General features: G+C 48.3%; 3 protein-coding genes across 10 annotated transcripts in view; 1 reads left to right on the top strand and 2 right to left on the bottom strand.

Moving 5' to 3' along the window:
* The first annotated feature begins 39,148 nt into the window (after positions 1–39,148).
* Positions 39,149–73,819, top strand: Pax8 (paired box 8). Its single transcript, XM_042055376.1, has 11 exons — positions 39,149–39,445; positions 47,287–47,495; positions 49,356–49,553; positions 50,811–50,899; positions 51,273–51,398; positions 51,658–51,833; positions 56,263–56,383; positions 56,868–57,074; positions 65,381–65,482; positions 71,333–71,419; positions 72,773–73,819. The coding sequence occupies exons 1-11, from the start codon at positions 39,149–39,151 to the stop codon at positions 72,847–72,849; spliced, it is 1,689 nt and encodes a 562-aa protein (XP_041911310.1). The 3' UTR covers positions 72,850–73,819.
* Positions 73,820–86,365: 12,546 nt separating this feature from the next.
* Psd4 (pleckstrin and Sec7 domain containing 4) lies at positions 86,366–124,413 on the bottom strand. Of its 4 annotated transcripts, XM_038336658.1 has the most exons (18): positions 124,220–124,413; positions 119,715–119,802; positions 100,889–101,923; positions 99,403–99,534; positions 99,061–99,169; positions 98,357–98,708; positions 95,179–95,355; positions 94,259–94,339; positions 94,020–94,132; positions 93,763–93,821; positions 93,505–93,594; positions 92,455–92,498; positions 91,920–92,080; positions 90,795–90,865; positions 90,352–90,515; positions 89,814–89,958; positions 89,400–89,543; positions 86,366–88,193 (listed from the first exon to the last, which is right to left on the bottom strand). In XM_038336658.1, exons 3-18 carry the CDS (start codon positions 101,810–101,812, stop codon positions 87,936–87,938), a joined length of 3,024 nt encoding a protein of 1,007 aa, XP_038192586.1. In that variant the 5' UTR covers positions 101,813–101,923; positions 119,715–119,802; positions 124,220–124,413; the 3' UTR covers positions 86,366–87,935. The 4 variants fall into 4 exon arrangements, with proteins under 4 accessions (XP_038192586.1, XP_038192590.1, XP_038192589.1 ...); XM_038336662.1 differs by lacking the exons at positions 119,715–119,802; positions 124,220–124,413 and adding an exon at positions 118,869–118,880; XM_038336661.1 differs by lacking the exons at positions 119,715–119,802; positions 124,220–124,413 and adding an exon at positions 109,666–109,802.
* A 13,437-nt stretch (positions 124,414–137,850) lies between these two features.
* Il1rn (interleukin 1 receptor antagonist) overlaps positions 137,851–142,655 on the bottom strand; it is a 16,023-nt gene continuing 11,218 nt past the window's right edge. For all 5 annotated transcript variants that reach the window (XM_038336836.1, XM_038336838.1, XM_038336835.1 and 2 more), the window contains 3 exons: positions 141,632–141,720; positions 140,472–140,584; positions 137,851–139,308 (listed from right to left, as the gene is read on the bottom strand). In XM_038336836.1, the coding sequence (XP_038192764.1) occupies positions 139,093–139,308; positions 140,472–140,584; positions 141,632–141,720 (418 nt within the window). In that variant the 3' untranslated portion in view covers positions 137,851–139,092. The remainder of the gene's footprint in view (positions 139,309–140,471; positions 140,585–141,631; positions 141,721–142,655) is intronic.

The following is a 142,655-nucleotide window of genomic DNA, read 5'->3' as shown; positions in this document are numbered from 1 at the left end:
CCTTAGACCCATCTACTCATTCATTCATCTATTAATTCCTTCAACTCTGTGCTGTATCAGGCCATCTACCCATTCATTCATCTATTAGTCTCTTCCTTTTTTTCTGCATCAGACCCTCTGTGCAGACATAAAACCCAGAAGTCCCACCCACTTCTCACTCCCTCTCCCCCATCCACTGTTCCCTAGTGCAAGAGGAAGAGGGTTTCCTAAAACAGAGATCTGAAACAGCACACAGCAGTTGGTAGGGCGGGTCTTCTGCCTCAGACTGGGGTAAGAGATGAACACTAACCCGAAGCAGAGAAGAGAGTCCTCAGCATCTCTCTAACCTTGTCCCCGAGACAGAGCAGGAGAGGGTGGGCACTGGTGATAAGGAAGGAGACGGGAGTGGATGGGAAGCACGCTTAAGAAAAGCAAAGCAACAATGGCCGGGCGGTGGTGGCGCACGCCTTTAATCCCAGCACTCGGGAGGCAGAGGCAGGCGGATCTCTGTGAGTTCGAGACCAGCCTGGTCTACAAGAGCTAGTTCCAGGACAGGCTTTAAAGCCACAGAGAAACCCTGTCTCGAAAAACCAAAAAAAAAAAGAAAAAAGAAAAAAGAAAAGCAACAAGGAAAGACACAGAACCAACTGGGAGGTAGAGGTGACTGAATCAGAAGGCACGCACTGTCTCCTGGGTCCACAGCACGATCCAATAGGAACATCTACGGGGAAGAAATACCGTTCCCTTGGTCAAGCTTCCGCTTTTCTGGGACGATAAGAAACCAACTGGCCTATGTTAAGTTCCCATGTCTGTTTATCACCATCTGTAAAACACTGGTGAATTTAAACTCATTTTTTAAACTTCAAGAACAGTTTTTAAGGGGCTGGAGAGGTGGCTCAAGGGTTTAGATCACTGGCTGTTCTTCCAGATGACCCAAGTTCAATTCCCAGCACCAGCCTGGCAACTCACAGTTCCAGAGGATCTGACTCCCTCTTCTGGCTTCCTTGGACACATGTCTGTGGTGTACAGACATGCATGCAGGTAAATCATCCATACACGTGAAATAAAAATAAATACTTTTAATTTGTATTAAATTCTATTTCTTTGTGTACGTGTGTGCACGCGCACATGTATGAAGTGCCACACGCATGTGTATGAGGTGGCACACTTGCAAGAAATGGTTCTCTTCTTCCACCATGTAGACTCTAGGGATCAAACAGGTTATCAGGTTTGGCAACAGATACCTTTAGCCATCTTGCCACCTCAAAGATGATTTTTTTTTGTTCTTACTTAAAAAATACACGAGAAAGAATTTGGGGGGAGTTAATCTTATTTTTGTGCTTGTTTGTTGTGTTTTCTTGTTGCTTGGGTTTATTGAAATGAAATCTCACTCTCACTATGTAGCCCAGACTGGTCTGAGATTTGCAATCCTCCTTCCTCAGCCTCAAAAATGTCCCAAGTGCTGGGATTATAATTGTGTCACCATGCCCAGACTTTCAAATCTTAAGAAACAAAAAAGAAGCACTGTTTCAGGTCAGTAGCAAGACATATCATTTAACATATCAAGGTCCTTTGCTCATCCTCAGCCATAGAAGATTTTTTTAAAATAAGAATTAAGGTCCAGCCCTGGCAGTTCACATCCTAATTTCCTCTGCACTTCAGTCCTCAGTTGACACTTGAATGAAACTTTCCCATAGTTGTGACCCCAACATCTGCTCTATATCCAAGTTTCCATGCAATCTCCAATACACATTTGTTCTTTTTGAGTTTTTGGGGGGACCAGGTGTGACTTGTTCTTCTCTAAAGCCCCAACAGATCTCAGTCCAGTAGCCAAAACATGGGTGATCAGAATACACTTGCTTTCTTGCATTCGGCCACTCAGGACTAGCCTTGTCATTAAGGCCTGGCATGGTCTGTAAACATGTTTCCCAGCAGGAGCCCAAGTCTGCTTCTCAGGTAGCAAAATCAGGCTAAGCTACCAAGGGCCAGCAGTGACAGACACTCTGTGCTGCATCCTGGGGGGAAGCTCAGGCAGCCTGAGTATGCTTGATTGGCTGGGTCCAGGCCCTTTCCAGACTTGGTACCCTCTTCTCCATTCCTGCCTCCAGGAATATAGGCGGTAGTTTGACCCACAGGCTAAGGGGCAGGGATTAAAGCTATCATCATTATCATCATGGTCATCATCGTCATCACCATTATCAAGTTTGCAGAGTGCTTACACACAAGCCCTGTGCCACGTGCTTCGTTTCCTCTAAACCTCACAAGCCAGCACACAAACGTGCCCTAAATTATCCACGTCTCACAAGCGAGCTGAGCAGGAGGGCCACATCACTTGTTAGGGTACAATTCTGAGTGGTGCGGAGAAGTCCCCAAAACTGCCCAGTTTCAAAGTTCAGGGTCACGGGACCCTTTCATAGGGACAAAGGCATCAGGAAGAGTAAAAATGGTAGGGGCACAGGACCTTGGACAGCACCAAACACATAGCCCTTGCAGAGAAGGTGGGGAGCCATTGTAACAGCTACGTAGTCCCTTGACAAGGACTCTGAAGAGCAAAACCATGGCAGACTAAAATCACCTACTTGGTCCCAACATCCAGGGTAATGAGAAAGGGACTCAGATGACTGTGTCCCAGACTTAATCAACTGTCTTGCCATCAGGATGCTCCATTACTGTCCTTTCTTGCTTTCTGGTGACAAGCAAGCTGAGGGTTTAGCATAAAACCAAACTGAGGTTTCTGAATTCATACCAGCATACAGGATTCAAACTGGCTGTAGTTGGCCTTTAAAACCCTCAGATTAGCTATACCCTCTTTTAACACTTACTGTACATACCAGGTTCCAAGTGGAGGATAGCCCTGATTAATCTGTCCAGTAGAATCAAGGTTGCTGTGACCAAGCTTCATTCCATGCTTCATACCTCACCATGCCATTTCTCTGAAGGTCATCCACAGTGAGAACAATGACTTACAGCCACTGAATGGCCCCGTGAAATAAGACAGGACACATAGCCCCCACAGAACTCAAGTCTAGGAGGACAGAAACAAGCGCCCTTTTTCTGTGAAAGGCAAAATTGTATAAATCTCACCCCGTTTAAGGCACCATCTCTATTTTACAGACCCTGGCCCTAAAGCTAAAGGAATGTAGGTGGCCTGCCAAAGACCACGCTCCCTCCTGATTCCACCTGCTCTTCCAGAAACCTCACCATGGTCTCTCTAAGTTTGTCCAAGGTGACCCAGAGCTCAGCAGCTCCAAATCCTGTTTTTCTGGCTTGCGGAGGACAAGTTCCATGAAGGTAGTTTCCTTTTCGGAATGGATGGTGGTGATGGGAATGCTTGGACCTGGTGACATAGGAGGAAAACTTTGGGACTTCTGAAACTCCTGTGCAATCTTGGCCATTCTAAACAAATGCTGAAGGAAAATCATCGATGACAAAGTGACACCAAGATGCAAATCAGACTGGTCCTGTCATTGTAGGGCCTCAAGCCAGGATGGACTTATGTCTTCCTTCTATCTAGTTCTCCCAGGATGGCAAAAATAAATGAGAGACGAGAAGAGAGAGATGATCCCCCCCCCCCAGAACAATTTGGACAGCACCCACTCTCTAGGACCCTGTAAATAGGGCTCCAAATAGTCTGGGAGTACTGGAATGGGGTGTGGCTTGGCACAGGGGACCTGTGTGTTTAGCACAATGACCTGATTGTGCAGGTTGTTCCAACCCAGCAGCGCTCCAGTGGTCACATGTCCCCTGGGCAGCAGATGCTATAACCTTTGCCCAGGGGTTTGGAGCCCTCAGTGGCAGAACTAAGTGCAGAGAGGAGGAGGGAGGCCTGGTTGTCCCTACTGTCACCAGGATAGAGAGAAAGCTATTCCCTGACTCTGCTCATGGCCCCAAGTCCTACCCTACGCACATTCTTCTTACAGGATCCTCACCTCCAGGGAGGAAGAATACCAGCAGAGTAGGTGACCTCCCCAGGTAAAAAGTGAGGGGGAAAGCTTCTTAGTTTTTGTTTCTACTATTCCCTGCCCAAATCCAGTGAGGTGTTACTCAGCCGAGACTCCAGCCCTCTGTTTGTCCTGCTAACTGCTATGTACCTAGTGCCTAGCATCACAATATCACAATGAGGTCATTGTGTTACCCTGGCGGCTCACATTTGTTCCATGAAACACACACGCAAGCGTGTGTTTATTGAGAATCACCTGTGTGCCAGACACTGTCCCACGCTGAGTATTCAGAAACAAACAAAGCTGACAAGAGCCTCCTGCTCTTGTGGGAACAGACGGTAAAATAAAAGAAGTAGATACGTAAGCATGTTGACTATATGTGGATGGTGGCAAGAGATGAAACAGTGACCAGGGATAAGTTAGGGGAGCAGAGGGCAGCTAGAGAAGAAGTTACAGAGGTGAAAGAAGGAACATCAGGCTAAGCAGGGAGTGGACAACAAGACACAGATAAAGAGTGCTCCTGAAAGGTTGGAGAAAACAGAGTCTAGGGCACTGGAGCAGAATAAAGAGACAGCATTTAGAAGGAAATGGAGGGAGGAGGTGGAAGAGTGGGCAATGGCAGACGTTGACATAGTAAGGCTTTGGAAGCCATTGTAGGGATGTTTCAGTTTTCCTAAGTGAGCTAGGGAGCTACCGAATTGGAATAGAATACATTAGAATCTCAAGACTGTTCTAGTATTCTCTAAACACACACACACACACACACACACATCATATGCATTACAGGTACAATAAATTTTTACATAATACATAGAGTAGTATGTAATACACACACACACACATATGTTGGCAAATGTATTAAATGTGGAAGATAATTCATTGCATGAGCCTGATGACCAGAGTTCATCCTCAGAACCTACAGCACTCAAGACGGGGACAGAGACAGGACAAGTAGCCAGGAGCAGGCAGGGCAGGTAGCCTGGCATGTACGGTACAGTGGTAGAAATGACAAAAGGAGTCTTTGGGTCTCAGGTGGAAGGCCAGAACCATTTACTGATGTTTGCATTCTGACTTACATACACACACACACACACATGTACACATGCATGCACACAATGCACATATGCACACACACATGTGCACACGCATGCACACACACAACTCATTTATGAATTAACTAATTAACTATTTTAAACTATTAGTTGCAATCATGGATGTATGATAATACTTATTCTCCATGAAGTTTTGTCAGCCAAAAGCATTGCTACAAGCTCGGATTTGAAAGTGCTTTTACGCCCACTTGTTCACAGGATCCAGCCCAATGGACCAAAGATCTCCTAATTTTATTGGCAATAAGGAAACATGGTGTCAAGGTATTAAGGAGTTTAATCAAGGTGTGGCCTTAGGAAAGATTCTTCTTACTTCTTCTTTGCAGAGATGAGAAACTGAGGCCCAGGTAAGCTACGTGACTTTTCCAAGGTCCTAAAGCCTTGGTATCCAGCCTAGAAACCTAGTTCCCTGACTCACAGGAATGCTTTTGAACTGCCTGTAATGGTTAACCTTGATGGTCAACCTGACAGGAATGACCGAGGAGACACACCTCTGGGTGTGTCTGTGGGGCCTTCTCAGGGAGGTTTAACAGAGACAGGAAGACTGGTCTCAAATGTCAACAGCACTGCCCCAGGAGCTGGGGTCCTAGACTAAATAAAAATGAAACAGTGAAGTCCCAGCATTCAACTCTCTGCCCCCGAGTGCAGGAACAATACAGCCAACCACCTCACAGTCCCACTGCCCATGCCTTCTCCGTCATGATGGACTGCACCCTCAAACCGTGAAACAACACAACCTTCTATGATGATTGTGTTAATAGACAACTTGATTAGACTTTAGAAACACCTAGGCGATGGGTTCCTGGCCTGCCTCTGGCAGATTAATTCAGTTACATTAATTGATATGGAAAGACTTATTATTTTTTGAGACAGGGTCTTAATATATAGCCCTGCCTGGCCTAGAGCTCTCTATTTGGACCAGGCTGGCCTCAAACTCATAGAGATCTGCTTGCTCCGCCTCTTGAGTTCTGGGCTTAAAGGACAGTCTTAATTATGAATGGGAGCATTCCCTGGCAAGGGATCACGGACCGCATAAAGGAGAATGTGAGTTGAGCACTAACAAGCATGCGTTTATCATTCATACTTCTTCACGGCAGATGCGATATGACCAGTTCCTTCAGGCTCTGCTACTGACTCCCCCACCCTGAGGGGCCTGCCCTGTGGCTCAGAATAAACCCTAACTTTTATTTTTCATTTTGACACAGCAAAGCCAAAAGTAACTAAGAGTAGCACATACCAAAGGCAGAAGTCCATTGTACAAATCTCCACTCCTTCCTGACCCTGCTTTCTCTGTTGCTCAGGGCTGGTGTGGAACCCAAACTCTAGAACCCTAAGAAACGTCAGGCATATGGCTCCTCATTGCCCTTCCCTTCTTTCTGTGGCCATTCGAATTCTTGACTAGCATCTTGCCCCAGGCTTGTCAGCTCTGATTGGGTTCCTATAGAACCCTCCCACGGCTACTGGAAGTTTCATGGTAGAAAATTTTTCCAAAGCTTTGATCCCAGCTGAGGACCCAGGAAGGTAACCTAGGGCTAGCACTAACTGTCTGCCTAGTTACCAGAGGGTTACAGCCAAGGTCAAAACCTTACTAGAGACTATTTCCCTCACCCGTCTCCCTCAGAGCTTCCCCCATCCCCAGCACTCTCTCACTCCCCAGGAATGTGTTCCCCACCCATGTGTAACCTGGACTTCTCTGCTCTATCCACCAGAGAACATTCAGCAAGAAGTTGTTTTGGACTGAATTACTTTTATTAGCATCACGCTGGGTTATTGAAATGATGGCTTAAATATGGCGCTTGACAGGTACAAAGATGCTAATTGATCTACAGGCTGCCATTAACAATTTGGAAAGATTACTGGGACAAGCAAGGGGGCTCAGCAGGTGATGGTGCTTATTGTAAGTCTGATGACCTGAGTTTGATCCCCAGGACCCACGTTGGTGGATGGAAGGAGAAAACCACCTCTTGAAAGCAAACTGTCCTCTGAGCTTCAATACCCAGAAAGGATACATTGCAGGAACTTGTCCTAAAAATAGTTTGCCAAATTTTGATTTTTTTGATACCACTTAAAAATTTGCTGTCTAGAACTGGCATTATCCTGGTAACTTTCTGAACTATTGGCTGTGCCTTTTCTCTTCTATCTGTGCTTGATCGTGAGTCTTGTGAAATCTGACTTGTGAAATAACAGAAGAAATTCCCAATTCACAATTTTTTTGAGACAGGGTTTCACTGTAGTTTTAGAGCCTGTCCTGGAAATAGCTCTTGTAGACCAGGGTGGCCTTGAACTCACAGAGGTCTACCTACCTCTGACTCCCAAGTGCTGGGATTAAAGGCGTGTGCCACCACTGCCTGGCTACGCATAAAGGTTTCATAAGTACTTCTTACCTTTGTCATGGTGTCTCATGCCACAGACTCGAATCTGTCTAGCACAGCTTCTGAAGCTACTAGAAATCCTCTTTGTGATGTTTCCAAGGTCCACAGCTCACCCTTCACATGCTCAATCCCTGCAAACCTCATTTCCAACACACAGGGGACAGTGTATTCTGCTTTCGTTTGGAGCGGTCAAGAAAATTTCTACATGCTGCCAGACTGCTTGTCTTGAGTACCTACTGACAAACTGTATAGTAGCAATAATCTTTCCTGTAGCATATGGCCGTAGTCATGAAGGGCAGAGCAATGGTAGAAGCCCAGCGTAGGTAGATGTGGCAGCCTGGGCCAACTTCTCAGCCCAGGAAGAACTTTCTAAAACCCAGATATATTCTCTCCTTTTCCTGCACTAAAATCCCTCTGCTCTTAGTACAAAGTCTGAACTCCTGAACATGCCTCCAGGGACCCATGTCCTAATCCTGTATACTTTCCAAACATCCCCCAGATGCTGCCACATACCACAGACACTCTACCAGACTATCAACATCCTTCATATCACAGATACACCTCATCATACCACACGTGCCCTTCACATCCTCCACCGCATACATGCTACCCTCACCCTCCACCACACCACACACACCCCATCTTTACACTGCATACATGCACACACACACTATTCCAACTTCATACACCCCACTACACCCTCCCCATGATGAACACCATGCCTATCCACATACATTATCCACACCAAACACACACCCATCATACCACACATACCCTGTACACACCCCACCACTCACACACTGCCTATACCATACACCTACCATACACACTCCACTGTGTACACTGTGTACAGTTCATATACTACCCCTATATACCCTCACCATATCACACACAATACTCCCATATCACACACATTCCACCACCACACATATACCGTATATACCACTATACCACATGCTAAGATGTATACCCTATAGTACACATATTACCATACCAAACACACACTACCCCACATACTCGACTATATGCACACACAAATGCCCTATATCACAACCCAACATACCACTTACACACATAAATATATACACGCACATATAAATCATATATATATATATATATATATATATATATATATATATATATACTTTTCTGGGATGAGCCTAAAGGGAGTGATTCTTTTTTGAGGGGAGAGAGAGAGAAAGAGAGAGAGAGAGAGAGAGAGAGAGAGAGAGAGAGAGAGAGAGAGAACTGATAAACTCGTGATCAGAATGTGAGTCAACGGAAGTAACCTGGGCAGCTCAGGGGGGCATTTGGGCCGAGAAAAGGAAATTCTCCTTTGTAGTGAGATGCCTAAAATCAGAAAGGGTTTTTTTGTTTTTTGTTTTTTTCGAGACAGGGTTTCCCTGTAGTTTCTAGAGTCTGTCCTGGAACTAGCTCTTGTAGACCAGGCTGGCCTTGAACTCAGAGATCCGCCTGCCTCTGCCTCCCGAGTGCTGGGATTAAAGGCGTGCGCCACCACCGCCCTGCTCAGAAAGGGTTTTAAAGCAAAGTCTAGGAAAAGGCAGGGGTGGGTGACCCATGCTTAAACAAATGTCTGCAATGCCTCTGCTTTGGGAATGCTGCATGTTTGCAGGCAGGGAGTAGACACAACACAACACTTGATTCTTTTCGTTCTTTGAAGTGTCAACCTCTCTGAGGACACAGAGTGCAAGCCTCCTCACCATGGGCAAAACCCCCAGTGCCACTGAGTGCCCGGAACAGACACATAATCAATCTCTGCTTTACTTCCGAGTTTAGTCCGAGAGCTTCCCTGGAGGCACGGCTACTACCCATGACCTAACACAGACACGAGGTAGAGGAAACCATGCTCCATGGGGTCTTAGCTGCTACGTCTGAGATCAGACCAAGACTCCACCACTCAGCCGCTGAGTGACCCAGAACAAGGTCTATGTCTGGGGTGCCTGGAGACCCCGACTTTACTGGGTACTATCGTAAAGAAATGGCGCTGTCTATAAAGTATCCAACCTTACTAACATTTAGTAATACTTAGCAAGTATCAGTGGAGGCAGCTGTTTTTATCCCAAGCGTTCCTTATGTAGCATTCTCTCAAGATGAAAACCGATCCACTCTAGTATGAGAGCCGTAGGCAGCGAGGAAAGCCATCAGAAAAGAGGAGAGAAAAGCCTCAAGCCCTAACTCTGCTCCTGCAGACACAGCGAGGTTAGGGGCTGATGAAATGAACCTGGGTCAGCAGGAGAGTAGATACTACCACTTAGCTTGTTCTGCTTGGAATGTGCCAGAAGTTTTTCAGAAGGCTGTTTGAGAGGTTGGGGACGAAAGTCAGGTGAGATCTCCTGAATCTTCTTTATACCTCAAGCCATTCTCCACACATCACTCAAACTCCAACCATTAAGGTTGATGGTCCCTCTGTCAGTACCCTGGGCATTGTCAGGAACTGGGGAGGGCTGGCCCCACTGTTATTTCTACTAAGAGCAAAAACCTCTGGCATTCCAGACACATGGAGAACAGAGCCAGCCCCGCACCGTGGGTTTTTTCCTTGGCGTGTTCCCAAGAGCAGCTGTCAGGAAGGTAGCCCACTTGGTGCCCTGGAGTGGGTGGAAGGATTCCTGCGACCTGACTCCCTGATGTTCTAGGCTGGATCACAGGGTCCTGGCTAGGGGAGGGCATTCCTGTTTGCTGAGCTGCTTGCTCTCCAGTCTCATGGCAAGGGTATGTTCCCACCATGGGGTCTGACCTCACGATAGCCACACCCTGGCTTCCAGAAACCTTATTCCAAGGGAGAATGGTAGGTGCTGGGAAGAGGGAGGAAGCAGGTTGGAATGAACAGAATTGCCAGCACGAAACACAAGCCTGGGTCATTCCTGCTTATTTGAGCCTGCCAGCAGGGTGCCCATGGTCAGGATGGCTTCTGTAGGCTCGGGTTTCTCACTTGCAAAGCAGACTACAAAAAGGATCCAGGTCGTTATTGATGACTTTAAAAACAATTGTTAGTAGAGGGAAATACGCATTTCCCCTCTGGTCCCCCATTACTCCATCAGGCATCCTTTTTCTGCTACCCCAGTGAGGATTTTTCTTATTCAGCCATAGGAGCACCAGGCTCCCCCTATAGCAGCCAAAGCAGATGTTGCCAAGGGGCTGCAGAATGGGCAAACGCCCAAGGGATGTGTGCCAGGTCACATCTCCAACCTTCCCCAACTGGACAAATGCCACCAGTGGCTTTTTCCAAACTGCCTTTCCAGCCCATGGTTCCTTTCCTCTCACCTGCCAGGACCTGCACTGCTATTTCTGTTTTGAAAGCCTCAGGGAAGTGGACCAGAATAATTAATGATTGATTCTCAAGCACAGCAACCAGGAGGCCGCAGGGCAGGCTGCTGGCCATCTCCTCAAAGTGTGAGGACAGGAGTAGACATCCCGTGAGGCTGCGGCAGGATTGGGTTTGTTTCTGGGGGAGCGAGCGGTGGGAAGAGTCCAGGTGCTCAGGGCACATCTACTCTTTGCGAACTACACCTACGAAGTGTGCAGACCTGTCTGCCAGGACCTCTGCTGCCTTCCTTTTAGGTCAAAGGACGTCCGCCGTTCCTCTCACAGTAGCCCCCACCTCGCCATAGTGCTGCGTGCGCAAGCGCATGCTCACTGGCCCCTTTATCTTGAGGTTTTCGCTAAGGAGGCTTTTGAAAAATTCATCCCGCTTTGGGGGAAAGGATTAAAGGAACCGACATCTACTGAAAAATGCTAGAGGAGTTTTAACTCAGCCTTTCTTGGGCGTATTGCCTCTGCCTTTGTTGTCTAATAATAATTAACTTTTGTACCTAGCTGGTTTTCAAAGGGCTTTGGCATTTGTATGTAAGTCTATTCATCCTCGAGGTAGGCCTACCCTTACTCTCTACCTCACTGCATCTCACATCTCACAGAGAAAGAAAGCAAGGCTCAGAGAGAAGGAATGGTCCTATTCCACACAATCAGTTCTGGCACACTCACCTTCTAACTCAGAGTCGAGCGCTCTCTCATCCCTAAAGGATACATTTTGGTTCAGGAATGGTCATTAAGTAGGGGGAGACCGGCTGTTAGAGAGGGGTGGGAGCCTCACACCATACCTGTTCTCCAGGAATCCTGCACAGGGAACCTTCTGTGCCTGCCTGTTGAAGGGGGAAGATGAAGTTCCGGGTCTCCTTTGCTGTGGTACTTGGGGTACCACTAAGGGCATGCTGGAGAAAGTATGAGGGGTGGGTCACAGCCAGCAGGCTCCAGGGAAGCCCCAGTTTAGTGCGGAAAACCTCAGAAGCATCCAGAAGTTTATCCTATCAGCACCATGGTGCCCAAAGACCATCTTCTGAAAGCTCACCAGACCAAAGCTGCATTATAGTCCCAGAATACTAATTATATAAACTCAAAAAGTTGCCAAGTGCTACATAGGATTGCCCCTTTCCCCAGGAGTGAATGGAAAGTTGAGCCCGAGGGAATATTTCTTTCCACAATCCTTGAAATATGTGGCCAGATTTCTCTAGAAGCCAACCAGCATTATTCATGGTTGCATTTTAATACTGGCTACAAATTAAATTTTCTTAGGAAAACACAGAGTATAAAACTTGTAACTGAAGCTGGGTGAGGGGGATGGGGGGAGGTTGCCAGGTGGTGGCAGCACCCTTAATGCCAGCTCTCAGAAAGACAGAGGCAGGTAGATCTCTGAGTTTGAGGCCAGCCTACTTTACAGAATGAGTTCCAGGACAGCCAGGGCTACACAGAGAAACCTTGTCCCAAAAGAGCAACACACCAAAAAACAAAACCAAAAACTTATAACTGGGTTTAAGCTACAGGTTGCTACTTGACAGCCCTGGGGAAAGAGGTTATGTGCACCAAGCTGAAGAATAGGTGGGGGCATTTTAAAAGGAACTCTCTAATTTCCTACTGAACTAAAAGTCGAGATATAAATATATTTCGACACTTCTTACTAAAGTCAAAGAGAGGGTTGAGACTTAGAAGCTTGAAGAAAAAAGTTTTAGTAAAATACAAGTCTTTCAATCTTCATTTTCCAAAGAAAAGACCGAGACCAGAGCAGCTTCGGTCAGGTCGCTGGGGACTGCTTAATGACACGTCTTCTTCTGTATAGGTTGCAGGAAATCAGTAATTAGAAAACAAGGCATGGCGTTCTGACTCCTGGTTGGTTCTAGAAGATCAACCCTGCTTAGTGTCCCCCTGGCGATCTATGGCACCTGCAGCCTGAAGCAGGCATGCCCTTGAGGCATTCGGGCCTGTTTTCCCTTGATAAGCAGCGAAGTGCAGGTGCACATTACATTCTCACATTAGAATATTGCAACAACTTGCTGTGGGCCTAACTATGGGAGAAAAGGAGACCAGTTTTGTTGGTGGGTAAAAAGAGTATTGGACAGAAGAGATTCATTAGCTTTAATGGTTATTAGACCTTGGGCTTGGGTGGAATTTCTGAGGTTTTCAAAACTGTGTGGGCAAGGCTTCTCAGCCAGCTTGGAGTACTGTCTCCTGCTGTGGAGAGGGAGCAGGCTCTGGCCTCTGCTGTGGTCTGCTCGCCCTACAGCTTCCCCCAATGGAAGAAAGGGCAGGAGCCGAACTGCCAGAATAGCCCCTGGGGTCCTTGGGTCCTGTATCAAGATCCACACCCATCCTGACACAGTTGAACCTCCTCTCCCCAGGAGGATATTGTGGTAGGGTCAGATTATCTGGACCTTCCAAACTATAGAGCAGTCTTAAGTAACAATACAGAAGCATTTAAAACAATAATGCTCTAGATGCTTCCATTTAGAGCCCTTTAACGATTCATTTACAGACATACATTCTCTTTCTTTGCACACAATGACTAGATTTCTCCTAAATTGAGATGTGAGAAAGGCCAGATGGGTTGTGAAATAATTCCTTTTTTTTTTTTTTAATTTAGAACACTTGTGAGTTCTTATACCCAGGCGCACGCATACAGTTCCCCGAACACCCCAGGGTCCTCTCCCCCTGTCCTGGCTTTCTCCTCATTCCAGCCCTTTCTTCTACCCCTCCAGGCAGAACAGTCCCTTCTGCCCCACAGGGCTGTCCTCTCAGCTGTAATCCTAAATCCAGAGATCTAGTCTGAGATTGCTGGTGGGTAGAGGAGGGCAATGACTCACTGGCCTGTATGTTCTCCAGAACCTTTGCTCCCTCGTGCTCACAATGTCCCCTTGGACGGCCACTCAGTATCAAAGAGAATTAACTATGAAGAGGGAAGTGGTAGCCATTGCTGCTACGAAGAGCCTCTTACTCCTTTCCAAAGGTTGCCTTTTATATCACAGAAGCCATTGGCTCCTGTGTCATTGCCCCAGGTCAGCTCAGGATTAGGTGGAATCTAAATCGGACAGTTTCCTTCTCTCAAGTTCCTAATTCCAGATAATGAAGGAGCGAGCTGATGGCTTTGCGTGTTGGAGAAGAGAGAGGAGTGGCCTTAGTAATAAACATTTCCTTTAGCCTAGTAGTGAATAAGTCTCTACGTCCCGGAGAAAGTGGCTTGATGTTGACCAGGCATCTACTCTAGAGAGGGTCACATCAGCAAGTAAGGCCACCTTGCATGAGTGGGCTTCTACGCAAAGACCCATGCCCTCACACCGAAGTTCTCATACAGAAAGAAAAGGCCCTTTCCCTATGAGCAGGGACAGAGGAGGGTTGCAGGGTGTCACAGAGCGACCTTGAGCTCACTCTGGTGGTCAGTGACCCCAAGAGTCTCCAAAGAGTCACATCCTCAAGCCCTGAGGCTTTCATCTTCCACTCCCCCAGTGTTTCCTGGCCTGCTGAGTTAGGACTCGGCCGCCCTCTCTTCCCTCTGCTGGAAACAGAAGCTCCAGCGAATGTTTCTAACTCCTGAGTCCACTCAGCCATGTCCCCCTTGCAAAATCCTCCCCTTCCCTCACCCCCCCTGCACCCAGCCAGCCAATCCGCGGCCTGAGAGCCTCGCCAGACACATCTCCCAGGGCCTCGGCGGGATAAAACTGGTTGGCGATGCCAGGTGGATGGGAGCAAACTTCAGAAGGAGGAAGAGACGCCTGGGCCCTGGGCAATCTCTGGGGCAGACCCAGGCAGAAAGGGCCTGAGGCTAGCCGGCCAGGTATGTTGCCTAGGGGCTAGAAGGGAGCAGGCTGAGAAAGAGCTGACCTGTGAGAAAGGAGAGGGTCTCAAGAAGAAGAGAGGCTTTCCTTCTCAAGTTAAGTGGGATGAGGCAGGGGCAATAGAGGGGCAGGGTACCTGGCGGGAGTTTGGGGCTTCCTCCGTGCATTCCTAACTATGAAACCTCCCAATAAGCACATTCGCTAGGCCAGACTGAAGTTGGCCTCACTTCAGCCAAAAAAAAAAAAAAAAAAAAAAAATATTCCCTACTCTTGGCACTCAATGGGAGTCAAAAGACCTAGCTTGGGGAGGGGATGTGGAGTTGGGACCTCAAGTCTCATGTCCTTTGCCCTGGGTTTCTGCAGGGTAGCAGCGTGGCTGCTGGCGCCGCCAGGACCTGCGTAAGAAAGCCGCGAGTGTTCCGCAGGCTGCTGCGAGCGACTGCCTGGCGATGCCTCACAACTCGATCAGATCCGGTAAGGACCTCAAAGGGGCCAGGACCCCCAGCCCTCGCGCCGCCGTGCGTCGGTGTGTGCGCTTGGCCAGGTAGAGCAAGAGAGTTCACGCTCCAGGCTGGCGGGACCCACCTGTGTGGGGACACAGCTGGGGGCGCCTCAGGCCTGGCTCTCCACTGGGGACCACCTTGCTGCTCTTCAGTTCTTGGGTCTCCCTTTGCCCAAGCTGTCCTTTCCTGGCCTTCGTTTCTGAGAACCACAGGAAGCAATGAAGGGTTAACTGTGGGGTCACAAGGGCTGTCCTTTGCGCCCCCCCCCCCCACATCTTGCACAGCCATTGGACAGGGTGAACATCCTGTACGCTCTCAGGCCTTAGGCCAAGCAGATTCTAGACTTGCCGCGACCCCTATTTTTCGATCTCTGGATGCACGCAGTTCTTCTCAAGACTCCTTAGGGCTCCGTGAGCCCCCCCTCCCACCTCTGCATGTTTCGTCCCACGGAAAAAAAGGAGTCTGGCCATTGGGGTGTCTGGGAACGGTGGCGCACTATGGTGCTTCTGGATGCTTTCCTACCTGCCTTGAGTCAGGCAGGGAACCAAGCTCAAGGCTTCCACTGGCGCAGACTAATGCCGGCCGCCAAAAGATCCCAATTTTCCTTCCCCACCTGCGTCCCAGCCCAGGGCCTTCAAAAGCTCCCAAGCTCCCTGCAGCTGTGCCTGATCCACCTGCTCGCCGCTGGGGTCAGGGTGTACTTGGGGAAGGAGCCCCTAGGGTCCAGGCTGGCGAGCGTGGTGGACGCCGCCACCCAGTCGCACGGCCAGTGCGGACAGCGGGCGGAGGCGCGACTCGGTCCGCGGTGATGGATGGAGCCAGGTCGGGCGCTAGGAAAGCGATTTATGGGGCCAGGGCGCATCGCGATCGATTTGGGCAGCCCAAGTGAGAGGAAATCAATATTTCAGATGAATTCTCCGCGAATATGAAGTCGCGCTCAGCAAACGGGACATTTGTTATAATAAGGAGGGTCGGATCCCGCGCGCTGCGCGGCTGAGATCTTTATTTAGCTGCCAGGGTCAGACCGCGCGGCGCAGTCTGGCTGGGAGGGCCCGGACCTCAATGGAAGGGACACCACCAAACCCTTAGGGCGCGGAAGGGCTTCCTAACCCCTTTGGTTGGTTGTAAAGCAGTGGAGGAGACAGCAGGATGCTCACCCCACTCCCGTTCCGTTCCCAAAGTGGGACCCTAAAGATCTTAGCTGCCTTGGCCAACTTGGGGCAGCTTCAGCGACTGCGGCGTGGACACCTCCCCGCGTTTCCCTGGCGCCGCCATGTGAAGCTGCCTAGCACCCCTGATCAGGCTGATCCTGGGGATCCAGCGCGCCTCTTTGTCGCTTTCTAAGGCCAGGGCAAGATTTTAGCCCCTTCGTCTTTAGTCAAACTAGCGTGCGATACTGATACTGAACAGAGCTGGGTGGTTTTCCAGGCCCAGCGGGGTCCGGCTGCTGCTAACCTCTCTGGCTAGGCTTTTGGCAAGTCCGGTTTACTCTGCTTCGACCTCCTCCTGACCTTTCCTTTGGTGGCAAGAGTGGGCACTCATAGACCTCGAATTCACGAGGATGAGCGAGACTCTTCTTAATCGCCGCTTAAGAAATAAGAGTGTCAGAATTTTTCCGGTTTGTCTTGTTTTCGTCCTAAAAGCACCCCTTAGAACAAATGAAGATAAAAATAAAAAAAAAAAAAGAAAAGGCAAAAGATACGATTTACCTTTACTTTATTCTCAGTCAACGACTGCCCCAGTTGCCAAAAGAAAGGCGCTTTTCCTATCAGCTCAGATATAGATCGCCCTTGGGTGTGAGTGTCTCCCTTCTATCTCCCGCCCCACCAGGTAGTTTTCTGTTTGGAGGAGGGTGCCTCTTTTTCACCCTCCTCCAAACAAAAGAGGAAATAAAACCGCGAAGGAGAGGACGAGGGACTTTTTCCATCCATACCACGACTTTTTAAAAGATGAAAAATGCCTAAAGGAATCCCAGGAGTTAAAATATGTTCCGCATTTCTCTCTTCATCCCTGTGTAGGCAAAGCTGAGCCGGAGATGCTCGTTTTTCTAATCATTTGTTTGACGTTGTGTCCCTTATTTAGAGAGGAATTCGTAGCTGACCCTTCTTGTTTTTTGTGTTGTTGTTGGTGGTGGTTTATTTATTTTTTTTAAAGGCCATTCTTCAGGTTTAGCGGCTGGTCCACAATTCTGCTGGCACCTCAATTTCTGCCTGCGACTGTGGAGTCTGAGGGTTTTAAGTTTTCTGCGGAGCAGACTCCAAAGCGCAGAGTCCTCTTGGGCTTTTGCCAGGCCAGATCCCCTGGTCCAGCCATCCTTGCTGCTCAGCAAAAGTTTCCTTCGCACTGTCGCTCCCCCTTCACCCTCCTCTCATGCCAGGCTAATCGGGTCTTGCAGAAAGGTCTTAACATCTTTACAGCTTTATTCTCAAGGATAGTTCGTGCTGTGAGCGAATTATTTTGATATCGCGTTGGGCTGAGCGTTCGATAAATCCGCAGGATTTTTTGTTGCACCGGGGAACAAAATTCTCTAAAAGCAGAAGCATAAAAAAAATATTTTGAAAGTTATGTGAAGAATGATCGGTGCCACTTATATATTAAAACGTAAATAATGTTTCCACGAAGAAGAGAGTTTGGTAAAAAAAAAAAAAGTAAGCAGATTGTCACTAAAAGTAATATTCAAAAAACTTGTGGAGAAACTATCCCCTCCGTTCCTCCGGAAACATATTATTCTAGGCGGATGAGAAGATCGAGGGAAGGAACTAAGTGGCCTTTAAACACCTACAGCTGGGAAAGAGGTGAAAAAAAAACCCAATTGGAAAGAATCTGTTTCTTTCCAGGTTTCTTGCCTGGCTTAGGGGTAAAAGAAAAGAAAAGAAAAAGGTTTTCTTGAGAGGTGAACCGGTGTCCAGGAACATAAAGAGGTATTGGGGTTCCTCAATTCATCTTTGTTTCAGGATGGTCTAGCGTCCCATCCTCTGCAAGTTAATTAGGAGATAATTTAGTTGCCTTGCGAATTAGTTTTAAGATAAGTATCTTTTCAAGCCGTTGTCACTTTAATTGCCCCACTGATTGATAAGAAGTAATTATTTCTAATTGACACTTTTTTGATGTCTATTGGAAGCATTTATTTGAGACCTTTCTGAAGTAAAAAGAAAGTTAATTAATTTTTATCAATCTACACCCAAAAGGACGAAGGACACGAAGAAAACAAAATAAAAATCAATACCGTGTAATTTTAATTATTAAGAATCATTTTGGCTTGAAGGAGATCTTCTCTTAATAATATATGAAATCAAAACATTGTATGGCAGTCTCAAATCTCCAATTTCAGTGAGAGCAACTATTATGGGCATACATTTTCTGTGGATAAATTTATTAGCCCTTTGTGCATCTACTTCATTTTGGATCAGGTTCCCTCTGCTTTGTGGCTTTTTTTTTTTTTTTGCCTTTTTTGCCTTTTTTGTTTTTGTAAAATCAATGAAACTTGGGATGCTCTGAACAGATAAAATCAGTTTTTTGTTAGTAGCTAATTTTGAGTATGATTTACTAACAGCCATCCTGGCTCTCTGTAATTATTGACGGAGCTGGGTGGAAAGGTGAAACTTTACTTATGGTGGGTGACACACGCTGTCTCATACCTAAACCTTGGAGTAAGCAGTTTAATCATTGACCCCCAGCACATTGTACTGCAAAAGAGAAAAATGCGGGAAACAAAGAAACAGAAAAATAAAATAAAGAAACAGATAAAGAAAGTGAAAAAGGGGAAGAGGATGGGGGAGAGGGAGGGCAGGGGATGCTGGAAGAGAGGAAGGTACACCATTTACTCTGGGAAGAAGGTGGCCCGGTGCAGGTGACTAGGATTCTCGATTTAAAAGGTAAATTGAAATCCTGATTTCGGAACTCATTCTTTTGAACATACACACTCTCCCACAGTTCCCGAGCCATCCCTCAACACTACTTCATGCTCCTTCCTTTCTGTTTTGAAAAGGAGCAAACTCTTGGGCAGCCAGCTGGTTAAGATATTGGGCATCTAGTTACCAAAGTTTTGATTTGAAAATCTGTGAAGAGAAACAAAATACAATGTACATTGCATTCTAAACCTTGGAGTAAGAGTAATGCATAAAGATTTGGATGTTGTTTTTATTTGTTCTGGAAGCCCCATCTCTGTTTGCATATTCACGCTTCTCATAGGTAGGCTTGTGACTTATTGACATAAGATATTCCTGAATTAACCCTCCTCCCTCTCCCTTCTCTTACATACACAAGCAAACACACACACACACACACACACACACACACACACAATTGTGCACCTCAGGAAGAGAGGAATAGAATCACGGAAAATATGGTCATGTCAGGTTAATTTCAGCCAGTGTCTTTTTCAAAGATTTATATGAAAAATAAAATTCTGTCTGCTTTTAATTCTGTTTCTCCAAGATTATGTGGAGCTGCAAGAATGAGGAAACATTTCAAATGAAAATGAAATTTAAGACGCACAAACAGCAGATAATATCACATACCAACCTCACTATTAGTGAAACTGGAAAAATATATAAATAATGCAAAAAAATCAGCAAGGGAGAGTTTAGTGATGGAAAATTCCCCTGCAATTAAATGAAACAGTAATTTAGTGGAGATATGCCTGAATGAATTAGCATTTATTAATTGGCTTTCATAAAAACAATGTGTGTCTCTGTGTGTGTGTGTGTGCACGCACGTGCGTGCGCGCGTGCATGCACCTGCATACACACACACAAGGGTAGTGTAGAAATTAGATTCCTTGCAGGAAAAGTTGCTCAGATGTTCATACCAAATCATGCCTTTGTCAAATTCTCTCTTTTCGTGTATGTGAAAAGTTCCAGTTATTTTCCTCTCAAGTTTTGCCTGCACATAGGGTGTTAGCAGTAAGGAGAGTCCATCAAGAACAGAAAGAATGAAGCTGCCTTCCTCTTTTATTTCTAAACATGAAACCAAGGATACACACATGGGTGCAGATGACACACTTTGTTTAGGAGCATTTAAACCAGGTCAGAAGAAAAAAAGAAAGAAAGAAGGCTTCCTGCCTTCTCTGGGGCACAGCTAACCAAGGAGAGAAGGAGAGAAGGTTGCTTTGTGGTTTGGTCCTTACCCAGACTGCTAGAGCATCCTTCCCAGCTCAGGCAGGAACTATATAGTTTGTAATGTCAGCAAGGCACTTGCCAGAGTTGACTGGGTGCACGGATGTGTTTACTCTCTCTCACCGCGGTTGGTCTCTCTTCATTCAGTTCTAAGCATTTTAAAGCCACTCTGTCAACGCGAGAAATCCCAGAGTTCTCAGCTGAGCTGCAGAGCCACTTTGAGCTCTGAGAGTCTGAGAATGTGAGCCAGAAGATAAGAGAAACGTGTGTGTGTGTGTGTGTGTGTGTGTGTGTGTGTGTGTCTGTTTGTGTGTGTGAGAGAGAGATTGAGAGAGAGAGACAGACAAAAAGAGAGAGAGACAGAGACAGACAGACAGACAGACACACACACACACACACAGAGAGAGAGAGAGAGAGAGAGAGAGAGAGAGAGAGAGAGAGAGAGAGAGAGAGAGAGAGATTGAGATTTAAAAGGAGGGAGCACGGCATGAGTTCCCATTTCAGACAGGGTTGTTTTGCCTGAGTTGATGCCTTGGTAGAAGCCCAGCCACTTCCCCTCCTGAGATCTCACTTCCTCCAGAAATAAAACTTCAGGGACCAAAACTTGTTCTAAGAGAGCCATACCCCATACTATGAATGTTTCTTTCTGGATTCAGGTGGCAATGCCTTACTTAGTCCAGGTTCTTTGGGGGAAGTGAGTCAAGGCATATGAAATGTGTTCCAAGTCTGTTTCCAAGGCAATGTTAGATGGGTCTCTTTGAGGTTAAAAGTACAAAGAATAATCGTCAGGGGGCTCTGCGCTCCCGAAAGCTGAACCAACCCCAGTTGCCCCAACCCAACAGAGTAAATCTGGAATGGAATATCTGAAGCCAAACAGGTGGGAAGAAGCTTCCAACTTTTTTTAAATCTGCACTAACAATGCTTCAAAGCGCATCTGTGAGGAGAGATGATAATTTTCTCACATCCAGAGTTAGGCTAACCAACCTAATTGGATTTTTAACCACCCCTCAGTACACTCCCATGACCTGATGACCAAATGTTTATTTTACAGGGGCCAGAAAAAAGAAATTCTTTATGGCAAAGTTTTTGGGTAAACTCTTCATTTATGTCTCTGAGTGTCACATTTGTCTGGACTGAAGATCTTTCCCAAGTCTGGGGTCTGGGTAGAAACCAACATCTTTGTCCAAGGATAAGGGTAGAGAAGTCCAGATGTCTCTCATGAACTCTTAAGTCCGTTTTCTGCATTGATTCCTATGGATACCACTCCATAGTCTCAAATACCACAAGAGATGCCAAGTACGGCTAGGCTGTGCACAGCCATTCGTGCAGCCCCTCCTCTCCAAGCAATGTTCTTTTATGGCCAAAGAAGGAGAATCAGTCCCCCAGAGCCAAGTTTACCGTGGAGCTTAGTGCCAGGAAGCTGAGATTTTCATCTCCGTGGATGGTTACACGTGTGCCCCTGGACTGAGAGCAGGCACATCCATCAACTCAATTGAGTCTCGTGACTTTGCCTGACAGGTCCTGCATGGATGTTTCTATGGAAATGAAGGGAACTCACGGGCCAGGAGGCAGATCTCAGTCCATTCCCTCTCCACCCAACATCTAGCTCAGCAAAACTTGGTAGCAGTAAATGGGTGGTCACACTTGCACACTTGGTAGACACTCAGTGGGAACACTAGGCAAGGGGGTTGAAGAAGCTATGCCAGCAGGGACTGTTAGAGCCTTCGGTCTGTCAGCTGGTTTTCCTCATCCACGTCCCCAGTCTCTAGCAGCTAACTGGAGTGTGTTTGTCTGCAGCACGGGTCTGTCTTTCCATCTGCGATCTGAGAGAAGTGTTTCAGCTTTCCCAGTGCCTCTTGGAAGTTGCTATGGGGAGACGCAGGGGTCAGCCATTAGCCAAAGCGAAGGGAGGGGCCATCCTTCAACACATTCCTCCAAAACTATCACTGCATCTCTGTCTGTACCAGAAGAAGTGCCGCCTTCGGGCACCTTAGAAAGTTGAGAGCCCACAGGAAGCTTCATTTCCTCCCGCAGCAGCTCAAAACCACATTGAGTCTGAGTGCCTAGGTTCACTTTCTGTGATAGAAATAGTTCTGATGTATCCAGAAAGGGCTAGTCCTGGGCATCCAAAGTGTAGTTGGGCACTTTCTCCAAGTTTAGTTTTGTTTCCTCTGCGACTTCCTCAGGGTCTCTCCCTCAGGGCATCAGAGCCAAGGCTTCTGCTGCTGTGGAGCCCTTACAGATGATGTTCCCTTTTAACCTCAGCTCAAAATGGGGCTGGCTTGTTTTAAAGTCTTCATTTAGCTGCTGAGCGGTTGCAATTTTTGTGATGGTTTTATTTAAGCAGAGGAACTGAAAGAAAGGGTATCTCCCCAATCTATAGCTCCTACTCATTCTCTCTCCCTCTCCCCCTCCCCTATCTTCCTCCTTCCCTCCTCTCTCTCTCTCTCTCTCTCTCTCTCTCTCTCTCTCTCTCTCTCTCTCTCTCTCTCTCTCTCTCTCTCTCTCCCTCTTTCTATCTTCAGTCACAATGGCCATTGGTTTTGTGTTTTTCACTTGTTTTCCTAAATGGCCTTGGAGTGACCTGGCAGTTAGTGCTAATTAGTCTGCTGGGACACAGTGCCTCCCTCGGAAGAGGGCAGCAGACAGGTCTGGCTGAACGAGGCAGCTTGGAGAGAAATGGCTTAATCTGCTGTCATCCCGTGAACTGTGTGTTTGCACACACCAAACCCTCTGTTTGGGTTGTCATTTGTATCCACTGGTGTCTCTAATATTTGAGGAAGACAGCAGCAGTATTATCCCTGGGATAAGTTGGGAGCTGTGAGGTGTCAAGAGGGTGAGAAGCTTCCTAAATGACTGTAAAGCTAGGGTCCTATTCTAGCCTCCCACCATGGAAGACCCTGTCCTGCAGGCAGCAGGAGGGGCTAAACCCTGGAGCCTTTGTTCTTGACCTGGGGCCTCACTGTTTTCTTTCCGAGTGACCTTTGGGAAGGGTGTTGTGTTTGGGGGCTTGAATAATTTAATTGTACGAAATTGGGGAATGTTTCAGGGCTTCTAGGAAGCAATATATGTAAAACTAATGTATTTAAATGAATATATGTTGAATATATCAAAGTAAATATATTCAACATATATTCAGGGTAAGTATATGTTGAATATATACATATTCAAAAGAAAATGATATCCTCAACATGGCGCACGGTAGCTACTCAAGATTTCTTTCTTTTGATTCTTTTTTCGTTCCTTTTTTTTTTTTGTTTTTTTCGAGACAGGGTTTCTCTGCAGCTTTAGAGCCTGTCCTGGAGCTAGCTCTTATAGACCAGGCTGGTCTTGAACTCACAGAGATCCATCTGCCTCTGCCTCCCAAGTGCTGGGATTAAAGGCGTGCGCCACCACCGCCCGGCCCTTCCTTTCTTTCTTTTCCACTCTTTAAAAACAGACTTTAGAAGAGTTGGCACACACCTTCAATCGCAGCACTCAGGAGGCAAAGGTAGGCAACTCTCTGTGAGTTCAAGGCTAACCTGGTCTATTGGGCAAGTTCCAGGACAGGCAGGATTGCACAGAGAAATCCTATCTTGAAAAACAAAAATAAATAAATAAATGAAAATATAAATAAAAAGGAGATGTTGGAGGATGGCACGAATTCCTGATGGCCCTTTCTACTTTCTGAATGCTAGAATTACAGCCAGAGTCACCTTGACTGGATTATAAGGCAGTGGGGCTCAAACCCCAGGATTTCTGTATGCCAGGCAAGCACTCTATTAAAAAGAATTGTTCCACATGATGGCCACCAGGCACTGAGTGTCGAGGACACATTTCCAGATATCACATTGCTTTACCAAGTATTCTAAGACTTCACATGGAGAACTTGAAACCCAGAGCTGAAATGTTCTCTTTAGATCTAGGAGAGACCTTTTCAGATTCCACATAGAGGAAACAATAGACTCATCCTACAGGGATGTTGAGATGAAATACAAGGATACTTGGGAAATATCAGCTGAGATCCCCGCAGCCACTGCCAGCTGTCTCACCATCATAGCTAGAAAAACATTCCTTGCCTCATTACAAGAAAGCTTAGTACCGGGAGCACTGAGCTTTTACTAGAACGCACTGCCTGTGGACTTTAGGTTGGAATCCAGAACATTCTAGGGCAGCGGTTCTCAACCTGTGAATTGTGATCCCTTTTGACAAACCTCTATCTCCAAAAATACATACATTACAATTCATAACAGTAGCAAAATTATAGTTATAAAGTAGCAACCAACATAATTTTATGGTTGGGGGTCACCACAACACGAGGAACTGTATTAAAGGGTCGTGCAGCATTAGGAAGGCTGAGAACCGCTCGCTGCGCTAGGGTCTTGATGCAATCTTCCGGGAGTCCTGTGCCTTAGCAATTATGTTGTGTGTGCAGCTAAGGCAGGACACGCAACCATTTGCCTTAGAGACTTGTTTTTAATACAGACCCATACCACTTAGTTTAGAAATTAAAAGTCACCATTTTTCTGCTTTCTCCCCTTCCCCCCCACCTCCCCCGCCGCCCACCTCTGTCTTCTATTTTGCCGCTTTGCGTAATATTAATCCAGTTTGAGCCGGATGGCGAACCCTGGTTGACATTTAAGTCTTAGGAACTGAATGCCAGTTGCTGACTTCAGCTTGGCGTCACGCCTTCATTCGCATATTCACTTGCTCTTGGGAAGCCTCAACATGGAGGTGGCAATTGTGGGTGACCGTCCACACCCCCAGACCCATCGTATGATGGACATTTGACTCTGAGGCTGAGGTGGAAGTGAGGAGGAAGGAACAGCTGGAATCCGAGAGCCAGCCGTCTATTTCAAACTTAACTATCTTACATGGACTGCCACCTACCATGTTCAGGGCACCATGCCAGCGATGGTGGCATCTGTGGCCAGGACAAAGGGTGAATGACTGGGTTTTCATTATGAAGACAGGAGAGGTACCTACTCAGGGCAGGGAAATGGATTCTTGTGAAGTCCGTTAAAGGGAACAGACCCATAGAACCAGGAGGGGGAATAAGCAGACAAAACAACTCAGGGGCAGGGCAAGGACAAACACTGGCAAACAGGTCAGTCGGGAGTACTGGGAAGCTCTGGTCATTTATTCTGAACAGCCACAAGAGAGCTGCCATATCATCACTGATGACAGATAAACCTCCTGTGGCCATCTGGGGTCTGGTGGATTCCTGACGCACTCTGCTCCAGAAAGCTGGCCTGGGAGGCTGGATGGGACCAGCAGACTCCCAGGGAAGCTTACACTGGAGTCTCATCTCCATATGGCTGAATATCTCGGAACGAGTCAGAATTATAGGTGTCAGCATCATGAACAGATGCCCACTTCTGCAGAGCTAAAATGCTAGGCTCCACCAGCTGGAAGGGGTCCTCTGCCAGGGATTACCTGAGGCTCTGCAGCACATCCTGTTCCTGCCCAGGCTGCTCTTTGAATCCATCCCTCTTCAGCTTGTTCTCTGTATCACGCAGCGTAGACACAATTGTTCTTTCATTCGAATGCTGGCTCTGCTTTTGAGAAGTCTAGAAATGGAGGTGGCGGTTGAGGGTGACTTCTCCATACTCACAGGCCCATTTTACGATGGGCATCTCTTGCCAACCATCGCTGGTATCTGCAAACCTCTGATTGTTATTTTGCTGACCATTTTTCCGTGGCCGTCAATCTGCCTTGCACAGACAGCAACCATCTTGAGCCCAGAGAGTCTAAGTTTCCCTTTGGTAAAGGACAAAAGGGTGTGACTAAAAAAGCTGGCCTCAGGGTCATTCGTGCCCAGCTTTGACACTCTTCCCAACTGCTAGTACTGTGTGCTCAGGAGGTCTTCATTTTGTCAATCAACCACTTGTGACCTATATCTGAGCTGTCTTCAGCAGACCCACCACCTCTCGTAAAGCTTTCTATGATTCCTTCTTCTCCCCCAGCTCCCCCACGAAATCCTAGTGCTTTTTTTTATGCCTGGTTGTGATCTACTTTGCACAGGGGGTATTTATCTTTGTGGCTCCTACATTCTCGGCTTGAGCTATCTGAGGGTCTGTCAGGCTACTCACACACACTGCAAGAACTGCATAGGATTTAACTACACTAAACAGTCCAACTAGCTCCAGAAGCATTAAGGTCAAGGGGAGTCACAGATGAGGCTCTGTTGTCATCACACTGGAGACCGAGGGTGTGCACACTTGGATTTGAGCCCTACAGTCCGAGCTCTCTCAAGTGATGTTGTGGTACACCCTAAGGTGTGGTGAGGGTGGATTGGAGGCTCTAAGATGAGAGAGTGTTGTCTGTGGCCTGTTCTGTGTGAGTAGGAGTTTAAAAATGAGAGGAAAGGGCCTCTCTCCCAGGCTGAAGTCCAGTGAGAGCCGCAGGGGTACACAGTCACCTAGGTGCACACATATTAACACACACATATTAACACAGACACACACACACGTCTGGTACTCACACCTAATGGACACACACATACAACCCGACCAAGAACTAGAAAGGGGCATAATGACGCACAAGCCACTTTTTTGTGGGCTCATACAAGGGCACAGCCATTTCTGAGAATTAGTGAGTGAGTGGCTACTTACATTTTATAGTCTGGGCATCTGAGCTTGGTCCTCCAGCTCGAATACACACACTCATAAACATATCATATAGGTTGACAGATATAAGTTTACACACAGACATGCACTACTACTTTCTTACACACATAAACACACTGGGAGTAGGACTTTATGCGGCTTAGAAACCACCCAATGAATACAGGTGATAAAGGGGACAGAGAAGTCCCTCTGTTCTCAGAGACCCCAGGAGACTCAGCTGCGCAGTCACAGGTGTGACTGATGTTCTGGTTGAATCTGTGGTTGTAAGGAGATGATAATAGATGGAGTGGGGAAGGAGAGTCCAAGCTACCCATGACTTCTGCTCCATACTGTGGGCGCATTGGTGCGTGGGGAAAGAGCCCGTACCACCTTGGTTCTGTAGCTTATGACTTCATATCTGAATAGAGAAATATGATTTATCCAGCCATGTCCTAATACCCTGACCACCAGTCCCTTACAAAGTTAGAGAACATGGGTGGTCATGGAGGTTCAGTAGACACTCTGGGTTCAGCATTATTTTTGTTAGCTGCGGCTCAGGGACAGGTGACCATTTGCCAGTAGCCACCTCTAACATCCGTAGCTCCCTGGAGCTCTTGGTGGATCTTTCCTGATCTGGATAATGTCACTAGTAGCAATTTCCCAAGGACTTATTCTTTGCAGAATCCAGCTTTTTTTGTAACCCAAGGATGAAGCATTGAGCATACATTGTCCAGGCAGGATCCCCTGCTCTGAAGAGGTCATCATCTCTAAGGTTCTGCTCTGGTATAGAATTCTGGAACAGCTCTTCCCCTTGGGGCTCCTTGGCATCTGTCCTAAGCCTACCACACAGTTACATGTCTATTGGACAAAACCTAAATGGGAAGGGGGAAGTTAACAAGTCTCAGGAGCACATGAGACCAAGATTGTTGAAAAAGCCACAGAGTTGTGTTTATGATTGTTGCCAGCAATATGATTTTTTCAGAGAACAAGTAGTTATTGCTTTTATAAGTCTGTGAATTTCAGGCAACATTCTCTTGTAGGTGAGCAGAGGTACACAGCCATACAACAGAGCCTAAAGTCCCAGCAGGGAACAGTGCATTGTAGAAAAAAATACCTTCCAGTTGAAGCTGTAAGTTTTCATACTTATGAACTTTTATGTCTGTTCTTTGGGACCCAGGATCTAGGATCTAATTCAGCAGTTCTGTCAAGCTCGATGCTTCAAGGTGTTTATTGCAGATCAATTCCTGGGCCTGACCGAATACATGTCAGAATAGCTGGTATTGGTGCAAAGGGGAACGTATCTGGTATCCACACAGAGGGTATACCTCTCCAGTTGCATGAAATAATGAGATCCCACATGCCTCTCTTTATCAGAAAGCATCTCTGGGACTCATTCTGATTTTTCCTAACGATGCCCTTTCTTTCTGGTTACATGATATAGTTCATACATGTTGGTGACTTAAGGGGCTGAAGTGCTTTGAAATGGTAAGGTGGCCCCTGGAGCAGTGCCTCGCATTACTCAGCTGTGCTGGCATGTGCCCACTCACCCGTTACATCTGCACAAGTTCCTATGGTCTCATTGTCTCAGCTCCCTGGTAAACACCTAGTTTTGTTTCCTGTTGTCGTGATAAACTATCCTGACCAAAGCAGCTGAAAGGAGAAAGGGTTTGCTGGGTTCACAACTTCCATTGCAGGGAAGTTAAGGCGTTGGACTCTTGAAGCTGTCAGTCACCTTGTACCCACAGTCTGGAGCAATGAGCAATGAGTTAATGCATGCCTGCTAGCATTCAGCCTGCATTCTCCCCTTAGACAATCCAGAATTCAGGGAATGCTGCCAATCACGTTGGGTGGGTGTTCCTACCTCAATTAATCTAATTAAGATACCTTAACCCTTTCCCAAAGACAAATCCACAAGCTGGACTAACCTAGACAATCCCTTGTTGATACCCTCTTTCCAGATGATTTTAGATTCTGTCAAGTTGATAGCTGAAGCTAATCGCCACAACACCTAGGGCCAGGAGGTGTCTCCTTGAGATTTCCTCTGAAGGTCTAAACTGTCATCCCTGAAGAGTCCCCTCCCAGAAACCCGTAGATGTCATAGTTTCTTTTGTCTCCCTCTGGAGTGCACACACAAGTTGGTCCACTCTCTGGGAAGACTCCTAGTCCCCAATCTCCATTCTCCCAGGGGAGCCTCTTACTGGCCCATTTCTCTGCCTCGTAGATGCTCAGTCAGTACCCTTTGTCTCATAGATGGGGTCCAGCTTGTGTAGAAACATCTCCATACCTCTTCGCTCTCTGGCTCTGACATCTTATTTCCTTTGCTGCCCAGAGCATGCTCTGCTCAGCATCTACAGGCAGGGCCCTTTGGTATTTAATTCCATTACCCAAATCTTCTCCGTGTGCCCTTATTGATTATATATATATTCATTCCCAGGTCAGGCCACGCAAGGCCCAGGTTTTAATTCTAAATCATTTTAAGCAGGATTATCATTAAACCATTAATTTAAATAAGTAAATACCTACTAGGTCCTTCAACATAGTAGGCAAGGACAGAGTGGCACTTGGTGGTCTGGGACAAAGCTACCGAAGGGGATAGCAGCAATAGCAGCAGGATTCATCCTATCCAGAATCCAGCCTCCTGGTCCCCGAAGACGAAGCATTGAGGACTCTGAGGGCTGCCCCAGGCAGTATCCCCAAGACTGGACACCTTTGCCATCATGCTGACATTCCAGAGATAGAAAAGCAAAGTGGACTTTTATCTACAGCCAAAGAAAGAAAAGACTTCAGTCCACACAGACATAAAATGCTGAGCAAGGGGGAGAAGTCACAGGCTAAACTGTGACTTGTGGGTGTAGCTGAGGGAGGGCCAAAGGTGAAGTAGCCCAAGGGTGGCCCAAGCAGAGGTGGGGGAATCTAGAGTGTGTGTCCTTGTGAAGGAGCTAGCAATGGGAAGATGAACGATCGGAGAGGGTACAGAGCAGCCATGGGGAATTTAACAAAGCAAGGCCGGGACATTCGTTCTATTCTGCTGTCCCCAAGTCGGCTTACAGAGCATTTGACCTGCCTCTTCAGGAAACTTCCATCCTTGCCTGGCTGACTTCACATTTCTGTGTTTGGCACTTCTCATGTACCCACCCGCCCCCCTGCTCTCTTGCCAGAGTCTTTTAGATGTTGTGATGTTTTTATTAAGGGAGCAGCTGTGGCAGGACATTTGGATAGCTAGATTATTCACATTATCAAAATGTTTTGATTTCTCTCCTCTCCTGGAATCATTCCAGGAAAACTTAGCCTGGTGATTTTCCAGAATTATCTTGGATCCTTGCTTGTACTTCCTTTTAATGCATTTATTAACAGATTTTTTTTTATTTGTCAACTGCTAGTGTAGGATCTGAGATACTCCCTTCCACCTGCCCGCTGTATTTCCCAGGATTTCTCTATGCAAACCTGCGTCTCAGCAAACTCGTCATTGTTTCCAACCCACACCCATGTATATTCCCACTGCCAGACCTTTGCTGGTAAGATGACAGCCCCCTGGTCATGTCCTTCCTCCCATAATTTAACAACTCCTTGCTCAATATCCACCGCTTTCAATGAGACTGTCAGATACCCCGAAACTTTAGTGACTGTCCTGTCTTGTCTGTCTTCCTTCTGCATCTGCTCCGTTCCCCTCTCCAGTACTCAGCTTCCATTACCAACAAACACTCTTTAGCTTTTTCACAGTGGTGTCCTGTCTCTGAGTTAGATGAAAGTAAAAACCCTTCCAAACCTTTCAATCGCCCAGCACATAGTATAGAAATCCTACGTGGAGTGAGGACCCCGTGAATGTCTGTGTGGGTGATTTCCACTTAATTTTCCAATAACATGTCTTATTGTTTTATTAACGGACTGAAGGTTTTCCAGTGTGAAGCATACCTGATTCTTTCCACATGATACGATGTAATTATTTTTCAATTTGTTTTTATAATAAATGACAACCAGGAGGCTGAGGAGGAAGGACTGCAGCCCTCTGGAGAACTTGCTGTGGCTCCCAAGGCCGAAGCGGCCCCACTGGCCCTCCTTGCCTGCTCCGGGGAGGTCAAATGCAGCCGCAGCATAGCCAGGTTGGACTACAAAGACCTTTCTAAATTGCAAACATGGGCAGTTCTGGCCCAGGGGCCTGCCTGGTGGACACAGGCTGCCCGGCAGGGTGGTTGTTTAGATTACAGACAAGCACTCCTGTGAGAATAGGGGACTTCTAGATTCTTGTTGACTGAAATCAAATGACAGCCAATACCTGGCACGTATCTATGTAGTCAAGTGCTTACCAAGAATTTGCTGGTTCAAAGAAGCTGCTTCCTCCTTCCTTCCTCCCCCTTTTCTAGTCCAACCCCTCCTCCTCATTTTCCTTTTTCGCTTCTCCCTTTCTCTACCTCTTTTCCTCCACCCCCACAACTCTATTCTTCGCACTAACAGGGATTATTTCAGTAGATCACCGCTACAGTGTGCAAGTTGGTTTGACCACACAGATTCGTGTATTAGAGGCTTAGTCTCTGTCATGGTTAATTTTCATAGTCAACTCAACTGACTTTAGAATTCTCATGAAAATACACCTCTGAGACTATATGGGTTTTTCCAGAAAGATTTACCTGAAAAAGGAAGATCTACCCCAACTGGGGATGGCACCATTCCATAGGCTGGGGTTCAGGACCGAACAAAAAGAAGAAAGCAAGTTGGACACAAGTACTCACCTCTGCTTCCTGACTGGACTCAGTATGAGCAGATACCTCATATTCCTGCAATGCCCACAACCCCAAGTGTAATGGTGTCAGGCAGTGATGGGACCATCGGAGACAGAACCTAAGAACAGAACTTACTTAGCTCATGGATGTATCTCCATACTTTTCTCAGGGACGTGGGTTCCAGGAATGGTTGGTTATATAATGGTTGGTACAACTTGAGGCTTCTCCGTGGGTTTGGCATCTTCTCTATGTACTCTAGCAGAGACCCTGTCTAACCTAGAGAAGAGATCTACGCTGGGACTTTGCTGTGCCAATCCACTGATGTTCTTCTATGGGGAAAAACTCCCACTACAAGATGGAAGGATCAAGAATAAGGATCAGGTGGTGGCTTAGCAGGGAGACCGTGATGCCAGGAGATGTGGGTGTGATGTTTAAAGGGGTTTTCCTCAGAGTCTTGCTTAAACCTTGTGAAACTCCAGTTCCAAGAGATATGAATGACACCCTCTTCTAGCCTCTGCAGTCACCAGGCGTACCACAAGATGCACAGACATGCATTAGGCAAAACACAGCTATAATCCCAGCACTCGGGAGGCCAAGACAAGAGGAACGGGAGTTCAAGGCCAGCCTGAGTCATATAGCAAGACACACATACATCTACGGACACACAGCCGAAAAAAAAAAACGAGAACAAAACAAAAAAAGCCTACCTGATTGTATGTTAGTTTGCTAGGGCTGTGCTGAGAGAAGAGACAAACAAGATGGCGCAAACACCATACATGTCTTAGCGCACAGTTCTCACCATACATGTCTTAGCGCACAGTTCTCACCATACATGTCTTAGCGCACAGTTCTCACCATACATGTCTTAGCGCACAGTTCTCACCATACATGTCTTAGTGCACAGTTCTCACCATACATGTCTTAGCGCACAGTTCTCACCATACATGTCTTAGCGCACAGTTCTGGAGGCCAGGAGCTTCAAGCCAGGATGTTACCAGAGTTCCTTCCTTCTTCCTTCCTAGTTACCAGGGTGCTGACCATCGCTGGTGTCCCTTGGCTCACGGCAGCATAGCTTCAGTCTTCACACGGTCTCCCCATCTGCCTATTCCCATGTCCTATTTATACTGCTGTGTATGGCAATATCATAGCAGATGAATGCCCATCCTAATGATCTAGCTGCAAAGATTCTGTTTCCAAATAAAAAATTACATGATGAAACATTGAGGGTTAGGCCGGGCGGTGGTGGCACACGCCTTTAATCCCAGCACTCGGGAGGCAGAGGCAGGCGGATCTCTGTGAGTTCGAGACCAGCCTGGTCTACAAGAGCTAGCTCCAGGACAGGCTCTAAAGCCACAGAGAAACCCTGTCTTGAAAAAACAAAAAACAAAAACAAAACGAAACATTGAGGGTTAGGACACATGTCAATTTGATGAGCAGGACACCGTTCAGCTCATAACATGTAGGTACCATATGTTGGGGTTTTGCTTAGCACCCCTTCCCTAACCCTGACTTTACCAGTAGCTTGTGACAACTAGCTTATTTTTTTGGTCAGACCCGCTGTTAGAGCAGCCTGTGGATGCAAGAATACATGTCCCCCACAGACTTTTGGTCACAGCAGCCCACTCCACCACCACAGAGGTTACATAGGTGCCCTTGTGAGCCTCTGTGTACTGTTCTCATCTTCTTACATTAGCCTCAGGGCCACCCTGTCGGGGGCTCAACCTTAGCTTTTTTTTTTCCTCTTGGGAGGCTTATGACCTTTAGCTCCTGAGCTCAAGGATAGTCGTGGAGCATTAGGCCTCCGGGATCATACACTCTGCAGAAATCTATTGGCCACAAGTCCCATAGACAACTCCATGCTTGCTGGGTTTCCTCCTCTAGAACCATACACTGTAGGTTGTACCTGTTCATCTCTGTCCCCTCCCACTTTCTTCAGTAGCCTTGAGCGTGGCCTTAGAGCAACCAACCCCCTTTGTTGTGGTGTCAAGTTCTAGGTTAGTGGCTGTCATTGTTTTTGTAGTGGTTTAAAAGAAAATGGCCCCCAAAGGGAGCAGTGTTATTAGGAGGTGTGGCCTTTTTGGAGGAAATGTGTCACTGTGGGGGTGAACTTTGATGCTTCTTTTGCTCAAACTTCCCTCATTGTGACAGTCAGTTGACTTCCTGTTGCCTCTGAGTCAAGATGTAGGACTCTCAGCTCCAGCACCACATCTGCCTTCACACTACCATGCTCCCCACCATGATGATAACAAATTGAACCTCTGAAATTGTAAGAAATTTCAATTTCCCCCTTGCTGGGCAGTGGTGGCGCAAGCCTTTAATCCCAGCACTCAGGAGGCAGAGGTAGGTGGATCTCTGTGAGTTCAAGGCTAGCCTAATCTACAAGAGCTAGTTCCAGGACTGGCTCCAAACCAACACAGAGAAACCCTGTCTGGAGGGGAGCCCCCTCAATTAAATGTTTTCACTTTTAAGAGTTGCTGTGGTCATGGGGTCTCTTCACAGCAACAGAAACCCTAACTAAGACAGTTCTGGAAACCCCAGATGGAAAAATTTGTTGAAGATTTTGCTTGGTATGTTGTACTCAGGAAGGCAGGTCTTCATGTGTTCCTCCTGTGCATCTCAGGGTGGTCAGACCTCCAACCGTCCTGCCCTGAGGGATTCAACTCCATCTTCCTTCCTTCCTCTCTTGTCCCTTTCCATGCCTCCCCCTCCCCACATATGCATATAGTCTTTCTAGTTGTGTCTGACTCTAATTCTAGCCAAAGCCTACCCTGTTCTCCTCTCTAAGCTTGTTAATCACAACTTATCTTAGCTAAGATCTGAAAGGCAAAGAAACCCAGAGCTGGAGAGAAACAGAGAGATGATTTAGTGAAAAAGAGAAAAGTGTTAGCTGGGCGGTGGTGGCGTACGCCTTTATTCCCAGCACTTGGGAGGCAGAGGCAGGAGGATCTCTGTGAGTTCGAGGCCAACCTGGTCTACAAGAGCTAGTTCCAGGACAGGCTTGATAGCTACAGTGAAACCCTGTCTTGAAAAACCCAAACCCAAACCCAAAACAAACAAACAAAAAAGGAGGAAAGCGTATCTTTTTCTCCTTTGTGTGTTAAATTTTTTTTTTTTTTGGTTTTTCGAGACAGAGTTTCTCTGTGGCTTTGGAGCCTGTCCTGGAGCTAGCTCTTGTAGACCAGGCTGGTCTCGAACTCACAGAGATCCGTCTGCCTCTGCCTCCCGAGTGCTGGGATTAAAGGCGTGCGCCACCACCGCCCGGCCTTTGTGTGTTAAATTTAAGACTCCTTATTTATCTCGCCTCTTAGTCACTGTAGTTACCCCAACTACACTTGCGTTTCTTTCTTGTTCCTCCCTCTCCTTCTCCACCCCCCCATCCTCATGACAATTCTCTCCCTCCCACTCTCGTGGTTTTTTCTGTCCCCACTAGGGGTTCTTTTAGCAACCTCTCTACTTGCCTCCTTCCCCACCTCAAAGTGACTTTTAAATGTGTGCTCCTTAATCTCAGGTCTATAGCTTTGCAGCGGAGCTCCAGAGCCTAGGGTTCGAGCAGTCCATGATAACATAGCTTGACTTGTAAACCACGCGCTAGCCCCTTACACAGATGCACACACTGACCTTCTCTCTGGTGTACACACATCACCTGTGGGAATCCTACAGGGCTGCTTGGGGGACGCAAGGTGACGATTCATGCGGTCCACAGTGAATGGATCACAAAGCCGTAAGGTTGGTAACATAGTAAAGGTTATTAATGTGTATGTGACTCAAGGGTAGGCCTCTCATCATCAGAAGTCATCTTAACACGTTACAGGTCTCCTAGAATACTATTAGAGAGCACCACTCATTGAATTTAAATCTAGCTGATTTTTTAAATTAAATTGTTTAGCTATGAACCCATTTTGTTAAAGAAACCACAACACCATAATAGCCACTAGCCTCTGAACCCAGGGGGTCTGGGGTGACTTGTGAGGAAGCTGGAAGTGTATACCCCCCAGGTGTCCTCATCTGCTCTGAACTGCAGGATGCTGGATCCCGCTGTGTAGCTCAGGAATGTCCACCACTGCCCAGCTGGGTCTTTGGTACCCAGAAGCTCACGGTGAGGAGCCGGAAGAAAGACCTCATGGCTAGTTCATGTTTAATGGACTAACTAATGATTTGGATTCCTAGTAACTTATGCTCTACAGCGTGGCTACAAACCCTGAGCCGTCACCAGAGGCTCTTCTGACAGACCCAGGGTCAGGGACATCATACCAAAATCTCCTTGAACTGTTCAAAGTGGAAAGTACCTGGCTTCCCTAGGGAGTCTAGTGAACAGTCAGGGGTTAGGCGGACTCTGCCCCCCAGAACGGAGCCTACACAACCAGAGGAGGTACTGCAGCTGTCTCTGAGGCTCTCTGTATCCAGAGAGAAAACCTGAGGAGTGAGGTCCACAGACAAGACCGCAAGGCAAGAACATTAGTGAACCTCGCTCCTGGGAGGCTACTCCTCTTGTGTATATGGAAGCCAGAGGGCAGGGTGTAGATCAGCTACGCCCAGAGTCCAGACACAAAGGCCTCTGCGTCTTTAGGAAGGTGAAGTACTGCGTCAACTGTTCGAGAAATCGCCAAATCTCAGTCATAGGGAGAAAGCTGCCCATCTACCACTTAGCCTGCTAGTAAAATACATAGCACGAAGGCAAGCTGGAAGAAACCTTCAGAAAGCTTTGGGAGAGCCCTGAAGTTTATCCTACCTAGAACAAACTAGAGCGTAGCAGCTTTCAGGCTCAAGGCAGCCCTGGGACCCAGGTACCTCCTGCCTCCCGGCCCCTGTGCTCTGGAAACTACAGACTGGCCTTAGGGAAAGAGCTGCTCTCAAGATCAGCGGCACTTTCACCAGGAAGCTTAGAGGCTTGTTGACATTTACAGCAGCTCCATCCTTGGAAATACAAACACTGGGGGTCCTTTCTGGGAGAGAGGTGACAGGGTTAATCTAAGGGCTGGGGGAGGCAGAGAGACAAAGGCCTTGAAACCACGGTGAAGCCAACCAGATTAATAAGAGGAAGGGGGGTGGGTGGTAGACCATTAGGAAGACAAAGAGAAAATCATGCTGGAGCAATAGAAAGGGAAATCTAATATCAACTAGGGAAAAATAAATGGAGATTAGGGCAAACAAATTAGCTTTAATGGGTTCAATGCTAATACAAGAATAACAGCGGAGCTGTGAAAGCCTTTGAGGGGAAGATGGGATAAAGAACCTGGGCAGTCAAGCAGGCAGCGGAGATTATGCAGGAAAAAGGGGGTGGCCGAAGGAGTCAGGGGAGGGAGAGAGAGGGGAGACCGAGGTGAAGGAGCCCAAGGGACAGGAGGCCTAGAAGGGGCCAGTGACTGTAGGAAAGGGGGATGATTAACACTGGGTACAAACAGTAAAGGAACTGGAAGGGACTGAGGATGGGGGTCAAGCCACAGCCGGAAAGGCAGAAGAAAAGAGGTGGGGATGGACGTAAACAGGGTGGAGGAAAATAAACCAATACGGGAGTGTAGGGGACAGAAAAGAATTGGATTTTTTTCCCTCTCACTGGAAAAAGCCAAATGGTGACATCCTAGACTCCAATCATCTGATCAATGAAGACTTGGAAAGCACACATGTTGGGAGGTGGTGCTGAAGGTCTATTCGCTCTTAGGGAGGGTTTGACTCTACATGGAATGACCAAGGTGGCAGGAACCATGAAATGCAGAGTATTTGCTTAGCTTGAGGCTCAATTCTGCCCTCTTGCAATGGGCAGCCTTGGGCAAACTATGTACCATCTCTGCTCCTCACCCTGTTGTATGTAAAACGGAGGCAGTGTGCTTTCTACTTCAAGGGCTATTGTGCGAATTACATGGAAAACGCACTTAGACGATTGTGCTTGGCTCAGGAAGGAGCGTGTTTCTCAATGCTGCCTACAGTCGGTGATACCTAAGCATTAACTAACCCAGGAAAGGGGCTGAATATAGAACACAGCCCACCTCCCTTCTTCCTTCTCTTTTCTCCTTTTTAAGGGACGATATTGGTAAGATACACGTCAAGTTTGGTTCTTTTCAGCGACAGCCCAACCCAAAGAAAAGCTCTTCATTCACCCTTTGTGTCTCTCCTTCGGCACCTGCACAACCCCCTCTTCATACGCAAACACTGAAAATGAAATAATCGTACTAAGCCTTCTCAGTGCCCCTACCCTCTGGTCTGATTCAAGCTAGGGCATCTTTCCCTTCCTTCTAAACAAAGCCTTCTAACCTGGCTCGGAGTTACTCTTCGGTTTGGCTGAGATTCAGACCGTAAAAGACCCAGGGTCGCTATCGCTTCTCCCCACTTCCTTAAAGCTTGTAGAGGAGCAGAGCAAGGCAGATTCAAGGCAGGCTTCCAAAAGAATGCCCGGGAGTCAATGAGTAACCACCTAGTCATGCACTTCAGGAGGAAAAGGGAGCTCTGGCCTTATTCTTGACCCCCAAAGCATCCAGAGCCAAGGTTCTCTCATCACAAAGGATTCTGAAATAATGAGAACAGAAAACAACCCAGGCAAGAGGGGCAAATGTGGCGGTGGTGGTGGGATTTGCTACTTGCTGAGCTGTGAAGAAGTAAATGGAAACCACTACAGAAAGAACCATCCAGAAAATCATACCCTAAAAACACGGCTATCAAAACAGACACAAGAATAGCAAACCTTTGTGGATCGCTTACTGAGCTCAGGTTCAAACAACATACCTAAGCAGAAAAAATGAAGTCTCTGCCAAGGTGAAATGCGGGTTTTCTGGTCTCTGTCCCACACAGCTTCAGAGAATAAAAACCAGTGACTGTCTGAACCCCATCCAGGAATCATTGCCAAAACACATGATGGCAAGCTGCTCCTCAGTGGCCGTGTCCATGGTGGGGAGCAGACGGCTGGAGGCCTTCCTTCTTGTTCTAGGTGGTTCTTGGCAGCATCGGTCCAGCAGCAGCTGCTGATCTAGATTCCAGATCTGTGAGAGCCAATCGTATGCCTCCAGCAGCATCTGGGCAAACCAACACACTGCAGCTCCAAGCCCCAGGATGGAGCTGGAACTCCCTTCTAGATTCTGACATCAGCTTTTCCCTTTGTTTCCTCCAGTCCAGGGATAGCGGCTGCTTCCTATGATTGCACATCTGTTATTCAAGATGTTTCGACCAGCAGTATTTCAAATTTCAGACCTTTCAAGATTTGGGAGTATTGATTGTGTGTGTGTGTGTGTGTGCGTGTGCGTGTGCGTGTGCGTGTGCATGCGCGCGCGCACACACACACAATCTTGAGGATGAGACCCAACTCTCATCATGTCATTGGCATTCACTTATGATTCCTATACTCCTTATACATATAACCCAAAGGCCATTCTGTGTGAGGTTTCCACCCACCTGTCTTTTCGCTCACAGCCTTCAGAGAAGTCAGGTCGGGAACATGTAGCTTGTTGGTACTAAAGAAGTTTATGATCTTTGAAAACATCTTGTACTTGGGGAATTTGGATTAGGGATGATCGACCTGCATTTCTGAGATACTTTTCTTTGTGCTTGTGTATCCCTTGACACGCAGGAAATTCTGTTAAAAAACCCCTCTGCTGGAATTCCTAGGAACAGGTGTCCATCTTCTGACCATACTCTGAAGCTTGGCATTACCATGATGGAAAGGATGCCATGTGTTCTCTTTAAACATTCTTAAACGTGGGAGTGGTACACGCAGACATGAACATGGAAGTGGTACATGCAGACATGAACATGGGAGTGGTACACACAGACATGAACATGGGAGCGGTACACGCAGACACGAACATAGGAATGGTACACGCAGACACAAACATGGGAGTAGTACACACAGACATGAACACGGGAGTGGTATACACAGACACGAACATGGGAGTGGTACATGAAGACACGAACATGGGAGTGGTACATGCAGACACGAACATGGGAGTGGTACACACAGACATGAACATGGGAGTGATACACGCAGACACGAACATGGGAATGATACTTGCAGACGTGGGTTGGGATGTACTGATTTCCAGCTATGTAACTAGGAGTTGTATGGAGAAGGCAGGTGGGAGACCAGTGAGCCTAGGTTCCACTCCTGCCTGTGTGGATTATGTGTCAACTATGAGGATTTTTTTTCCTTGATTACCTTGAAATGATCCCATCTCTCGTTCCCCCTTCATTATTCTTTAATTCTGCATCTGTTGTGTCCTTGTGTGTATCTAACACATGAATCACACATTTGTCTGTGTGTTTGTTTGGCAAATGTTTAACTCTTCTTAGACTCCCTGTTGCTGGACCAATTTCAGTGGAAATGTTTGGTTTGTCATAGTGCGTAAGACAATGTCAAATGCATGGGTCTTTGAATGCTGAAGGCAGCAAGAAGATATTGGTATAAATATTTACGGATAGAAATGCTGTAGTGAGTATTCTGTATGGGAGAATGGAAGAGGCTCAAAGCAGTTGGCTAATTCATATGGGATATATTTAGTTAACATGTTACATAATTTATCAATAAACTTTTAACAGAAATACTTTGATTGCATTTGGCTTTCAGTCTGGTAACAGATGAAGGTCAATTTTCACTTATATAATTATGCAAAGATACTTGGGTCATCCCATACACCCTTCTCCTCATTCAAATTTTTCCTGACTGTGAACGTTTCCCTCATCATTTTTAAACAAGTTCCTCAAAAAAAAAAATCATGACTGATGCTGCATTTTTGATGAATACTATGCAATCAACATAAGGAATGCTAGGAAAACATCCAAACGAGGCTCAACCTAGTCACTTGTCAACAAAAAGTGAAGTCCTCAAGGACAGTGACTCAAGGTAAACAGGAGCTAATTAGACAAAAGGACGTGCAAAGGCCCAAAGGCAACACCAGCACTGACAGTAGCCAAAGACCAGCGAGTAGGCTCCAGTAGAAAACAGCACGTGATACAGCCGAAGGGGAAGAGGCAGCCTCTAAGTAAGCACAGGGCTGTAGTCATTGGCCCAGATGGCCTGGGGTGGTGGCAGCTGCAGCGGTGGTGGTGGTGGTGGTGGTGATAATTTATTACTTAAGAGCTTTCTCATAGGAAGTTGAACGCAAAGGGGAAGGGGTGCTCCTTGGTACTCACAGTGCTACATAAAAATGGATTGTAGGTAAAACCCTAAGAAAGGGCTGAAGTGAAGGGGTGCAGAGTGAGAACAGCACCCGGGTTTGAGAGACGTTGTGGAAAGAGAAAACATGGGGGCACTGCAATGGGGAGAGTGACAAGCTTACACTGTTCATATAAGGAACCAGGAGATTGACATGGGAGCCTCTCGAAGTGGGAGAGTCTGGCACCCTCTACCCACACGTCACGAAGTGTTTGAGCACATGCCAGGCACGAAGCTTGACCCCTCCTCCCCCCGTAAGAAAAGGGAGGAAATGGGAGAGCCAAAAAGGCAAGTAGGATTACTTCTTAAGGCATTTGGGTTGAAAAGAACGGGAACAAAGAGTTTCCCAGTCAAGAATAAAATTTCCAGGTAGGGGCTAGAGAGAGCACACAGATGATAGATTTCATTTTATTTGTAGATCCAGACTATAAACCTAGTAGACAGTGAGTGGTTAAAATGTTTTTTTTTTTAAGTAGGACAATAAATTATAGAGTCAGTTTCAAGAACATTTGAAATGTGAGCGGTCTATGAGAAATGAATGAGAAAGGTAAAGAGGAGCCTTACTTAGCCACTGCCTCTCTTCTCTAACTTCCCTTAGGATGACAAATGGCAGGCACAGAGATAGACACCAAAGATCAGGCAGGGAGATGGGGCAGAGTGGATGCATGTCCTTCCCAGCAGGACAGCTCGTTGTCTGTAAACACAAGGATCTGGTGTGCGCATAACCTTATGATCTGAAGTGATCTGGTGTGTACCGGCTTGGTACTAGAACATTTTCCTTAGGTACAGTTTGAGTCCTTGGATTTTTTAATTCCATAAAGGTATAAAGCCAAGAGGGAGAGGTTGGGAGGTTGGAGCCATTGCAGACCTGTAAGCCAGTGTCCCGGCGAAGGGCAACACCAGACTGAGAACATCAGAGACTCATTAGTATCAACAAGGCTTATTCTTCATGGAAGGGAAGTAGCGTGGTATGAAGGGTACCCCGAGGCAGCCTCTGCATCTCTTACTGTACAGTCCTGCCATGGTTCCAAAGAGTCAAGCCCACCTTGACTCTCTTTGGAGCTAAAGGAAAAAAAATCCCCAGACAGTAAAATCAGTTTTTTTTTTTTTTTTTTTTCCAGCACAGCACATTGAGCTATTGTTATTTTGGGCTGGAACTTTAAGGAATCAAGATGATAAAAAAGAAAAACAGTATTGTAAAATGAAGTTTGAGGGTCCCACAAGAGGGACCCTGAGTCGGGTGCTATGTATGTATGTTGGCTTCTTCCTTTGAGGAATTCATAAAGATATCAAATAGATAAAGCAGTTGGTCAGAAGTCAGTGATATGATGATGGGTCAGGGTGCAAAAGATTGCGGGTGCAGGGAAGGTGTGCTCCTCTTTTAAGTGCTCAACATCAGTTCGTGCAATGCGAGCTTCGAGCGGTCTTTGTCTCCCGTCCTTACTTCTCAGAGCCTTTTAAGTAGAGAAGGAATCAGCAGTGTCCTTGGACCTTCTGAAATGGTCATTTCCCCCGAAGGTCGCTCTATAGCAAATGTCACCTAAAGCTTTAGAGCCTGCCAATCAAGCTAACTCTTCTCTGATCAGGGACGCTTGCATCGCCCTATCTGAAGACCTCCATACTCAAGAGTTTTCTTATATCCAGCCAAGCTTCCACCTACACATCCCCCTCTCCCCACTCACAGTCCTCTAGACATACAAAAGGCCTTTGTTTAGGATGCTTCAAACCTCCTCCTGACTTCTGCTTTCCTCCACTCAGCCTCTGGACCAACCAGGGAGCTCCTTCGTAACCACTGGCTTCCGACCTTAAGGCCCACCTGCCCATAAAGTACAAAGTAGCAAGGAAAGGAGGTTAGTTACAGTGGACACCAGCCCCTCACTGAGGGCAGGAAGGAAGCTTGCACCCACCTCTGGGCATTTGGTGGTGAATCACCTAGCGAAGTCCACTCCCCCACACCGGACACAGAAAATACAAAGGCCCTTCCATAACAGAACTCAGTTCAAAACCTCAACCCGTAGAGGCCACCTTCATAGGCAGCCAGTTGACTCTTCCCAATCTTTCTTTCATGCATGATCTATAGAGGCGGTAAATGGCATTCTAATTGGTCAAAGCACCAGGACTTCATGCAATGAACCTTTTCCTACTTCCTGTGACCATTTGTTTGTTTGTTTGTTTGTTTCTAGGCGTTCCTTTGATTCCTCTCTGATTGTCTGTGTACTCCTCCAAGGGACTTCTATCTTAACATGGAGGTTCCCAATTAACCTGATTGTGTCCCCTGATAGGGATTTAAACATTTGTGTCTTGTTCAAGGTTACGCATACAGGGCTCTGTACTCGAGTCACCATTGGCATTTTGCTAATATGTGTTGAATTGAAACAAAAGGCATCAAATACACGTAATGATTACGATTCTTGGGGAAAGGTTGGAGGAAGAGAGGATATGATCTTGTTTGTTTTGTCAGCCATTGCCCAGTGCCCACTCTAAACCAGTAGTCCCAGCACTTACGCAGTCTGGAAGCTTCTTAGAAACACACTTTCTAAAAAGTTTTTATTAATTCTTTGAGAATTTCCTACAATGAATCTTGATCAGATTCATCTGATTCCCCCAACTCTGGCCAGATTCCTCATCTCCCTATCCACCCAACCCCTATCTCATGTGTGCATCTCTGTGTGTGTGTGTGTGTGCATGAATGCATTGCTGTGTACATGTGTGTGTGTGCACACACGCTCATCAATTCATTTGGGTCCAGTTTGTGTTGGTTCCTGGGAGTGGAACGAGCTGTCATACCACTGAAGAGCTAACTTTGCCTTTCCTGTCGGCAGTCAGATACCAGTAGATCCCCTGCCAGGGTTGGGACTTCCTGTTCTCTTTCCCTCTTCCATGCCGGGCTTTTGTCTGACTTGAGTTTGTGTGGATCTTGTGAATGATGTCATCATCCTGGTGAGTTCCTATGTGCAGCTGCTCTGCTCTGTCCAGGAAGTCATCCACCACCTCTGTCTCACAGTCTGTCCACCACCAGTCCCTCCCCGTTCTGCACAGATCTTTGAACCTTGAGGGGAGTCTTGTTTTCTTAAAAAATGCTATAAAGTCCCAGACGGCAGCTGTAGGCAGGCAGCGGACTCTGGGAGCAGCCAGTCCCAAGGCAGAGACGACTGTGGGTCCCTGCAAGATCCCCGGGGACCATGTGAGCAGGCGGCGAGCTCACAGAGCAGTGGGAGCCCAAAGCAGAGACTCACTGGTTCCTAGGAGAGCCACACCAAGCGGGTGTGAGCCCAGTGGGTCTGGAGCCGCTAGCAGGTCCCGGTGCCGAGGAGCAGCTCACGGCGGGGGCATGTGGACAGGAGACAGAGACATGGACAGACACAACATGTTGAATATTTATTCAGGGGGTTATGGAGGGGAAAGAGAGAAGGGGGGCAGAGAGAGAAAGAGAGAGAGAAGAAGAGAAAGGAGAGAGAGGGACAGAAAGACTGAGACGCATGCACACGCCAAGAAAGGACAGGAAGAGAGAGATTCAAGATGGTGGTGAGAGGTCAGGGGTGGCCAGGAGTGGGAGTGGCTTGCTCCTTAAAGGGCCAAAAGAATAACAGGGAGGGTATTATATACATGTCCCATTTTGGGTTGAACACTCCAAAGTAACACATTCTCTTCACAGTGAACAGTTGTGGGTATCCGACAAACACAAATTCTTGGTTCTACCCTAGACTAACTGATTTAAAAGCTTAAGGTTGTCTTCAATGGGTTTTTCTTCAATAAACCCTCTTGTGACTCTGGTGTGTGTTTCAGTTGGAGAACTACTACCCAAGTGTTAGGGCCAAGCCAGGGTGGTAGCATTCAACCATGTTAATGTTATAATGAAAACCTTCATATTTCTATCAAGGCTTTCAGCTAAAGAAATGCTTCTCTACCATCACCTCACCTTCCCAATGCAGTGACCAGCAGACATAGTGAGAAATCCTGCCAAACTCCATTTCATGCCAAAGTTACAAACAACCAAATCTACTCAAATGATACAACTAAAATATATAGAGTCAAGGCAGAAACCTGTCAAAGCCTTTCCTCAATAAAATAAGTCCCCAGAGAAGTCACAGTTCAGGGGGCCAGAGATGTGGCTGGTTGCTGTGCAGTGAGCTTCACTATGGTCCTGAGGATGTGGGTTTCAAGGACTCTGTGTCAGCCCTTAGGCTAATTTAGGGTATAGTTTGTGCTATGTCTATTGGAGAACCACATGAGTAGATTGTCCTTTTTGTTTTGTTTTTCAGGAAAAATATAAAATCTGACTGACAGAGAGAGAGAGAGAGAGAGAGAGAGAGAGAGAGAGAGAGAGAGAGAGAGAGAGAGAGAGAGAGAGAGAGATTCTAGTGCAAAGATCTATGCCTCATGCAGTAGAAATTCTGGAACATGGGAACAAAGTAGACCTGCCTACAGTCTTGTACATTTGGATAGCTGTCTGATGTACCCTGGTGTTCAGTGTCTAGATCCCAAGGAGTTAAAAAGGCAACGATGAGGGAGTGAGGGCCAATTTCTCCACTAAGCACAGCATAGCCAGTGAGGGGCCAGAGGAACAAGTTCAAGAGCAGAGAAGAGCCACATTGTCCATCGCCTGGGCTGGGCTGAAAGTCCCCAAGACATCGTCCAATTCATGTAAAAGTATTCACTGGGGCAGGTGGCCTAGAACAGGACAGGTAGAAGCTGTGCCTGGAAGATGGACCGCCATGTCCCTCCTGCTTGGTGTGTAGCCAGTGCAGTTTTCCTCTTGATTTAATGCCCGGGACAGAGGCTTTTGACCTTGTTTGTTTGTTTGTTTCAAGGGAAATTATCTGTTCTGTTGAAGACATTATGAGTCCCTGAGGATAAATTGGGAGGTGGTTTCGAATGTGCTAAGTCAGTGGGTGATAATGGGCACAGTGTGCCCAGCAAAGACACTTCCTACCCTTGTCCATACATATGGTTAACTGGTCACACTGGCCTGGCACCAACTTTCCCTTCTTACCGGCTGACTCGCTATGACTCTCCGTACAATACTGGCTACTTTGTAGTAAGCTTCAGGGAGTCCTGAGCATTTGGGCTTAATCCATTATGCTCTACCAACCTTTAGAGTTCTTAGACATGGATCGCGAGATCCAGTCCTTGGTGTGAAAAGACGCTAGTCATGCCTAGGCAATGTCACTGTCCTCCTAAGGTTGCAGAGACAGGGTCAACTCCAGCTGTCAATCAAGGACCCATACAGCAACAGCAAGTCTTGGAGCTCTAAGCTTTGTTTGGACCCTGGCTGCTTTTCACATAAGCTGAGTCATTCAAGTCAAGCCACTGAAATGCTCTTTACGGTCTTCTGGAAACTGGACTTCTCCGTTCTGAAACTAACCCACTGTGGATCGTAGAGTTGAAAGTATCGCAAATCTCACAGACTCCCACCCTTTCAACCTCAGAACCTTTGCTTGTACCTATTCCCGTGGCTCAGACAGGATAGCCTTTCTCTCATCTAATACTTCTTTATTAGATGAGTCATGAGTCTCAGCTTGAACTTTTCTAAGAACCCCTCTGTGCATCTCTGATTCTATCTTTTCAATAATTGCCTTTGTAAGCAGGAGATTCCAAGAAAGGTCATGAGAAATGTTGATTAGCTGCTCTAGGCTCCTACTGTAATAAGCCCAGTCAGGTGGGTGCCAGTAGGCAGATGGCTGTATTCACCTTGGGGCTTCAGGACCTGATAAAGCACCTGTCACATACTAGGCATTCAGTAGATATGGCTCTGACTAGCTGTGTATGATCAGAATGAAGTATAGACTCAGTCTAGAGGGGAGAGGTCAATCAGGGAAGCAGCTAAGGGTTGGCTTGCCATGTACTTTATCTACTGCCTCCACCCAAGTCTGACGCTGGGCTATGCACTCATGGGATGTCTCCTACTGAGGTCTCTGTTTGCTGTTTTTAGTTCTCTGGCCTGTCAAAGAAAGAAGAAAACTTGGGGTTGCTCAGGCGAGACAGCCACAGACAGGGCCTAGATCCTGTCTCAGTCAGAGACTCTCTCCTGCACTTCTTTTGTGTTCTTGTTACAAAACATGGCTCTATAGCTGGGCGAGGGGGCGCACACCTTTAATCCCAGCACTCGGGTGGCAGAGGCAGCAGGGAGGGTCTCTGTGAGTTTGAGGCCAGCCTGGTCTACAGAGTGAGTTCCAGGACAGCCAGGGCTACACAGAGAAACCATGTCTTAAAAACCAAGGGGAAAAAAGGTTCTGCAGTTTAAGAGGCATAAGACAAAGGGAAAGACAGCTTGTTCCATCCTGCGCCTTCATTTTACTGAAAAGATAAGGGACTTCAGGGGGAGAAGAGATATTTTCTCCAGTGTCACTCAGTGAGCTGAGTGTATCAACTTAAGAAAAGCCTGTCTCCTTCCCTCCTTTCATGTCTGCAGATGGAGAAAAATGGGGGAAAGAGAACACTGACAGAACTTGACGTAAAGGGCTGGGCTATGGAAGACATGGAGCAGATTTAAAGGGTCACCAGACAAGAAATGTGCTCCTTTTGTATCCTCACATGTCAGATGGGGTGAGCTGCTTATACCACTTGTGCCAGCCTTTCCAGGAGGTGTGTTTCTCAGCAACGTGGGGCGCACGTAGAAGGAGTGCTGGTGGAACTGACCGTGGAGTGCCCAGACATGGTCACACTCAGTACTCATGCCCAAGGCTGCTTCTCACCCAACATTTAGCACCTGGTTCTGACAATTGTCCCTGACGATCCTGTCTTTTCAGGCCACGGAGGGCTGAATCAGTTAGGAGGGGCCTTTGTGAATGGCAGGCCTCTGCCGGAAGTTGTCCGTCAACGCATTGTGGACCTGGCCCACCAGGGTGTGAGGCCCTGTGATATCTCGCGCCAGCTCCGTGTCAGCCATGGCTGTGTCAGCAAGATCCTTGGCAGGTAAGCATGAGATTGACCACACACTGCCTTTCCCCGCAAGCCTTGCCTCCTCTGGTCGACCTCAGCGCTGCGGGCCCACATACCACGCGATCTTACGTGTTTCAAGACACAACTTTCAGAGAGTCTGTCAGAGAAGCCATGAGAGAGTCTGATGAAATTCACAGGCCAGTCCTGCTGGAGTCAGCCTCTAGGCCAGGCCTGTGGCTTTTGTAAAATGTCCAGGAAGCACAAAGCTCAGAAATAGGGAGGAATGAAAAGCATCGATCTGTAAGGCTCTGCGCGGTGGCTCACAACCCTGGCTGTGCCAGGGAACTCTAAGGCCTCATAATAAATAAGAAGGTCAGAGTCTGGTCTCCAGCACAGACAATAGAAGGGAACGGACTCATTTATGCATATCCACAGCCGCCGCCGTACTCACGTGATTCTAATTCTTTCAGTTAGGGCTGAGAACCACAGGGCACAGGTTCAGAAGGACAAGAACTATCAAAGCCTATGACGCTTGCGTTGGAAATAGTAGAGAATTTGGAAATTCCAAAGTCCCATGTCCTGTCCACCTTACTCCCCAACCTGTCACACACTGACCCTATGTAGATTTAAGGCAAACTCTGCTTCAGGGAAGTAAAGGGGCTGGGCTAATGGACCATAGAGAGCCCTGGCTCTATGCCTGAAATTATTAGAGGGGAAGGAAGGCCTTTTCTTAGGGCCAGGGAGAGACTATTAGAAGATTGCAGAGTCCCAGAGAGGAGACGCGCCCTGAGTGGCGATGACAGTGGCGTTTATAAAGACCATTTTATTCATTGGCAGAAGAGACCAGAGACCACAGTAGGCCAGAGGGCATCCAGATCAAGCCACAAATCTATCGGCCAGCTAGTTGGGAGGTGGATAGGTTCTGGAGGAGGAGGAGGCTCATCTTCGGGGGTTGAATCAGGGCGGAGATTCCAAGTGAGGCTGGACTTTAGAGTCTGGGAGAAGCAGCTTCGACATGAACCATGGAAGCTGGTAGAAAACCAGAGGGCAAAGGGTGAGGGGACAGCTCAGACTTGGACAAGACAAAGGTGACCCAGCAAGAAAGTAGAGGGGTCAGGGACTCCAGCTGGCTTCCCTGGTAAGGCCAGGAGAGCAAAGGGGCAGAATTAATTATGCTAAGAGAAGTGGATAGGAAAAAAAAACTATGCAGGCTTGTGATTCTCCCGTCGTTCCCCCCCTTCCTTTATTTCTTGTTTTGAGACAGGGTTTCTCTGTGAAACATTCCTGGCTGTCCTAGAACTCACTCTGGGCCAGGCAGTGGTGGCGCACACCTTCAATCCCAGCACTTGGGAGGCAGAGACAGGCAGATCTCTGTGAGTTCGAGGCCGGCCTGCTCAACAGAGGTAGTTCCAAGACAGACTCCAAAGCTACCGTGAAACCCTGTCTCAAAAAAACCCAGAAAAAAAAAAAGAGAACTCACTCTGGAGATCAGGTTGCCCTTGAATTTACAAGAGATCCGCCTGTCTTTGCCTCCCGAGTGCTGGGATTAAAGGCGTGCACCACCACTTCCTGGCCCCAGGGTCCTTTCTTACAAGGGAGATCTTTGTATGCTTCCTGATGCTGGCCAGAGGCAGAAGACAGAGAACCCAGGGTGAAGTCTTTGCAGAGCGGATTTTGCTTTGGTAGCTGCGTAAATCTACCCACACAAGAGAAGTGGATTGTGGGAGAGAAATCCAGTGTTGGGCTGAGCAGGAGTTGGGGGAGGGGCCTGTCTCACTCCCACACCTCTCTTTGGGAGATCCAGAGGGGTCAGAAGCACTTGGCCAGGTTCCTGCTTAAAGGCCCCACCTGCTTATCGGGTAATTTTGGGGGGGGGGTTCTCTATTGGAGTAGGTACTACGAGACTGGCAGCATCCGGCCTGGAGTGATAGGGGGCTCCAAACCCAAGGTGGCCACCCCCAAGGTGGTGGAGAAGATCGGGGACTACAAGCGGCAGAACCCTACCATGTTCGCCTGGGAGATCCGGGACCGGCTCCTGGCAGAAGGCGTTTGTGACAATGACACTGTGCCCAGTGTCAGCTCCATCAACAGGTGAGAGAGGGCAGCTTCCGGTGCCCTCCTAGACCCCAAGGTTCTGGAAGATTCCTGTAAGAGACGCGAATGGCCTGGGTAGAGTAGGGGTTTTGGAAGAGGCTTCACTTTGAGGAATCAGGGAGGAGCTCCCGGGCCTGGCACATGTCCCCTCTCCCAGCCCTTCCTTGCTCATGCCATGGAGCCTCCCTCTGTCCCCACACTGTGTTGTGCTGTATCTTCCTTCCTTCCTTAAACACCCTATCCTTTTACTGTGTGCAAGGAGCTTCTTGAGTAGATCCCTTCCTGGCCCTCATTGGAGTACTTTGACACCTGGTCTCTTTTTCAATCATTTGCTCCCTGCCTCCGTCCTTCATGTACTCACTCATTCACTAACACATCATTCATTCATTCATTCCGTATTAGTTCCCAGAACACAAAATCCCTGTCCTTGTGAAGCTTACCATTTAATGGGAGCACAGACACAGAGTACCCAAAACAACAATGCAAAAATGCAGCTACTTGTCCTGCAGGGGCTAGGAGCCTGACAGCATGTGGGATAGCCTATGGTAACTTGTTTTTGGGAAATTGTGAAGGTCTTTCCCTAAGTAAAAAGCCGTGAGTGGGAGTTAACTAGGTGGAAAGCGTTGCCGGGCAAACTCCACAAGGACATACGGAAGCCTGTTGCTAAGGAGAACTTGCGCAGGAGAGGAAAGGAAGCCAGTCAAGAGACAAGAAGAACCTGAAGTATTCTGAGTATAAGGTGACAGAAGAAGCTGTCCCCAAGAAGTCTGTGGTCACCTTAACAGATTCCCACCTTTAAAGCACCCACGGCGGGCAGCTTTTAGTGTGTTTTAAGTAGGAAGCTTATTTGTATTTTGAAAGAGCTCCCTCTGACGGAACAGGAGAGAAACAGAATATGTGGGGTGGGTCACTTCGGGACTCTCTAGAGGGACAGAGCGGATGGTGGCACACACTCAGGTGTTAACAATGAGATACAGAACAGGGTCAAGTCCAGGGAGGCTATCCAGGTCAAATCTACAAACCCTGCTAAGCTACCCCTGTATTTCTGCCTTGAGAGTTCCATGTTTCTGGTCAGGACACATGACACGGAGAAAGAGGTATGAAGAATGAGGTGCGGTCATAGTTTGATGGTCGACTCATCGAGTTGGAGACACACATAAGACATCTAATTGGGTTGTCATGGTGACAGGATCCTGGAGAGCCACAGCTTCTATTTCATCCTCTTTCTCTAACAATCCTTCTGCTCCCTCACAGAATCATCCGAACCAAAGTGCAGCAACCCTTCAACCTCCCCATGGACAGCTGTGTGGCCAGCAAGTCTCTGAGCCCAGGACACACACTGAGTGAGTGCTTAGGGGTTTGGCTGTTCCCATACCCTTGAATGTAGACCCAGTCCCCACACCCATGTAGACACAGACGCATACAGACACACAAAAACATACAAGTGTTTATATGTTTGTACACGGATTGAGTTATTACCCTGAGATAAAGTCAACTTTCACACTCATGGGAGACTCACAGGAACATGGGGAAATGGACACACTTCAAACAAATATTCTAGGAACCCCTCGCACTAGCAGGCCCTTGGAAGGGAAAGACTCTAGCTCTCCAGGGCCTCTGGCCACAGCATGGCCTGCGGCTTTGAACCTATGGTGGCGATAGGGGCTGTGGGGAGCATCATCTCTCATTCTGACACTTTTCCTTCTTCCTTTGCAGTCCCCAGCTCAGCCGTAACACCCCCAGAGTCACCCCAGTCGGATTCCTTGGGCTCTACCTATTCTATCAACGGGCTCCTGGGTATCGCTCAGCCTGGCGGTGACAACAAGAGAAAGATGGATGATAGTGAGTTCTTGGGGGACCTGTGGGTGGTATGAGACACAGGATACCACTCTGCTCCAGCTTTAATAGGAAGAGAAGGCTTTCTTCTGCCCCAAGACTGGGTAGGGTTCTGACACTCCCTATTCACAGGCGCATGGGTCCTTCCTCTTGCTGACCCTAACCCTTACCTTCTCAGCCCGTCTGCTCCTCTGCTTTGGCCACTTTGGTAGCTTGGCAGAGGGGTCCCTGAAAGCTTTCTTCCTGCCTTCGCGGGGGGCACTAGGTGACCAGGACAGCTGTCGGCTGAGCATCGACTCACAGAGCAGCAGCAGCGGTCCCCGAAAGCACCTTCGGACAGACGCCTTCAGCCAGCACCACCTCGAGCCGCTCGACTGCCCGTTTGAGCGACAGCACTATTCGGAGGCCTATGCCTCCCCCAGCCACACCAAAGGCGAGCAGGTGAGAAAGTGGGGTGCAGAACCTAGGCGGGTTAGGCAAGGGCAAGAGCAAAGCATGAACTCCAGCCATCAAAGCAAGTCCAAATTGTTCCTAGGGGCACAGGGCACACACTTGATGCAGTGTCCATTATTCGCATGCCTTATTCCCAAGATGTCTTGATGCCGCCTGCCCTCTTCTCCCAACCCGAAACTGAACTCTGAACTTAGTTGGTGGATTCAGTGCTCCTTTTGTCCTCCATGGCCTTCTCCAACAATAGAATCAGACCCATAATTGGAGCTAAGGCTCACACCCTTTTATGATGACCTCAACACCACACCTAGCCCCACCTCCAGTCTCTCCCTTTACGCAGCCCAGGATTCTGGGTGACTCATGTGCTCAAGTACACTGACCTCATTCACACCTCTCTGCCCTGGTACACCATGTGCCCTCCTTGCAGGAAGCCTTTCTTCTCACTGCTCTACCTGGAAAAATACCAGCTGGCTGCAATGACTCAGCTCTATCTCTGTTTCCACGAATTTGTCCCTGCCCCTCCCCCCCCACCTGTGACTCACGGCTCTGGCCCCTGTCATCCTTCCTGTCTCACGCACATGGCTTCTACTGACTTCACAGTTCATCCTAATAATCTCATGGGTAGGGGTAAAGGTAACAGACTTCTTAAGGGCAAGGTGGCCTTTTCAGCCACGCCCACTCTCATCTCTAGAGTCTAGCATTGTTGTTATTCATTATTATTTCTTTTTCTATGGTGATGGAGATCAAAGCCAGGGCTTCACACACACACACATGAGACAAGCCCTCTCCTTTTGAATAACATCCCAAGTCCGGGATTTTAATGGCTACTCCACAAAGGTATATCAAAGGAATGAACCAACAAATCAATTGAGAAATCAAGAACGCTAAGACACAAGCTACAGGGGGTTTCCCTCTCCAGATCTTAGGCATGGAGAAATGGGTTATAATGGGATAGCTTCTCTACAATGCAGGCAGAGATACGAATATTACCACACTGAGACCAACAACAACCTCATAATGCTAACAACCACTGAGATACATTTAATATGTCAATGGTTCCAAAGTCTGTCTCCCTTCTTCCTATTTACTCGAATACCTCAGGAAAGAAACTCTTTGGGGTATGACCTATCCGTCCTCTTGGCTTGAGGCAAGTCTATAAGTACACCTTTAAGACCTGGGGGAGACAATGCTGATGCTAACAAGCGGTTGAAACATTGCCAATGAGTGGCTGGGCTGCTGGCCCTGCGCCAACCCCCACAGCTGGGTAGGCAATATGCGTCAGTGATTTTTATCAGCCTCGGCTATGACAGCTGTGAACGGTGTAGACAAAGTTGGCTATCAGCAGACCCAGGCAGAGGGCCTGGGTGCACTGCTGATAATCAGAGCATGGCTCCAGGAGGCAAGTGTTGAGCCTGCAGGAAGCTTGTTCTATGGTGGTGAGCCTGCAAAATGCAATCTGCATATACTAGCTCCCCTTGGGGGAATAATGAAGCCCTACCGAGGAGACCCCTGGTATCCACTAGGTCCTAGAGCCATTTCCTGGCTTCATCCATAAGTCCTCCAAAGGACCTTACTTGGTTAGAGTGAGCCCTCGGGCCATGCTGATGGGTATGCAAGGAGGATCTTAGGATCCTCTTAGAACTACAGAAGACTTGGTGGCCACGCAGCCTGCCTTTTCATTTTGTATGAGGATTACTCAGGATGCGGAGCATGGGAGGACTTGGGGAAGCAGATGATTGCAGAGTTTAGGGCTGCAAACCCTCATTTCATTCATATAAATTGTTCTACCTTACCAATGTTTGACATGGCAATTCCATGAATTTCATTTTTTTTTTTTTTGAGACAGGGTTTCTCTGTGTAGTCTCGACTGTCCTGAAACTGGCTTTGTAGACCAGGCTAGTCTCAAACTCACAGAGATCTGCCCGCCTCTACCTCCTGAGTGCTGGGATTAAAGGTGTGTGCCAGGGCATTCTTATGTAAAGAGTGAATAAAACAAGAGTATTTGAAAGTCATTAAGTCTCTCTAACCCCTCAGCCTCATGGAGTAAAGTGAAGCCCAGCCCAGTGTTCCTCAGCTCTTCCTTCTGTCCTTCATTGACTCATCAGGCTGGATTGTGAAGGGCAGAAAGCACCTAGCTTGAGCCTCGCTCTCCTGTGTATTGTGTCTGTGTCACCCAAAGGAAAGTGGTCTTTCATCCAGGCACATAAAGCTTGGCGTCTTTGGGAGACGCCATACCTGGTCTTTGCATGGGACAAAGACATACACTTCTCTGAAAAATCGGTGAGGGCGAAAGTGACCTCATTTCTCTTAAGAGTGTCACCCCTGGGTGCTGTTAGAAATTTGTGTAGCTCTTCCTCTACATTTTACGTCCACCACTATGTGAATCAACAGAACGAGGGAGACTGTTTTGAAGACAATCCAAGAATATGGCAGTTAGTGACTTTTCCTATCATAGTAAAATACATCTATCATCACTTCTTGCTGAACATCTGTGCTTGCTGAGTATTCTGGGCCAAACAACACTTTATTTAAAATTACAATTAATACTTAATCAGTCTTGTGCAGTTAGATTCTAGGACACCTATCCTTTAAGGTAGGGGAGGAAAAAAAAAAAGCCAAGGCTCAGAGAGTTCAAACAGACCACAATTTCCTGCAGATTGTTGCCGAATCAAGACCCTAAGTCATTTATTTCAGTTCTGAATCATTATTCTCTCCTGCCCCCAATTCAAGTTCAAGCCCAGAAAAAAATAATTCAGTCATCACTGACATGTTTAAGATGTTAAACGCAACATCACCCAAATCTCTAGCTACATAGCTTTCCTTTCCTCTTTGGCCCGAATTTGGAACAGAAGTTTGATTTTCAGTAAGTGTTTTACTGTCAAATCCACACATTCACAAGACATTTCCAACTTTTCCTTACATTCTCGAGAAATTGGGTGTTTTGTTCAGTTTCATTAGAATCCGACTCTGAGCAACTCCACCCTGCCTCTAAGTAGGCCCCCTTGGAAGAATGGAACCAGAGTGCCATTTAGTCCGTAATTGCTGCTACATGCTGATGGTGCCCTGGTGGCCTCCACAATTGACTGCAGCTTCCAAAAGTGCCCTGCATGCAACCAGAAAGCATTGTGACTCCTTGGAGAACTGAGCTCAGTGGAAATTACAGAAAGCAATTGTCATCAGCAGTACTGTTATATAACCAGGGGACACTCCTTGACTCCAGTCTCACACAACAGTTCATATAGTGCTTTTGTGAACTGCACAGCATGACCTGGGTGTGTGCAGTGGATGTGAGCTGTCTTTCCCTGGGAAGGACCGCAGGGAGCCAAGGGGCGGGTAGGCTATGCTCATGTCTTTAGCCTAACAAATTATTTTTCAAAGAGTGTCTGAGCCATCTCATACTAGCGAATACCAGGAGGAGTTGAAACAAACTCTTATTGAAGATGACCCCAAGTACTTGATGGAATTCTTTTTTTTTCTTTTTTTAAAAATGTTTTATTTATTTATTTATTGTGTATACAATATTCCGTCTGTGTGTATGCCTGCAGGCCAGAAGAGGGCATCAGACCCCATTACAGATGGTTGTGAGCCACCATGTGGTTGCTGGGAATTGAACTCAGGACCTTTGGAAGAGCAGGCAGTGCTCTTAACCTCTGAGCCATCTCTCCAGCCCTTGTTAGAATTCTTGAAACAAAATGAATCCTATATATCCTTCATGGCAAAACTAAATGTTTCTACTTGCATGTGTAATGCAAATCTGACATAGTCTTACTGGCTTGTATCGCTGGGTTGCTCAGCGGGAACGATAGCAGCAAAGCCCAAACGTGAACAAGTGTAGAAGTGATCGCTGACATCAGTCTGGGGCAGCAGTTGGTAGTGTGAGCGCTGGAGCTGGAATCCTTGCTTCATCCCTAGCCCCAGGGAAGGGGGGGGAGTGTCTTCAGCTCTGCACTTGCATTTCCTACCTAAGTCAGAATCGGTTATTGGTAGATAGAGTCTCTGAGCAGCCCCACCTGCTCCCTGCTCCAGCCCTAGACAATGTACTGTTTATGGGTTCTAACCATATGAAGAGATAGGAAGGACAGCAGCAGCCAATCAGGACATGATCCTCTGCTGGCCGCCCCCCAATCACATACCTGGGTTTCTATGCCACCCATAGGCCTTGAATTCTATTCTGAAGCTTGGAAGGGGGAACTCCAAGTCAGGTCCTGAAGAGTTTTCAGGCCTTTGAGCAGGAGAATATGATCCCATCAAACATGCCGTGTTGAGCCAAGAGTGAACAAGAAGGAAGGCACAATGAGCAAGGGAGCTTCTCCTGGGCAGACTGGGGCCACCCAGTCCAGAGACAGGCAGTGGGGTCAGAAGGAAGACAGGCTTGCTCAGGGGCTTCGCTCTCCCCTGCTGACTTCTCTTTGTTCTTCAGGGGCTGTACCCACTGCCCTTACTCAACAGTGCCCTGGATGATGGGAAGGCCACCCTGACACCTTCCAATACACCCTTGGGACGCAACCTCTCGACTCACCAGACCTACCCGGTGGTGGCAGGTAGGATGCCCAGATGCTCCTGAGCCATCTGAACCCTACTGTGAGGGTCAGGATGGGCTTGGGGCTGGGGAAGGCAGAAGTGTCTGGCTGGCAGGAGGAAGGTGTTTGGGGTGTGGACCTGGAAAGAAGTGGGCTATGCTGACTGGGCCTCAAAGTGGAACAAAGGGAAGGTGCCTTCGGTCTCTGGCCCCTCCTGGATTTCCTCACTCCCTCTTGCAGGGAGAGGCTGAGTACACACATACTTCAGTTGCCACATCCATCTACACCGGCAGGTGGCGCAGCAGGGCGGTAGAGCCTCCAGTTCCCCCATCTCATTCCATCTGAGGAACACTGTGTAGCCCCGGCTCCCCATCCTAGACTCCTCCTACAGCCGCCGGGCCTGCCTGTCCCCATCCCCTCGGCCCATCTCATGGCTTGGTTTGTGCATGTTCCCGCCCCATCATCTCACATCCCTCTCTCCTTGTTGTCTCCCTCCCTCCGGCAGATCCTCATTCACCCTTCGCCATAAAGCAGGAAACCCCAGAGCTCTCCAGTTCTAGCTCCACCCCTTCCTCTTTATCTAGCTCCGCCTTTTTGGATCTGCAGCAAGTCGGCTCTGGGGGCCCAGCAGGTGCCTCGGTCCCACCCTTCAATGCCTTTCCCCATGCTGCCTCCGTGTACGGGCAGTTCACGGGCCAGGCCCTCCTCTCAGGTACGACAGGGAGGTCCCGGGCTCTGTAGTGTCGTGGGGTGGGAGGGAGGTCATCAAGGCCATCCATCCCAAAGTCCTCCGGTCTGAGGCTAGTCCCATCTATAGCCCAAATCTAGCCCACCGCCACCTTAATCTCTAGTTTATTCAGCACATGGTTCTTTCCTTTTGGGAGAAGTTAGGAGTCATTTTGGGGGTTCTGGGAAGTGGGAGACATCACTTCAAAAGCCTATGAGGAAATAGGGACGCATACAAAGGAGCAAGGTGCTGTAAAATGTAAACTTTTAAAAAATAGTCTCAAAAAGAAACAAAGACAAAATGTGAAGTGGGGGGGGGGGCGCTTGAGCCAATTTCTGGATCAACTTCCTGAAAAGGAATGTCGGTCAAAATTTGTGGCCCGCTTCACGCCCAGGGGAGTGGCGGCACCATTCACTGAAGGCCTCCCTCATTTTGGGTGACTTGCACAGCCTCACAGCTGGAGGCGTTGAGGTTCTTGTTCTGGCTTAAAGCCTGAAGTAGGCTAGGGACGTCCGGAGCAAACCTCTATATCCTGATAAAGGAAACAGTCCAAGAGGAAGAGGGGTCTAACTACAATCTCCAGATGGGAACAGAGTAAGGGCTGACCTCTCGTGTGTCTAATCCCAACTGGATCTTCCGAAAAGACCTTGAGCAATGTCAGAAAGCGTCAAAGTGGGGTTTGGGCTGAGGCAGAGACAGCTGAATGTCTTGTTATATCTGACTGACTATTATAGTGGGGGCCCTGCGGGGGGGGGGGTCCCAGAACCAAGAAAGGAAGCGAGCTGCCATCATTGGAAGTCTCCTGTGTGAAGAGATATGTCTCCGTTTGAGTCTAGACAGTTCATGACAGAGGGCATGCCTCCCTGTTTCCTGCTCCCTGGCCCTGTCACCTCGAGAGGTGATGAGTGAGATAGGGAGACTCGGTCAGGGACAGCGCAGAGTTAGGCAGTCTAGGCCATCTGGACCAGCAGTTTTCCAGTATTCTACAGATTTCTTGCAATTTGAAATGAAAGCCTTTGCCAAAGCCGGGTGTTTCAACCAGAGCAGGGTAGCTCCATCTGAAGCAGGAATGCTGCCTCCAGAGGCCCACAGGCTTGAGAAGCCGCAGCAGTGTGACTTTGGCTCCCACTGCCTTCAGCGGTTCTGAAGGCCCTGTGACCTAAACCCAGGCTTAGCATTTTCTATTGTCTGACAGCTGGTATTTTTTCCCATCCCTGTGCATCCACGCACCCCCGTGAGGGAGACGGGCAATGTGAGGGCGGAGAGGCAGTGGTTAAGAGTCGGAAGGAAGGGAAAAAGTGTTGACTTGGGGTTTGAGATTTCAGGAGAGTGAAGTCAGCAGAGATGGCTCATTTGTTCTAAGCAGAGTGATTAAAAGGCACAAACCTGTGAGCTGAGTGAAATTATGTCAGCTGGAGGACACAGAATAGGAGGTGGAGGAGGGGAAGGGATGGTCTGTGCTTGTAGGGGCACAGAGGCTGCAGAGCAGGGCTTGCTTGCTTGCCTCATGGGGATGAGAGACTGGGAAGCAGGTGAGGGATATGGCTGAGGGTGACAGACGCGTGATCCAGAGCAGTTCTGCCATTACTGTGTGAGCTGCAGAGTCGTGGCTGAGAGAGAAGGAGAGACAGTAGCTGGAAGGATAGACAAATCATCACAGACACAGCCTCCTCCTCCTCCTCCTCCTCCTCTTCTCCCTCCTCTTCCTCCTCCTCCTCCTCCTCCTCCTCCCCTTCCTCCTCCTCCCCCTCCTCCTCCTTCTCCTCCTCCTCCTCTTCTTCTCCTTCTCCTCCTCCTCCTCCTTCTCCTCCTTCTACTTCCTCCTCCTCCTCCTCCTCCTTCTCCTCCTCCTCCTCCTCCTCCTCCACCTCCTCCTTTTTTTCTGAGACAGGTTTTCTCTGTGTAACACTAACTGTTCTAGAACTCACTGGGTTGACTAGACTGGTTTTGAATTCAGAGATTTGTCTGCCTCCACCTCCTGAGCACTGAGATTAAAGGCATATGCCACCACCACCCAGAGACATAGGCTGCATTATAGCTTATAGTTAGAACAGCCTAGGGCAGACTTCCTCGCCTGGAAGCCCACACTTTCTCCCATTCTATCACCTTCTAAAGTTGGAAGTATCCCTGTCAATACGTACAATCGGGGTGGATGCTTCTCTTGTCTGTTAATTTAGTGGACATGCTCTCCAAGTCAGCTATAGGACTAAGAGGATATCCAGTCTGTGGGCTAAAGCAGCTGACAACAGATACCAGGTGGTCACCCAGGCATTAGGTAACCAAATATGTAGTTTAGAAGACCCTCAGCCCAGTGACCCCCACAGCCAGGTCTAGATATGATCACTTCTGAACGGCTGGCCACAACGTTAAAAATCTAGTATCGAGGCGAAGGCTGTAAGAAGAGCCTAGAGTGTACAGGCTTGTGGGATCTGGGATCCAGGGATCCAAGAGCAAGAAGCAAGTGAGGACTGGAGTTTGGAGAGCCAAGCCCAGATCTTCAGCTTAGGGACAAGGTAGGTGGCCGCTAATGTTTAAGCTGAGTTCAGGCGATCGGTGCAGATCGTTCCCACCTGAGGGCTGGCCAAAATGGGCCCTAAATACCCATCACTTGACTGAGCCCTCATGAGGTCGAGAGAACCTGTAGGGGTGGAGGAATGTTAGAAATGGAATGAGTTTAGGAGCCTGGGAGCTATAATCTACCCAGGCAAAGAGCTAAATCTGAGAGAAAGAGGAGGAGGCAGAGAGCAACGCATTCCCGGGATTCTGCCCGAAAAGAGGGTGGAAGGGAGAGTCAGGAGTTCTCATTGTGAAGTTAGCCACACTCAATCCTGCATGGATCTTCCCAGTCCCCTTCTCTCTGTGACCTTGCCACCTGCTGAACCTCTTTTACCCGCTTCACGGACTTTTTCTCCCTGGGTTCTGTGAGTGTTGTCTCCAGAATGACTGTTCTCTTAGCCTTGGCTTTTTTTTCTGGGTCAACCAAGAAACAGGAAACACTAGGACTTGGGCAATAGAGAGATTTACCTCCAGTTCCTGGTAGTCCCCTTTAAAACACCCTCACCCACCTACCCACCCAGCCGCCTGTTGGATTCCTACCCACTGGCCAGGACAGTGACATCAAGGACATCCTTGTCCTTGCTGTTCTGAGACTGACCAGCTCAGCGGATGGGAACGCTGCAGTTAGGTTTTTATCAGCAAGGGGCCCAGGATCCTCCTCCATTCTTCTGTACAAATTATATTTAGTCCTGCCAAAGAGATTTCTGGGTTGCCATAAATTCTCCTTGCTCTCAGAACAAGATAAGGCATTGAAAAGGGGTTACACTGAGGGCAGACATCAAAGGGGCCAGATGAAATAGTCTAAAATCACCTCAACCCCTCCGGATTCCTTCCTCTAGCCGGTGGCTTTCTGTTCCTGCAGTCTACCTCTGATTAGAATATTTACCAAGAGCTCTGGGGGGGGCGTTCCAGAATTTTCCTAGAGAACCCCGCTTCGTAGCCTGCCAACCTATGTTGAGGCCCATGTCAACATTTTAAAAAGAGGCCCCCATTGGAAGTGTCAAGGAGGTGGAATTGAATCGTAAAGAGAAATTGATTATGAAGAGCCTTCAAAACAGAATGGGGAGCCGGGCGGTGGTGGCGCACGCCTTTAATCCCAGCACTCGGGAGGCAGAGGCAGACGGATCTCTGTGAGTTCGAGGCCAGCCTGGTCTACAAGAGCTAGTTCCAGGACAGGCTCCAAAGCCACAGAGAAACTCTGTCTCGAAAAATCAAAAAAAAAAAAAAAAAACAGAATGGGGAAGAGGGTGTGTCTGACCAAAGGGTGTGCCCATCTCCTTTTGTGGGGTGGCTTCTGTTGTTTTGTCTCGTAGACTGTCCAAGATTCTCTGCTGTTGTTTTACTTCTTGTCTTGAGACAAGTTCTTACTATGTCACTCACTCAGTCACTGTGTCCTGGAACTCACTGCAGACCAGGCTGGCCTGGAACTCACAGAGATCCTGCTTGCCTCTGAGTGTTAGGATTAAAGGCGTGAGCCACCACACCTGATGTGGTTCAAGATTCTTGACCCTCTGAAAGAATTTGTTGTTGTTTGTTTGTTTGTGTGTTTCCAATACTGGGCATTAAATTCAAGCCACACAAGTGCTCTGGCTGAGCTGCATTCCAACACTACTGAATCTTGTTCTTTCAGAAACTAAAGCAGAGTGGCTGGGGGGGGGGGGACGGCTCAGCAATGAAGAGCACTGGCTGCTCTTGGAGAGGGCCTGAGTTCAGTTCCTAACACCCACATGGTGGCTCACAACCTTCTGTCACTGCAGTCCTGTGGGATCTTATTCTGGCGTGAGGATGCGCATACAGACGAACACCCATAGACATAAAATACATAAGCAAATACATCTTCTTTAAATAAACGAAATGGAAGCAGAGAGTTTTGGGGGGCTGATGAGACAGTCTGTGAAGGTACTGTTCGGGTAGGGCGGTGTCCTGTTTGTCTTTCCAGGAGGGTCAGGTTTTATTAGGGGAAGTCTTCAGTGGTCAGTTTGGGCCACTGATTCAGAAATCTTTCTTGCTGAGAGAAAATTAGGTAACTGAGGAGAAATGAAGATTAAGATCCCTGAATGGGGGACAGAGACCAGTGAGTTCTTTCGCAAGAGCTGGCATTCATGGGGTGAGGCCCCACTGATAGAGGTCATGGGTTAAACCGTGGCCCGAGGTGTGTGGCCAGGAAGTCTATGTACACTATACGGCCTAGATGAAGCTGCTGTACAGGTGAGAGAAAATGGCCAGGAGGGCAGAAGGCATGGGACCACAGGCTCCCAGCATGAGAAGGGGCAAAGGGAGCAACAGACTGGCGTTAGGAAATAGATGGCCGCAGAGCCAGAGCTAGTGTTAATTCATGGGAGACGTGGACCCTGCCTCAAAATCCACCACACAGTGTGCCTACGAGTCCCACTAGCCGGGAATATAAGGTGAACCCTAGTTACATGCTCTTCTCTGAGTTACATCTTTGTGTGGTAGATAGGAAGATTTTGGTCTGGAGAAATTAATTTGTTCGTAGTCTTGCCTGAATCTAGTATTCAGTCTCAGTTTCAAAATCTCTCTCTCCCCCCTTCTCTCCTTCCCCCTTGCTCTGTCTCTCCCTGTCTTCCCCCCTCCCTCACTACTTCCCCCCTCCTTCTCTTCCTTCCCTCTTTATTGCTACATCCTTCCTTCTAGTAGGTCAGAGAGAAGAAAAGCAAATGCATGGAGCATAAGCAAGCCTTCCCTATCTCTTTCTAATATGCCACCCAGCTGTCCATCATCCTGCTCCCCTTCCCTCACATCCCCCTTTCCCAACCATTGTCCCTAGCAATGACATCACATTGCTGACTCCTTGTCTTGAAAATCAAAGCTGATTTTGGGTAAATCTTCTGTTTATTCCTCATTCTAAATATGTCACGTTTTCCTTTTCTTTTCCCGTGTTTCCAGCCCTACCTTTGTTTTTCTGATGCCTTTATGTCAGGTGAACAGAGACCAGCTGTTTTGTTGTCCAGAGCAGTCGGAGCTAGATACTCGGGAAAGGCGGGTCAATTTGAAACTGGTGTTCAGGTGTCTAAAAATCCTAATGCTGTTTTAAATAATGAATACTAACAGCTTATTTCTGACAGGATGCTTTTCTGCAAGAACTTCACTGATATGAACCTTTCTAGAATGTGTCCATTGCACTAGCCAGTGTCTACCTAGAGCACGAGGGACAGGTTGAATTTTACTCAGATCCTCAGAGTTTTAGGACTAGTTTGTATAAGGCCACTCATGTTCACCACCGCCCCCATTTTGCATAGGAGGAAACAGGCTTAGGGTCAGAGTGACTGGCCTCAGGGCAAATAGAAAGCCATAGAAGCAGGATGAGTACCCAAAGTCGTCTGGTTTCCAGTTCCTTCTCTCTGGAAGAAGGGCAGAACTTGAAAGTGCAGGTGTTCGCTGGGCTGGATCTAAAGCCCATCTTAAGATCCGTCTCAACTTAGTGTGAAGATTTGCTCTCCAGTTCTCTCTCTCTCTCTCTCTCTCTCTCTCTCTCTCTCTCTCTCTCTCTCTCTCTCTCTCACTCTTCTCTCTCTCTCTCTCTCTCTCTCTCTGCCTGCTAAGTCTTCAAGTGCCTAGCCCTTAGACCTTTCTCAATAAGCACTGTTAAATGAAAGAATTGTCCTCATGGGGTAAAAAGGAGTCAGTCCCTGTAGGGCTGACAGTTCACATGGGGTCATGGTATGTTCCTTCCCATTTCTTTCTTTTTTTTAAAGTTTATTTTCACTTTATGTGCATTGGTGTTTGCGGCATGTATGTCTGTGTGCGGATGTCAGATAGTGGAGTCACAGACAGCTGTGAGTTGTCATGTGGGCGCTGGGAATTGAACCCAGATCCTCTGGAAGAGCAGTCAGTGCTCTTAACCACTAAGCCATCTCTCCAGCCCCCCAGTTTTGGTTTTTTTTTTTTTTTTGGTTTTCTAGCCCCCCAGTTTTTTTTTTGTTTGTTTGGTTTTTTTTTGTTTTTTTTTTTGTTTTTTTTGTTTTTCGAGACAGGGTTTCCCTGTAGTTTCTAGAGCCTTTCCTGGAACTAGCTCTTGTAGACCAGGCTGGCCTCAAACTCAGAGATCCACCTGCCTCTGCCTCCCTAGTGCTGGGATTAAAGGCATGCGCCACCACCGCCCGCCCCCCCCCACCCAGTTTTTTTTGTTTTGTTTTTGTTTTTCTGTTTTTGAGACAGGGTTTCTCTGTAGCTTTGCAGCCTGTCCTGGAACTAGCTCTTGTAGACCAGACCAGGCTGGCCTCGAACTCATAGAGATCCGCCTACCTCTGCCTCCTGAGTGCTGGGATTAAAGGCATGTGCCACCACTGCCCGGCCCTTCCCATTTCTTATCATTAGCTAGGTACCCTTCCAAGAAGTTTAGGGATGAAGGACCTGGGAGGGTATATGGGAAGAGGGGACAATCTGTGACATAGAGAAGGTATGTCTGGTGAGTTGGTTGTCAGGGGCTCACAGGCAGCCTCTCAGGAAGATGGCGGAAAGCATTTGGGACAAGTGTCTATCGTCCAACACAATGGTATTTCTACTAGGAGTGATATTATCCCTGCTTCCTCCACCCTGGGGTCATATAGCAATGTCCAGAGACACTTTGTACTCACCTGGTGTACTGGAATCTGGTGGGTAGAGGCCAGGGATTCTGCTCAATATGCTTTAATGCACAGGACAGCTACCCAACAAAGAATTTACCAGCCAGTCATGTCAATATCACCGAGATGGAATTCTACAAACATCAATAAGAACTAGTATGCCCAAGTAATTCATTATTCATATCGGAGCATTTTCAGAGTGGACTGGCCATCATTACTAAATATTCTGAGTCAGTGTTCATCCCACGAAGAGACCTGGGCAGCCAGGATGTGCAGATTCTGGTCTGGCCCACAGAACAGGGATGATGATGAGGAGGCAAGCAGTCCAAGGACTCTGGTTCTTGGGCTGGGGTAGATGGAGAGAACACCAGCAGGTCAAGTGAGGTCTTCCAGAAGGGATGTGAAGGAAAGACAGATCCAGGGAGATGGAGGCTCATAGGGATGCCTTGGCGTCACGAGGATGTAGGCATGCCACAAATCACAGATCATCGGAGGTCAATCAGGGATGAAACATCCTGGAAATGGCTTTTTAAGAAAGTACAGTCGATAAGAATGCCACTTAAGATCGTGTGGGAAAGACAGCAGTCTCTCGGTGGTGTTCCTTTTATGTCAGGAATCGTCAACATGTTTCACGTCCCTTACTTTTCTGACTAATTATATCTACCTGGAAGTCCAGGCCAACCAGTAGGAGCTTCCTCTGTGCTTGATTAGTTTTGTCTGCCATATATCCCCCAAAGGACAAGGCCTGCTTTCGTCATTCTTTTGAAAGCCAGGTGAAACGCCGTGCCCTGAGTTCTGTGGCCTCTCTAACTACTATGCTAGACAGGGAGTCAAAGACTAAGAGGACACAACCCCTGGCCCCCAATACCTTGATTTTGTAGAGGAATATAGTGCTTGTGAAAATAAAGCTCCCAGGGAACGGGGAACAAAGTAGGACTGCAGTTGCAAGAGCCCCTTGCTTGGTGAGCCTCTTTCCTCCAGAGAAAACGAGAAGCTGGGCTCAGAGGAAAGAACAAGCAGGTTTAGAGAATGGCTGGGGCTCCGGCACTATTGACTGAGAAGAGGACTTGCTGAGCCTCGGCAGGGTTGGCTGGTGAGACTGGGAGCCACCTATACGCCAACTAATGACTCTTTGGTGTCTTTTACCAGGGCGAGAGATGGTGGGGCCCACGCTCCCTGGATACCCACCCCACATCCCCACCAGTGGACAGGGCAGCTATGCCTCTTCTGCTATCGCAGGCATGGTGGCAGGTAAGCGTTGAGGGACTGGGTGTAAGCATGGCAAAAGGGAAGTGTCAAAGAAATGGGTGACCGTAGGCAACAAGAGATAGGCTGGGTCCCACTCACAGGCTTCCCAAAGGACACTGAGGGATGGGCCAGAGGGGTACCCTCATGTAAGCACCTAGAGAATCCCCAGTGCCAGCTTGGCTCCTGGACTCCTCTCGGCTTAGTGATTCCCCAGACCCCCCTCGTAGACAGACCTACATTCATATCCAAGCTCCCCCATTTCCTCTTCTTGCACTCACAAACACAAGCCCTGGTCTCCTGTGATTTAAATGAAATCAGATGGACCTCAGTTTGCCTCTTCAATAAATTCCGAGATTTGAGTGGTGGGTGCTGACGACGATGATGATTATGGTGAAGGGAACGGTGAAAATGGGCACGCCGGTGATGAGACTAGTGAAAGAGACCTGCCTCTGTGGTCCACACTCACTCAGCACTGCGTAGGGCCCGGGTTCCACCGACGACTGTGAGCTAAGAGTCCTTCACACTCATTTTGAAATGCCCTGGAATTTTGCTTGACAGTCCTTTTGGTGCCTGTCTGCCAGTCATGATCCGACTACCCAGGATTTCAGGGTCTGGACAAATGAATAGGGAAATGACAGTTTCTTTGGGAAAGTCCCAGTCTTTTAGGAGCCATGTGGGAAAGCTCCAGGGATGGATGTGGTAAGCTTAGAACGGAACCATTTCTACTGTCCATATAGGTGGTATAAGGGCCTGAAGCTTTTGGGGGAGGGCTCTGTACTCAGGGCCATGTGTAACACCCCAATACTAATCCTGTACCAACCTCCCTGGCTCTGACCCTAAAGACTTGGCCCCATTCCACCAAGCCTGCTTTCCCCTGGCAGGGGTTAATCTTTGCCAGCCACCCACCCACTCTGGGCACCCTGTGCACAGGCAGGTGGGTTGAGTTCTCTTAGGCAGAGAGAGGGGAGGGATCAAGGAGAGGAGGCTTTGCTCCCTGGGAACCTGCTGAGCTGGCACTTGTTGCTGCCCGGTTACCGTGGCGATGTGGTTAATGCAGCGTTGAAAATACAGAATTCTGACTCCTCTCTCCCTCCTGGCCCCGGACTCCCTCTCTCCCTCCCTCCCTCCCTCTTGTGGAGCGTGAAATGAGATTGGTCAAGATAAAAAAGGAAAAGATTCGGTTATTTTTTTAAGAGTGTGGATAATGGGGCCTCTCAATCAAAATCCTAGGCTCCAGTCTGCTCCCTGCACCTCCCCTTTCCAAGCCCTCCACGTTCCCTGCTGCCTGCTTAGAGGAGAAGGAAGCAACATAAAGCAAGACACCCCCCCCCTTAATTATGAATGGTTCTTGGGGGCAGGTCCAGGGCATGGGGTTCCTCAGGCCAGAGTGTGACGTGTGTGGGGGGGAGCCAGAAGACAGGGGAAAAACAGCTTCTAGGAAGACCTCTCCAAGAGTGGGTGCTGTGAGGAAACACTCTCACACACGAGCATATGTGTGCTGCTGTGTGTGTGTATGGACACACACACACACACACACTCACGTACATGTGCACTCACCACACCCGCTACCTAGACTGCAAGTGAATTGCATCTGGGAAGGGCCTCACCGCACACAGTGAGGGTCTCCAGTAAGCTGTGTCCGCCCGCATTGGTTTTCAGGAAACACAATGCCATTAAAATGAGTCGCCTGGTTCCTGAGAGCACTCCTGTGCAAATGACTCCTCAAGGAGGGCCTTTCGTAGAAAAACAGCACCATATCCATCTCTTACCACCGCCTATAATCTGTCAGTTGACCGAATGGGGATTTTTATTCCCATTAAAGTCACTTAACTCGGGAAGCACCTACTGCATACATGTAAGGCAGATAATTAAGGGCTTAAATAAGGCTTGCCAGCTGCATTCTTCAATCAGTTTTGCAAAGGAATAAGTGATCCTTTATCATACATTTCTGCATAGCTGGCCATTTATATGCGTGACTTTGTTTCCCTTTTATCCCTTAGAGTAAATCTTGGAGGCTGGTAGAATCCAAGTTTCCTAGCTAGGGAAACCGAGGTCTACAAGAACCAAATGGTGTGCTCAGGGATGCGACTAAGTGACTGAGTCGTTCAAACAGAAGTCTATTGATTTAGTGTCTGTGCCTCTTTCCATTTTCCCACGCTGTATCCCATAATACCATAAATAAAGACGCAAGCTACGTCCTGACTCTGCAAATAGCTCATGGCTTTTGATATCAGTTAGAAAATAGGACCAGCAGATTAGATAGTTAGATTCATCCTGACATCTGTCCATGCTTTCTCCCATCCTTCCATCGTCTTTCATTCAACCATCTTCCTTTTTTATTAATCCATCTGCTTATTCTTATCCGTCCATCTTTATATATACACACATGTTCCTTTCTACCCATCAGCTTATCCATCCATCCGTCCGTCCGTCCGTCCGTCCGTCCGTCCGTCTGTCCATCCATCCATATCTCTTCCTTCTTCCCATGTATCCATACTTTTTACCTATCCCTCTTTCCAGCCATCCCTCCAGCATTTATTCTCTCATTGCTAATACTTCTATTACCCACATATCACTATTCAGCATGTCCCTCTATTTGTGGGATGGACAGGAACAAGCAGTGAGCCAGTCAATGAATGAATAAACATAATATCCCATGAAGATAACTATATGCAAAGGCAATAAAATGTGATGATGCAGTGAAGAGCCACAGGGAGAGCAGATAACTGCTTGAGATTGAATAGACAGGAAGACCTTCCTGAAAACATTTTCAGAGTGGTCAGCCAAGTGATAAACTGAGGCTCACCATCCCTGGCCCAAAAGAAGACCAAGGGAAAGGCCCCGAGGCAGGAAAGCTAACTTAGCATGACAGTATTCTGGAAGAAGATGAGCGGATTGGAGAGCGGTGAGCACCTGGAGAATGTCCCGCAGAGTGTGCAGAAATGGGTGGCAGCAGGGCCATGCTTTAGAGTGCTGCTCAGGTGCTTGAGGAAATAGATTGTAGGCACAGAGACAAGTTAGGAAATCAGTGCTCGGGTTTTTGTAAGAGACGGCGGTTGCTTTAGCTAGGAGAGTAGGCCTGAAGGATAAGAGGGACACTCGATATGTGTTGATGATGAATAGAATATAACCTGCCCACAAGTTGACTGCAGAGACGAGAGCTAGAGGCAGCACACATGGGATAGGGCTTGGGGAGTTTCGTGGATGATGGGGGTAAGCACACAAGTGGGAACGTCGGAGAGGAAGTGGTGTGGAGGGAATCAAGGGTTCAGAGGCAAGAACAGAGTTGAGCTGATTAACTAAATAGCAACCTTGATATCCCAGATGGCTTTAAAATGAAGCTGGGGTTGGTTCTTCCATATAATGTGGAGTTCTAACAATGAAGGGGCTGGGAAGAGAGGAAGCAGAAAGAGTAGGCAGGTTGCAAAGCCATGTTGGGGACTGAGTAGCATGGATTCCAAAGGAAGTGAGAGACTAAGAGGCCAGTTGGCTCTTGCTACCATTGAAGTGTCATTGGAATGATCAGCTTTGACTCGAACGCGCTTTGTCTAGAACAGCATTGGCCTGATTAGAATAGAATGTGAAGATGAAGTCAGAGAAAGAAGCTAGTGGCAGCTGATACAAGAACAAAGGGGACTGGCCTTTCCCGGACATGACGCCGTTTCATTTTCTGTGGCTATGTATAGGTTGACAGATCTGGTAGCAGAAATGCCATACTCTAAAGTGTAGTGTCTACCCAGATGCAGCCCCATCCCAGCTTCCCGGTGACGGAGGCAAAGAGGCACTCAGAGCATATATTAAACAAACCGATGCCGAGCGAGCGGATGCATGCATGAGTGGTAAAACGAGAGGACACACGCGTTGTATTACTCAGCTCTCTTTCTTGATCTTTAGAGATGGCAGGGTTAGCACTGGGAGGCCAGAGGAAGGGCATAGGATGGGGGCCCTTGCTGGACAGCCAGACCAGAATTGCCCTTCTCTGAGAGAATGCTGAAACCAGACTACACAGGCAGTCAACAGGCTTAGTTTCTACTGTGGGCTATGGGAGCAAGCATCGCAGAGGAACACGGCAGCCAGGCTCAATTCAGGCTCTTATTTAGCAGTGTGGCCTTGGGAGAAAGCCTCTGTAGAGAAGCTTCTTCATTCATAAGTAAATGGTTGGATTAGATAATTTCTTAGTTTTCTTTTTTCTTTCTTCTTTCCCCTCTTCCTTCTTGCGTATTTATTTTCTCCCAGACCTGTGTTTGAGTCTGTCCCTAACCCAAAGAAAGTGCTTGTGTTCCGACCACAGGCTTGCTGCCGGGTAAGGAACTGCTAGACACAAAGAGGGCTCAGCAACCTTTCCTATCTCTGTCTCTTCCCTGGCTTCCACTCATACAAATGACGACTCCTCAGCAATGAAGCAGTCCGTCTGGCCCCAGCCCAGCCTTTATGATTGATGGTGTGACTGATCTGAGTGTCCACCGAACTTTTAAAAGTAATTTATTTATTTAATGTGCATTTGTACTTTGCCTGCATGTCTGTCTGTGTGGAGTTGTCAGATCTCCTGAAACTGGAGTTACAGGCAGTTACAAGCTGCCATAATAGGTGCTGGGAATTGGACCCAGGTCCTCTGGAAGAGCAGTCAGTGTTCTTAACCACTGAGCCATCTCTCCAGCCCACGAACTTTTCTTTTAGCACTTGTTTCAGGAGAGAATAAAAGGAAGCTAACATTTATTGATGCTATTTTTATCAAGAGCCTGAGTCTAAGCACTTAATATGCTCCAGCTCGTTTAATCCTCACCCAAATCCCATGAGACAGGGACAAGAGTTTGCCCCATTTGATAGGCAAGGACACTTAAGGCAGAGAGAGAGAGAGAGAGAGAGACAGAGATACAGAGACAGAGACAGAGCCCAGAAGTAGAAGGTGGGAAGGTGGAAAGTCTGGGGTGGAGACAAGAAATCACAGAGAGCACCCAGCTCACAATCACCGATGAGATCCCAAAAGACTGTATAAACAGCTTTTGCATCTTAAATTGGCTAGGATCAGGCTGGACTTGTAAACAAGGCAAATGCTTGAAGGGATTTATGATCAAGAGTTTTAAGGTCAAATTCATGGCCCGTCATTGGTCAACGGTGCAAGCTGAGCCAACTCCTTACTTCAGGCTCTGTCTAGTTTCCCCTTCTGTAAATTGGTAGCACGGGCGAAGGCTTCATCGGATGCTCGGGAGCAATGAAAAGGGCATGTGTTGCAGGAACAGGCTTTGCGAGCTTTAAATTACACACCAGTGATAGGTGTGGTAGTCAGCTCAACGTTGCGGCTGTTGTGTAAGGGAATTCTTCAGTAAATCTTTTGACAAATAATTCTTTTGGGAAAGCCAGGATCAGCTGACCGAAAGAGGTTAACCTGACATGTCTTGGGTCAGTTCATACACTGAGTTTGCCTAAAGCAAGGACATGGCTTTCCCGAGAATTGATTTCTCCTCTTTGACCACCAGCCCCCTTGGAAAGTCCCTTCTGTAGAGAGTCCCCGGCAGCTGAGAAAGTAGAATTTGAATCTGGCTCCTACCGTTTGGTAGTCTCCACACTCCGCACACCATAGAGATCTCACTTTCTTTATCTGGAAAATGGGGATGGTGGCATCTGCCTCCCGGGGCTCTTGGGAGGGCTGCGGTGTATCAAAGACCCGCCCAAAGTGACCCATATGGTGGGCCCTCCTGAGCTCCACTGTCCCTGTTGTGGTTTTACCTGCCCTCTCCAGTGCCATTCATTTCCGGACTCAGCCCTGCTAACCCTACAGACCTGTCTCCCCATACTGCTCCCCTTGCTGGTGTCATGAACCTCACAGGTCTCTTGCCTGTGTGCCCCCAACAGGAAGTGAATATTCTGGCAATGCCTACAGCCACACCCCCTACTCCTCCTACAGCGAGGCCTGGCGCTTCCCCAACTCCAGCCTGCTGAGTAAGTTCCTGGGGTTGTCCAGGTCCTCTGGTGGGCAGGGGAGGGCTGGGGTGGAGAGGTTCCAGGTTCGATGGAATGCCTAGAGAGGTGGCAGCTGTTGGTCATAGAAGTCAGTAGTCGATTGCAGTATCTGGTGGGTTTACGGAAGAGAACAGAAGCCAGACATTCTATTCTCTTTCTACAACCCTGTCTGTTAAAATTTTGTTTTGTGTAAAATTCAGGAATCAAGCCTTGAAGGGCAAGGGTAGAGAAGGGCGAAGTTACACTCAAGCAAAGCCCGAGAGTGGCTGCCCTGCCTGCAGGGGTTTGTGGTCCCTCCAGGAGGCACTATCCAGGAGTTCCCTGCAGGTTGCCAGCTCTTCTCCTTCCCCGAGAGCTGAGGCCAAGACGCCATCTTGCTCACTAGCTATCTAAGTAGATAGAAAATAGTCTTGAGTTACTCCACAGCTTTGTTCCATCCAGTCCCTTAGATGTGGCGGGAGATGTGAAGAGTATTCAGGTTTGCTGTCTAGAAAGTGAGTTCCAATGAGCCTCGAGACCGCCTTTTCACCCGTGCCTTGCTCTGGGTTCCTGAACTGTTCGGGGGAAGATTTTGAGGAAAATAAATTCACAAAGAACTTACTGAATTCTTTTAGCGCCTTCTTGAGTGATATATAGCCCTTTGGTTGTTAGGACAAATCTAGGTCAGAGAGAAACAGTGGTCTTAGGATGTCCAGTTGCATAGATGCCTTGGCAAGCTGGCTGGATCACCCGTTCTTTTATTGTGGTATCTTACAGTCCCAGAAATGACCTGGAGGGGGACTTACCTGGACTCTGTCAGCCAGATGTGCTCAGCTCCAAGCTACCTCTTGTTCAGTTTAGCCAGAAAAGGGCAAAGACGGTGAGGCTGGTGGGGTAAAAAGGAGCTTCCTGTTGAGCTTGGGGGAAGTCCCTCAGGTCCAGAACCCCTTGGACCAGTCAGGGGACAAATTCTCTTGGGTTTTCTGAAGACACTCTGATCAGCCATTATTTAGGCAAGGTTAGAGAGCATCCCAGTGACCCCTTCCCCCATTGTACTTAGTTTTTGAGGTGCCACATAAAACTGTTCTCTGTTGCTTACTCCTTGAAGCAAGAGTGTTGAAGGTCAAAGTGGTCATGAGGGGTAGGGGGCAAGAAGCCATCATTATTTTCTGGGTAGAAACTCAAAAGGTGAGGCCAGAGAAGGAGGAAGGGCTGGAGAGGAGTTGATCTTTGATGGTCAGATGGGCGGGGGATAAATGATTAACGTGTGCTGTCTTAAAGGTCAGCAGACGTGGAGGAACGCCGTGCTACAGCTTCCCCTCTGACCAGCCATCTTGTTGTTTTAATGTCCAGGTTCCCCATATTATTATAGCTCTACCACAAGGCCCAGCGCACCGCCCACCTCCGCCACGGCCTTTGACCATCTGTAGTTGTCATGGGGACAGTGGGAACAACCAGGCAACGGGAGGACTTGGCCTGAGACAGGCCCCAGAGAGTCACACAAAGGAATCTTTATTTATTACATGAAAACTAACTACAATTCCAGCATTGCGGCTCATTCCCTGTGTGGTCAATTTAATGGACCGTGAAAGTCAGGATGACCTTGGAGAAGGCCAAACTGTCCTTCAAGATTCCTTTTGTGGGGGACGGGAGTTCCAGGAAAACAAGACACATCCCATCTCAAAAGAGATGGAATTAGAGGAGAAATGTACCCAGGCTGGTACCCGCCAAAGGAGAAAAAAAGGATCACAAAGAACTTAGAGGGAGACCTGTCTGAGGGTGTACAAGGACCACCTGTGTGATCTTCATCAATACAACTCCAGCAATTATGGACTGTAAGCAAGTCCTTCTGGCCCATGAGTCATAGCCCGGGGCCAATGGTCTACCCATCAGGCATCCTAGGAGTTACCACCTGTAGCCTCTGCCACCTGCTGGGCAAGCCAACCAGCAACTTTCTGGGGATGCTAGCTGACCTTCCCATTCGTATTGCTGTGAGCCTCCAGGCACCCCCTAGCCTCTCAACCATCAGGTCACTCCTCTGGCAACAGTGAGTCTGTCTCCTGGGAAGTGGGCAAGGCTCTACACAGAGCACCGCAAGACATGACAGCTGGGACCACCACACCCTCTTCTCAACAGCCATGCCAATTCAAGTGTGCTTTCTATATCTCCAGCCCACGCAGCCACCGAAGAGACCCCAGAGGCCAGCAACAAGATTTCCCTCTCTGGCTCCTCAGCTTCTTCCCCCAACACCACCTCACTGTAAATACCGTAAAACGAAGCTCTGTTTGGGTCAAGCGTCCCTCTTTCCACCCCCAGACTTTGGCCTCTGAGTGAATTGTTTCCCTACTATGTTGGGCTTTTCTCCTTGATACTTTTTTTGTTTTTTTAACGACAACCCACCATTACCACATGACTCAATAAACCATTACTCTTGGTCTCAGGTTTTGGGGCACCTTGGGGATCGACTTCCTCTAAACACAGAACCAAGTGACAGAGAAACTCACTTTGAAGATATAGATTAGCAGTGACATTTTAGATGTCCTGGCTTAGCATTCTCTGCTTGCCTTAGTAGATGTCCTATGCTGGGTAAATCAATTATTCCAAGTTCTGAGCTGATCCACTAAGTAGATGCCAGCATAAAGGAAGCTGTGTCATGCCTGTTACAACCCCCCCTCCCCCCGCCGTAAGTGGTTGCTGTTGGTCTTCACTGAAATGCAGAGTGTCAGGGGTGAGTTGAAGAAGATCCACAAATAACTACAAGCTGGGCCCCACATAAATTTGAGCTTCATGGTGCTGAAGGGAGCAAGCAAGAATACAATCTCTTTTGTGCCAGGCACAGTGTTGGGGCTATTGAGGAAGACCAGTTCAAATTAGCCCGATTTTACATATGAGTGTTTGGAAAGACATGGGATAACATGGCCAAGGTGGGAAGTTGTGGGTTCAACTAGGTATTCTTCCCCTAAACTCCAGCGCTACAACTAAATCCAACCAATACCATGGGGCCTCCGCACGAAAGCCAGAGGATTCTAGATACAAAGAAGGAATGGGGGGGTGCTACCAAGGATCTATTTTCTTTTGCTCTTCACAGGTGTTTGTCTCCCCAATTGGGAGGTGAGCTATTTGGCATCTATGTGAACCCTCTTTCTGTGCTGGACCTAGATAGAATGAGAACAGGAAGCCTGGGAAGATAGGAGGATAGTGTTTGGTGGGAGGGAGGATCCATCATCCCTTCCAGGGGCTCCACGGTTGTGGGGACAGAAGTAGGGAGTTAAGGTTGTTACCTCTTCAGGTCTACCCCAAAGGAGGTGCCAGGAACATTCAAGGGGCAGGGGTGGGATGAGCTCAGTTGTGTCATAAGGGGAAACTTCCCAGGAAGAAACCCTGTCCTTATCTGTATGTAGGTGATCTGGAATGAGGCTCAGTTTCTCATAACAGGGATTTCCTCCATTTTAAAACTTGGCAGCAGGAATCTGAAGCCTATTTTAATGGAGACTGTTCAGGTCTCTGAACCACTGGATTCGTGAGTACCCTAAGGCAACCCGCAACTGAGAATCACTTTGAAAGGATGGTGTTCTACGAGCCTACACAGTGATCCTTGCGTTTATAAACAAAACTCCTTCAGAGACACTGTGTACCCTGGCAGCCACTCTCATGTCCCCAGTGACAGAGGAATCTGACATATGTCCGATGTGAAATTTAACTTCCCTTTTCTGAGCTCAGCTACTCACCATGGGAAACTCGGGGTCCATGTGGGGGAGATGATGTGGTACGACCCAACATCGGCAAGTACTCTCCAGAATCTATGCAGATATTCTGTCCTAAGTCAAACTAGAGTCCCCTTTGGGGCTCAGAAAACACACTCATTTATATGCTGGGTGAGAGGAACTATTCAGAGTTCCACAACGCTGGGCGCTTCTGGGAGAAGTCTGGTCACGGCATATGAGAGGACACAAAGAGAAGATGCAAAATGGCTACTGGGGCTGAGTTAAAAGGCCGTGTCCACCTTGGGGATGAGGCGAGGGATAGTGAAGAGGACTGGTTCACTCCTCAGGGGGAGCTAAGGGCGCTGGTTTCTGTGAGCTACGGAGGACTAGCCTATATGTTAGTGGGAGGACTTGGGATGAGGTGTTTGCCTGGAAGATTACCAAAGCCAGGAGCATCTTCCTCACTCTCTTTCACTGTACCGTTTTACTCTCCCCCAAAGCAGTCTCAGCTTTAAAGGTAGCACTTCTTGTCCATCACCCACGCCCTCCCCCCCCCCCCCAGTCCTCCCTGCTTCCCAGTACCCCAGCAGGGTGCCAGGTCACCAGGAGCTTACAGCAAGGCCAAGACAGTAAAACAGGTGACGAATAGGAATATATTGCTCCAGGAAGAATGGGTCCTAGGTACTCAGGGATACTGTGTACAGACTCCTCTGGTCTATGTCCCCAAGCTCCTACATAGACTCTCCTCTGGTCTAGGTCCCCAAACTCCAAGTCAGGAAGGCAGCTCGGGAAGAGAAGCTGGGATTTTCCTCTCCAAGGCCAGCCCTAGGTTGTTGTATGTAACTGCCCCCCTTTCCTCACCTTCCCTGACTTCTCCAGAATTCTTGCCACAAGTTGTTACTAAGAAATGTATTTTCTGCCTACTGTGTTCCAGGCACACACTCCACCTAAAGCTCAGAGAATAGTGATCAGTGACCATAGTCCACAATCCTGACCCAGAGAGAGTGATGGACTAGACTCACCAAGGTTTCCCAGCCCCATCTACGCCCATGTTTCAGACATCTTGTTTTTTCAAATGTATCTTTCCCTGGCATAAACCAATGTAATTGTCCTTTGAGAGAATTTCCTTGGCAGTGGGCACAGGAAGAGGATACTGACGATCTCAGTGCCTCACCATCGCCTTCCGATGGGGGCCGTGGACAACCTTTCTGTCTGTCCTTGAGCCTTAGAACTTTTGGTACCCCCCACCATGTCTTTTTCGTCTGTTTTATATACAAGGCATATTCTCATCCCCTTAATGTTTCTAATTCTGAACACTGGTCCCATTTTGCACTTGGGGAAACTAAGATCGGCTTTAACAAAGTCATCAACTGGTCCACAGAAGACCCGAGACTATGACCAAAGCCCTTACTAGAGGCCTAATATTCACTCTGTTGGAAGGCTGTAGGAGTCTGGGCATGGCCGTGCTTCTGAGAGATCTCACATGCCTTGGTGGGAGGGGGGGGTCAGAGGTTACTGGGTCAGTTCGAGCTACTTGGCAGTAGCTCTGGAGAGAAGGCCCAGGGGGCAGCTGAAGGCACTGTGGGGTTCTGTGGAGGCCCTTGGCCTCAGGTTCTCTCAGCTACCTACTGGCAGTAACTCTCAGGCCTTTAGAACGAGGGAGCATTCCCTCTGTTGGGGAGCGGATTACTCCTCCATAATTACCTTCTGACATCAGAGTCCCAGCATCTCTGCAATTCTGGGGAAAGTTTTCTCCCTCCCCCAAGGACTCCCTGCCTTTTCTCTCCTCTTTCCCCTTGCACCTCATTCCTCCCTTGCTGCTGTCGCTCTTCTGCTGAGTTCCAAGCAGTCATTTCTTTCCGCTTTGTGAAGGACCTTGGTATCTTTAGGGATGTGGATTCTTGCTTGAGAAGAGTTCGGAGATCCTGTGTAGGCTCAGAAAAATGCAGGAGGCCTCCTCCTCCACCCGCTACTTCCTCTCATTGCTTTGACTCTCTGGGGCTCTCTGCAACCCAGACCTTGGGATGGATACTACCTGTGTGGCAGTCCCCTGTCCCTGGGGCTCCGAGCAAACTCACAGCATGGGTGCACATGCTCAGTGCAGCCACTCTGCTCCTCATAAACAGAGCCCAAGCACCCGGTTTTCCCTGGAGGAGGCAGCTTTCCCTAGGCAACCTCCTCCAGCTCCTTGAGCCACCGGGCCATGAATCAGCTTCGGGAGATTTGGGGTGCAGGAAGGAGGTCCAGTGGAGGAGGAGCGAGAGCTCCTTCACATCTGTGCCCTGTGGCAGTGGGCCAGGCTGGGGAGTGAAGCCCTGCCTGCGGCTCTCCGAGGGAAATGTGATTTCCCTTGAGTGAAGCGGACTGTGCAGCGTGGAAATTGGCTCTTTTCTGAGCGAGCAGCCGCCGTCGCTGCGAAGTCGGGGCGGGCTCAGCCCACAGGAGGCAGTGCTGGCCCCTGGAGTGAGCCGGGAGCAGCCATGTGCTGAGAACTCATTAGGGATAAATCAAACTAGTAACAGCATGAAGCCAACACCCTCCCCCTCATCACACCTCCCTTCCCACCCACCCTCTCCCCTCCCGGAGACCCCCTGCGCCCTCCTTTTCTTCCACAATGTTTCTCTCCCGCGGACCTCTCCCCAGAGCTAGGCCACCCTTCTTCAGTTCAAGCACCTTCCTCCCACCCTAGCCAGGGCATCTTCCCATAACTAGCGTATCCTCCCACAAACAGGGCACCCTCCCTCCCAGCCATTGCTCTCCCCAGTCAGCCTGAGGACCCTGACCCCTCAGCCAAGGGTGCCCTTCCCATAGCCCCACCTTTTTCACATCCTCCCCAGTGTGTCTTCTCAGCTAAGACAACTTACCCCCATAGTTTCTCTAGTTACTTTTTCAGTAGTGGCCAAGATATTGATGGAAAATTTCACTGACAACCCTTACTAAGAGCACAGACAAGACCACCACCAAGGTGACTTTGTCTCCATCCCTTTCCACCTCCACCCAAGCAGTCTTCCGGGGGGAGCCCAGAACTGAGACTCCCAACTGTGGCAGCATTAGTTCCCCTGGTACTTGTACCCCTGGGGAGATGAGGCAACCCAGAAGACTTGCTGCAGGCAGGAAGAAATTATCCATAAAATGAATGAGCTTGATCAGGAAAGAAACCTGCTTCCTGCCAAGGCAGACCAGAACCAGGAAAAAACCTGGCTGGCGGGGTGGGGTAGCTGGGTGAATGGCGGTTTGCGGATAGGGGAGAGTTGGTCTGGACTTCCATCTCGGTTGTTTACTGCAACGGGAAGACCACTTCTGTCCTGAGTGGTCCTGATGAGGGGACAGGATCTGCCCTGCATGTTATACCTGGGTGTCATGAGAACCCGATATTGTTTCAAGATGAGGCCCTTGGTCTTCACCTAGTCTTCCCTGGCGAAAAGATATTGCTAGATGAGCCCAGACAGGGAGTGTAGGGTTGTGACTGGTTCCTGTCCCCTCTGGCTGACAATCTTTCTCAGTTCATGACTGTGAACTTTGTGACTTCTCTCAAAATGATACTGTCCTTGAATCTTTGATGGTATTGCTATCAAGTCTCGGAAGGGTCTTGCCTGGCCTTCTTAGGTAAGCAACCTCCTCCAAATCCCATCCATAAAATAAACAGCATATTTCTATATCTGGGTGTTTTGTTGTTTGTTGTTTGTGGGTTTTTTTGTTTATTTTGTTTTGTTTTTTGGTTTGTTGTTTTTTACTTTTTGAGACAGGGAGGGTCTCTGACTTTCAACTTTTTGTATTGCCTAGGGTGACCTTGAGCTTTTGATCTTCCTGCCTCTACCTAGCTACCCATGTTTGGAATGTGCCCCACCTACCCAGACTTGGCTCAATTTGTATAACTCTAACCAGACTTCTAAAGGGCCCTGGGCTGGGGCAGGAGCCAGGGGACACTGACTTGACATAGTCATTGCCAGTAGGCATGTGACGATTCTGCTTTCTCCTCTTGTTAACTCCTCAGCCCACTCAGTAAGAAGTCTCCCACCAACCACGTGCTACGGAGTCTTTCCTTCTCATAAACATAAGCTGAAAACAAGATAAACCAAATAGGAATTAACACAATACACCCCCAAAAGAAGAAAAATCTTAGTGTTTAGAAATGGGATTTCCCCCCCCCCCCGGTGGTGATGGCACACTCCCTTAATCCCAGCATTTGAGAGGCAGAGGCAGGCTAATCTCTGAGTTTGAGGCCAGCCTGGTCTACAAGAGCTAGTTTCTGGATAGTCCCCAAAGCTACAGAGAAACCCTGTCTCAGAAAAAACAAAATAAACCAAACCAAACCAAAACCAAGGAAGGAAGGAAGGAAGGAAGGAAGGAAGGAAGGAAGGAAGGAAGGAAGGAAGAAGGAACTAGACAGGAAAGCAATGAAATTCGCAAGAGAGAATACATATAGAATACAGAGCAGTTGAAAACCTCTCAGGCTGCTCTCTGGCAAAGCTGGCCTTCTGTAGCTGGCCACCAGGAATGCCACCTGCAAGCTCTCCCTGTCTATGATAGAAAGAGGAATCAGGGGATCATCAGGCAAGAAAGACTCACACTGTCCAATGCCAGGCTAAGGATGTAGCTTTAGTGGAAGAATGTTTGCCCATCACAGAGGACTTCCTGGGCCCAATCTTTAGTATCAAAAAAAGAAAGAGAGAAAGAAAGAAAGAAAGAAAGAAAGAAAGAAAGAAAGAAAGAAAGAAAGAGAGAGAGAAAGCAATGCCACTGTCCTTTCCTAAATGCCCACCTGGCCATTTGAGCCATCCGTTTCGGTCTGGAAAGTCTGGCACTTGGGCCCTCCGTGCCTCTCAGACTTTCTTTCCATGGCCTCCTCACCTCACCTTTTCTCCCTTCCTGAGCTCGTCGTCTCCCACTCCCCACTGGTCTCCTAATCTCTCTGTATTATCTCCAGTTACCTGGACCTGTGGTCAGGGAAGGAGAGGGACAATACCAGTAAAGACACGCAGGAAAGGACATCCGGTGTTGTGTTTGGTTTGTAGTCTGTGGCTGCCCACCTCCCATTTCCCTACCCAGGTACAAGGACAAAGAAACAAGTCTGAGTTTCAGAACTCCTGGGGACCGTGCCCATGACAGGGCCTTGTACACAAGCCCCACCTCCAGCCCCTCACCCCTCTCATAGTTGGAGGATGGAGGAAGGTTACTTAAAGCCTGGGAGACAGAGATTTGGAGAATTGTAGCCCCCAGATGTCCTGGGTGAGTGAGCAAAGGAGTTAGGGGAGGGGGAGCAGGTGCCTTCTCTCACCAGGAGGGGCTAAGTGGGGTGGGGGTGGGGGTGGCCAGACCGAGGCCAAGGCTTAGGACCCATCTGAGCATGTCGCCTACTAAGGAGGAGTAGAGGCGGGGGGGGGGGGGGAGGGCGGGGAGGTGAATAAATAATAGGAAATAAAACTTCATGAAGCAGAAAATAAAAGGCAGATTATACAGATGTGGCAATTTGAAGGATCATTGCCTCTGTCCTCTTTTTAACTGCTGCATCTGGAGATTTGAAGGCAGCTTATCCGCTCCCTCCCTCTGCCAGGTCCCCGCCTGGCTGGAGGCCCCCCCAGGGCCAAGGCACGTAGAGGGACACCTCTGTCGGGGTGGCCTTTCCTAGGAAATATACAACTGCCCAGCCTTGAGCAAGCTGGCCGGGCCAGTTCAGTGTAGGAGAGGCTAGGTGGGCTGTCTGGGGGGTGAAGCACTCAGCCAAGTGAGGGTGTGGCCTTGCCTGTGAGGGGAAGGTAGCGTTTGTGAGTTCAGCAGGTGCGAGGGTTAGGTAGGCTATGGCACGTACAGGGACAGATGGGGTTGACGGGCCAGACCTGGATGGTCAGAAGCAGGATGAGGATGTGTGGTCGGCACTAGGAAGAAACCTCTGGCAAAGAGGGAGTTTGGAGGCCTGAGACAGTCTATGCGGCTCCGTCCCTCTTTTCATCTAAATTCATTTGTTAAGCCTTAATTTGACACTGTGCCAGGTGCTATATAAACAGACATGGTCTCTGACTTTAAGGAATTTCCCAACTGAGACACACACACACACACACACACACACACACACACACACACACTGATGTTTTGTCTATTTTATTTTAAATGTTAATGTATTCCCCACCTTGTTCCCGGGAGGATTTGGGACAGCTCACAGGAAATGCAAGTAAGACATTATTAGACAGGTATAAAAAGACATCGAGACCATGGAAAATACCACATGGGTAGGAAAGTGAGCTCTGGGTGGTAGCAGAGCCGGTGAAAACTTCAGGCGTGGCATGAAAAGGTGACCATTGTCACATAGTTGACTCTCATTCTGTGTTCTGAGTCTCAGGACAAACACTATTTCCCGTGGCAATCTTGCCCCTGATAAAAGACAGGTAAGTAAGGGCGAATCCCTCAAAGATTCTGCCGCCAACTCAGGACCAGTTCGCCCACAGGACTGCCCAGGGCAGCATCCATCGGGGACAGCCAACATGGACAACCCCAGACCCAGAGATTAAGCAAAGAGGGTCTCGATGCCCTCTGTCCTGTCCGTCACCACTGGGACATAGTTCCCGTGAGTTCTGGAGCACAGGTGTTGGAGACGTACAAGGCCGGGGTCTTGAAGGAGATGAAGTTAGTTCCAAGTGAATCCCACCTAAGGCGAGGGTAGAGATTGAATATAGGGAGGAAGAGGGGCGAGGACACGTGGGCGGGACATTCTGCAGACTTCAAATGAGGGAGGAATATCTCCTCTGCTCAGCCCTGTCTTAGGTCCCCGATGGAAGGAAACAAAGAGATCAGTGAGACAAAGAGCCACTGGGTAAAATATGTTTGGGTCCCAAAGGTATTGTCTTTCAGAGCAGGGGAAGAACTTTCTCTCCTTAGTACGGGGACGCTTAGTCAAATTGTGGGTGTAATAAGTGACATCTGTGTAATATTTGCCAGGTCTGAAATTCAGATGAGAAATCTGGGCTAAAGGTTCCGTTTTGTCTCTGAAGTTCTTCTGAAAGTCCTGAGTTAGCCAGTGAGGACCTCAGAGGGTGCAGGTACCTTAGAGAGAGCCGTGTTTAAAGAACAGAAAGGAAGCATAAAAAAATGACCATACAAGGAAGAAGAAGCCACAGGAATAATAATAATAATTATAATGATTATATTATTTGTAATATATAATTATTATTTAGGTTTATTTATTTAGGTTTATTAATTAATTATTATTATCTAGGTTTTTCGAGACAGGGTTACTCTGTGTAACAGCCTTGGCTGTCTTGGGACTAACTCTCGTATACCAGGCTGGCCTCGAACTCACAAAGATCCGTCTATATCTACCTCTTGAGTGCTGGGATTAAAGGCATGCACTGAGGAAACATTTTTTTTTTTTAAAAGATGTGTTTTCTTTTGAGCCTAGATATCAGATCCAGAGGTTCTTCTTCTTAAAAGGCTGCATTTTTCTTGGAACAGAGCAATGAGAGCAGGATGGGGGGGACGCAGAACAAAGAAGAGGAAAAGATAAGCTGAAAAGCTCCCGCACCCCATAAGCCTCTCCTCTGATGCAGCAGCATTCCAAATCAGGCCAAAGCAAACTGAACAAAAAAGCCCAAGTTTAATGGACACAACACTCCCAGATGATTTTACAGCCCCTCTCCCCATCAAGAGACTGGAGACACACCCACACCCACACCCACCCACACACCCACCCACCCACCAAACCCACCCCCCCCCACACACCCCACACACACACACACACACACACACACACACACACACACACACACACACACGGAACTACTATGTCTGTTTTCCCGGGGCAGTTTAAATGCCCTGTGGGAGTGGTCTTGAGCATCTCTGGGGGAGGGGGTCATCCTTGGCGGGCTTTCTGAGATGCAACAGGGTTTGGAGAGAGATGGGGGAGGAGGCTTGGGGGTGGAACTTTCACCAGAACATTCCAGACTCTTTGAGTATATGGAAGCCAGGGGCTGAGGTGAAGCTTTTCCACCCAAACATAAAGAAAGGGAATAATTTTATTTCAGAATAACTGTAGGAGACCCAAGGAAAGTTTCATGGAAGGAGTACCATGTTGGTTGGAGCCAGCTTTGTCCCATCATGCATTCCTCCTAATTTGTGCTTTCAGAGCTCAGAGAACCTTAGTATCTGGTACCCACCCCTGTCTTTCAAATGATTCTAGCCTCACTTACACCAGCTCCCAAAATGAAATTGATTTAAATGATTAACTCAAGTATGGACCCAAGGCAGCTAGACTCGGAGGTCTGAGATGGACTCTTCCGGGAAGAGGATAAGTCTCATCTGTTAGATTGCACTAATGGGAGCTATGAGGGCCCTCCTGGTACCCTGAGGGTTGCTCCCACTTGTAGATCAGGATCTGGAGCCCCAGAGGAATAAGAGAGAAGCTTCATCCATGTTCCAAACATGGACAGATGCTGCTAAAGCCTATTTGAGCCAAAATTCATTACTTGGAACCTCTGGGCAGAGGGAGAGTCAAGTGCAGAGGTCCAGCTCTAAACAAGATGGTTGTTTGGAGAAAGGATTTAAGCCAAAGCCCAGGAAAGCAGGAAGACTTCATATGACGCTAATAGTTAACCTGGAAGGCTTTCCCTTCCAGGCATTGTCTGAGGTGTTTACGTGCATAATTTCACTCCCCCCTCTGTGAGGTAAGTGGTGTTATTATCCCTGTTTTGTGGAGAAGCAAACAGAAATATGAGAGGCAGAATAACTGGCCCATGGTCACACAGCTAAAAAACAAAACAAAACAACAACAACAAAAAAAAACCAAAACAAACAAAAATCCCCATGCTGTTGGGATTCAATCTGAGGCAGTCTGACTGTGGGACCTCAGTGCAAGCCATGCAGATCATGTGACCAATGGGGGTCAGAGGTTGTTTGGTGTGAGTTTGGATGAAAGCTGAGACGACAATGTATTTAATGACTGAAGATCATCAGAGGTCTTCATGGGTGTTTCAGAGAGGGCTGGGGTTAGGGAAGGAAGAAAGTAAGGAAGGATGGAAGATAGGAAGGAAGGAAAGATGGACGGAAGGATGGAAGGAAGGGAGGGAGGGAGGGAGGGAGAAGCAGCTAGTAAAACCCATCCATGTTAGGAGTTCATCACAGACAGAAGGAAAACCAGTGTCAGCCACAGGAAGCAGCAGAGTCCAAAGAAGGCTTTTGATGTCCTCGTCCTATTGGTGACATTGGAAAGCATCTGCCAGGCAAGACAACTGGACAGGTAGGAAGTGGGCCTCCGGAAGCAGGGAGAAAAGTCCACGCCTGCCTTGCAACCACAACATTCCAAAACCGCTCTTTCTTCAGAGGAGAAAACAAGAGGAGAACAGTTAAGTGGGCGAGCCTGTAAGATGGCAAGGCATACTGGCAGCCAAACCAGCTGGAGGAAACGGTGTTACCAGGGAGCAATGTACACCGGTCATTAGGAAGACTGGCCTAGGGTGGATTGGGAAGGCTGGTTGTTCCAAGAGTTTAGGCTATTGTCTTTACATTTTACCCTTTTACATTTTTGAAATAATTTAGATACACATAAAAGTTGCAAAAGCAGGACCATGGTTTGGCCCCCATCGGGCTCACTCATCTCATCTTTGTTCCGTTTTACTTGAGACAAGCGAAGCCCAGGCTAGCCTGGAACTTATTATGTGGCCCATAAACTTACTATGTAGCTGGCCTGGAACTCATGGTAATTCTACATCAGCCTCTCAAGTACTGGGATTATGGGCATAAACCACCACCCCTGGCTCATTCCTCGGAAAGCAAGCCATGCGCTAGTATTCCTTTGCTTAAACACCGCTCTGCACAAAAGCCATATTTCTTGGCTATGTTCAAGCCCTTCTGATCCAGACTCAGTGCCCCCCAACCCCATTTCCCTTGATCCTTTCATTCTGTCTTTCTACCTACTTTTAATTCCCACACAGTCCCCTTGTCGCTAGTGTACAAGACATTGAACCCCTAAAAGGAGAGGACCCAGGCCTTGGGCTACAGTGATTTTGTTTTTCATCTTCCATGATGCCTGACAGCAAATGAGTGTCCCCTTACAGAAAGCTCTCAGAGCAGAGACCCAAGAACCAGGAAGAGGCTCCATCAGGCATCACCCTGGGCTGTGCAGTAGTCCCAGGACCCTAGGGATTAAGCTCCCTTAGATAGAAAAGGCTGGAGTCCAACACGACCCCATAGAAGCTGCATTCATCACTAGGAGCTCCACCCATCCCCTTCTTCCTAGAGAAGACCCACACGGTGCATAGGTGGGAAGTAGACCTGCCCTCCCCTGGAATTGCAGGTGGGGCTCACTCAGTTCTCACTGTCTCTGGCAATCAGGCACCGCCTGTGGGGAGCCCTTGGCTGCATCTCTAAAGCTGCAGAACGTCTTCCTCTTTGTCTACAGAAAGATACCAGCACCTCAGACCTTTGCCGGGGATAGGTTTCCCCAGATCGTGCGAGGCGGGGCTTGGACCACTGTTAAGTATGAAGACATGGGAAATTCTGGTTAACGTGATGTTAGCCCAAAGCTAACGTCCTTCTTCTTAATAAGCAGGGCTCTTTAGCTAAGCACCCGACCTGCCCAAAGACTCTCCGGTGCATGCTTGCCCTCTAGTGGCCACATGTTAGAGTTGCAGCCCAACCATCGCGTCTCCAACTCTGCTGACTCTCCAGGCTGACGTGCCTAGGGTGGACAGCCCGGCATCATTGACCTGGTGAAGCCAGGCAGCCACAGTCTCCCAGCTCCAAACGCACCAAATGAAAAGGATGTTCTCCATGAGCAAAGGAGTGTTGAAGCGTCACACATGACGTGGACAGGTCTTTACGTTTTATTCTGGTATTAGATATCAGGATGAGTGTCTAATGAGGTCAAAGAACTCACTCACACCCACTTAGCTTGTAGACACCAGGCCTGGGCCATGCCGTATCTACCCGTGCTAAGTTTTCTCCTCAACACAATGAGAGAGTTGCACTTTCATGCGGCTAGATCTCAGAGTTGCCTGAGAAGCTTCAAACATGTATGTACATCCACCTGACAGGTCTACTGAGTCAAAGATCTCTGGTTGTGAGGCAGGAATAGGAATAGAGGCTTCTCCAGAAAGATAAAGTGTATCTTAATACTGACAGCTGGGAACCAGTGGGCAAGATTGCTAGGTCACGAGGTCAGGGACATTGTGCTCATTTCAAATCCCCGAGCACTGGCCAAGAGAGGTGTCCCCATAGCATCTGTAAAATGAAAAACACTGAGTGGATGAAAATGTTTCTGAGCTTCAGTAGGTTTTAGCTGTGTGACTGGGGCACACACATGAACACACAGAACATTCTATACACATACATCAACATATCATACAGGGGCAAAGGAAGATGCAGCATGCCACATCGCAGGGAGCCCAGGCTACCTAGCTCCCCCCTTCCTCACACACTTACACACGTTTCTTTGGTAGGCTCTATTTATTGCACACCCATTGGGTGCATGGGCCAGGGACTCCCCTGCCATGGCCCCTAAGGACCAGCCCCACTTTGTGGAGCTCCAAGCCCTCAGAGTGGTGACAAGCATTATTGGAAGGGAGGATGTGTGGCCCAGCAGGAAGGCAGGAGAGGTAACGTGTCAGTGGAAGGGTAGGCAGCAGAGGCCCCCAGTTGGCCAGAAACCTCTCTGCACACATGGCTGAACAGAGACAATGGTGGCTGCTCTCTGAGCCCAGTCTCCTCCCTACAGGCACAGCCCAGAGTCCCTGAGTCTCCAGTACCTCCTCTCGAGAGCAGGCAGGCCTGGGAAGAAGCCAAAACAAAGTATAAGGGGATTTCCTAAGGCAAGGCAGCAAATTCCTGGGAGCTGCCCTGGGAAGGAGAAAGAGGTCCAGACACCCTCAGGAATGCAGCCTTGAAGGGCATCCAGGGTGGGCTTTGGGGGGTGGTGAGGGCCGCAGAAGGCAGTGCCCCAAGTCTGGCAGAGAACCCAGGTCTCTCTCTGATCTCCACTTTCACCACCAGGCAGACTCCCAAGGGGCACTGTCACCCCCCTTTTACCCCCTCACCCTCCCCAGTGGTCTACACTTGAAGAACCACCCTCATTGCTCTCAGGAAACAAAGGCTCCTTGTTCTGAGAGCTCTGCACAGAGCTCTAGAGGCCTCCACTCCTCCTGAGTGGCCTGACACAGGCCACAAGCTTGGCTCTGTTGATTAACAATCGGGCATGCAGTCTTCTCCTCTGCCCTGGAGGCACTGGCTGACTGGAGACTAAAGCAGCTGGAAGATCAGAGGCCTGAAGCCCCACAGCCCCCCTGAGCCTTTAACCTGCCAAGGCCTCTGTCAGAAGGCTGCCCTCTAGTGGGCAGTGCTGGAGTAACGCTGTTCCCCGGGTCACAAGACCAAGATGTCCAGCCCTATACTCTTGGAACCCTCCTCTGCCAGGTAGCCAAATTCTAAAACAAAACTGTTTCCAGTCATGTGATCATCCTGGCTAGACCGCCTCAAGCTACCTCCCAGAAACCCAGGCCCATATGTGCCCAGGAAATGAACCCGCTCTGTGTTTTAGGGGGGTGGAACACACAGGGGACAAATTCTGTAAGTGGAGACGTGTTGCTCAACCTTCCTCTTGACCAGTCAGAGATGGAGTGAGGGAGGAGCTGCCATGGGGGAGACGGCAAGCAAGTACGGCAGGATTAAGAAAGTTCTCGAGAGCCAGAAAATGGAGGACACGGGAATGAGCCCCATCCTTCATCACAGAAGGGGCGATGCCTCATCCCTCACCACGGTCCTGGAAATGTAAGGTTTCATCTCAGGTCTACCCCAGAGCAGGGCTCAGTGTCCGTGAGCTGGCAACGGCGTCACAACTGATTGCGGTTTCTCTTGGGAATGATCTTCCGGTAGGTCCTGCGCTCTGAGATGTTGCGTTTCACCTTGGCTGTGGTGGGGGCCTCATCCTGGTGCAGGGAGGGGCTGGAGTGGGACTTCTTCAGGCTGGGCTTCGGCTCCGGGGTGCCTTCCGCTTCCCTGCGGAGCTGATCTTCCCATAGAGCCAGGTCTCCCAGAGGAAAGTGCAGGCGGGACACCAGAAGCTGCACATAGGTCTCATATCGGGTTTTCTGTAACACACGGCCAGATCACTTTAGCACAATCCCGACTCCTAAGCGAAGCTCCCAGGTGTTTGCAGCTATGGGGGTAGGGCGATGCCCTAAGAGTGCTGTACTATTAAGCATCTACATGGAATGAGTCTACTGGGGTCTAACCACACTTCTGAACGACAGGCGACTGTGGAACATGATGCAGGCAGCTCTATCCGCTAATACTCTTAAGGCCTCTGGGACTAGTATCTTTAAATCTAGAATACCTTCCCAGTTCACAACCCCACTGGACCCTACCCTGGGCGGTTATCTGGGTGTGAATTATTTTCACGGGCTTTATAAAGGATGAATTGGTCAATAGATACAGGGTCTAGATGTATAGATGGGTTGTGATAGCAACAAGCTGGGTCATTACCTCACCCAAAGACCTCTGGGAAGTGGGGCAGTCATCACCGTGTAAACAATCAACAAGACAAAGGGCTGGGCAGGGACTTTAAAAGCTAGAGAGAAAGTGGGCTACATAATAGCTGGGTGGGTATGAGCAGGAAACCTATTGATGATGCCCCTTTCTGGTCTCCAGCCTCCAGATGTCTGGCTCACTCTTTTCCCACATCGTGCCTTGCCAACTCTTCCTTTCTGGTGGGTCTCCACCCTGATAAGGGTCTTTAATGCCTCTGAAGCTGGTACTTGGCATTAGGGTCCCAGAGTGTGCGCGGATACAAGGCCATGGCAGAACCGGAGTGGAGGTCAGTGGGGAGACTAGAATTAATAGACTCAACTCCGACAGAGACCACACATGAAGAACACATGTGACTGGGGGTGTAAATGAACAGACCCGGACACATCATTTAATCTCTCCACACTTCAGTCCATAAAATGAGAATTGTAGACTATCTTATACTATTATTACCTATCTCAGAATCCTTAATTGAGAGAATCCAGTTAGATAATTAAAGCATTAGGTAGGTAATAGGAGGACTAATTCGGCCCTATAGTTTTTCCTTCATCTTAGGAAAAGATGAATATACTCCTTAGAGGATAAAGACTCCTTTAAGTGTTCTTGGGATGAAAGGTTAAGAGGGTCCTTAGTGCTCAGAGATCCCACTCTCTCTGTGTCTGCTCCTGCATGCTGTGTTCCTGGTTCTTAGATAGAGGCAGCCAGGAGAGGGCGGCAGAGGACCCAGCCAACCGGCAGACTGACCACCAAGCAGACACTAAGCTGCTCACCTCGTGCTCCAGATACTCCTTCCGCAAGCGGTACTCCTCCAGCTCACGGCCTCGGCCCCGTCGTTCAGGCAGGTTCCTCTGCAAATCTAACAGGTCGTCAGAGGCAGCATCCAGGCAGTTCTCGTGGGATCGATGCTGCTCCTCCTGGGAGAGGAAGGTGAAGGAGAAGCTGACCCGTCTTCCGCCCCCTCACTGCTCCCTGCCTTGCTGGAACTTCTGATTCAGGTTGTACAGCTTCCCTCCTCCCCACCCCTGCATTCCTGGTCACAGGGTGTAGAATGCTCCCCACCTCCACAATCTGTCCCATGTCTAGTGCTCTGCTTGGACCACCGCCTCCCCCTGCTGGACGATTGCTCACCCCCCACCACCCCTGCCCCCGCCCCTGCCCCTCTGGCTAGTTAGGGAAGGCAGTACCAGGGAGCTCTGGGCGGGGCTCATGGGTAGGATGGGCCTCACGAATCTACGCTGGGAGCCCACTGCGGCTGGAAAAGGGGGTGCTGAGTGTGTGGCCGCGGCCAGATTGATGCGTGCAATCCAGGAAGCCATTTCCTTGGCAGTGCTGTGGGCAAAGGAAGTCGTGTGTCCCCAAGGGTTCCCCAGTCCCATCACCTGCACTCCCCCCCCCCCCCCCCCCCCGCCTCACACCTCTGTTGCCTCCCCAAACCAGAAACACAACTTTAGTGGGAGTGAGGAGTAGGAGGTGACCGAATTTTATCCGCCAGAGGAAAATCCAGGATGGTAATAGAGTTTATATCAAATGTCAAAAACAATCTGGTGGCATTCTAGCATCTTCGGTTAGCATACAAGGAGAGGACTCAGCTGTTCTCACACTTTCTATTGCATCCCCAGCACAGAGCTTTCAGGTTTCCTGGTTAAGGTAGTCAGGCTTGGGACCACTGAGGGTCAGGAGCACTGAGGCCTCACCACTTTCCTCCCGCTCTAGGGAACTCACGGAGCCTGGAAGAGGTAGAGACGCCAGTCTGCAGTCCGAAGCTGGAAGACATATGGCTTCTTGGTATAGTGGGTGGCGGGGCTGGCTAGCGAGTGGTGCACTCCCACGGGCTCATCCACGAGATGTCCCACCAAACTCTGCCCATCCAGCCAGGGGCCCTCTCCCTGCCACCAGACACGGGGGCTCAGTGACGAGGTTATTGGCAGCGCCTCCCCACCCCCACTTTCCGGACCTCTCTTGACGCCATTAGCTGTATTCTAAAGAGCACTGTAACAACCAGCATGCATCCAGAATTATGACGCTTCGATTAGCTTTTCCTCCTGCCTCTGGAACTAGCATCCTAAGCGACCATTCCCGGTCTACAAAGTGCTTTTCTGACCCTCTTTCCTGTCTTCTTCACCCCAGCCCTGGGAAGCCAATAATCCACACTGGTGACTCCCTACCTTCAGGAAGTAGAGAACCATCCCTTTCAGTAAGGTGTGGAACATCTTCCAGCCTCGCTTGCCCCATGGCGCTGTCCCAAGAGGAGACACAAGGGTGGGTGGTGGCACTACATCCAGATCCACTCAATACAAGTCTGCACGGAGTCTTGGCACACCCCCCTTAGACCACCTCCAGTCCCTCACAAGGAGGCGCAGGAACACAGAGCACACCAACACGATGAAACGTACAATCAGAATAGACATCGAAAGACTCCCCACAGAGATGAAACCAGAGGACTACAGACATATTAGCAGATGTTCATGAAGACTCTCTCTCTCTCTCTCTCTCTCTCTCTCTCTAAACCCCAGGTGTGTACTTAGGAGCAAACAATTCTTCCCGGCACCTTCCTACAAAGTGTGATGTGTTTGCCCGAATAGGGAGCACCAGGAATTGAGCACCAATCCCCCTTTCTCTCTCTTCCTAATTTCCTCATCCTGGCCTGGTAGGGCAAAACCTATTCTAAGCTACTTGGACAGAGGGAGGGCTGATTTCCTGTGGTCATCTGTGGGAGCCCCACCTGGACAGTGTTAGCCACCATGCAGTGTTTAATCTGTGGTTCTATTATAGCGATCTCTACTCTGGTCAGGCAGTTGCCCTGCTCTAGAGCTCTCCGCTGCCCTGAGATTGAGCCCCAAATGTCAAGTATGGCAGATTTTGTTCCTGCCTTTTATCCGTTCTGAGTGGATTCTGCAGTGTTCTCTGCTGTGTAAGGGATGCGCTCAGACAATGTAAAAATTCAAACCCTCTTATCTTACAAGGTTTCATTTAGTTGCTACCATTTGCCAGAAGCTCCCTTATGCCTGTCCCTGCAGCTAGTTCTCAGAACGCCTCTCCCTCCCTTTGCCCCCATACTCAACAGAGCCCCCCTTCCACCTTCCTCCAGACACTAATGTGATTGTCCAGTCTTCACCTTACCATGGGGGTGCTGGGACCTGGGACTAGCCAGACCTAGTTTAGCTCAGCATTCAGTTACCATTCAGGAAAGAAACACAGGTTGCTCATTCTTCTCTGCACCACAGCAGTGCACAGTCCCCATTTAGAGGGCTCCCCGTGTACACCCTCACTCCCAGGCAGCAGACACTCACTCTTCTTGCCGTCAGCATCATGATGCATCTTCCGAGCCAGGATGCCTTGCTTATAAGTGGGCACTGTGGGGTCCTGAGCCATCTGGAGGAAGGGGTTGCTTATCTTGCTGGCTGAGGGAGAGGGCTGGTCCTTCTCGGGTTTGGCTGCATCCTCTTCATCTCTGGATGGCAGAGAATCAGGGTGGGAATGCTGGTGGGACAGATACCCTCTGCCTCTTGGGGACTCAGCAACACCATCTCTACTGGGGAGGAACGTCACTGGAACCTCTTCAAGGAAAATCTCATCAAAGACCGATCAGCCTATCAACTCCTGAAAACACTGCCGTACCTACCCTTACCAGCTCTGGCTTCTCCAGGATTACACAAGCTCCTCTGCTCTCCCCCAAACTGGCCCAGCGCCCTGCCTCTGGCATCACCCACTCAGAAGGAGGACTGTGTAGGCCCTGACTTTCTCCAGTTCTCAGGTGGGCAGCAGTGAGTAGAGCAGAGGCAGGGATGAAGGGCAAGAAGCAGAGGGAAAGGAACTCTCACTTACACAGCCCACTCGAGCTTCTCACTCCGGATAGACCAGTAGAGGGCCTGGAACAGAAGCAAACAGGTGAGAGGAGGGTCCATGGTACCTACATGCGTTTTGTTGGCAGACATCTGAGGGCATATGTACTACTTCTTCCCTCTACCCCATCATAGTTGGCCTTCTCCTGACCAGGCAAACATTCACGATCCATTTATCCCATCCATCTACCCATCCATCCCTGTGCTGGATACTGGAGACATAAAGATATCAAAGTAGCCAAGACTCTTCCCTGCACAAGCTTAGTACATTCTAAAGAAGTCCTTTGAGAGAGAACATGATTCCCTCACCCACATACTGTCCTGTCCAGGGGTACCTGACAGAGGAGGAACTTGGGGGAACAACACTCACACAGTGCTTATTTGGTAATATATGAAAGAATGCTGGGTTAGAACTTTGAAGTAATGCATCTTGCTTGCTTCTATAGCCCTTGTTCCTGGCAAGGTGCTTGGTCCTCAGGAAATGTTCAGTGAATGATCACCAAGTAGATGAAAGAGCCAGTAGTCCTGTTGCTCAGGAAGCATGTGAGCTGGGCATAGAGCATGACATTTGACAATTTTCATTTCATCTCAATACTGACATTGGGAGATGGTCATTTCTCCCAGAAGCAACTGGAGTTGACCAAGCGGCATTCTGCTCAAGACCAGGACTCAAACCAAGAACACCGAGCTCCCAAACCTGAGGTCAGGGTTTTCCTTACAGGGAACTTCGTGTCTCATGCATCCATTCAATACACTATCATGAGTCGGACTTTAGAGGGGATAACGATCCCCTGAGAACGTAACAAGACATTTTCAGGTGCATAGAGTGTGTAGGTCTAGGGATGTCATATTGTACAGCCAACAAGTCCCAAGTTACCACTGATACTACCAGACAGGGACACACACAAACACCTTGTCCTCATAAGGACCTTTAACCCAAGCCATGTCTAAGCTCTAATTTCCTCTTGGAACTAGAGTTCCAGGCTGCAGAAAGAGAAGACAGGGAGGGTCCTGGCCTTGGAAGGAGCCTTACCTTCAGGAGCTCCTTGGGGAAGTTCCTGCCGTCCTGCAGCCCGCTCAGGTTGTTTATGAATTCCTGGCAGCTCATGCTCTTTCCAATGTTCTGTGGCCATGAAGAAGAAGGACATGAACATCCCACCCTGATAGAATAGACCATAGGTGGCCCCTGGGGGAACTCCAGAGCCCTGTGCAGGCATATTTCCAGCCTCTGGTCCATTTTTCCTTCCTCACCATGCGGTAGCTCCCTTCTAGATATTCTCCTGCTCCTTACCTGTCCATGCAGGTCTGTGTTAAGGAGCATGACGGCGCAGGTCAAGGTGTGTATAGAATCTGTCCCCAAGGGAAGCAAGCACAGAGCTCATTGGAATCCGGACTTCTGTGGCTTCTGCCCACACTAAGGGTGACTCCCCTCCATTTCTCCCCAACACCTCCCAGCAGCTGCTGCCCAACAAACCCTAAGTAAACACAGGTTATTTTGATGCCACCCCCAAAGTCCTTCGGACTCACTCTCGGACCCACCCTCCATACCTACTGAGGGGAAGGCTCCAGGATTGCAGTAATGGAAGCGTTTGGAAAACTGATAAAGAATCCGTTCCCGTTCCTGAGTCTCTCCACTGAGCACCAGGGCCTGAAGGAAACCCCTGCCCAGGAAAACCAGGATTAAGCAGAGCCACATCCTCCCAGGAGCTTGGGACCACTGCCCTGCAGCTGTCCCTAACCACCCACACACCCAAGTCCTGCCTCCTTAAAGGGCCAGAGGGCCTTACCGGAGGGCTCGGTCCAGGTTCTGTCCTTCGAACTGGAAGAAGGATAAGTATGCTTCAGCCACAGCCCTGCTGAAGTCATTGCTGTAGAGGGCAATAAAGAAGGTGCTGGGGATCTGGTGCGGGAGAATTGTCTGTATTCTGTCAATCATGTTTTAAATAAACGCTGATTGGCCAGGCAGGAAGTATAGGCGGGTCAACCAGACAGGAAGTAGAGGTTAGGTGATGAGGACAGGAGAATTCTGGGAAGGAGAAAGCCCATTCTTCCCAGTTCTACCCAGATCACCGAAGAAGCAGGATATGACCTGCCCTGCTGAAAAAGGTACTGAGCTATGTGGCTAACATAGATAAGGATAATGGGTTAATATAAGTGACAAGAGCTAATAAGAAGCCTAAGCTAATGGGCCAATCAGTTTATCACTAATGCAGACTGTGTAACTTCTTTGGGGCTTATCGGCTATGGGAACTGGGCAGGACAGAAACCTCAAAAAAGCAGGCCCTCATGTTACAGGGATCAGACTGAGCTGTAGGTACAGAGGGGACTAAGGGTGGCAAGAGCTAAATGAGAGAAAGGTATAACCAAGCTAGGTGTCAGGTCCCAAGAGAGTAGTCAGTGGCTAGCCTGGCCCTGCTACTTGGATCAGTGTTGCAACAGGCCATGTGGGGTCTGGGATGGGCAGGGGGAGGAGTCAGGAGTTTCAAGTGAAACTGAGAAGAAGCAGAGCTGGCCAAGAATGGGGGTGGGGAGGAGCCAGGATGGAGATAAAGGGATCAGAGGTAGTGATGGCAGCGATAAGGCTGGAGGGGGGTAAACAAAGGGGACATTGGTCAGGGAAGGGGAAGAGAGAGATGGTCAGTGGAGGAAGCCTATGGGTAGCTCCCTCCTGTTACTGCCTTACCCTTGTGTCTCAAAAGCTCCTTACTTCTTGCGTAGGTGGGCAGCCACTTCAGACTTCCGGAAACCATCCAGGTGGTAGAGACGCAAGGCTAGGTCCCAGGCTTCCTTGTCATTTCTGATGTTATTAGCCAACTTGACTCCAGATGATGGCCTCCAGCCTTTCTCTGGAGATTGAGCTTGGGGCATGGGGCTCTCAGGAAGCCTAGAAAAGTCCATTGGTGTCCTCAGACTCACACTTGTGCAGACATGCATGTTAAGTGTCCTCCAAGGACATAGGAAGGAGTGGCCAGAGCTCAGGGTTAGAACTATGATGCCCGGGCCTTGACCGGTGGGTTCTGGAGAAGCTGAACCCAGGTCCTCAGCATGAAGAGACTGAATCAGAGTCGGGCTGGGCTGGAGATCTCGGAGAAGAGGCAGTGAAACAAGACCCAGAGGATTAGAGCCGAGCTGGTGCCACGCTTGCCCAGGTTAAGCCACAAAGATGTCTCAAGCTTATCTCACCTTTGGTGGGAGGTCCTTTAAGGACCTCAGTGGTCTGTGGAGGTAGTGTCCTGACTAGTTTTATATCAACTTGAGCCAAACTAGAGTCATCTGAAAGGAGGGAGCCTCAGCTGAGAAAATGCCTCTGTGAGATCAGTTACAAGGCATTTTCTTAATCAGTGATTGATGGGGGAGGGCCCACCACCATGATGATTGGTATCATCCCTGGGCTGGTGGTCCTGGGTTCTGTAAGAAAGCCGGTTGAACAAAGCCATGGAAGCAAGCCGGTAAGCAGCTCCCTCCCCTCCTCATCATTAGCTCCTCCCTCCAGGATCCTGCCCTGTTTGGGTTCCTGTCCTGACTTCCCTCGTGATGAACAGTGCCACAGTGCCGTGGAAGCGTAAGCCGAATCAACCCCTTCCTCCCCAGATTTCTTTGGTCATGGTCTTTCTTCGCAGCACTAGGAGCCCTCCCTTAGACAGGTAGGATTACTTCCCTATCTGCAGCCATCCTTATGCCTCTACGCCCCAGCCTCAGCCCCATACCCAACTCTAAAGCCCCGGTGGACATAAGGTGTGAGGATCATGTTGAGAGCAGGGAGTCTGGCTTTTAGGAATGGCAAAAAACTGGAGGAGTCAGAGGAGGTTTCTGAGGTGCCCCTTTTCTGCCTGACAGCCTTTACCATTTGACTGGCTGGGGACGTACAGGATAGGCCTAAACAGACCCAGGCAAGCCACATCACAGCGAACACCTGAAACTAAGATTCTCAATCCCAGCCCTGCCTCATGCCCGGTCCCCTGAAGCCTTACAACCAGATGTCTGGTGTTGTGGGCATTTACATATTCATTATCTGGATTTCCTGCTAGAGAGTAGAACAGGTAGGGCTAACCTGGAAAAAGTCACTGAGACATAGCTGATCATTGAAATTCACCCAGCAGCCTCCTCCACACCAACGTGTGGGTCGGGGGAGGGGGGGGAGCGGTGGGTGCTTCGCTGGTAACTCCCTGCTTCCTAAGCCTCCTCAACATCCCACCCCTCGGTAATAGACACAACATAAATGCATACGGAGCATAAATACAACAGAGAGTCTCTGAAAGGTGAAATTCAAAGCACCGGGATTTCATGAAGTCCATGAAAGCAGTGCTAGAAGTCTGTAGAAGTCAAAAGGAAAACCAGCAACGGTGGGGAGGGGCAAGCCCACTGAGCCGCTGAAGATGAAGTAAGAATAGCTAGGCACTCATCCCATCTAGAGAGGATCATCTGGATAGCCAATCAAGAAAGCCCTAAAATATGATTTAACAAGCAACTTAGTCAATAGTATTGTTGCTAAGACTCTGTCTAGATAGGAAGGTGTGTTGGGGGAAACACTTTATAATGTGGAATTGTGTACTTTAAATCAGCGAATCATATGCTATATGAGTTTATTAGCTCCATAAAGCTATAGTTTAAAAACGTCTTCACAGCCGGGCGGTGGTGGCGCACGCCTTTAATCCCAGCACTCGGGAGGCAGAGGCAGGCGGATCTCTGAGTTCGAGGCCAGCCTGGTCTACAAGAGCTAGCTCCAGGACAGGCTCTAGAAACTACAGGGAAACCCTGTCTCGAAAAACAAAAAAAAAAAACAAAAAAAAAAAAAAAAAATAAAAACGTCTTCACGTTCTTACTATGAAAAGTCAAGTATAAGAGAGTGAGGCCGGAGAAATCAGAATTCCTACTGTTAAACAGGATACTAACTTTATTTATACTGTATTTGGTGTCATCTACCCAGGTAAAGTCCAAGTTATTCCTGTTTTTCCTTCATTTTCTCTGGAAGGTTGTCATTTTAGGTGAACTGTCTTGCTTTGGCCTGGGATGGGATTTGCTTTCATCTTTGGTACAATGAACCCCTCTTTTCAGATTTCAAGTCTTCCATGGTTACCTCGCCTCCAAGAGGCTCCAGGGCAACAAGGCTTCCAGATTCACACAAAAAGGATAGTTTTTTGATTGTGACACCAACTGACAATTCTATTGCTACCACCCAAGGGTCCTGAAACAGGAGCAGGGTCCACCCTGTAGTTGACACACTATTGGGTTCATGGTCTGAGCCCCAACTGGCTTCTGTTAATCTCTTTAACATGGCCCCTATTTAGTAATCCAGAAGAAAAACCCTTTTCCTATCTAGACTCAGAGGGGCTGAACGCCTAGAAGCAGCGTGCTGGTACCTCAGTAGGCTTTTTTTGTGGACTTGTTCCTACCTATGGCTGCAGTTCTGAGGTTACACAATTCCTGCTGTGGGCTCTGAGATATAGTCTACCAGTTCCAGTCCAGAGTTCCCTTGCTGAGATCCAGGCAGCACCTGGGCCTAGACACGTTAGTGAAGTTCCCCCATTAACACCAAGTTCACAAACAGCCTTTAATCCCTATTCACTACTCACTAGCTCCTACCCACAATCCTCCAAGCCTTTACAGAGCTTCAGTCAGGGTCCCCAGACTTCCTCCCTTCATCCCTTCCTGGTGTTTGGCTGGGGACACTAATGATTCTGCTTCTATATGTTTAAGTCTTGACTCTCTGTAACTCTCCGCTTTTAAACATTCCAGTAATTCTGAAAGTGTGCTCATGTAATCCCATATAATCCATAGACTGAAGTACATTCAATTCAAAGTGCGTTTCTCATGCTCCACTCAAACCAGGGCATTCTTATCACAAGACAAGGAAGGGCCCAGGAGTCAGCTAGCCCGAGACTCACCCTTCTGTAGAAGTCAAGCGAACATGGTTCCAGGCAGCTGACGCTTCCTCAGTCCTGGCTGGATCTTCACACTCTGCCTCCTGCCTTAGGTTTGGGGTCTCCTCTGTCTCCTCTATCTTCTGGGAACTTAACTCGGATTCATCTTCCTCCAGGAGCAAAGAGTGTGAGGCATCCTGTGGCGACTTGGAGCTATGGAGCTGGACTTGTGGACTGCCCTCCGGGGAAGACACGGGGCAGGGCCTAGGGTGGCCCTCGGATTCTGGGCACCTGGGCTCCAGTGAAGAGGCTTGGCTCCCCCAATGGGCCAAAGTGCAGGGTATGGGCTCCTGGAAGCAGCCAGCATCCTTCTCACCTGAAGAATAGCAGGAATGAGCATGCTCAGGGCTGGAGGCAGGAGAACAGCTGGCCGCTGCCTCCAGACCTCCTTCCCTTGGGTACCTCCCTGGAACTGGGCACGATGCCCCCAGACATCTCAGGATTCAGGACTTTTGCTGAGCCAGTAAGACCCAGACAAGAGAAATCCTGGGTCTTGTGTATAGTCCTTCATTCTATCAGTATTGGAAAGCTCATTTTATTTATGAAGGCACAGAAGAATTAATCTGGCTCCAACACAGTACAATGACTCCAACAAGGAATTTGTCTCCACTCTGAATTCCAAAGCACCCCCACCTCTCAGTTTCCCAGATCCCCACACTGGGTCTCACCTCCGTTCTGGGAGATAAGAGGTTCCTGAGGCCAGGAAGGATCTTCTGTCTGCTGGTCCTTAAATATGGGCGGAGCCAGATCCGAGAGGCTCTGGGGTGTCTGTGAGCCCTGGGAGTCAAAGGAAATAATAGAGAAGAATGGGAAGAGCTGGAATGAACAATGTCAAGACTGCATGGAAGCCCCTCCCTTCTCCCAAAGCCCATGGACAACAGTCTGGGTTTTCATTTCGGAAGAGGAACTGTGGATGGGGAGAGGCACCATGCCATAGGATCCCTGGAAAGCAGTGCGGCGAGGGTTCTTCACCGACAGAGAAGGTAAGGCATACAGGGGAAGAGACTTACCCAAGGCTGCATAGGACACGTGGTGATGGCAGGTCTAAGGTCAAATCCAAAGTTATCTGATTCCTGGATCAATTTGTGGTTCGCGGAGGGTGCCTTAGGTGAGCCAGGGCTAAGACCATCTTCCAGAGAAGTCTGAAAGAAGGAACATTCGATTTGCCCACAAAATTGTTCCAGGCCCTTCCCCATTCCCTCTAAGACCTTTCCTCCTCATAGGTTGCCTAGATGGCTCCACGTGTGGCTGCTCCCACCCCAGATGAGATGTGTCACAGGAAGGATGATAGCCAGCCCCACCCGGGCAGGGTTCCCAGGCTTCCCTCTAAAGACCTAGAGTCTTGGAAGGAGGTCCTGGGACGAGGCATCGCCAAAAGACTGCAGGCCTCTGATCACCACCGTTCTTTGGGAGTGGAGAGATTAGAAGGTTACAGCCTTCTCTGCCATCTTCAGTTCCCCTTATCTATAAAGCAGAGAATTCTCGGAAAACTGTCCCCTGCTGGCCTCCTATAGCTTGTGACAATAGATTGAAATCAAGGCTCCTGATTGATATCAAGGCTCCTATGTCATTGTCATGAGGGCCTGATCTACTGACCCTGCCCAACAGGAAAATGAAGGCTCTGAGCTTGAGTAAGAAGAAAATCTCTCAAAAGAGAGGACAAGTCTCCTGACATAGACAGCTCTGTGTTTGGGGACAAAGGTCTTCTTAGGCAGCTCCGTGACAGCTGGAGATGCCTGGGAGGTAGGAGGGAGGATCCCAGAAAGGCTTGGAACACCATGAAGGGGGTGTTGCCTGTTCTCTAAGCCAATCATCTAGTCTTAGCTCCTTGAAGCTGGTAACATGGAGACTAATGGAGTTAAGAGCCTCTGTGTTCCAAACGACATTATTGTACTGATAAAATCTCGCATTATTCTGAAGTCTACATGAGTTGATCTTTGTGTGTGAGAGGATGTATGTGTGTCTGTGTCTATGTGTCTGTGTATCTGTGCTGTACAGAAGGACATATTTCTATATGCTCTCTCTCTCTCTCTCTCTCTCTCTCTCTCTCTCTCTCTCTCTCTCTCGTGATGCTTTCAGGTGAGCATGCCCAACATGTAGAAGACAGAGGTTGATGTTAGTGTCTTCCTCTGTAGAATTCTACCTTATTTTTAGGCAGAGTATCTCTTATTAAACCCGGGGCTTGCCATTTTGGCTAGACTGGCTGGCCTCTCAGATCCTGGATTCCCCTGTCTCCACACTCTTCCCTCCAGTGCTGGGTGATAGGTATAGGTGTGCATTGCCACACCCAGCTTTTACATGGGTTCTCAGGTCCATGAACTTTACCACTGAGCTGTCTCCCCAATTGCATCCACACAAGTCAGTTTGATGTTCTCTCACCCTAGATCTCCCCAAACTCTACCTTCTGAACAGTGTCCTGGGCTTGTGCCCCCTGAGGAAGGCCCTCCTTGCCATGTCCCCAGCATAGCCCTCAGCTGGCTTCCTCAGCTAACTTACCTCACCCTCCAGATCAGGAGGTACCGTGGGAGCCCCCTCAGTGGACCCTACGGCCAAGCAGGGGTGCAGCTTATAGGAAGGCACAGGGAATGGAGGGGTGGCACACCCACTATGATCAGCAGTGTTGCTCCCCAAATCCAGCTCACTTTCTGGCCTCCAGAGCCCTGTGCCTTCTTGGAGTGAAGAATCCAGGGCCTGAGGACTCTGAGACTTCATCTCTGGGTGGGGATCTGGGTACCCCCAGGAAAAACATTCTCCTTCAGTGCTGGTGTCTGACTCGGGGCTCTCCAGGAAGAGGGGATTGTCAAAGAAGATGCTGTCCTCCTCAGCACCCCACTCTGGGGAGGAGCCTGGCATCTGCCCCCTGGGCCAGGCCTGGTTCTCCTCCTCAGGCTCACCACCGTCATCTCCAGAGTCTTCATCCTCCTTGGGCAGGCTGGGGTTCAGGCCTACATCACCAAGGAAGTCCTTAGAAGGTGGGGGGATGCAGCACCTCAGTTCCGCTCTGAGTCCCTCTGTTTTCTCCAGCTCCTCCTCCAAGTCCAGGACACACATCTGGGCCTGCAGGATGCCAGCCCAGAACACCACCTGTGCGGACGAGCTCTGGTTCTGCTGCGGGCTCTCCAAAGAGCAGCTGTCCCCCGTCGGCTGCGGCGAAGCTGGCGTCTGCCTGGCCTCCCCCTGGAAAGAGTAACTTCCCAGGCGAGTAGGCTCCGCATCAGAGCTACCGAGATGAGCATCAGGCCTGGTGGATTCTGGGGGGTCAAAGGGCCAGGGGTGTTCCTGGCAAGGCTCGGAAGGACCTGGATGGCCACATATTTCATTCGGACATGTCTCTGGGTAGGGCTGTAGGTTGTCTTCCAGGCAGATGTTGAGAAATTCCCCAGGCCTGGGGTGGTCTGAGGGTCTGTTGTCACCCATCATCCAGAGAGCAAAAGCTGAGACAAAGCCCTTGGTAGTGTCCGTTTTCACAATCCCATTTCATGAATTAATAGGCGCACAAGCCATGGTGGGAACTGGAATTCCACATCTAGCCTGTAAATGCCCAAAGGGAGCATAGATTAGAAGGACCACAATCCGCTCAAGACCTGTGTCCAAAGTGCTAGACATGTCCAGAACCCATGCCCGGGGCATCTACTAAGGGGCACTGCCCTCTCTGCCCTTCCATGGGAAAGGGGGTATCAGACATGCCCTGTGACCTCACAACTTCAAATAAGCACCAGAATGGCGCTTATTCTAAAGACACCCATCTCTTGGTTGAAGGGGGTCCCCGTGTGGCTCAGCACGAAAAGAATGCAAGGTCAGCTCAGGTCTTTCTCTTGGGAGCTGGATCAGAGAAGGCAGAGATGGGTAGGTGGGGCAGAAACAGCTAGAATACCTCAGGGCACCAAGAGAGCAGAAGAAAGCCAAAAAGACTTGTAAGCCAGAGCGAACATGAGTCAGACATAGGCTATATAGCAAGCGGCAAGGAGCAGCAGGCCCCAAGCTAGCAAAGCCACACCTGCCTACCTTTTCAGAGTACGGGTTCTGTTTGTGGGCCTGCGCCATTGACAAGGCCAGCTCCTGGGTGGCTTCCTAATGTACTGTGTGCAACTTAAGGCAGAAGCAGCTAAGGGGTTCCTCACTCAGCCCCATGAAGGAGAAGCTCCAGCCCCTCCGCCCCCACCAAGGAGCACAGCGCTTGTTTCCTAAAGGGGAGTCTCGATTTCCAGAGAGGGTGAGCCCAGAAAGCAGCGGCCATGTGTGCCTCAGGCTTCAACGAGAAGCGAGCTTTCTGGTACATCACTCCCTCTCGCAGCTGAGGTGGGCCCCTCAGCAGATCCCCAAAGGACCATAAGGAATGTCGCTGAGAAGGAGTCTCCACTGTCTCCACCAGTGTGAGATGCACGGTTACATGGCTTCCAGAGTGGGCCCCCATCCCTCTTAGTGACGGGCTTGTTTTAATCCGCTGGACGCTGAAACTCATAATTTGGGACCTGCTTCCCTCTTGTGTTGTCCCCAGGAAGTGCAGATCTAAGTACACAGATGTGTGACATGTGTTTCCACTGTTAAACACACCCCCGGCTTCATCAAATGTTTTTTTAATTTCCTTCTGTCTTACTTTCTTCAAACATAATTCTATCTCAAAAGACTGGAGGTGTGCCTGAAAACTTTACTGGTGCACGTAGGGGAACAGAAAATAAAGGAACACATGAGACACGTTCCCAGTCTCCAGCCGTCACTGACTCCCATGCAGCCAGGAATGACAGCCCCTTCTATGCGCCCAGTTAGCTGTGCCCATGCTTACTGCCATTCGTGTATCCTGACACCTGGAAGACACACCTGCTGCCTCCCCATCACACAAACAAGGAAGCCACAGCCCGAACCTGGCTTAACAACCTACAGATGGAATGAGAATCCCAGCTCTGACTTCAGACCCCCTTACCCTTCACCCCATGGTTTCCTCAGTCCCCTCTCTGCGGAAGGAACCTCTCTCCTTGTGTCATAGGGGGTTGTGGCCTGCCTGGTGTCTGCTAACACCACCTCCTTGGAGTCTTTTCAGGCTTCAAACCTCAAACTGCGTTCCTAGCTCAGGCAGGTGGTAAAGAGGGTGGGGGAGGTCTTACCTGGTGCGTAGTGCCCCCGAGAATACATAAGCAACCCATGGGGACAGTTCAGTTCCTCCATACCAAGCAGTAGAAAGTGTGGGGATGAATGAAGGACCACAGGCCCTGGAGCTACCCTTCCTTGCTACTGAGAGTGAGTGGATTGATTTAGAAGGTCAGCCCTGTGACTGAGGGTCATTTAAGGAGGGCCCACTTATAGAGAGTCCCACCTCAGAGGGAAGCAACCATCACTGTCAACCCAGGCTTGGCCTGCTCTTAGACATTCAACAGATGATAATCCTCAGAGTTTCCACACCAAGGTTGGATGGTATTTACCTACTGTTAAGATTACCTGGAAAATAGCCAGGGGGTCGTGGTGCAAACCTATAATCCCAGCACTTGGGAGGAAGAGGCTGGAAGATCTCTGTTAAATTCAAGGCCAGCCTGGTCTACAAACTGAGCTTCAAAGCAACACAGAGAAATCCTGTCCCCCCAAAACAAAACAAAACAAACAAACAAACAAACAAAGATTACCAAAAAGGTGTGGCTTTGCACGAGAATACCAGAGAGAAATGGGGTGGGACTAATATGGAAGCCAGTCTCTACCTTCAAGGCACCTTTCTAAAAAGACCTTAAAAATAGCATCCGTAGCTGGGTTTCCCTGTTCCCTCTGTCCTGACACCATGTTCTGTTTCTCACTTTATTATAATATATACCTAGATTTGCTCAATGGTAATAAAGTTCTGGGATTTTAACACCCTGGGGAGGGCCTCTGAGCAGGCTTCAAGTCCCTCTACTGTTGTGGAAACTCTTCAGCCAATAGTCTTTAGGATACTGGCCCACCTTGGGCATGGTCTCGTACTATGTGTGCAGATGAAAAGTGTGCATGCCCTCTTTTCTGCTGGATTCGGTTCCAGTTCCCAATTCATGTAGAGGACTACGGATTGCTACCCTTACTGTGAGTTTATCCCCGAATAAATAAACCTTTGTTATACTTCATTCCGGGCTATCACGGAAGTCTTTGGTACAACTTACACTCTACGGTTTAGTGATAAGTCAGTCTCTCCCAGACAGATTTCCAGAAAAAGCAGGACTACCGCCTGTATTTAACCTCTGCTCTGAATCAAGTGGATTGAACTCGATCATGCCCGTCAGTCTTCTCCAGGTGCTGTGGGTTGGCCTCCACTCCACACCCTTTTTCCCATTCTTATCACAGGTCTCCAACCGTGGACTGCAGGCTGAGACTTATAGCCTTTGCTAGCTACGACAGAAGGGCAAGGTGGGTTGCCTTGTTCTCCATGCACCTGCTCATTTCTCTCCTGACCGCTCTCTGTGCAAGAGGCCTCAGACAGTCCCACTTCTGTTAAGGAAGGGATACATATACCTTAGAACCTGCTGTCGTTCGGACCCCCAGAGGGTCATTCATTACAGTCTTCTCTCCAGCTTGGCACTAGTGGGTGGCACTAGAAACTTTACAAGACTTCCCCTAGAGGTAGGGGTCATTGGAGGCATCTGAGCATGAAGCCAGGGCAATGCACTTACTCTCACTACAGAATTCATTTGACAGGACACGTGCACTTGTGATCTTGGGAATGGGAAAAGGGGCACCAAAACTTAGAGGGAATCCGTATGTCTCTTTGCAAATAGATACTTACACATACATTCATTCATGCATGAATACATACATACATGTGTATAAAGCAGCAATTATGGAATATGTTCATGACTACCATGGACATCATTGAATTTTGGGTTTTATTTGGGTTTGCCTTCCCAGAAGAAATTCAGTGTTCCTCCCTGGCAATTTTCAAAGATGGGGGAGGAGGGGAAGGATGAGAGAAAATACAGTTTTCTATAGACTAAAGAGGAGAGCGAAAATTTCTGAGATTTGGTATCTGAAAGAGTTAGGGAGAGAAGGGCCTAGGAGGTCAAGGGAAACTGAGGGAAAGGGGAAGGGAGGTGAGTTAAGGAAACCCAAAGGCGGCTGGTTGGTATGCGGTCTGACTGGGCCACGATTCTTTCAAAGCAATTAAAGTCAACCGGACTGCATTCCACACTGCTCTATTTCAAACTCTCAGGGTTTACCCAGAGGGCTCTTGTTGCCTGGAAGTAAGCTTGGAACAGGCAGGTTACCTTGGGCTTCCTGACCACTGGGGAGTCTCATTACTGGGGTGGTGGATCATGTTCTCCCCAGACCCACCCACACATTTCTTGGAATCATATCATTATCTTTTAGTTCAGGTGGGTTGAAAATTCAAGACTGGTTTTGACTGGAGACGTTCAGGTCTCTTTATATGATCCCTGCATTTCCTCAGTTCCAGGAGGCCAGGCCATGTGGGCGGCGTATATCTTCACTGTGGGGTTGCTAAATTAGGCAGATAAACATGTAAGGGATGTGGGCAAGAGATGGGCATCTGTCATATACAAGGCCCTGGGTTCATACCCAATAATGATTTTAAAAGAATGAAAAACAAAACCAAACCAAATCCCAGCACTCCCAGTATCTGTGACATGCTTGAAACTCCCTACTGCATTATCAGACAGTCACATTTAACTGAGCAGTCTGTGTTTTATCTGGCACGCGAACGCCATGGGAGAAGGTGCAGTCGATGTTATCTCGCCCCTACAAAGGGACCTACTTATCCAGCTGTACATCCATCCAGGAGCTCATCTCTCACCAGGCTTCCCAGGAATGAGGCAAACCCAAACACCTACTTCTCTCTAGCAAGGAAGCTAAGACTTGGGGAGGTCCACAGTTTTCTAGGTGGCTCAGCAAAGCAATGAGGGAGCTTGAGTCTAGACCCAGGTGTAGGGTTCCCCTAAGCCACACTTGCTTCCTACCCACAAGTCAGTGAGCTTCTTCCTTTCTCTAGCTTTTCAGTATGGATGAGTCGGATGACTGGCAAAGGGTGTAGTCCTTCTGATGGCCCTAGCGGTCATCTGGGTGAAAACTGAGACCAGTGCCCTCCCTCCTCCGCCATGAGAAACAAGATAGCAGAGTACATGCATACCTTAGGCATGCTTCTAGAATTTTCATATTTCTTTCCCACCTCCCGAGTTCAGTGAAATCCCCCCAGCCCCGCCCATCTTTCTTACGTGTATTAGCTTGTTTTGTATTTGCGTGTAAAGACAGCTTGGAGGAATCGGTTCTGTCCTTCTCCATATGGATTCCGGTGATCACTCTCTGCTCCTTGGGCTTGGTGGCAAGCTCTTTTACTGACTAAACTCTTTGGCCAGACCAGTAAAATCTCTTTCAAAATCTCTCATTTCAGCAAGGCAACCATTCAGCAGTAAAAGGCTATGCCTAATAAACTGGGTTCTGTTGACTCTGAATAAATAAAGTGACCCTTCATTTTCCGGAGTGCTGGGATTCCTCCGGAAGTTTAAGGACACATTCTGCGAGGTGCAGGAAAAGCCTTCAAGTTCCAGAAGCTACTGTGAGGAGCGGCCAGGCAGCGAGGTAGGAAAGAGAGCCGCGCTGTTGCATTGTGTGCCTTCGGCCTCAGTCTTGAGCTCTGCATTTCAGGTGATGTTCACTAGGAGGGTAGTTTTCAGGAAAGATATTGCAGGGGCTAAGCTGTACAGAGAGCCGGGGGGGAGACAGTGACACACGGGGACCAGGTAGAGCTTCAAGGATTTTTCTTTTCTTTCTCTTTTGGTTTTGTCAACAGGGTCCTCTTATGTGCCACCTCCGGTTGGCTTTAAACTCATGATACTAACACCCCTGTCTCATGAATGCTAGACTTTCAGGGGTGCTCTGGCACACCTGGTATATAAGGTGTTGGGGACCAGACCCAGGGCTTTGTGTATGTATGTTAGGTAAAGACTACCAACTGAGCAACATCCACAGCCCATAAATTTTTTTTTTGGTCTTTGGAGGGAACAGAGGACACCTGGATTTTGCTTTTTTTTTTTTTTAACAATGGATTTGCTTTTTACTCTTGGTTTACAGATTTAGGTTTCTGTTCTAGCTTAAGAATGAGAGATGGAGCGGGGTGGTGGTGGCGCACGCCTTTAATCCCAGTAGTTGGGAGGCAGAAGCAGGCGGAGCTCTGTGAGTTTGAGGCTAGCCTGGCCTACAGAGCTAGCTCCAGGACAGCCAGGGCTACACAAAGAAACCCTGTCTTGAAAAAACAAACCACAGAAAGAAAGAGAGACCAGGTATGGAGACAGCCATTCCTGAGGAGGAAAGGTGACGACCTGGATCAGGGTGACAGTGGAGAATCTGATAAAGAGGCTCACAGACTGTAATCACATCCTACATCTACAACAGCCTGACCCTGTGACAGGGAGACTGCACCTGGTCCCTTATCTGAAGAATAAGGAAGCTGGACTGGAAGGCCACCCAGCTGGCTTGCCGTGCAATGGGACTAGTCGAAGCGCTGGGCCTGGGTCTCAGAAGATGACCAAGGAATTGCCATGTCTCTGCAGCTCAACTCTGTTGTGCTGCCACTCACCCAGAGAAGCAAAAGTAAGCAAAACACACACGCGCACGCATGCACGCAAGCACACACACACATGCACACACCCCTTCTTGTCAGGTTCATCTAGATCCACGTATTGTCAGCTCTTGGCCTGCTGAAGGAGACAGCCCTCAGACCTCTCTGTCTGGAATATGACACCTCCCTATACATATACACATACATGTGCGCACACACACAGACACACACAGACACACACAGACACACACACACACACTATAATTTAACCTAACAAACTTAGTAAGTCAATCTGCTTCCTTCCTTTTACCCCAGTCCTGACCCTTCCAGAGACACAGGAGGTGAGTCGTGTGTAGCTCAGGCAATGGCGGTGTCCCTGGGGGAAGGACATCCACAACCTCCAAATCAGAAGACACCCACAGCAAATGGAGCTTCCTGGAATGGAGGGACAGGACTGGTTTCTCTGCCTGAACCTGGGCCCAGAGCACTGTGAGAACTGGTTAGGGGAGGTCCCACATCTTGCTCCCAAGGGTGCCTTCATGCAAATGTGGGGGATAAGGGGCTCCCGTAACACATGGTAAAACCAGCTCATGTTCACAAAGAAAGCAAGGGATGCTGGGTGGGAAGCTGACCTAAATCAAAGCACAGGAGCAGCTTTGGCCTCAGAAGGTGAAGGACTCCTAGGAGATCAAGTCAGACCTCCCGATCCTTGGGCCTCTCATCCAGGATCGGGGTTATCCTCGCTGCCAGTGGTTCCTATTCATAGCAGGAAGTACTAAGATGCTCCATAGTCCCAGAGGGCTGGGGACACACCTGCTTGGAGCCCATTCTTTCAATAGTCCTGGTCCTGATGGGACAGCCGTCTCGCCTTTTAGTAGAAAAGTGACTTTAACTATGGAATTTCAGGCCCTGGAAGATGGAAGCAGCTGAGGACCAGTTCCAAGGGGCCCTAATGGGCCTACAGTGTCTCATAGAGGGATATTTTGGGGAGGGGCACGGTCCCTCTCACACATCAGGAAAATAGTCCTGAATCAGGGCTAAACAAGTTGGGAGGGGGCTCCTTCTAACTCCAGCCTCTTTGGGTGGGGCCGGGGTGTAGGGCGGAGCAGGGAGCACCTTAAGGGCCGAAGCCCAGACACCATTTGTACAGTGGCCACACCCAGAACCGCTCCTGCACCCTCCTGAGTCCCCAGCCTTCTAAGGTCTGCAGTCAAGACCAGTTGGGACCTCAACCACAGGAGCCATGAAGACTGAAGGCAGGTAGCCTTGCCCCTTACAAGTTTCTAGAGGTCTCGGGGAAAGGATGGAGAAACAGAGGTCAGAGAAGGGCCAGATTGAGAGTCAGACAGAGGATAGATAGCGAGTGGGAGGGGGGGAGGAAAGACGGGAAGGCAAGGGTCCCGTGAGGTCAGGCTCGTATCTGGTATCCAAGTAGTGACTGATCAAGCCCAGAAACTTGTCTCCCTTCGGCGCACCTGTCCCTCAACCACGAGGGCCCTCATAAAACTCTCTATTTCCTGGTCCCCTAACCCAGACAACCCCGGCTCCACCCCCGTAAGCCCACCTAGCTCACCTTTAGGGACTAGAAGTTAGGGGCTCTCCTGGACTCCCCTGCTCCGGGAACACTTTCTGTTGCACAGTTGCCGGCCTGCGAATGTGGTGACTGACGCTTCCGACTTCCGTTCCCCTCACCACCGTGACACACACCCCTCCCGCTCCCCAGGGCTCCCCAGCCCTCAGAACAGCTCAGTACCTCACACTTCCTGCCCACAAGACAAGGGCCTCCACTTCCGGCTTCAGCATCTCCCAGCGCCCCAAAACTATCTATGCCACCTGCTCCTTGGAAGCTGCTACCCTGGAACACAATCCCAGAACCTGCCACTGATTGGCCTTCTCCCCACAACGCCAGGGCCTGGGAGAAAGGGGAAGATGAGGCCTAGGCTGTGAACAGGCCCCTCCTCCTTCCTCCCTGTGGTTTTGCCCCAGGTTCTGTGTCTGCCTTAGCTTGGCCTCCTGGAAGGTTACCAATGGAAGACAGAAGGGTCTCAAGTCAAGCATTTTATTTTTCAGATATGACAGTTCAGTTTTTATATGGTTATGTCCTGTGCCACCACTGATAATGATACCTGAGATATGATGTTATGTTACCAAAGCCCTCCTTCCCCCCACCGAAAAGCTCCTTCACCGCTTCTCACTCTGACCTCACAAGCATGACGGCTCCAGTCTCTGCACAGAGGCAGCTGCCTTCAGCTTGCACAAACGGGAAGTTGCAAAGCTGGGAGTCAAACTAGGCCTTCGGAGCACACGAGCAGCTAGTCATTGCCCATTCCCAAGAGGTGAGTCCCAGACACAAGTCCCTGGGACAGGCTCAGAGGCCAGTGGGAACAATGTAAACAATCCGCATCTCCAGTCACATCTGCCAGACTCTACCCTAGCCACAGCTCCAGCTCCCGGAAACCCACCTACCTTGCCCTGGTCCTCTTTACTGGCCTGCCCACAACAGTGGTCCAAGGCCTCAGTCACGGGCCTTGTGCGGGTGGCCTACATTGAGAGGGCCTGTCTCTGGCTCACACCTTCCTCCAGCCGTCCTCCTCTAGTAGAGGGAAGGAATCCAGCGATGTTTCTGCCTGGACCCACATACTCCTCTGGGTGTGGAGAATCTTAGAATTTTCTCTACTCTGGGCCTGCGTTCACCCCCCCCCCCCAGGCACATTGCAGCTCTGCACAGCCCCAGACTAGGTTTAGGGGGAGGCTAGAGGGATGATAGCAGAGGGTGGGGTAGAGGATAGGCTTAGACTCCGCTCGAGTCACCCATCCTCCATCCCCACTCACCCGGAGCTTGTGAAGAGAGGGTGGGGCCAGGCAGGGGCCAAGACAGGACTAAGTCCTGTTCCAGGAGCCACACTGAGGGGAAACAGGATTCTGCTTCAGACCTGGACCTGCAGGCTGATAATAAGTAAAGTAGGAAGGCAAGCCACAGCTAATATGACAGTTTGCCAGCTTCCCAGAACTTGTATGTATTTAATACATTAGATGAAACTCTAATGGTCCTGGCAGGCCTAAAGCAACCACTTTCTAAGATGGTAAGTGTTGTGCACAGCTTAACGTCACAAACACCTCCAGTTCAGCATAGCCTGGTCCACTCCCTCATCCAAGCTGCAAAACCTCCTGCGTTTGGGATTGATTTTGCAGCTCTCCACCCAACCCCGATAAACCTGAAATCTATCACCTAAATCTATCACCCAGAAGCAAACCTCTCCCCAGGCTCTATCCCTGTCCTCTGGCGCGTGGCCCTCTAGCCAGTGCCTTCCGTGTTCCCGTCCTCACACTAGAAGCTGCTGGCCAGCCAGTCGTAAAACACACAGCCTGTTCCCAGGGAGCTTCCAGTCTAGAGACAGAAAAGAAGCCAGTGCACTAGGTACCAGCCCCTGCTCACTGAATGGCTAGAGTGTGGGCAGGAAGAAGTGGAGGGAAACCAGGGAGGGTGGCAGGGTGAGCTCACTGCTGTGGAGGTCAGGGGAGGCCTAGGCAGAGATGTGTTATTTGTGGAGAGGACCCGACATGGAAGAGAGCGGTGTAGGCTGCAGGTCCAATTCATTATCTGTGATGGGAAGTCTAATGTCTGGGTAACAGTCGGTAGCCCTGGCTCTGGAGGAAGTCCTCAGACAGGAGAGGCGGGGCCCGCTGGAGTTCACTGGGTCCTCAACTGTAGACCAAGGTGCATTTGGAGTTGGTAGTTGAGGGCCAAAGGAGGGTTTCTGCATTTGTTTCTAAAACCATTTGTCCACTGAATGAAGAACAAGCGCCAGGGGCTCCCTGAGAGCAAACCCCCAGGCAAGCAGCTTCTGGTTTGGGGGAGGTGTCCAGGTAAGGGAGGGCACTGTTTTGGGCGAGAGCGATGATGGCAGAGAGGGGAGAGCGTGTGACTGGGGACTTAGAGACTGGGGACCACTGAGAAGTCTGGCTGCTTAAGTAGATGGGAGGGAAGTCAAGGGTCACTTTCAGACTTGTGGTTTGAGAGACTGCACAGGGCTTGCTGAAGTGGAAAAGCACCAGGAGATGAAGTTTTGGAGAGGAGATCAAGAGTTCAACGTTTTGCCAGGCGGCCACATTCCTTTAAGTCCAGAACTTGAGAGACAGAGGCAGGCGGATCTCTGAGTTTTAAGTCAGCCTGATGATCTACAGAGCAAGTTCCAGGACAGCCAGGGCTACACAGAGAATCCCTGTCTCAAACAAACAAACAAACAAACAAACGAACAAACAAGTTCAACTTTTTAAACACGGATTTAGATATCTGTGAGGCAGGCAACTGAACACCATGCTTGGAGTTTAGGGGCTAGTGTGGCCCCAGAGAGGTATGTGAGCCCAGGGTGGTGGGGTCCATCAGGATGGCAGAGGAGAGGTCTGTAAAGGAGGCTGGTGAGGGGCTATCAAGAAGGTGAGAGAAAGACAATAGCGAGAGAGAGGTTGCTTCCGAAGGAGGAGGCGATCGGCTGGGCTGGAGGCTACTGGAAAGTCAAGGGGGATTAAAAAGGAACGTGAGTGAGCCTACATCGAACATAGCCACCGAGAGTTTCTAGATGAGTGACCCCGGAAGGCGATGGTAGAGGCAGAAGGTCATGGTGTGTTAAGAGACAAGGAGGTGAGCAGGGTTGTCTTGTTGACTGGGGCCTCTGCCTCCCTAGTGGTCCACAGTCCACTCTGCTCCCTGAAGCTGTTTGACGCTGCTCAGGGCAGTCTGCTTCCTCCTTCCTTCCTTCCTTCCTTCCTTCCTTCCTTCCTTCCTTCCTTCCTTCCTTCCTTCCTTCCTTCCTTCCAAGTTCTGCTCATTTAGGGGTCAACAGCCTCCTGTAACCATGAATTGCATTCACTTGACAGTGGAGTACCTGTCCCTCCCCTTAACAGATGACTCTTTTCTGCTCACTTCGAAACAAGAGAGAAATCTGCCTCTCCCTCACCTTCCAGACAGGGTGGGTATGAGGCCTTCCTTGATTGCTGGAGTCCTCAGCCTGCAGGCGCCTCTCATAACTTTCATCTCCTGCTACTAAAAGAAACAAATCTCTGGGTGGAAGATCCCTCGAGGGTCTCCAGCTACAGGGGCATTATGCCCCGCCCCCATCCCAGAGTCCCAAGTAATAATTGGCAGAGCATCCTCGTCCTTCCATTCATTGAGTCTCTCCCCAGTCCACCATGCCCTCCCGAGATGTGACCACACACTCTGCAGCACACAGCCCACACAGCCCAAGATATGCAGCATGGCCAGAGCCCTCCTGCTCCGGAGAGGTGAGCTACTTCCTGTTTGCCCACAGAGGAAGCCCTTCGGCACAGGTGGTGTCAGTGAGAGGCGTCTTCCTTCTCATGCGGTGAGCACAGGAGTGCACAGAGATTGGCAGCCATTCGCCAGGCTTTCCTAATCCAGGCACTTTTCCTTAGGAGCGTATGGATGAAGTCTCACTGTCCAGTATGCGAGGCTGATGAGGAGACCGGGGGTCAGAGTAGCTGCTGGAGCTCAGACAGTCAACAGCCCTGCAGGGTCCATTAGATACCCTTCCTCTACCTTGCTACCTTTCACATGCTGCAGACAGAAACACTGAAACACTGAGATAAAGGGCAGACCCTCTCTCTCAGCCAGTGGGGCTCCTGTGTTGAACCCTGAGGATTTTCCTTCCAATCAGAACGTCTCAAAACTCTTGGGCTGGCAGATCTGAAATACTGAACTTCTGGGCAAGTATCAGATGTGAGAGGCTTGATGCATCTCACAGGTCTTTAATGTCTGCCCCTGGAAAAGCTCTTTCCTTTGGAGAAGCGTGCAGTGAGGCAGAGGTGTGATCTATTTCCAATCAGAGCCCCATCCCCTGCCAGCAATCGGAGCTTTGCAAGCGTGGGTCCTCAGAGAGTACAGACAGAAAGGAGGACACCAGCCCCACCTCCCCTCTGGCAAGTTAGGTGTTTATATCACACTGGCCAGGATGGGTTCCCAGGGATCAGAGCAAATCCTGGAGGTGAGTGGACCAGGTCTTCAATGTCTAACAATGGTAGGACCAAAGGCCAGGCCTGGGTGTTTGTGTCTTAGAACTGGGGAGTGGGACATCTCTCAGAGTCAAGACAAAGTATGATGTAAGAATCCATAGGCAATGCCACTGTCAACCTCCCAACACACCCATGGCTATGGGTGCTACTCTCAGCTTCCTAAAGAAGTCAGGAAGTTATGAAAGTGCGCATGGCAACACAGGCCTGCACGCAGCTACTAGAGAGTAGGTACGAGCAGGAAGATGGCAAGTTTAAGACCTGCTTGGCCTACAAAGCAAGTTCAAGGCCAGCTTGCGCAGTGTAGTGAGATACTATCTAAAAAAAAATGGTAAGCCGGACTAAGTATACATCTCAGCAGCAGAGTGCTTATCTAGCATGCTTGTTTCGATCCCCTGGAAAAGAAAAAAGTGAGTGCAAGTGTCTATTGTTGTGGTATGTTATTTTAACTATGTAAAGATGTGTTACATTGGTTTCACCTTGCCTGCCTAAGGTACCTGATTGGTTTAATAAAAAAGCTGAACAGTCAATAGGGAAAGGATAGTCAGGAGAAAGGATAGGCAGGGCTGGCAGGCAGAGAGAATAAATAGGAGGAGAAATCTTGGCTTGAGAGAGAAGAATGAGAGAAGGAGAAGAGAGCAGAGAACGAGGGAGAGATCAGGGGCCACCCCACCAGCCACAGAGTAAGAAGGAAAGACAGACATACAGAATGAAGAAAGGCAAAAAGCCCAGAGGCAAAAAGGAGACAGGTTAATATAAGTTGAAAGAGCTAGCTAGCTAAAAAACGAGCCTCAGCTAGGCCTAACATTCATGATTAATAAAAAGTCTCTATGTCATGATTTGGAAGCTGGTTGGTGGCCCCAAAGTAAAACAAAAAAAGCCTGCTACACTCTACCTCTGCATTGGCTGCCCAGTCCTGAGTTGGATCAGGTGACCTGGGGAAGCAGTTCTGTTCTACCCGGTCTGGTCAAATTAAAGACCCCCCTGTGTGTGTGGACTGGGGATCCTGGGCACAGTACCCAAGCCAGGGTGTCCCGGCTTTCCTCTGTCCCCAGGAAAGCTCACTCTTTCTTCTCCCCAAGGCTCCCCTCCCTGTCTGCCCTCACCTTGTGGCTGGGAACTTTTAGGGTGAGCACTTTCCACACAGCCACATGTCTGCCCCTCTCACGTGATCAGTGAGTGGTCTCCAGAGTGAATCACCCTCCCACACCAAAAGGCACCCACTACCCATCTGCTGGAGCGCACCAGCTCGCCATTACGACAGCAAAAATATTCACTTCCTCCACCTCAGCCAGGGGAACCCGGGCAACCATGACTGATCTCGTTTCTAAAAAGCATTTACGCAGAAAGATGCTCAAAGTATATTATTAAATAAGAAATTTGTTTATGGACTAGGGTGCTAGCTCAATTGGGAAAATGCTTGCTTGCCATCCGAGTATGAAGGCATGAGTTCAATCCCCAGCACCCACCTAAAAATCTGTACCGTGTGGCTCCTGCTCATGGTCCCAGCACTACGGAGGCAGACACAGGGGATCCTGGGACCTCCCTGACAACCAGCCTAGTCTAATCAGGGAGCCTCGGGTCCCTGTGATAGACCCAGTCTCCCCAAACAAATGTCATGGTAAAGACATTTGGAGATTCAGCAGATAAGAATGGAGCCTTCTTAGACAGAACTCATTCTCCACGACAGAACGCAGCAACCTCGGAGAAGTAAGGCAGCTACAAATGGCTTCTTTGGAAAGTGTCTACTCCTGGAAGGGAACACAGAAAACACACTTCAGCCAGTCCCTTCTGCAGGCCGTTTTACGGCCCCCAAGACAGCAAGACCGTCCATACCTATGCAAACAATCTCACAAACTTTCTCCCTCTCTTAAATCTATCTTTTTTCCCGACAGAAACTTATGCTTTCTTCCTAGGGAAGTCTTTCCCTGCCCCTCTTTTTCTCTGCTAAGTTAGGTGTCTAGGCCTTTAATGTTATCATTTAAAAATCCAGCCACTCTTTGTTAATCTGTCTTTTGACCGGTTCATTTTTGGTCCCCAGTCACTAAGGAGGTAGAGGAAATACTTTTATTATCTCGTGCATAGGGTTAGGAGGAAGCTTCGGTTCCCAGATCACCTCTCTGTGGATACACAAATGCAGGGCTGTGTCTAAGTGGGTGTAATATACAAACTGAGCATTTTCAATAGTTAAGCATTTATGTGAATATGCATTAAGACAATGACAGCTGCTCTAGTGAGCCTGTAGTCTCACAGGTGGTATTATCAAGGTAAGATGCTAAAATATCTGCTTCATACACTCAAAGAGAACTATTAAATAAAAATTCTATAGAAGAAAAACTCTCCTGCCAAAAATCATGACAAGAACACAAAACCAAGCCAACACTACAGCTGAGTCTGAGCAGTTCTCACACTTTCCCTTTTGGAGACAAGGCAGAATGTCTTCTTCACATTCATTCATTCACAACGCTCATTCATTCTGACCAACTATTAATCATTGACTGGAAAACCAGGTGTGTAGAGTTAGCAGCAAAGCATGGAACTATAAAAAAAAAAAAAAAAAAAGACCAGGTATGCTTTGATGGGGTGAAGGAGGAAGACAACCCAAGGCGTTTCCTGGGTGACCAGAAAGGTCACATCCTCCCCCACCCCAAGGAGTGCCATGCTTAACATTGCCCATAGCAGCAGAGCCCTGAGATGTCCGGAACTCTCTGTACAGCGAAGACAGACCCAAGCTGCTCCGACCATGTCACCCTCAGGGTTGGGACTTCCTTCAGGAGCCAGAATACTGGGCTTCTTAAAGCATCTGCTCTCCTTTTAGTCCAAACACGTTCTGCACCCTCCAAAGCCGTGGGAAAGGACAGTTTGTTAGACCTTGTCTCACTGCCCCCCACCCCCCGGCTCAAATTCCAGAATGGCAGAGAGTCCTTTAAAAATGCACCAGGTCTCCTCAGCTGGCCCAGCCTGTCCATCCACTTTGCACACAGCTGCCGTGGGGCTCTTTTTCTGGCCAAGCCTCTCTGGCCCTTCCCGCTGCTCCTCCAGGGTGATCTCACGCTCACATGTTTTCCTCCCAGCCTCTTGCTGAAGACTCATTGAGCCATGAGCCCAGAGTCCTACCCACAGATGGACTCTCCACAGGACTTCAGACTTAGCAGCCTGCTCCATGTGCCAAGAGCACCCTCTTCACCCTTGCCTGGGAGCCTGCTTGCCCCTGCCAGGTCCCGTCTAGCAAATAGCCTCAGAGAGGCTGGAGGTTGGATTTCCCTGTGAATAGCCTTGCCACCAGCCTGGGTCCTTTTCTCTTATGCCTGGAGGGTTCAGGTCTCTCCTGTCTGATTTGAGAGCTGCGGGGGGTGGGGGGGTGGGGGGGATGGGGGGGGCTCTTGACCTCAGCCCACCCTAAGTTCCAATCAATATGACATCATCCTTCCCTGGGAATCTTCACTGACTGGATGCCCTACATCCACAACAACCCCCCCCCCCAAACAAAACAAAACAATACCCTATGGTATGGGTCTTCCACTCTCCTCTTGGTCAGCTCTGTTTCTTTCCCCCATTCTCACACAACCTTCTCCACCCTTCAGGGCTTCCACCCCAGGGCTCCACTCACTCCTTCTAGACTAATCCACAACTAACTGACTGTTAGAGTATTCCTCAAGCTCCAGCTATATGGCCAACTAAATGTACGTCACTGGCAATCCAATTACAAAAATAAAAAATGTCTTTAGCAAGTAAAAAGATGATGGAGCCAGCAACATGGCTCAGTGGATTCAGAAGGTGCCAACCACCAAGGCTGAGGACCTTTGGCACAAAAATAAGATATTTTTAATGTACAGCACATTGTAATTTATGATTCATACATGTATAAGTCAATACCATATTTTTATAAGGTATGTCTAGGTCAAAGGATAAACCTAGCATAAACACATCAGCGTGGTTGCTACTCATAGGTCGGGGGAGGGGAGGTAGAAGACATGAGACATAAGACTCCTTATAATTCGGGTGGGAAAGCTGACCCTAGGGTCACAGGGGTGGGAAAGCCAGCCCTCCCTTCACTGGTTGCTGCACATGGGAACACAGGCCCTGCACCTCCCCTCGGCAAAACAGTAGAGCTGACCCTGGTGGTGTGAAAGTGGGTGTCCCGGATATGACAATCTGAGAGCCGGATAACTGGCTCGCTCCTTGCTGCAGGCTCCTTGAGCTAGCTGGGACAGTGCTGGAGAGCTCACCCTAGTGGTGGCAGTGAGGGAATGCTGGTAGGCTGACCAACCCAGCTAAGACCTAGGTCCACAATCAAGAGCTGTGAGTTAGCCCACCCCAGCATCCCTATGAACTGTTGGAGCATGAGAAAGGGCCGGACCTGCAGATCCGAAACAGCAGGATCTCCACAACACAGGACAACAACAGGATCTCCAAGAGGAGTTCCGGTGAGAGCCCATTATCAATAGGGCAGCAGGGGCCTTGAACCAGACCAATGACTCATAGCAATGAGCACTTACAAGAAAAGATGTATGGACTAAAGGGTACACTGTGTGACTCATGGGGTCACACTACAGTTTTACACTGAGAATTTTTTTCAACGTTCTTTTTATTGTTGTTTTGGATTATAGTTTTTCTTTAAAAATTTTTTTTTTTGGGGGGGTCATGTTGCAAAAGCAGAGGGCAGATGCTAGGGGATGGGGAAATGAGTGGGATTAGGATGCATAATGAGAAATCCACAAAGAATTTTTAAAAAGGCACAAAGAAAAGACTTCTTATAATTCAACAACAACAAAAACCCCAATATCCAATTTAAAGCTCAGGCCAAGCACTACAGTTTCTACCTGGAAGTGTCCTGAAATAAAGGCCCAGTCTAGCAGTTCCTTTGAGAGGTAGGAACTAGCGAGAGGTCTTAGGTCATTGGAGGTATCTCAGACAAAAACGCCAGACCCAGAACTTCCTTTCTCTGCTTCTCGGGCAGGAGGCAAGCCCCTTCGTCCACTTCCTGTCTCTGTCATTACCTGCTGTCTCACCACAGGCCCCAAACAGCAGGCCAGCTGCCTGTCACTAGAACCCGCAACACTGTGTGCCCCAATAAACCTTTCCTCTTCCCAAGCTGACAGTCTCTGGTGTGCTGCCATTGAACTAGGAAGGCAGCCAACACAGAAAGGGTATGAAGCATGCGCAGAGAGACAAACAGCTTAAAGCATGGAGAACCGATAAAATGATTCATCAGCAAGTAATACCTATTAAAACTACAAGGTGATGACATCTTGAAACTAACAAGACCAACAGGTTGATGCTACCCTGGGTTGGTGGAAGTGTTGGGAAATCATCACTTTCCTAAGTAAAAGGCACTCTCTGTCACTAGCGAGTGGCCTGGCAGCATCAGCAGTCTGGTGTGCACGTTCTTTTAAGGCACATTTATGAGTTCCTCCTACTGCTGAGACAGGTCTTCTAAGACAGATGAGGTGCAGGTAGACCCAACACATTATGGTCTATTCCAACAGACAAGGGAAAGTAACCTGTAAACCCAGGGGGTTACTATCTGTAAAAGGAAAACAGGAAAAGAAAGGAGCAGTGTGTGTCTGTGCACGCGCGCGTGCATGTGCATGCCTGTTTAAAAACAGAATGCGTGCCCTTTGAGCATGTAGCCATGCTTATGGTTCAGAGAAAATGTAGCCCACAACCTCCATGTTGTACTTAACCATCTTGATTTCCTTTGCTAGAAGAGTTTGTCTCCTGAGCTCGCCACCCTTGCTAATCAGTTGGACTCAGAGCACAAGGTTGACTCACCCAGAACTTCCCGGATCTCTCTCTTCTCCCTTTCAGACTGATGTAGATCGCCATGTGACCAGCCACAAGTTTCTTCAATCATCCCTTCCTGTGGATAAAAGTGAAGAATCTCTGCTAAGGGCTAGGAAGATAGCTCAGTTGTAGAGTGTTTGCCTGCCGAGCTCCAGCACCATATGATACTGGTCATGGTGGCACGTGCTTGCAATCCCGGCACTTAGAAAGTGGAAGTAGGAGGCTCGGGAGTTCAAGGCCTTCTTGAGGCTAGCCTGGGCTACATGGAACCATGTCTAGAGAGAGAGAGAGAGAGAGAGAGAGAGAGAGATATTTTAACATGGGTAAATGCACTCATAGTCCTGGTGGTCTTCTCTCTCTTTTTTAGCTTTCAGAGACAGGATCTCCCCATGTAACTCAGGCTTGCCTGTCTCCTGGGATTATTCCAATATAATAATAAAACAATAACAATAATTATTATTATTATAAAGCATGCATCACCATGTTGCCTCTATCCCCACCCCATATCCTTTATTGCCACCTCCTGTAGTCATGTTCCCAGGAGACTCTTTCCTCACTGCACTGCAGGTGGCACCGGCCTTCCCATCCTCCCTATCGCTCGATTATTTTGTGTGAAGATCCAAGAAGTCCATTGCCACCTCAGTTACTGTGATCTGAAGGTGCTCCCTACCTTTCATGAGTCGAGAACTTAATTCTCAGTCATACACAAATTCGAGAGGTGGAACCTTCAGTAGGGATTGGGTCACAAGGCTCTTGCGCTCATGAAGAAATGAATAAATTCATGAGAACCACAAGAACAACTTCATTATAAAGGCCACTCGGACCAGCTTCCTCCATCTGGTTCTGTACGCTCTCTTCCTGCTAGGGCGCAATAAGAAGGCCCTGTCAGATATCAGCAACACCGCCATGGATTTCTCTGGTTCCAGAACCAGGTTCTGAATGAAACAGCAATTTTTAACCAAAAATAAATAACCTCACCTCAGCTTTTTTTGTTTCAGATGAGAGAAGAGGAAGTGCTGGGAATAGGGAGGCGTCCAGAGGAAGCTTGGGAATACAGGGACAGCTGAGGGGCTCCAGCATCCACACGAAATGGAAACGGAACTTTGTGTGGGGGGGTGACGTTGGGCCTCACACTGGGTAGGACTGAACAGATCCTGACTAGCTGGACCTGTGCCCGTGTCTACTCCATCCTTCCACAGCCCGGGACCAGTGCTTATAGGAATGATCACAGATGCTACAGCTTTAAGAAGGGCTCTTTTCTAAGTGCCAGCTGCACACTTTGTATAAAGCCTGGAGTGACAGGCAGAACTCATTGAAAGAGCTGAGCAGTGTGGGCCTGAGACTGGATCTCTGTCAGGTGAAAACAGAGGCTTGGAAACTCCACCCCCTCCCACCCACCTCCCACTCATGGCAAAGTCTGACGGGTACTTGCCAAGCAACCCCGGCAACTTTCTTTCTCTTCTGGGCCCCAGCTTTCTCATGGGATAGCAACAGTGTATACTCCAAAGCCCTGATGTGAGGATTAACTATGCTAGTACTTGTGGGGATATTTTGTTTGTGATTTAACAAATAAAGTTTGCCTGAAGATCAGAGTGCAGAGTCAAGCCACTAGCTGGCCATAGAGGCCAGGCAGTGGTGGCACACACCTTTAATCCCAGCACTTGGGAGGCAGAGGCAGATGACCTCTGAGTTGAAGGCCACCCTATGCTACACAAGCTGGTTTCAGTCTAAACAAGAAACAGAACCAGGCGGTGATAGCTCACACCTTTGAACCCAGTACTAGCCAGGTAGAGACAGGGAAGTGATATGATTGGACAGAGAGGCATATAAGGTGGGAGGAGACAGGAGCTCAGCCCATTCAGTCTGAGGATTTGTGGAGACAGGATCCCGCCCACTTTGGTCTGAGGATTTGGTAGAGGTAAATGGTCTCTCTAGCGGCTGGCTCATTTAGTCCTCTGATCTTTCAGTATTTTCCCCGCTATCTGACTCTGGGTTTTTATTATTAAGACCAATTAGAAAAAGACCAATTAGAAAAAGAGCTACAATTACCACACATAAGGGGCCTGGTTTATAGCACATGCTTACTAATGCAGTCATTCTGTTGTCCAGCTAGGTGGTTTGTTTTGTTTGTTTATTTTTTGTCAAATCCTGCTAATTGGATCATCTAATTCGTTTCAGGATTAAAAAAAAAGATTATTAGGAATTTCCCAGAAGGCAATAATTTTTCTGCCATTCTCAAATCCCACGGTTCCCACTCTAAGTCCCTTTGGGTGGACTGGCAACATGTCGCCGGGTACTGCGCATGAGCAAATCCCTCTCTCGTCAGATGGACTAGCTCTCGGCCCCTGCGGACTCTCCAATCGTTAGTTTCATTTTGAGAGTCATCAATGGAACACACTTCTGAGTACGTCTATGAGGGTGATTCTAGAAAAGTTTAACCGAAGGCCCCACCATTCCTGAGTGCTGGCTAGCATTCCTTGCTCCTTGCTTGCTGGCTGCAGACAACGTTCCCAGCTGCCTCAGACACCTGCTGCCATTCCTGCCTTTCTCACCGTAACGAACTGGACAGCAAACAGGAGCCAAACGACCTTTCCCTTACCTTGTTTTTGTTAGGTATTTTGTGACAGCGGTGGGTTGGGGGGGGGGGACGACGACAAAAGTACAATTCCTCACCCTGCTTGGTGTAGACTGCCAGGCTTGGCCTGGAGTGAAAGCCAGAGTTTGTAAACCCTCCGAGAGGCAGCTGGAGGGGGCTGCCTGCTTCTCTAAATGGCTCTGGTTCCCAGCTGCCTCTGCTCACCTGTCTGAGCTCCCCTGGCCTCCTTCCTACTATTCCCACGTGTTCGGTGAGCTCACACCTTGCTCACATATCTATGCCTTTCTGTTCACTGAGTGGGAATCGTCTTCCCCTGGGCAGTCACATGGCTATGTCCTATCTTCATTCAGGTCCCTGCCCAAGTTGTGTTGAGGAGCTCCTGTAACCTTGGAGTCAGAAGAGGACCAAGAGTTCAAGGCTAGCCTGTGGAATGTTAGTATTTAGCAAGACTCTCATAAATAAACAAATTACTTATTATCCTTTTCCTTCTCTCAGAAAATAACATCCATAAGGAAAGTTCATTAATACGTTTTTAAACCTGGAAGATATAGACTGTTGGGTAAATATTTGTTAAATGAATGAAGGAATAAGACAGCAGGCCATGTCTCCTCGGAGGGTGTAGCTCTATCTTATATTCAAACATCCTAACAAGAAATGCTGTTGGGACTTCAGGGAAGACTCCTCCCCACCTCATGCTCTGCGAGGTCTTAGCAGCAGCCTGTAATTCCCCATCGCTGTTCTGCGCAGCAGACTTGTGGGCCTTGGGGATGGTACCACTTCCCCACCTCAGGCAGGACGTCTGCTGCGGTGCTTTCTAGTCACGGGGCAGGATGGCTCCTCTCGTTTTCCTGTCACCTTTCCTCACACTGTTTAGTTTGTGTTTGTCTCATAGCATTGATCGCGCTGAGATATCATCGGTTTCCTTTCTCCTCCCCCCCCCCCCCCCCCCGCCCCCGACTGTATCTAAAGGAGAGCAATGTGTTCATGGTGTCTGCCGGGCATCAGTTACTGCTCTGCAAGTATCTGTTGAATAAATGAATGAAGGAATGGCAAATGGCTCTTTTCGTTACCCTCCACAAACAGAAGACATGTCTGGGAGAAAATGAACCACAGCGCAATCAGGCTGTCTAAACTTGACCTTAAGGTCTTGCTCACGTAGAGGAACCATAGACATCCAATTAGATGCTAATTACATCCAATCAGCTCTGGACTTTGGGAAGGGGCTGGGCTAATGAGGTTTAAAGGCGCGTGAGACTGGAGGTGTTCTGCACTTGACTCTGATGCTGGCCTCCTGACCTAGACAAATAGGTCATGGACAAAGGGGTCTGATGGATGCATTTACCAGGGCAACAAATGTCATCCTGTATCCTAGGAAAACTCAGCCTAATTCACATCCCTGGTTCCGTCATCAGCCCACTGAAAGGACAACTGGGGCTGAACACTAGGACCACAGAGGAAGGCGACTTATCAGCTGAATGGGTGTTTCTCTTCCCAAGACCAAGTTCTTTCTGGACCAGAAAGAGCTCAGGAGTGGGGCCTGTGCCAACCATGTGGGAAAGAGCTGCCCTGTACTTCACGATGCCAGTGCATTGCAGGTGGGCAGTCCTTAAGCTCCCACCAAACATGTATTATCAGGGAGGAGCACCCCGATGTCACAGGCACCAGAGAACATTAGGGAGATTTGAAGCAAAGCCCCGCTCCCTCCTTTGCCATCGCCTTAGCGAGAGGACCCCATATTAGGATTGATACTCTGTGGGGGCATAGTCAAACCCTCTCTTCAGTTAGGTCTTATTCGCGGGATCCCTGTCAGCTCTCAAGGCTCCTGCAGCTTCTCCCCAGCTCAGCCCCCCTTGTCTTTGACGTCCTGCCCCCAGGGCAGCTCTCCTCAGGCGCTCACCTGCTGGTCTTGACCGGTGCACCGAGAAGACACAGCGGAGACAGGGAAGCCACCGTCAGGAATGGGGCGACAGATTGAATTCTTGCCACTGCAGTAGAGCCCTTCACACGTGTCTTTACCAACGTCCTGCCGGGCTCTGGAGCAGCCCGGGCGCCCCCTTGGCTCCGCGCCCAGGCGCCTGCCGGGGCGGCGAGGGCTACGGGGCGGCGCGGTGTGGGACCGGGTTTCCGGGAGGGCGGCGATCGGCGGGCCGGGCCGGGGCGGGCCGGGCTGGAGTGAAGCCGTCCGACTGGTCTGACTGCGGCTCAGGGCTGGGCGGCGGGGTTGGGCCGGGTGCAATGAGCGCGCAGAGAGCGGCGCTCCTCGGGCCCCATCTGGTTGATTTTGTCAAGCACATAAACCGGAAACTGGCCAGACCCACGTAACCTGCTTGCCTGCAGCGGGACAATAATTGAGCATCCCCACAAATCCATTATTTCTTACTTATTTAGTAGACAGACACAGGCGAAGAATGCATTATTGGAGCTCAGAATTTCGTCTGCCTGCAACTGTTGACCCACCGTGAACTTTCATAACTGGTTTGGATTGGCCGCACGCTGGCAACCAGTTGCGACTCGAGACGCAAAGATATTTTCCCAAACTTACCCTCAGACATAGACTGGCACTTGGCAAGAAACTGTAATTTTAATAAGCTTCTCTCTGGCGCCATCCAGCTCGTATTCTCTTCACTATGTAAGGCATGCAGAGGAATTTTGAATGAAGTGATGCCACGTCTTCTGTGTATCCAGTGATAGTTTAGCTGCCCTGGAAATGTAGAACTCGGAAAAGCCATTTGCCTAAAACACAGCCGACAACCTGCGCTATAAGAAAGAGCCACAGCTAACATGTGTGGAGTTCCGGGTCATACATTGCATGTCTTAACACATCTAATCCTTGCATCTTTCAAGGTAGGAAGCAGGAAAAATAATTCCACAAGGACACACACAGACACACACACAGACACACACACACACACATACACACACAGACCTAGAGACCTAAAGGTCATGCTTCTGACAGTTGCTTTTGAGACAAGCCTGACGCTAAGTTACAGATTCTGAACGACCCTGAACTGTCTCATGTATCTCATATGAGCAAGTCAGACACTTAGTGGGCATATGGGGATGGGAGGAACCAAGCAGATCAAAAACTTTAGCCTGCCTGGTAGATAGGCACCAGTTGTCATAACAGACGTGACGTAGTTGACATGCAGAGTGTGTGTATAGGGTGGTGGTGGTTGGGACAGGACCCCTCTGAGAGAGGAATGTTCTCACAAAGGAAGGAGCCACCTGTGCGGGAGGCCCCGCATATGTCCACAATCTCCTTTCAAATCTCTGCACTTCCTGAGTGAATGCACATGGGCTGGCATGCAAACATCAAAGAAAATGATCATAAACCTTGGGATGTAGTTTAAGTCCTGATAGTTCAGACAGCCAGGCAAAAACCACTTAGAGCTTCCCACTGAAACTTCAGGATAGTCACACCTAGAGGAAAAGACCACACCCCCAAGAGTAAGGGGTATACCCTAGAATTGGGGACAGAATGGAAAGAAATCATCCAAGTAATACACAAAACCCATTTGCACAAGGCCAGGTGGATAATGACAGAATTCAGAGCAGCAACAAGTCATCCACAATGTTCCCTGCATCACATTCAAAGAAACAGATGCACATGGATTGTAGTCAAGAAGAAATAGCCAACATGCCAGAATCCAGTTCCAGATGACGGCAGGGTCTGAAGTGGGATGAAGGGTCAAGAGCAGCGATGGGGAAAAAGACATGGGACACCTCTGAGTGTCGTTTGACGGGAGATGGACAGAGAGGAAGTGCCTCTCGGGATGGCTTCCTACTCCTACAATGTGCATCTCTCACAGGCTTTATTGACACACAAATTCATTGTCTCCAAAGGATGCTCAATAGTGCCACAAAGACATGTGCTCAACTATGTCCATAGCAGCTTTGTCTGTCACAGCCAGAGCCTGGAAATGACCTAAATGCCCCTCGACAGAAGAATGGATAAGGAAAATGTGGTATATTTACACAATAGAGTACTACAAAGCAGAAAAAAATAACAACAGCTTGAATTTTGCAGGAAAATGGATGGAGCTTTTTCTAAAGTCTCCCTTGATGACATAAGCATATCAAAGTAAAAGAAACAACACAAGCAAACAGCAAATTTCATGAGAACCAAAACCTAACATTATGATAAAATCAATTATTTTAACTCAATATCTTTTTCCTTAAAGTTGGTGTCGTAGAGCCTTGAGGTTACAGAAATAACAGACAGGATGTCTCTGTTTAAGTTTGATCAAGTTGATAGATCAGAAGTTATTTCCTACTGCTCATTATATCAAACTTCTCTGTATTAATCTATTGATCTACTATAATCAATACTGATTTTTGTATGGAAATCTAATTCCTCAGTCCCTTGTTTAAATTCTTGATGTCTGAAATACCATGTTCTACACTTAATTCTTCCTATGCTCAGAGAAGTCTTGATCTGCAAGTCTGCTTAGGAAGCCAGGGAGTTCACTGAGAAAACATGTTTCTCTTTGTGTCTCTGTCATAAACTCCTGTTTCAATACAGTCTCTATCTTTATTACAATCCTGCAAAGGGCAGAAGAGCATCAAGGTTCCTAGAACTGCTTACTTTGTCTCCAGGAGGGTGCCAAGGCTTGTCATTCATTTTATAATCAGTATCTTTTCCTGTCCATACAAGTTTCATGTTTCTGAGGCAAAACATGAAAGCCTAGTGGTTCACTTATAGTTGTAAATAGTAGGTTCTATAGAAGAATCGATTTCTTGCATAGCTAATTCTGCCAGGGAACCACAATAAGTTCTATTTTTACTAAGATCAGCTTCTATAAGAATTGCGACATTATCCAAGCTCTAGCCTCCAGTGAGGGGCCCTTAACAGCAAGGGATTCAACCATTAAACATGTCATAGCAACAGGCAAGAACTGGGCAGCAGATTCCACCAAGGGCAGTGAGGGGTCTGTAGGAGTCGTCCGAGCACTGTGAGCTTGGTCAAGCTGCGCCTTCAAGACGCTTGGCATCGCCACCAATAGTTAGTTGAAACAAAGCCACAGACAGCCAAGCTGTCGAATTTAAGGATTAAGGAAGTAAAAATCAAAACGATGATTCATGCCATAAGGAACTTTGAAGGGGGAAGGATATAATGGGCAAAGAGATTAGGAATGCCAATAAAACAGCTGCTCGGCAAAGTTCCGCATGGAATATATGTACATGTGCTTCCATGAGGACAGTCCTTAATCTAAGTTGTTGTCACCCAAAGGTGATTGGACAGGCTCTAACTAAGATGAAGACCTCCTACCACTGGGATTTCTCTCCTACAACACATTCCACTGCTTCCTAGTAACACATGACCCTCAGCACACACTCCGTATTAGTCATCTTTCATGCTATGGCGGAGTTCCTGAGACAGACCACTTATAAAGAGAAATTACAAAAGATTGGACTCATGGTTGCTAAGGTCCGTGGTCACTTGGACCTGCCTTGTTTGGTCCTGTGGCAGGAAGTACATCATGATGGAGAATGGCCAGCAGAGAAGGCTGTTCACACCATGGTGACCAGGAAACACAAGAGAGAAAGAAAGAGGAAAGTATCCTCCACAAGGGCATAATTCCTGGTGGCCTAACTTCCTTCTCCCTATTGTCCCACCTCCTAAAGGGTTCGCTTCTTCTCATGGCACTAAAGGCTGGGGGCCAAGCCTGTAACACATGCACCTTTAGGGGCATTTAAGACCTAAGCAAGAATATACATTGCTGTAGACACTGGGGCTTGGGAGCCTTTTCAGCAATATGGCTCTGCTGTTGCTGTGATGAATGATCTCCTATGACATTGTGACAGGTTAACTGGCTAGCTTTTAAAAAGAATATAGACTGAAACCATTTCATAGCTGCTAACCTAACACAGATAAATAGAAACACCCAACAGGCACCCAGAGGGAAAAGTAATACAGATTGCATACAGGGCTGAGGTTACTTCTCATTAGAAGGCATGACTCCAGGGGACAATGAAATGGCATCTTTAAGGGGCTAAAAGCCATCTGGGTCTGGAGACAGTCCAGTGATTAAGAGCATACATGGCTCTTGCAGATGACCCCAGTTTAGTTTTCAACATCAATGCTGGGTGGTAACTCTGGCTCCACGGAATCTGATACCTATACTTTTTGGCCTCCTTAGACACACATCTGCACACATGTGACACATACATGCAGACACACATATGCACATAGATAAAAAATAAATGTTAAATAATAATATGTCATCTTGTTCTATATCCATTAAATAAGAAGCAAGAAGTTGGGCGGTGGTGGCGTATGCCTTTAATTCCAAAACCTGGGAGGCAGAGGCAGGTGGATCCTTAAGTTAGAGGCCAGCGTGGTCTACAGTATGAGTTCCAAGACAGTCAAAGCTACTTAGAGAAACCCTGCCTCGAAAAAAACCCCAAAAAACAAGAAAACAAAATCTGAAAAAGGTAAATAAATAATTCAAATAAATTATATTGTAATTTATTAAATTAATTTACATATTTATAATTTATTATATTAAACAAAAAGTGTAACAAGTTTTGTTAGTATCAATAATTATTAATAGTAAAATGAATAAACTATTCAAAATGAGGGGGACAATATGAATGTAAATTAGAACACTAGAAAAATAAATCTATGATTTTTTCTTGTTTCCATTACATTATCTAAAAATTTATTCACTAAAAATTATAACATATTATGATGAGGTTTATTAACTTATATAGAAGCAGAATGTACAAAATCACCAAACACAGGAGGGGAATACAAATGGAGCAATATTGTCACAGGATTCTTATGTTACGTATACAATTTTTTAAAAAATATTTATTTATTTATTATGTATACAATATTCTGTCTGTGTGAATGCCTGCTGGCCAGAAGAGGGCACCAGACCCCATTACAGATGGTTGTGAGCCACCATGTGGTTGCTGGGAATTGAACTCAGGACCTTTGGAAGAGCAGGCAATGCTCTTAACCTCTGAGCCATCTCTCCAGCCCCTTACGTGTACAATTTAAATTCAGAACAAAACCAGTAGAATATACAAAAGCAATCACCATTAGACAAACAGACGACGAATCAATAATGACACCAAGGACCTCGGTTAAAATGCAAAGCTATCAGAAGGGCTAAATAAAACAAGACCTACTTGTACTGTAGTCACAAGGGACACACTCTCAACAAACATGCACGCTTGTTGAAATGAAAAGAATGGGGGAAGTATATTACGCGATGCCCAGTTTAAGATAAAGCAAAATTTAATGCAGAGATAACACCGTAAATAAAAGGGCCAATTTTCAAGGGGCAAAAGCGTCAAGTTACTAAGAAGACGTAAGATTCCCAATATATGCGAACCCACTAAGGGAACTGCCAAATCCACCAAGTAAAAATGCACAGAATGGAGAGAAGTGAAAGAAAGCCCAGGCAGTATTTCTGTGGAATCCCAAGCCCCTTTCTGAGAGCTCGTGAACGGGTGCACAGAAGACCAGTGGGGATCTGGAAGGCCTACACTGCTCTGTCACCGGCCGACCAAACTGACTTTGTGAAATGTTACGCCAGCATCATGGCACACATTCTTTGAAGGCATGCAGGGAACATCCAACAACATGGTCTTGGATGCTCTTGCTCGTATTACATTATCTGGAGGTTGATTCACTCTCTGTGCTATGGGTTGCTCCATTTACACCCCCCCCTTTGTGCTTAGTGATTTTTATGCATTCTGCTTCTATATAGCTCAATATATATATATATCTCATCATAATTTGTTATTTTTAGTGAATAAACTTTTAGATAATGTAATAGAAACAAGATAAAGGACTACCAGAGATTCAAAATTCCCATGATATATATATATATATATATGTACGTATATATATATATATATATATCCGTGTTTTCTAATAAAAAGGACACTAAGACAGCGGTGTCTTGTCTAGGGACCACACAGTACAAACTGAGCAAAACACTTCTAAGCAAAGTATGGGTCAAAGAACAAACCATAGGAAACACAAAGAAATATTTCAAACTGAAATGACAGGAAAACAGACCAAAAAGACAGCATTGTGATGTCCAAATATAGATCCACAAACCTTTCAACCAAAGTAACCAGTGAATCTGTAGGGAAAGGAAAGCCTTTTCAATAGATGGTTCTGGTACAAACAGGACTTATGTCTAACGTCTAAGTTTTATAACTCAATGTAAAAAAGAACAATCTAGTTTTAGAAATAGGCCAAAGCCCAGGGTTGGTGTCAAAGGCCTGAGATCCCAGCTGCTTAAAAGGTTGAGTAACTCAGTGTGGCTCTGTCTGGAAATAAACTAGGCTGGGGATGTAGCCGAGTGGTACAGTCTTTGCTTAGCATGCAAGAAGCCCTGAGTCTAGTCTCCAGCACTGAAAAAAAAATTGGCAGAAAACCTGAATAGATTATCTGTGAATAATATGGACAAATGGCTAATAAACACACAAAAAGATGCCCAACTTCATTAGCTATCAGGGAAATGAGGAACAAAGCCACCATGACGTATTCATATACTGACTATAATTTTAAGCTGGCAGATAGATAATAAGCAGGGTCAGGGATGTAGCTCAATGCTAGAGTACTTCAGAAAAACCTCAAAAAAACCGATAATAATTAATGTTAGCAGTGTTATAGGAAAGTCAAATGTTCACCCATTGCCCGTGGGATTGTAAAACGCAGCAGCCATATGGGAGAGCAGTTTGGCCACACCTAAGAACACTAAACACAGATTATTCATATACTTCAGTGATTGTAACCAGATACATACTAAGGGCAATGAAGATATTTGCCATAGCAATATCTTTGCTTGACTGTTTGGAGCAATATAACACATAATAGCTAAAAGATAGCCACAAAATATAGTGTGTATCTATAGAAAATATAGTGTATCTATAGTAACAAAATGCTGTATGTCTATGTTAAGAACTACTGTTCAGACAAAAATAGAATACTGATTATTGCATTCTGCAATAGGAATGAACCTTGAAAACATGCCAAATGATGTACTCAACTATGAAAGACTATGTATTACATAATAATTTTTTTTGTCAAATTTTTAAAATGCAGAGCTCGAACATGGATGTGAAAATGTCTGGGCCTAGAAGGGAGGATGGAGACTGCTTCCACTGAGCACAAAATTCTTCCCTGAGTGACAATTTCATTGTAATTTTTATGTGTTTTATAATTTACGTGTGTTTGGCTGCACGTAAATCTGTGTATCACATTCATGCCAGGTGTCCTCAGAGGTCAGAAATGAGCACTGAATTCCCTGGGATTAGAGGTTACAGACAGGTGTGAGTCATCATGTGAATGCTGGGAATTGAACCTTGACCCTCTGGAAGAGCAGTCAGTGCTCTTAACCACTGAGCCAACTCTCCAGTACCTATGGTGAGAAAATTTTTGTAAAATCAGTTACAACAATTCATACTCAGCTCATTTCAATACTAAAACTATTGAAATGTACAGCAAATGGAAGAATCAAATATTATGCTTTAATACATCCGTGATTTTAATAAAAGAACAGTGCATGACTCTTCCCCCACATGCCTTACAGGAAAACTCTTTCTGAAATGACTCACAGGCATAAACATAAAACCCAAAGCTCTACCATTTAGATAAAACAACAGGACAGAATATTCGAAAGCTTTTGGAAGGCAGTATTTCTTAGAGGAAAAAATAATTGTAAGTAGGGCATCATGGTTTTAAATGACACTCATCAAAATGCCCTCTACGGAACATGAGAAAGCAATCCTCAGATTGGGAAACGTATTTATAAAAATATCAAGAAGTCAGCAACAGTGGAGTCTGCCCACATCCCAACACGGGAAACGGAAAAGAAGGGCACAGAAGGAAAGAAATTCAGTCCAGCCTGCATGACAAACGGGGGCGGTGCTGCCGAAAGAACAGACAGAACAGAAAGGACGGAGTATGGATACGCAAGTTAGCGTGTCTAGAGTACACAAGTCTATAGATCAATAAGGAAAAGTCTACTGGGGGGGGGGGGGGGGAGGCGATGACTGGCTGGGTAAAGTGTGTTTGTGCTAGCACCAAGACCTGAGTTTAGACCCCAACGCCACTTAAAAGCTGAGCATGATGGTGCTGGCCTGTAACCCAGGGCTGGAAGAACACAGACAGGCCGGTCCCCAAGACTAGAAAGCCATCCTAGTCTAGCTGACATATCAAGCTTTCCGTTCAATGTGAGACTCTTTCCCAAAAATTAAAGAAAAGAGCAATGGCTGAAGATGTTCAAAGTCAGTCTCTGGCCTACAGACACACACACACACACACACACACACACACACACACGAGCACAGTCACACACAGACAACATGAATGCACCACACAGAAAACTTGTAATCATAACAAGGATAATAGCAATAATAATAAAGTACTCAGTTTAAAAGCACAAACGACAACAAAACCACAGAAGAACATTCGTGGTAGTACACGCATGTGATCTCAAAGACACGAGGATCTCAAGGTGGAGCCCAGTAGTGAGACTCTCTCTCTCTCTCTCTCTCTCTCTCTCTCTCTCTCTCTCTCTCAAAGGCTGAATTAAAAAATGTCAATGCCAAGATTGAAATAGCCACCACAATAATTAGTGGCTAAGAGGAATACAGTGAAATATTTAATATATAAATAAATAATATAGTTCAGATTAACAGCGAGACACTACTTCATGTTAAATAGAATTGCTTAGCAAAAAAAGCTGTTTCTGCATTTTCTAAATCTGGTCTAAAGATTTCTCTATGTGCGGCAAACCACAGGCTAATGTGAATGCAAATGGACCCACTGTAACGGTGTCAACCAATCAAAGCAGGAGGGGTCATTTAGCTGTTCAAAAAAGAAAAAGAAAAAGAAAAAAAAAACCAACAAATACCAGAGGGAACCACTCTGTGGTCTGTGAGCATCACTTCCGTTTTCTGTATGCCATTTCCTTTTGGCGGGTCATAAATAGAACCCACTGATGTGGATGGGGCTTTCGAATCGTTTTAGGATGCTGGGATTACAGCTGCGAACCACACCCGTCCAGAACAGTAATTTCAAACTCTGTTTTTCTGGAACACACAGTCCTCTGTTTGCAGGGCCAAAGATGCCCTGAGGTCCCTTTGATCCTTTGAGCGGGAGGGGGAGAGGTGCCCGCTTCCTCTCAGAAGATAACAACAGCAGGAGGAACACTGGAGACTGGGAGTTAGCTAACCAGGAGGAATGGTCCCCAGGACACTGTCCTGGCAGGTGGGGAGGTGTTGGGGTTGCGACTTTTACCACTACTTTAAACTGGCTTAGCTTGATTGGTGAATAAGAATAAACATAGAATTGGAAAGAAAAGAAAAAAACAGATTTTCCCCGCTGAGTCGGAAAATCCAGATTTAACCAGAACTAATTGGAGGCCTCGACATAGGAGTCTTTTTTGAAAGGCTGCCCTCTGGTGGAAATTTGTTGAACTTCTCTTCTTGCCCCCTTGTGCTGGAGGCCGAAAGTCCGCGGTTCCTTTATTCAACTTCCTTAAGCTAAGAACCTCAATTCTATTTTACCATCTTTCCATACTTTTCTGAGATAACTGGGTTTGATAGGAAACATTTTTCACGTTTGCTTCTGTGGCTTAAAAATTGTATACACATTTGGTCTTCCCAAGATTTGCAAAAATCGACACCAATTTAACATTGCTTTACGCTAATGCCATCAAAAGCTAAGCTGCACACTTGCAAGTCTCACAGCTCGCCAGGGGAGTGGGTGCGGGGATGGGGGTGGGAATGGGGGTGGGAGGGTGGGAGGGTCCACACGAGGTGGAAAAGGAAAGTCTTCGAAGGTGCTGACCTTATGGTTTATTCTTCTTACACATTGAAGCGTGGCAAAGCATTTGAAAGAGGTTTTCACATGACAATTAGCAAGGCAAAGCTTCAGGTATTAGCTACACTGACACTCCTTAGCAAGGGAACAAAGCAGCTGTGACTTTACAATGCATTCTATTGGCTGATAAACAGAGCTCAGGGCAGGGCCTAGGGGAAGGATCTGAGATAAGCGTAAGGATAGATTCTATTGGCGGAGGATGCAAAGTAGGTGGGGCCGCTTTCATAGGGATAAAATTCTATTCACTGAGCGGCCAAACCCAGGATTAGAGCCTAAACCATTCTCAGGATGCTGGGGTGGATTCAGGTTGGCCCTAATAGAATAGCAAAGGATCACTGGGTTGTCACTCCATCATCGGGGACCATTCATGTCCTTCTATGATTGACAACAGACCCGAGTGATTGACAGTCCCGATTTCTCCGACGTTTACTCTAAACTGTGCTCCCTAGCCAGCCATCATAAGCCAACCTTATGACTGAGAAAGCAGGAAATTCTCAAACCTCACTTTCTTTAAAGCAGTCTTCAACCCATGCAGGCTCCAACTCACCATCCTCCTGCCTCAGCTACTCAAATGATGATATTATAGGTGCATAACCCATGCTTTTAAAGAACCAGCAATGTCTTCATTTCTACCCGTCAGTGCTGGGGTGGAAGTCACACCCTCACACAGCCAAGCACTCTGTCTTTGGCGGTTGGTCTACACAGTGGAAATGTATGGCTGCCTTCATAAGGAGGTCATTTCCTTCAACGAGAGGGCATCTCCAGCCTGGTGTGAACAGACGATGCCAAGAAGGAACAGCTGGGGAACGTGACCTCGGAGTTCCTGGAGGGTGCCAGCCTTGGCGTACTGATGCTTTTGTTCCTAGACTAAGTGAATCAGAGTCTCTCTGTGGAGCCAGAAGCCAGGCATTGCACCCTTTGATAAGAAACTGTGCCATTCAACTTCGCAGCACAAATGAGGGAATAGAGGCACAGGAGCCAGGGTTGCTTGACCAAGGCCACCACCCCAAGTGGGGACACTGACTAGACTGTGAATGTTAGAAAGCCTCAAGCTTCCTTTTAGATTTTTGTTTATTTAATGATTCTGGCCTTGAGCTCACTAGCCTACTTCCAGAGGGCTGAGGTCACAGGGGTGCACCCCTCTACCTGACCTGGTTTTAGACTTCTGAATCAGGTTTTCCATGATGTTATAGCTGGTCAGGCCTAGAGGTGGAAAAAAAAGACCATTCTCATGTCTGGGTCCACTCTCTGTTCTTTTCTGCCTCCCCCGCCCTCTGACCTTCCTGACTCCCACCCAGCCTCACCATTTTACAGTTTCCTAATTGAAAAGAGACCTCTCTGGAATATGCTACTCAAGCCTGGCCTTGCTGAGCCATGACCCATTCCTTGGGTCATATAAATGAACCAAAGATGGATTTTGTTTACAGGCACCTATATGGCTGTTTTTTTTCAGTGCCTAAACTTGAGTCGATGCCAAATCCAAATGTTTGCACATCCTGTTGTTTAAAATAATCAGGTGTTTGTCTACTTAGAGGCCATCTGCTACTAAGATGTAGATCCCATGAAACCCATTATCTTTATGTCAAAGATGAAACCCTATGCAAAAAGCTGCTTCCATTTGGAGTCTGAATCAGAGATTCCTTTCTGTATCTCTGAGAGAGATGCCTTAGGAATGGAAACTGCATCTTCAACTCCCATCTTCCCTGGGAATTCTTTTGCTCACTTCCCTTTCTGTGTGGGACTTCACTTCCATCAGGTTTGGACAGATCCCGGTGGTGATGGACCACCTTCAAACCTGGAAGAGCATAGCAGCTAAAGCTCATGAGTGATACTGCCACCTGGTGGTCATGTTTTCCTTGCTCAGTTCTCTGCTTTTCCCGGGTTCACGAGCTCCTTCAAAACTTGGCAGGTCCACAACCCCAGAGAACCTAGACAACAAAGAGAACCGCAAGAGAGACGTTCATGGATCTATGTAGGAAGGAGAAAAAGACAAGATCTCCTGAGTAAATTAGGAGTGTGGGGGTTACAGGAGAGGGTAGAAGGGGAGAGGGGAGGAAGGGAGTGGAGTGGAGAAAAATGTATAACTCAATAAAAATAATAAAAGAAAAAGAAAAAAAAAACTTGGCTGGTCTGAATCCAGCCCAAGTAGATTTGTTGGCTGACCTAATCCATGATTTCCTATGGACGTGTGAAGTGGCTAATAGCAAGTAGCTACCATTCACAAGATACTGATGTATGTATGCTTGAGACAGAAACCCTTGGATGTGTTGGGCTGACATTTTTGCAGATGGTGTTGGCTTAAAGCTTCCCCTTCAGAATTTAAGGAACACCCGAGGTTTAACTAAGGCTGTGAGAGGGGGAGGGTTTGGTATGGTCATGCGCTAGAGGGTTGGGGAGAAAGGAGAAGGATGAATTAGTAATCACGCTAGCCATGTTGGTAAGTGTGTTAGAGCTTACGCACTGCATGGCGGCAGTTTGAGAAAGCAGTGCTTCCTCTCCTCTCCTCTCCTCTCTTCTCCTCTCCTCCCCTTCCCTCTCCTCCCCTCTCCTCCTCTCCTTCCTTACTCCCTCTTCCCTCCCTTCCCCGCTGTCCCTTATCTGTTCTGTTCCCTCCCTTATCCTCTTTTCCTCTCCCTTCTTTTTCTTTCTTTCTTTCTTCCTTCCTTCCTTCCTTCCTTTCTTCCTTCCTTCCTTCCCTTTCCTTTTTACAAGACAAAGTTTCCCTGTGCAACCCTCATTGTCCTGGAACTTGCTCTGTAGAATAGACAGTCCTTGAACTCAGAGACTGTCTGCCTCTGCCTTTGGGTGCTGGGATTAAAGATGTGCACTACCACACCTGTAAAAAGCAGTGTTTTTCAAATTTTAGCCTGTGTGGTTTGCCTGGGGGGGCGTCTGGTTAAGGTGAGCTCCTAAACCAGGAAGTCTAATGTGAATCCCAGGAGCCTGTATTTTATTCCCATGTGATGCTGCTGCTAATCGTGGCACACTTGAAGCAAGGGAGTCTTGGAGTAGAGTCCTTGAGCATTGACTCCTCCAGGACTGATCATGGCAACTACACTGCCACTCATCAAAGATGGGTACTGCAAAGGTTAAAGTTGGCAACTCATTCGGCGTTAGCCTTTATTTGCACTGAGAGATGGGAAAACTGAGCCCTCGTGAGTTTTAGCTAGCTTCCCCTGAGCACACATGGCAAACGGGAGATGAACACATGAGCACAGGTTCACAGGACTCAGGGGAGTGTGTGGTTCCCTCTTGGTTGATTATTAGCTCGTTAGTTGCTGTTTGACCTGGGAGCCCTTGAGCTTTAGTGGTTTTGAACCTGTGTTTATTTTGATTCATCTGTTGCATTGGCTGAAGCTGGCTGTGTGGTTCATTCACTGTCTTTGCCACTGAGGAGTCGTGAGTTGGCTGCAGATCTGACACATGCAGGTTTATCCATCATCATTAGTATTTGGGCTGTTTCCACTTGGGGTTTCATGATGGACAACAAACTCTAGAACTAGGCAAGGGTGTTGGGTAACTGTTACCCAGGAAATGAGACCCAGTGAGGAAGAAGGGTTTCCATGGGGAGATAACTGTTCTGTAGCTATAGACTTAAACAGATCCTCTGGCCTCCCAATTTCCCCAGCACCCTATGCTTGAAGCTTGGCCATATGGTCAAAAACAACAAAGTAGACTTTTTTCAGTGTTTTATTGTAAAATACAGCTAAATCAGAAAGGAGTAAGGAACTTTCTACCCAGCACATATAATATTCACTGCGTGCCCACCAAGAGCCAGCGTGGGGGCTCAGCCCTGTAGGGACCCAACACACACACACACACACACACACACACACACACACACACACACACACATGATGCTCTTTGCTCTATGGAGCTCACAGTCTGGCAGAGTAAACAGACAGGGGCCATAGCTATTTCCACACAAGTCGCAAGGTTAGAAGTGCTAACATGGTCAAGAAATAGTGGATTCGTTCACCACAGCAGGAAGGGCCTGAGAGACATATTTGCACAGCGACAGTGGGAACTTCTGCAGGCAGAATCTTCTGTGGAAGATTTGGAGTGGAGATGGCATTTGGGTTGGACAGAGAGCTTAGGGGTTCAGACAACTGGAAACTTCCAAAAAAAAGGATGGCGGGGATAATATAGTCTATAAAATTTTAATTTTTCAGTTTAGGGCATCACGCAAAGAAGGGAAAGAGAAAAGCCTATTATCAGTTTACCCCATGTATCAGTTCACACAAGTAGGAACAGCTGAGCCCCAGCTCCTCTCAGAAAGGACACCTCATAGTAGGACTCTCCCCCAGATGGAATAAAGCTGGCCTAATAAAATGACCAGGAGATCCTTAATTTCTGTTTTCTGGATCCTTTCAAACTTCTCTATGAGCTAGGAGCATAGCTTGGTGGTAGGGCACATACATGAGGCCCTGGTGGGTTTCATTCCAAGCACCAAAACCAAAATGAACACCACGGAGAATTAAAACCTTCTCCATAGACCAGCGCAGGCTTATCCAACAGAGTAAGGGAGTCATGTGGCAGGTGTTGTCAGGTGACTTGATTGGTCTGGGCTGTGGGCATGTAGGACAATGGAAGAAGGAAAAAGTGTGGGAGCAGAAGGCACCTAGGTCAAGCAAGCGGCCTAGGATTCACTCAGAGGGCAGAAGGCAACAAGAGAGGCTTTCGAATGAGGGCCTGCCATGATCCATTCTGAAGGATAATCCTAAAAGCACCATGGGGGTTGGGTCAGCTAGCAGGGTGGAGGCAGAAATCTGGCATCAGGACTCAGGACACTTCTGTCTCCTTCTACCGTGCAGCCTGCAAAAGTTGCTCTTCAGACCCTAGCGATGCCCAGCGTGAGAAGACAGTTGGTGGAGTCGTCGATGGCCTGGGAGTGGAGGAGGCTAGGTCTGGCAGCACTATTGGTCTTCCTGGAAGTAGAACTTGGTGACTGTAAGGGGTTCTTCGGGTGTGTTGGTGAGGCTGACAGGCCGGTCAGCCTCTAATGCTGTGCAGAGGAACCAGCCTGGACAGGCGGCTGACTCAAAGCTGGTGGTGGGGCCTTTCTCTGAGCGGATGAAGGTGAAGCGCTTATCTTGTTCCTTGTTCATGCTCAGGTCAGTGATGTTAACTTCCTGGAAGTCAAGAAATGGTCATATGATTTCGGGCCACCCAGAGGATCCTGGTTGTCTGATCTATCTCAGTGCTTCTCATAAGGTGGTCACCCTCTCTGGTGACCTGATCTCTTAGAGACCCGGTCAAAGCACACAGGTTCCAGATTTCTTAAGACATCACAAATAGAAGGGGCTGTCTTGCTGTTATCTCTTGCACTGAAAAGCATGCTAGTGTGGCCATGGTACAGTAAGTCTAGCAAATACATGGACCCATTAGCAAAGACTTAGGCCAGAGAGGCAGTGATGGGTCAAGATCTGATTCTAGAAGATCTTTCTAGACAAGTGGGCTGTGAAAGAAAGGGTAGAGTGTCTCAAAGCCCATAGGATATGTTATATGAGATTCCCTGGTCATCTTTATTATACTTAGAATAGATAGTCACTCCGCTCCTCCCATCCCCCAAAGGTGGTCATGTCCATTGGTAAGTGTTAGTGGCAAACTCAAGGTTGTGGCCACTGGCAGTTGGGTTACAAGTTTGCCCAGCTAGTCCTCAAGATAATGTTTGAACAGTCCATTGCTGTTGGATAGGTCAAGAAGTAACAGTTCTATGTGGGATGCCAGCTAGTAGCATGGATAGTGGTTAGAAGTTCATGGTCTTGAGTGTGGACCTTGCTAGAAAAAGGTAGGTCCAAGTGGGTTAGGAGGCTCAGCACAAGGCCCATGGGTGTTCAGGTTCTGTGATAGTGTCATAGAGGTGGTCCTCCATGGAAAATGTCTCCTCCTAGAGTTTAAGCCCTTGCTCAGTGCCCTTCTACAATGAGCCTATGTTAACCATGTCACAAGCTTTTGCCAATAGACTCATGTAAGACCAAGTTTAATAAGTGCTTTCACATTGAGGGCCATTTTCTGGAATAATCTCTCAAAGAAGTAGGCCACCATGCTACAAGGAAGCTCGATGCTAAGAAGTTGCAGGGAGGATGGTTTAGAGGGTGAGAAACCACCTGGGACACCCAATAATGACCAAGAATATTGCAGAAGTTACTTCAGGAGTGACCCCCAAAGATTACCCTCTGGGGAATGAAGTGCCTCCCTCATCCGCGCATACTCATGGAGTCATGAGAACCACCTGTGGCTGGTGTAAGTTGTTGGATTTTATTATAGTTTGATAGCTCAACCAGATTCTTACCTCCAGTTGGAGCTTGATATCGTCTCCAGACTTGATACAGGACAGGCACAGCTTCCCCCCGTGGATCCCCAAGAACACGTTATGAAGGTCGGTAGTCACCATGTCTATCTTCTCTGCAGAAGAGCGGAGGGTGAAGTCAGAAACAGAGACTAGGAGGAAGGGGTGGGGAAGAGCCCGTGGGTATTTTCTGTCTCCTTTTTAAACTAAAAATTTAAGGTCAGAAGGTCAGGCAAGCTCTATCTTCCTAGTCTACCTCCATATAAGAGAGCCAACCAAATGCTCTACCTAGTTATCCCTAAGGACCAGCCTCCTAGATTCTGCTCCACACTCTTCCCAATCTTCCTTTACTTTCTCCAGCAAACCTGTCCTCCTGGTCAACAGAAATGCTGTTAATATTTGGGGGCACACCACTCACGAGGCCCATGAGTAGGCTCCAGGAAGCCTGTGGACTTACAGCCCACTTTTCCCATTTGCTATTGGGTAGCAGTAGAAAACCCAGCCTCCCTATACTTGAGCACGCTCATGGAAGAATTCCTAGATTTCTAGAAAGTCAGGAAAAGCCAGTCCTACAGCTGCTGAGTAAGACAGGAAAGCAGAGGAAGGGCTTGGGGAATACTGAGGCGGTGCGGGCAGTGCCTCTCTATCACAAATAGAGGTGGAAAACTCTTAGACTCTAGGGCTAAAGGAAATTCAAATTCTGTCAACCCACTGCCCTCATTGTTCTAGAAGAAAAACTGAAGAATCTGTGAGTGTTGCTCCTCCCAGTTCATCTAGCTATGTCCCAAGTATAGATGGGTACATGCTGAGGTTAGTAGCCACAAGAAAAAAATATTATTCAGCCATGTACATGGTGTATTCGCCTAGGGTGAGGCTAGGATTTGAATAACACAGGGACATGGATGGTCTTCCAGCACAGAAGGATTCAGGAAGTGCAGTGTGACTCCTGACCCCTGTTCCGCCATCTGTGTCCCTGGGGCATCACCACTCAGGCTCTAAACGTTTTTCCACTCTTGAGGCCACTCCCATGGGTAGGTATCCTCTGGTGGTCATGTCTCTCATTTCAAACTCAACAGAAATGAGGGCATCCCACCTACAGCCCGAGGAGCATGGAAAGGTGACCCTAGGCCCACATTCCACTAGCCTCCCTGTTACCCACTCACCTTCTAATTTAGTATTTGGTCCTTGTAAGTAGCCAGCAATGAGTTGGTTATTCCTCAGATAGAAGGTCTTCTGGTTAATATCCCAGATTCTGAAAAGCAAAATGGCCCAGCTGTGGTAGGTAGAACAGTACCGTGTCCAACATCTTTAGTGCCACCTAATTTATGTCTAGATCTGTCTGCTGGGAGTGTGGTCTTCAGCGAGATCATAGCACAAATAAGAAGACTCAAGCCAACACTACATGAGAGAGAGATCCATCTCTCACAGCTGGTGAACAGAAAACCTCTTCTTCATGCTCCTCACCCCAGAATCCCAGCATAGACACCCGCTGCTTCAGCAGAATTTTCTATAGAGCATCATCATCTGATAGAATCTTAGGCAATGCAAACACATCCTATATTCATCCCACTCATTAGGGGAGCTGCTGGCTGCATGCCTTTCTTTAATTTTCAGGCAGCTATGTGTAAATTTAGGTGGCCAATTGAAACTAGCGGCTACATCATAATATTACAAGTTCAAGGGTTAGAACACATCACAGCCAAGCTACTCTGAGTCTGAGGCCTGGAAGTCTGTAACTAGAACGTTTGCTTCTCTTGCCAATCACCTGCTCTGGCTCTGGCAGGGACAGCTGTCCCTGGGAACAAGTCAACTTCCTCTCTAGCTTACACAATGGCCTGTTGGTCACTGTGTCTTGGTGAAGGGATCCCTGGCTATGAGACAGGACGCTGTGAGATGTGATAATACCACCCTGGTGACATCACGTTGGATCTGTACCTTGTCTTTTTACTCATCAGGGGAGCTGACTGGAACAGCCACGGAGCTCAGCGAAGGGCACAGGACAAATCAAGTCCTCTGCATGTGAAGGGGTATTTGTGCCTTTGCTTCTACGGTGAACTTCAAACCTAATGGACCCAATAGCCTTGCTTAAAAGGACTCCAGGTACCTCTCCTAGAGTTGCTAAGAGGATGAAGTGGGGAACCTCATGAAGCAGACAGTCCCTGTTTCTGTGGAGTAGACTTGCCTTGG

Source organism: Arvicola amphibius, chromosome 7, assembly GCF_903992535.2.
Source record: "Arvicola amphibius chromosome 7, mArvAmp1.2, whole genome shotgun sequence".
NCBI classification, from domain to species: domain Eukaryota; kingdom Metazoa; phylum Chordata; class Mammalia; order Rodentia; family Cricetidae; genus Arvicola; species Arvicola amphibius.
This window is presented reverse-complemented; position numbering and strand designations above follow the sequence as displayed.

Coding starts and splice junctions, on each gene's coding strand:
- Pax8 (XM_042055376.1), top strand. CDS start 39,149: ATGAACATGGAAGTGGTACATGCAGACATGAACATGGGAGTGGTACAC. Junction 47,496..49,355: donor GTCAGCAAGATCCTTGGCAG/GTAAGCATGAGA, acceptor CTATTGGAGTAG/GTACTACGAGACTGGCAGCA. Junction 71,420..72,772: donor CCCCAACTCCAGCCTGCTGA/GTAAGTTCCTGG, acceptor TTTAATGTCCAG/GTTCCCCATATTATTATAGC.
- Psd4 (XM_038336658.1), bottom strand. CDS start 101,812: ATGATGGGTGACAACAGACCCTCAGACCACCCCAGGCCTGGGGAATTT. Junction 95,356..98,356: donor CGCTTGACTTCTACAGAAGG/GTGAGTCTCGGG, acceptor GGACTTTTCTAG/GCTTCCTGAGAGCCCCATGC. Junction 89,544..89,813: donor GCCCCGCCCAGAGCTCCCTG/GTACTGCCTTCC, acceptor TTCCTCTCCCAG/GAGGAGCAGCATCGATCCCA.